Source organism: Triticum urartu, chromosome 1 (genome assembly GCF_003073215.2).
Source record: "Triticum urartu cultivar G1812 chromosome 1, Tu2.1, whole genome shotgun sequence".
NCBI classification, from domain to species: Eukaryota; Viridiplantae; Streptophyta; class Magnoliopsida; order Poales; family Poaceae; genus Triticum; species Triticum urartu.
The window spans coordinates 226467844-226612022 of NC_053022.1; the positions used below are offsets into that span (position 1 = coordinate 226467844).

A 144179-nucleotide genomic window follows, 5' to 3' on the forward strand; every position below is an offset into this window, starting at 1 on the left:
AATAGCACCATGATCTTCATGATAGAGAGTCTCTTATGTTTTTACTTTCATATACTAGTGGGAAATTTTCATTATAGAACTTGGCTTGTATATTCCAATGATGGGCTTCCTCAGAATGTCCTAGGTCTTCGTGAGCAAGCGAGTTGGATGCACACCCACTTAGTTTCTTTTTGAGCTTTCATACACTTATAGCTCTAGTGCATCCGTTGCATGGCAATCCCTACTCACTCACATTGATACCTATTGATGGGCATCTCCATAGCCCGTTGATACGCCTAGTTGGTGTGAGACTATCTTTGCCCTTTTTGTCTTCTCCACAACCACCATTCTATTCCACCTATAGTGCTATGTCCATGGCTCACGCTCATGTATTGCGTGAAGATTGAAAAAGTTTGAGAACATCAAAAGTATGAAACAATTGCTTGGCTTGTCATCAGGGTTGTGCATGATTTAAATATTTTGTGTGGTGAAGATAGAGCATAGCCAGACTATATGATTTTTTAGGGATAGCTTTCTTTGGCCATGTTATTTTGAGAAGACATGATTACTTTGTTAGTATGCTTGAAGTATTATTATTTTTATGTCAATATTAAACTTTTGTCTTGAATCTTATGGATCTGAATATTTTTGCCACAATAAAGAGAACTACGTGGATAAATATGTTAGCTAGCATTCCACATCAAAAATTCTGTTTTTATCATTTACCTACTCGAGGACGAGCAGGAATTAAGCTTGGGGATGTTGATACCTCTCCAACGTATCTATAATTTTTGATTGTTCCATGCTATTATATTATCAACCTTGGATGTTTTATATGCATTTATATGCTATTTTATATGATTTTTGGGACTAACCTATTAACCTAGAGCCCAGTGCTAGTTTCTGTTTTTTTCCTTGTTTTAGAGTATCGCAGAAAAGGAAAATCAAACGGAGTCCAATTGACCTGAAACTTCACGAAACTTATTTTTGGACCAGAAGAAGCCCATGGAGTATCGGAGATGGACCAGAAGACTCCCGGGCTGCCCACGAGGGTGGGGGCGCGCACCCCCCTAGGCACGCCCCCTGCCTCGTGGACAGCCCGGAGATCCACCGACGCACTTCTTCCTCCTATATATACCCATATACCCTAAAAACTTCGAGGAGCACAATAGATCGGGAGTTCCGCCGTCAGAAGCCTCCGTAGCCACCGAAAACCAATCTAGACCCGTTCCGGCACCCTGCCGAAGGGGGAACCCCTCTCCGGTGGCCATCTTCATCATCCCGGCGCTCTCCATGATGAGGAGGGAGTAGTTCACCCTTGTGGCTGAGGGTATGTACCAGTAGCTATGTGTTTGATCTCTTTCTCTCTCGTGTTCTTGAGGTGATACGATCTTGATGTATCGCGAGCTTTGCTAGTATAGTTGGATGTCATGATGTTTCTCCCCCTCTACTCTCTTGTAATGGATTGAGTTTTCCCTTTGAAGTTATCTTATCGGATTGAGTCTTTAAGGATTTGAGAACACTTGATGTATGTCTTGTGTGGGATACCCGTGGTGACAATGGGGTATTCTATTGATCCACTTGATGTATGTTTTGGTGATCAACTTGCGGGTTCCGCCCATGAACCTATGCATAGGGGTTGGCACACGTTTTCGTCTTGACTCTCCGGTAGAATCTTTGGGGCACTCTTTGATGTACTTTGTGTTGGTTTGAATAGATGAATCTCAGATTGTGTGATGCATATTGTATAATCATACCCACGGATACCTGAGGTGACATTGGAGTATGTAGGCGACATTAGGGTTTTGGTTCGTTTGTGTCTTAAGGTGTTATTATAGTATGAACTCTATGATAGATCGAACGGAAAGAATAGCTTCATGTTATTTTACTACGGACTCTTCAATAGATCGATCAGAAAGGATAACTTTGAGGTGGTTTCATACCCTACCATAATCTCTTCGTTTGTTCTCCGCTATTAGTGACTTTGGAGTGACTCTTTGTTGCATGTTGAGGGAAATTTATATGATCCAATTATGTTATTATTGTTGAGAGAACTTGCACTAGTGAAAGTATGAACCCTAGGCCTTGTTTCAACACATTGCAATACCGTTTGTGCTTACTATTATCATTAGTTACCTTGCTGTTTTTATATTTTCAGATTACAAACACCTTTATCTACCATCCATATACCACTTGTATCACCATATGTTGCTCTCAGTGAGTTTGGACATCGGAATGCCCATCCTTCGGAGGGTCTCCGCATACCACATGTTCAGACAACTGCCACCATCCATGAGAACCTTGGTCAATCGGGTGCCTCCAACGACTGGGTCGACCACCAATGCTTGCCGCCCGGGGGTAGCAACATGCGCTGGATGATCGGACTGGTCGAATGTGATAGGAGTCTTGGACCACTTCAGATATATCGTTGTCGCCGGAGCGACCATGTTCACTTCTTTGTTGATAACTTTCAGTCGAATTTTTCTCTCTAGGTCAGCAAAAATCACTAAAGTGGCATTAACGTTAGGGTAACCATCGCCCCCCTCTTTGCCTTCATCCTTATCAGATTCCTTTTCTTTCTCGCTGGGCTGACCCTCTCGGAAGCTCTGGATTAGGAGTCGGCACTGTCGAGTGGTGCTTGGGGTAAATCAGGTTTCCCTCTTCATCCGTCTTAGTGTGTATTTGACACGGCAAATCTAGCACATAATTTCCTGCTTGATCCTTAACCTTCTTGGGGATCCACGGCCCCTTTGGCTTTCCTTTGAATTTTCCTTGGGTCACAACTACAGCTTCCCCAGGACTTGCTGGTTCGGCTTTGCGCTTCTGCTTCCGATTGGAATTCCCTCCTCCGATGTCCTGGGCGACTGGTTTGTTCTTGCCACTGCGGAGTTGGTCCTCTTCTTCGCCATTAGTGTACCGAGTGGCTATTTCCATCATTCGGGCCAGAGTCATATCTCATGTTCGACCGAATTTCAGGTTAATCTCTTTGTACCAAACAACCTCCTTGAAGGCACAGACTACTTGGTGTTGTGACACATTTTCCATTGTGTGGTGCAGAGTGGTCCACCTCTGGATGTAATCCCTCAAAGTTTCATTCGGTTTTTGCACACAATACTGCAATTCAGTTAGTCCTGCAGGCCGCTTGCAAGTGCCTTCAAAAGTCCTGACAAACACTTGGGCTAATTCTTCCCAGCTGAAAATACTTCCGAGAACCAACTGATTCAGCCAAGCTCTGTCCAAACCCTTTAGCATCAGAGGGAGGTGCTTCATGGCCACATCGTCATTGCCGCCGCCAATTTGCACAGCCACTCGGTAATCCTCTAGCCAAGTATCAGGCTTTGACTCATCGGTAAACTTTCTCACTCCTCTTGCCAACCTGAAGTTGGGTGGGATCTCAGCAGCCCTGATGGCCCTGCTGAAACACTCTGGCCCCGAGACATGAACTCTGCTACCAGTCAGACGATCTTTGTCGAGTCCCTCTCTGTGTGCTTGGTTTCTGTCGACCAGACCTTGCACAAGAATTGACCTCGCATCAAACCCAGGTTCTCTTGGGTCGACTGGTACCCTTCGCTCGTCGCTATACGGGCGTCTGTCATCATACTGCCGGGGCACGTATGATCCACCCCTCAGAGGGGGCGTAGGCACTCGACGGCGGTCATCACGGCCGAGTCGGTGATCATACTGCTCATGGTTCCGACCCAGATACTGTTCTTGGTGGTGTCCATGACCCTCATGCCATGGAGGAGATCTTGGGATGTGAGCCGACTGGACTGTGTCCTCCCCCACAGACCTTCTATAGATCCTGTTATGAGATTGAGAAACGGCCGTGTTTTGCTTGCCTGCTGCCCAGAGCAGCGCTCGGATCTGCATCAAACCTCTTCCAGCTTCTGACTGGGATGGCTGAATTGACTCTGCTATACGGGTTGTAGCTGTAAGATTCTGAATCGAAATGTGGTACACATGAGGTTCAGGAGGAAACAATTGTCGCTATCGTCGACTAGATTCGGGGATTTGTCGTTGAGCGCGCTCGTCGAGTGAATGTTGAAGGTTCTCCAGTTGCGCGCACTCAGCCAAAGTGGCTAGGCGTGCAGTGATACGTCCATTTTGCATCATGCTTTTATATTGATATTTATCGCATTATGGACTGTTATTTCACTTTATGTCACAATACTTATGGCTATTATATCTTATTTTACAAGGTTTACATAAGGAGGGAGAATGCCGGCAGCTGGAATTCTGGGCTGGAAAAGGAGTAAATATTAGAGACCTATTCTGCGCAACTCCAAAAGTCCTGAAACTCCACGGAACATCTTAAAACAAATAAAGAAAAATCCTCGCCAAAGATGAAGGCCAGGGGGGCCACACCCTGCTCACGAGGGTGGGGGGCGCCCCCCCCTAGGGCGTGCCCCCTACCTCGTGGGCCCCCTGGTGGCTCTCCGACGTCCATCTTCTCCTATATGAAGTCTTTCGATGGGAAAAAAACTAAGAAGGAACCTTTCGGGACGAGACTCCGCCGCCACGAGGCGGAACCTTGGCGGAACCAATCTAGAGCTCTGGCAGAGCTGTTCTGCCGGGGATACTTCCCTCCGGGAGGGGGAAATCATCACCATCGTCATCACCAACGCTCCTCTCATCGGGAGAGGGCAATCTCCATCAACATCTTCACCAGCACCATCTCATCTCCAAATCCTAGTTCATCTCTTGTATCCAATTCTTGTCTCAAAGTCCGGGATTGGTGCTAGTAGGTTGCTAGTAGTGTTGATTACTCCTTGTAGTTGATGCTAGTTGGTTTATTTGGTGAAAGATCATATGTTCAGATCCTATATGCATATTATTACCCCTCTAATTATGAACATGAATATGCTTTGTGAGTAATTACGTTCGTTCCTGAGGACAAGGGAGAAGTCTTGCTATGAGTAGTCATGTGAATTTGGTATTCGTTTGATATTTTGATAAGATGTATGTTGTCTAGCCTCTAGTGGTGTTATGTGAACGTCGACTACATAACACTTCACCATTATTTGGGCCTAGAGGAAGGCATTGGGAAGTAATAAGTAGATGATGGGTTGCTAGAGTGACAGAAGCTTAAACCCTAGTTTATGCGTTGCTTCGTAAGGGGCTGATTTGGATCCATATGTTTCATGCTATGGTTAGGTTTACCTTAATACTTTTGTTGTAGTTGCGGATGCTTGCAATAGAGGTTAATCATAAGTGGGATGCTTGTTCAAGTAAGTCCCAAGCACCGGTCCACCCACATATCAAATTATCAAAGTATCGAACGCGAATCATATGAACGTGATGAAAACTAGCTTGACGATATTCCCATGTGTCCTCGGGAGCGCTTTTCCTATTATAAGAGTTTGTTCTGGCTTGTCCTTTGCTACAAAAGTATTGGGCCATCTTGCTGCACTTCATTTACCTTTATTACTTGTTGCTCGTTACAATTTATCCTATCACAAAACTATCTGTTACCACTTATTTCAGTACTTGCAGAGAATACCTTGCTGAAAACCGCTTATCATTTCCTTCTGCTCCTCTTTGGGTTCGACACTCTTACTTATCAAAAGGACTACGATAGATCCCCTATACTTGTGTGTCATCAAGACTCTTTTCTGGCGCCGTTGCCGGGGAGTGTAGCGCCTTTGGTAGGTAGAATTTGGTAAGGAAAAATTTATATAGTGTGCTGAAATTTATTGTCACTTGTTACTATGGAAAGTAATTCTCTGAGGGGCTTGTTCGGGGTATCTTCACCCCGTCCAGTAGAGAAAAGAGTTGCTCCTCAACCTACTGAACCTATTGAAAATGAAACTCCTTTTGAATTTCCTTCGGGTATGATGGAAAAACTGCTAGCTAACCCTTTTACAGGAGATGGAACAAAGCATCCTGATGAGCATTTAATACATGTGGATGAAGTTTGTGGATTATTTAAGCTTGCAGGTATACCCGATGATGTTGCTAAGAAGAAGGTATTCCCTTTATCTTTGAAGGGAGACGCATTGATATGGTATAGGCTATGTGATGATATGAGATCATGGGACTATAAAAGATTGAAGTTGGAATTTCATCAAAAGTATTACCCTATGCATCTTGTTCATCGTGATCGCAATTATATATACAATTTCTGGCCTCGTGAAGGAGAAAGCATCACTCAAGATTGGGGGAGGCTTAAATCAATGTTATATTCATGCCCCAATCATGAGCTCTCAAGAGAAATGATTATTCAAAATTTATATGCTCGGCTTTCTAAAAACAATCGCACCATGCTCGATACTTCTTGTGCTGGCTCTTTTATGATGAAGACTATTGAATTCAGATGGAATTTATTGGATAGAATTAAACGCAACTCTGAAGATTAGGACCTCGACGAAGGTAAGGAGTCAGGTATGACACCTAAGTTTGATTGTGTTAAATCTTTTATGGACACCGATATTTTCCGTAAGTTTAGCACTAAATATGGACTTGACTCTGAGATAGTAGCTTCTTTCTGTGAATCTTTTGCTACTTATGTTGATCTCCCTAAGGAGAAGTGGTTTAAATATCATCCTTCCATAGAAGTAAAAGTAGCTGCATCTATTAAAGTTGAAGAAAAGACTGTCACTTATAATGATCCTATTGTTCCTACTTCTTATGTTGAGAAACCACCTTTCCCTGTTAGAATAAAGGATCATGCTAAAGCTTCAACTGTTGTTCGTAAAAGCAATATTAGAACTTATACACCTCCTGAGAAAGTTAAAGTAGAACCTAATATTGCTATTGTTAAAGATCTCTTGTCTGATAATATTGATGGGCATGTTATTCAGTTCGAAGGTGAAACTGCTAGAATTGCTAAACCTTGTGATAAAGATAAACATAGACCTGTGGTAGGCGTGCCTATTATTTCTGTTAAAATAGGAGATCATTGTTATCATGTCTTATGTGATATGGGTGCTAGTGCTAGTGTAATACCTATTGACTTATAGGAAGAAATTAAGAATGAAATTGCACCTGCTGAGTTAGAAGGTATTGATGTCACAATTAAACTTGCCAATAGAGATACTATTTCACCAATTGGAATTGTTAGAGATGTTGAAGTCTTGTGTGGGAAAACTAAATATCTTGCTGATTTTCTTGTTCTTGGCTCCCCACAAGATAGCTTTTGTCCCATTATATTTGGTAGACCCTTCTTAAATACTGTCAATGCTACCATAGACTGCACAAAGAATGTTGTTACTATTGGCTTGGATGATATGGTTCATGAGTTTAATTTTTCTAAATTTAGTAAACAACATCATGAGGAAGAATTACCTAGTAAGGATGAAATTATTGGTCTTGCTTCTATTTCCGTACCTCCTAGTGATCCTTTAGAACATTATCTGCTAGACCATGAAAATGATATGTTCATGAATGAAAGAAGGGAAATAGATGAAGTATTCTTTAAACAGGAACCTATTCTGCAACACAATTTGCCTGTTGAAATTTTAGGGGATCCACCTCCACCCAAGGGTGATCCCGTGTTTGAGCTTAAACTGTTGCCTGATAATCTTAAATATGCTTATCTTGATGAAAAGAAGATATATCCTGTTATTATTAGTGCTAACCTTTCAGAGCATGAAGAAGAAAGATTATTGAAAACTCTGAAGAAGCATCGTGCTGCTATTGGATATACTCTTGATGATCTTAAGGGCATTAGTTCCACTCTATGTCAACATAAAATAAATTTAGAAGCAGATGCCAAACCAGTTCGTGATCCTCAACGATGTCTGAATCCTAAAATGAAAGAAGTGGTAAGAAAAGAAATACTAAAGCTTCTGGAGGCAGGTATAATCTATCCCGTTGCTGATAGTGAGTGGGTAAGTCATGTCCATTGTGTCCCTAAGAAGGGAGGTATTACTGTTGTTCCTAATGATAAAGATGAATTGATTCCACAAAGAATTATCACAGGTTATAGGATGGTAATTGATTTCCGCAAATTAAATAAAGCTACTAAGAAAGATCATTACCCCTTACCTTTTATTGATCAAATGCTAGAAAGATTATGCAAACATACACACTATTGCTTTCTAGATGGTTATTCTGGTTTCTCTCAAATACCTGTGTCAGCTAGAGATCAATCAAAGACTACTTTTACATGCCCTTTTGGTAATTTTGCTTATAGATGTATGCCTTTTGGTTTATCTAATGCACCTGCTACCTTTCAAAGATGCATGATGGCTATATTCTCTGACTTTTGTGAAAAGATTTGTGAGGTTTTCATGGATGACTTTTCTGTCTATGGTTCCTCTTTTGATGATTGCCTGAGCAATCTTGATCGAGTTTTGCAGAGATGTGAAGAAACTAATCTTGTTTTGAATTGGGAAAAGTGCCACTTTATGGTTAATGAAGATATTGTCTTGGGGCACAAAGTTTTTGAAAGAGGTATTCAAGTTGATAAAGCCAAGGTTGATGCTATTGAAAAGATGCCATGTCCCAAGGACATCAAAGGTATAAGAAGTTTCCTTGGTCACGCTGGATTTTATAGGAGGTTCATTAAGGACTTCTCAAAAATTTCTCGGCCTCTGACTAATTTATTCCAAAAAGATATACCATTTTTCTTTGATGATTATTGTGTAGAAGCATTTGAAATACTTAAGAAAGCATTAGTCTCTGCACCTGTTGTTCAGCCACCTGATTGGAATTTACCCTTTGAAATTATGTGTGATGCTAGTGATTATGTTGTAGGTGATGTTCTAGGGCAAAGAGTTGATCAGAAATTAAATGTTATTCATTATGCTAGTAAGACTCTAGACAATGCTCAAAGAAATTATGCTACTACTGAAAAAGAGCTTTTAGCAGTTGTATTTGCTTGTGATAAGTTCAGATCTTATATTGTTGATTCTAAAGAGCTTTTAGCAGTTGTATTTGCTTGTGATAAGGCATATTGGGCTATTAAAGAGCGCAATTATGATTTTAAACTTGCCGGTGAGAAGAGGTTATTTGATATTAGCTCACTTGATGAATGGAGAACCCAAGCTGTCGGAGTAATGGGCCCCGGATAGGTTAACCCGAGCCCCAGAACCTTTCAAGACATCGGGGCAGGCTGCGCCCCTCAAGACCCCAGGACGAAGAGCCGCCTTCTCAAGGCAACCGACTGCCCAATCATGGCCGAGTCCCGGGGACGACTTCAGATAAGCCGACTCTTGACTGGCGACTTCCAAAGAAACCGGTCTTGGGGAGTCGGCCCACGATTCCAGCCAAACCCCATGTCCTCATCAAGAGGGACAGGACAGGGGAGTGGCTACAGTGAAGACTGCTCCCACCCCTTTCCAAAGGCAAGCATGGTCACAGTACGCCGTACTGAGGAGATCTCCGTGCGGCGTGGCACTGTTGTCGTGCCAGCCCTGACGTCAGCACCGAAGGACCGAATCCTGCGCCCACGACGGCTTGTCTGTACGACCCTGGGGTGGCGGGTCCCACCAGCCAGTGGGACCCCAGGAGACGGCAAGTGCACCACAAGTCGGACCCGTCAGGAGTCGGCCCCCGAGAGTCGGCCGGCTCCTCCCCCGGGGCCCACGCGCCATTAACCAAATGTGACGGAGAGTGGCAATAGTGATCGCCCGCCAGGCGGCGGGGCTGTTGCCATGACTCTATGATGAAGCACGCGTCATTAGAAGCGCGGCTACAGTAATCAGCAGCCGGCAAGACCCGCCCACGGCGGACGCGGCCTGTCGGCTCCGTACCTAGCCAGTCGGCGAGGCCAACCAGTCGGCAGGCCCCAGCAGTCAGCGGAGAAGACGGAGGCCGGAGGCGCTGATGGCTGGGCCCGCGCCTAGCTGGATTACCGTTGTACCCCTGGGGGTAGGCCTATATAAACCCCCTAGGGCACCCATGCAAAGGGTTGGAATCCATTAGCTCTAGACCAGATCATATAGGGAGGAGAGAGCTAGCCTTGCCCTCTCCTGCCTCCAGGAAACAGCTCAAGGAGCAATCGTGTAAACACTTTGCCATAGTGATCATGCAGAGACCCCGCAGAGCAGCAGTAGGGGTGTTATCTCCCTGGAGAGCCCTGAAGCTGGGTAAGATTCATCGGCGTGCATGTCTATGCCTCATCCCGTTTCCAGGCACCGGCGACGTTCTACTCGCCCCCACCATGATAAGCCATCCTTTGGCATATGTCGCACCCAACCCCCGACATTTGGCACCCACCGTGGGGCCTGGTGCACCGTTGTCCGGAGACCTGTTCTGGACGGGAACCCTTTTCCTCCCTGGTGAGCGCAGCCAGCCAGGCACGCCGGACGGAGTTTGTGCCGACGCGCTGCACGGCGTCGAGATTGCCTGCGCCGCTAGCCGCCTCGCTGAACTTGTCGGCGAGGTTCGCATCTCCAACGAACCTGCATCCGACGCAGGCACGGGCGGCTCCGAGAGCCTCCTCGCGGGCCTCCTCGATCAACTCCACGTCACCAATGAGCCTGCCGTAGACTTGGAGTCTGTAGGTTCCACCGACCCAATGCTGGTCGACTCCGACACTGCGTCGCTCGACACGTTCCCTACTAATGTGGTGGTCTACGACGAGCCTCTCCCTCGTGCGGAGAGCGACGGAAGCACCGTCACCGAGGTGCTCGTCATCAGTCATGACGAGCTCCCCGGCGGAGGAGCGCATGATCCGCTTGGCGCGGCGCAACAAGACCTGACTGCGCCCATTCCGGAAGACGCTGACGCAGAGACGTTGGAGGCGCGCCGCCTTCAACTCGTCGAAGGTGCGAAGAAGCTGGCTAGCATGAGACGTTTGTCAGAAGCCTACCAGCGAGAGATGGATCGCGCTATTGGTGGCTCACCAGCCCCGGCTGGGCCCAGCCGCCTTGGCACGGTCCAGCAGCGCGGCGCAGCCATCACCGACCTGTTCGGAGCAAGACGCCCTGTGTACACTACACCTGCGGAGAACATTCGAGCCTCCCAGGCGGCGGCAGACGAGCTGGACAATTTCGAGGGCGAAGAGCACCGCTTGATGATGGAGCGAGTCCAGCGGCTCCTCGACACGGCTGCCGCGCAGAACGAGGCCGGCTGCCGCACAGAGGCACCGCAGCGGCAAAACGACGACCTTCGCCGAGACCAAGGCGCGACGTCTCGGACGCCGACTAGCGGCGCCCGAGGAAGAAAGGACAAGGATCCGGCTGTCAGCCACAGTCGGACTCACATTACCATAGAGCGCGACCGAGACGGCCGCCCGAGAGTAGTGGAACGACGGGATGACTGTCCGGCTCCTCCTCCTCGCAAGGAAAGGCGAGTCTCCCCGCCGCCTGTTGATCATCCGACTCTTGGCGACCGCCTTGGCCGCCGAGAGGGAGTCGGGGAGAACGACGCCTGCCACCGGATCGACCAGCTTCACCGATCCCTGGCATTGGAAGAAGAAGACGAGTTGGGTACGCCTTGTTTCGGGCCCCGCATTCGAGACGAGCCCTTTCGCAAAGGGTTCACGCTCCCAAGAGACACGCCCAAGTACACCGGCTCCGTGAAGCCGGAAGACTGGCTAGTCGACTACTCCACGACTGTCAGCATAGCGAACGGCAACAAGCGTGTCGCCGTAAAATACGTTCCGCTCATGCTCCAGGGCACGGCCCGGACATGGCTGAATAGCCTGGAGCCCCACAGCATCAACAACTGGGTCGACTTCTCCAAAGCATTCGTCCGCAACTTCACCAGCACGTACAAGCATCCTCCCAAGCCTCGTCAGCTCTCCTTGTGCATGCAAGGTCCCGACGAGTCGACTCGTGACTACCTCACGCGTTGGGCCGAGCTTCAGAACTCCTGCGAGGGCGTGCACGAGGTGCAGGCCATCGAGTACTTCACCGCCGGGTGCAGAGAAGGCACCCTCCTCAAGCACAAGCTCCTCTGCGACGAGCCAGAAACCCTCGACGAGCTGCTGATCATAGTAGACAAGTACGCCTCGGCCGACTCCTTGATGAAGGCAGAAATTCAAGTCAGCGCCACTGGCGAAGTGGCTCCTCAAGCTCCAAGAACTCCGGCGGGAGACGCCAGTCGGCGACAACAGCAGAACGACCACAAGCGCAAGGCCCCGCAACCGGCTTCCAGCAGCCGGCAGGTCGCGAAAGTTGAAGCCCAGCAGCCGGATGGGCAGCCTCTGCCCAAGCAACAGAAAGGCGGCAAGCCCAACTGGTTGCCGACCTTCTCCTACGAACAGACTCTGGATGGACCTTGCAAGTTCCATAGCGGCACGAAGCCGTCGAATCACACCACCCGGAAGTGCCACTGGCTCACCAGGATCGCCAAAGGAGATGGCCTCCTACCTCCCCCGCCTGCTGGGCAGCCGCCTCCGCCCCGGCAGCCGGTTGTCAGGCCAGTCGGCGCAGTACAAGACGAATACCCCGAAGAACACGGAGCCTACGTGGTGTTTACCAGTATGGCTGATGATCGACGCAGCAGGCGGCTGCAGCGACAAGAGGTGAATGCAGTAGCGTCAGAGACGCCAGAGTTCATGCACTGGTCCGAGAAGCCTATCAGTTGGAGCAGGGCTGATCACCCAGAGGTGATGCCGAGTCCGGGCTCCTATGCCTTGGTCTTGGATGCCACCTTTGCCACGGATAGACGGGCTGCGCGTTTCTCGCGAGTTCTGATAGACGGAGGCAGCAGCATCAACATCCTGTATAAGGACACCATGGAGAAGTTAGGAATCAAGCAAAGACAGCTTCAGAACAGCCGGACTGTGTTCCACGGCATTGTTCCTGGGCTTTCCTGCTCACCAATCGGCAAGATCCTGATGGACGTCCTCTTTGGAGACAAAGATCACTTCTGCCGAGAGTCAGTTTGGTTTGAGGTGGTGGACCTTGAGAGCCCCTACCATGCACTACTTGGCCGACCCGCCTTTGCCAAGTTCATGGCGGTCCCCCACTACGCCTACCTCAAAATGAAGATGCCCAACTCCAGGGGAATTCTGACTATAGCAGGCGACTACCGGAAGTTGTCTGCCTGTGCGACCGAGAGCAGTCGGCTAGCCGAGTCCCTGGTGATCGCAGCCGAGAAGCGGCTCCTGGAACGGGTTGTGGCGATGGCCGGCAAGCAGCCAGAGGCGTCGCCCAACCCAAAGGAGTCGGAGGCTGAGGGTTCGTTCAAGCCGGCCAAGGAGACAAAGAAGATACCCTTGGATCCGGAGCACCCAGAGAGGTACGCTGTCGTAAGCGCAAACCTCGACAGCAAATAGGAAGGCGAGCTCGTCGATTTCCTCCGTGAGAATCGGGACATCTTCACATGGTCCCCCAAAGACATGCCAGGTGTACCGATGGAATTCGCCAAGCACAAGTTACATGTCCGATCTGATGCAAAGCCGGTCAGGCAGCCCCTGCGCCGCCTATCAGAATAGAAGAGAAGAGTTGTCGGAGAAGAGATAGCCCGGATCCTAGAAGCTGGCTTCATTATGGAAGTATTCTTTCCAGAGTGGCTGGCCAACCCGGTCCTGGTACTGAAGAAAAACAAGTAGTGGCGAATGTGTATTGACTACACGAGCCTCAACAAGGCCTGCCCCAAGGACCTATTTGCTCTGCCAAGAATTGATTAGGTGACAGACTCCACCACCGGATGCGAGCTGCTGAGTTTTTTGGATGCATATTCAGGATATCACCAGATCAAGCTGAACCCAGCTGGCAGACTGAAGACCGCCTTCATCACGCCGTTTGGAGCTTTCTGTTACCTCACCATGACGTTCGGCTTGAGGAATTACAGCGCCACCTTCCAACGTTGCATGCAGAAGTGCCTCCTCAAGCAGCTCGGTAGGAACGCCCACGTCTACGTGGATGATGTGGTGGTGAAGACGGAAAAGCGTGGAACACTGCTGGAAGACCTCAAGGAGACCTTTGAGAACCTGCGCCGATTCCAGATCAAGCTCAACCCCGAGAAGTGCGTCTTCGGAGTACCAGCCGGCCAGCTCCTTGGCTTCCTGGTCTCTGAACGCGGCATAGAATGCAACCCCGTGAAGATCAAGGCCATTGAGAGGATGAAGGTACCCAGCCGACTGCTAGACGTGCAAAAGTTCACCGGTTGCCTGGCATCTATCAGCCGATTCATCAGTCGGCTGGGCGAGAAAGCTCTCCCCTTATACCAACTCATGAAGAAGACCACTTTTTTGAGTGGAACCACAAGGCGGACGAAGCCTTTCTCCAACTGAAAAAGATGCTGACTACTCCACCTGTTCTGGCGGCTCCGACCCCTAAGGAACCTATGCTCCTGTACATCGCCGCCACTAGCCGGGTAGTCAGCATGGTCATTGTAGTGGAACGCAAGGAGGAAGGCAAGGCACTACCTGTCCAGAGACCGGTATATTACCTGAGCGAAGTACTGTCGACCTCCAAGCAGAACTATCCCCACTACCAGAAGATGTGCTATGGCATACACTTTACCGCCAAGAAATTGAAGCCTTACTTTCAAGAGCATCCAATCACTATGGTCTGCACGGCTCCACTTGTCAAGATCATCGGAAGCCGAGATGCCTCTGGCCGAGTGGCCAAGTGGTCCATAGAGCTGGCTCCCTACACCATCCACTACCAGCCCCGCACCGCCATCAAGTCACAAGCACTGGCCGACTTCCTCGTCGACTAGGCCGAGACCCAGTACCTACCTCCAGCGCCCAACTCCACCCATTGGCGGATGCATTTCGACGGCTCCAAGATGCGCACCGGCTTGGGAGCCGGCGTCGTCCTCACTTCCCCTAAAGGCGACAAGCTCAAATACGCTCTGCAAATCCATTTTGCCGCCTCCAACAACATCGCCGAGTACGAGGCGCTCATTCACGGGCTCCGGCTTGCCAAAGAACTTGGCATTCGCCGGATCCTGTGTTATGCCGACTCGGACTTAGTGGTCCAACAGTCATCTGGCGACTGGGACGCCAAAGATGCCAACATGGCGAGCTACCGTTTCCTCGTGCAGCAACCCAGTGGGTATTTCGAGGGGTGTGAGTTCCTCCATGTGCCAAGAAACGACAACGACCAAGCAGACGCCTTGGCACGAATCGGCTCTACCCGCCAAGCAATACCATCCGGCGTCGCCCTTCAACGCCTCCTCAAGCCGCCTGTCAAGCCTTCACCAGAATCAGACTCCATCTTTGTGCCGGCTCCCCCCGAAGAAGTCGGATCCAACTCCAGAGCCCCAATAGACGGTACAAAGATTTTGGCAGATGGCTCCAAAGGCGCCACAGTCAAAGCCGGCCCAGGGACTACAGTACCCGGCCCGGGGACTGTGGCAGCGGGCTCAAAGACTCCAGGCCTATATAAACCCCCCAGGGCACCCATGCAAAGGGTTGGAATCCATTAGCTCTAGACCAGATCATATAGGGAGGAGAGAGCTAGCCTTGCCCTCTCCTGCCTCCAGTAAATAGCTCAAGGAGCAATCGTGTAAACACTTTGCCATAGTGATCATGCGGAGACCCCGCAGAGCAGCAGTAGGTGTGTTATCTCCCCGGAGAGCCCTGAAGCTGGGTAAGATTCGCCGGCGTGCATGTCTACGCCTCATCCCGTTTCCAGGCACCGCCGACGTTCTACTCGCCCCCACCATGATAAGCCATCCTTTAGCATATGTCGCACCCAACCCCCGACATTTGGCGCCCACCGTGGGGCCTGGTGCACCGTCGTCCGGAGACCTGTTCTGGACGGGAACCCTTTTCCTCTCTGGCGAGCGCAGCCAGCCAGGCATGCCGTACGGAGTTTGCACCGACGCGCTGCACGGCGTCGAGATCGCCTGCGCCGCTAGCCGCCTCGTCGAACTTGTCGGCGAGGTTCACATCTCCAACGAACCCGCATCTGACGCAGGCACGGGCGGCTCCGAGAGCCTCCTCGCGGGCCTCCTCAATCAACTCCACGTCACCAGTGAGCCTGCCGTAGACTTGGAGTCTGTAGGTTCCACCAACCCGATGTTGGTCGACTCTGACACCGCGTCGCTCGACGCGTTCCCCACTAATGTGGTGGTCTACGACGAGCCTCTCCCTCGTGCATATTGATCTTATTGAGAGTAATGATTTCACATAGAAATAGTATGATGATTCAAAGTTGTTGGGAGTTGGCAAACATAGCTTTGGTCATTGTTGCAATTAATAGGATGTGATAAGGAAAGAGAGGTTTTCACATATAGATATATTATCATTGACATCTTTTATGATTGGGAGCACTCATTAAAATATGACATGCTAAAGAGTTGATGTTGGACAAGGAAGACAACGTAATGAGTTATGTCTTTTTTATATCTGAGATAAAGTATGTTGTCATGGATCCTCTAACTTGTTGAGCTTGCCTTCCCCCTCATGCTAGCCAAATTCTCAGCACCAAGTAGAAATACTACTTGTGCTTCCAAATACCCTTAAGCCAGTTTTGCCATGAGAGTCCACCATATCTACCTATGGATTGAGTAAGATCCTTTAAGTAAGTTGTCATCGGTGCAAAGCAATAAAAATTGCTCTAAATATGTATGATTGATTGGTGTGGGAGAAATAAGCTTTATACGATCTTGTGATGTGGAAGTAATAAAGCGACGGACTGCATAATAAAGGTTCATATCACAACGGGCAATATAAAGTGACATTCTTTCGCATTGAGATTTTATGCATCCAACCATAAAAGCGCATGGCAACCTCTGCTTCCCTCTGCGAAGGGCCTATCCTTTATTATTATTATCTTCTACCTTATGCAAGAGTGATGGTGATCTTTACCTTTTCTTTTTCATTTTATCCTTTGGTAAGCTCAGCATGTTGGAAAGAACCAGATATATATATATATATATATATCTAATTGGATGTAGGGGAGCATGAACCATTATTGTTGACATTACCCTTGAGGTAAAAGGTTGTGGGGCAATACTATAAGCCCCTATCTTTCTCTGTGTCCGATTAAAACTCCGTAACCACAAGTATCGCGTGAGTGTTAGCAATTATGGAGGACTAAATGATAGTTGAGTATGTGGACTTGCTTTTTAGCTCTGACATAGACTCTTTCCGATGTTATGATAAACTAGCGGGTGCACCCGCGCAATTGCGCGGCTAGAATAGTTTTTTTATATTTTATACTTAGGATAGTTGATACGTCTTTTGTTATTTAAGATTATTAAATGGATTTGAACATGCATTGTAGGCAATTAGATATTACTCCCTCTATAAAGAAATATAAGAATGTTTAGATCACTACTTGATTGAAACGCTCTTATATTTCTTTACGAAGGATTGATCTTAACACTTTTATATTTCTTTACAGAGGGAGTATTATTTATTCACCTTTGTATCCATTTTTAAAGCCTCATAAAGTTATATGCATTTTCTAATTTTTACATCTACTCTTATTTCCATTTGACCAGACATTTTGTTCTTCCTTTTTTCTCACTTAGGTTCGTGAAATACTGAAAGTATTTTAATACTTTCTAAACTGAGTTCCTGCAAGTGTGTTTAATGTTGTATATTGTTTTCCTTTGATGGAAATTGTTTGTTGATTCTTAGTAATCATTTTGATGATCCAGATGGCAAAATTTAAATTTTTGGATCCTATGATCCTTTGCTGAATGTTGTATATGTTTAGGCTATTTTAGAGTATTTTCTTTCATGTTTTATCTATGATTTTTTAGGATTCATGTTTTATTTACGTTTTTTTAGCATCAGTACAGACACAAGCGCTCATATACACGCGCATACACTCATCCCTATGAACGCACACACGCACACCCTACCCCTATGAGCAACTCCGAGAGATTGAGCCGGCATATCATCTTGAGATTTACGAAGTCACCGTAGGCGCCTCGTCGTCGACGGGAACGTCTCCTCCCACTGAAAGCGCATCGCCGGAAATCCTGAAATAAATCCAGGAATAATGCAAGCACTAGAATTTGAACCCTGGTGGGTTGGGGATACTACTGTCCACCAAACCATCTCAACCACAAGTTGGTTCGCATGTTTTATTTACGTGTGCCAGGATCGGTGCATTCCACAGAGAAGTAATAAAAAGAATTTGTACCCAATTTTGCATAGCCCATGCATGAAGCCTACAAAGGCCCAACATATATTTTAGGCTCATTGGCACAAAAAATCTGATTCTAAAAAAAACAATTTCTTTTCTTTGTCTAAAAGAACAATTTCTTTTCTAAGTAAAACATCCCGTAGCCCCAGGTCCCAGAATCAAAAGAAAAAGGACGCGACTAGCGGGCAAACATCTGCCCGCTAGCGCCTCCTAGCAGCCTCCCATATTAGGTAGGTTTCGGTTCCCTTGTCCAGATTTGGAAAGTGAGAGGATCCACCGTCTCTCGCGTCCCTCGTCCACCCAACGAGAGGGAGCGCTCTAGACGTGCCGTTCCCACGCCCTTTTGCTTCTTCTCCCCACGCCCCCTCTCCTCCCTTGCCCCTCATCCGAAGGTCCCTGTAATGGCTGCCACATATTGCTTGAGAACTGAAAAAGAGATCTATAAGAATCTAAACACAAAAGGGAGAGATAGAAAAGTGAACCATGGTGTATAAGAGGAAAGAGATAGAAGGTTTGACTTTTCCTCACCTTGTTCATCCTGATTGCAAACTCCTTTTCCAATGTTTTTCCCTTGTTTCTTCCATCTGCATGAGCAACTAGTATTGATTTGTACTGCACCCGTTGCAAGAAACAGTAAAAAGGAATTAGTGAGCAACTATAGCGGTTTTTTAAGCAAATCAAAGTATTGACAAAAAGCAAGTGCCAGTACATGAAAAGTGTTTCGTTTTCCTTTATCCACCTGCTGGCTGTTGTCCATTCAGAGAAACCCCTTGATGCTTTTCTTAGGTTGCTTTTTGTACTATAAATGTGTTGAAAAAACAAAAAAGAGCAGCCAAGTTCTAGGGTTTGTTTAAGCAAAACCAGTGTTGGCAGTAAGCAATTCTTGTGTGTTTCGCGCGTGCTAGAACTTGATGTGTAGGGGGGCAAAGTGTGAGCAACTATATCAGATTTTTAAGCAAATCAGTCATTGACAATAAGCAAGTAAAGTCAGGACATGAAAACTGTTTCAGTTTTCTTTGTCCAACTATTGGATGTTTTACCAGAGAAACCCCTTGATGTTTTTTTTCTTACATTGCCTTTTGTACTAGAAGAGTGTTGAAAAAACAAAAAAGAGCAACAACTTCTAAGGTTTGTTTAAGCAAAAATGAGTGTTGCTAGTAAGTAACTTATATGTGCTTTGCATGCTAGAACTTGATGTGGAGGGGGGAGTGTGAGCAACCACTGGGCGCTTTTTAAGCAAAAATGAAATGGGTGGGAGAAAGCAAAAACAAAAGCCCGTCGTTTTTAGTTTGCTTTTGTACAAAAATGGTTCTTCCTGAAAAAAAGGCAACAACTTTTATGGATTTGTTTAAGCAAACCTAGTGATACCATTAAGCAATTTGTGATATATTGTGTCATTAACAGACCTACTAGGCTCTTCATATTCATTTTTAACAGAATCACTCGAAAAAATGTAGGCAAGTTCTGAGTTTTTTTAGGCAATTTCAAATGCAAAATCAGGTAATCAAGAACAGTTGATCCCCCTAGATAGTACGGAACTAAGCCCCGGAACAGGATGTGAAAATTACCGGAGAGTACTTGGTGATGGTTTCCTTTTCTTGGGCATTTCTTTGATAGCTTGAGATTTTTGTAGGTGACTCCTGAGAAAAATATAAAATGAAATGAAAACACAAAGGGTGTGTGGGGTTCCGTAGCAAAAAAATAGCTACGGGGCTCCTCGCTCCCCAACAACCAAAATAACGAAGCGAAAAAAGTGCTCGTAGACAAATAGCTAATAATAGTGTTGGGTGCATCTCAAACACACGCACGATGAACCAAGCCCCACATATAAGAGAAAACAAGGAGATGGAAAATTTTGCATCATTTTTTAGGCACCTACAAAATAAGACAAACTGGCTAGGCAAGTTTTTGGATGCTTGACAACCAAAAGGCAGGACTTTCTTGACAACTATGTGGGACTTGCTACGGGTTTATCTATGACTTGCCTATTGTTTGGACAAAAAGATTTATGAATTCTCTGTTTACACACGCGTAAAATTTCTAACACCCAAAAACCTTCCTACCCCAATAGTTTTTAAGTTGCTTGATCTCTCTGTGTGTGTGTGTGTCAATTGCTTGGTCTAGCTGTGTGAAGTTGCCTAGCCCTCGATATGTGTGTGTTTTCTGAACTATCAAGAGACTACATTTTGAGGACAAAGTTCTGCATCATTTTGAGGCAAATAGTACGTACACAAAAATGGTTAGGCAAGTTTAAACACATGATCAAAGTTCATTTCAACCTAGCGACACATTTGTATAAAAAAACCAAGCATGGACTGCCTATCATTTTCTGAAGAAAAAAACTACTTCCAGCAACTCACACAAGCATATGTAGCAACAGTCTACTCTGTGTTGGGCAATTTTCGGCACTTTCCCGAGGCAGTCCAACTCGTGTACTCTGCTTATCAGTTTCCCAAATTACATATACACGAGCAATCGAGCATGCAACTCATGCCCCTCTGCCAGGCAACTTCCGGCTCGAGCCCTCCCAAAAATTGCCCGTTGTCAAAAACCTGATGATGATGCTATTGCCATCAAAACCCATCCCCCCTCCCTCTCATCCCATGCATATCGACCTCCTCCCATGCAAAATCAGTGTTAGCAGTAAGCAACTCTTGTGTGTTTGAGGCAACTCCTCTTTTCTTGCTGAAACAAAAAAGTTGGATAGCTTTATGAGTACCTAGAAGTGGACCTTGAAGCTTCTTGCTTGGGCGTGTGCACAAAACCTCAAAAATGTTGCTTTGACATCCTTTTAAAATTTAGTAAGGCCCTGCAAACAAAACAAACAATTTGTTTAGGCTAGAATATCTACGAAACCATATTTACAAAACTCAGTTGATTTTTTTAGAGTAAACTTAGGTGATTTAGGAAAATATATTTTTATATGTAGACAACTTATTCTATGGAAATAAAAAATTTGTGCAAACAAAATCACTTTTTTGCTAAAAAAATATATATCTCTGGCAACTCACGCCAGCCTTTTTCGCAACTACATAACATGTGTTGGGCAAGTTTTGGGCGAAATAAAACCCAGCATCTCAGGGGCGGATCTTTTGGGCAACTCACGCTAGCATCTCTAGCAACTAATTATCATACATTGGCCAAGTTTCGGACACCCTCGGGTCGAGTCATCGACGATTCCAGCCCCTGCATCTCGGGAGCGGATCTTTTGGGCAACTCATGCCAGCATCTCTAGCAACTAACTATCATGAGTTGGGCAAGTTTTGGACTCTTTCGGCTCGAGTCATCGGCGATTCAAGCCCCCACATCTCGGGAGCGGATATTTGGGGCAACTCACGTCGGCGTCTATAGCAACTAACTATGATGCGTATGGCATGTTTTGGACACTCTCGACTCGAGTCATCGATGATTCCGACCCCCGCATCTCGGGAGCGGATCTTTTGGGCAACTCACGCCGGCATCTTTAGCAACTAACTATCGCGCGTTGGGAAAGTTTCGGCCACCCTCGGGTCGAGTCATCGATGATTCCAGCCCCCGCATCTCGGGAGCGGATCTCTTGGGAAACTCATGCCAGCATCTCTAGCAACTAACTAGCATGCATTGGGCAAGTTTTGGACACTCTCGGGTCGAGTCATCGACGATTCCGACCCCGCATCTCGGGAGCGGATCTTTTGGGCAACTCACGCCGGCATCTCTAGCAACTAACTATCGTGCGTTGGGCAAGTTTTGGACACTCTCGGCTCGAGTCATGGACGATTTCATCCCCCGCATCTCGAGCGCGGATCCTTTGGGCAACTCATGCCAGCATATCTATCAACTAACTATCATGCATTGGGCAAGTTTTGGACACTCTCGGCTCAAGTCATCGACGATTTCGGCCCCCGCATCTCGGGAGCGGATCTTTTGGGCAACTCATGCCGGCATCTCTAGCAACTAGCTCTCATGCGTTGGGCAAGTTTTGGACACTCTCGGCTCGAGTCATGGACGATTCCATCCCCCACATCTTGGGAGTGGATCTTTTGGGCAACTGACTCACATGTGTTAGGCAAGTTTTGGACAATCTCGGCTCGAGTCATCGACGATTCCAGCTCCCGCATCCCAAGTCTCGCACCCGCGCTCAAAAATATCGATTTTCCCATGAAGATGGGCCCCCCCCCCCACACACACACACACACCCCTCTTCAATCTCCCTATTCCGCCTCTATCACACAGAATTATATATGTGAGTAGAAAAACACATGCTTAGGGGTGTCGATTTTGGGATACTTAGGGTGATTTGTAGCCCAGTTCTTCGACCACTCGAGACAACGCTTCCCCGGATCTAGCTCTACCCCACTAGGTGGCCGCAATGTACAAATAGCGCTGCCCCCTTGGCTCTTCCTCTTCCTTCGCTTGCTGGTCACCGGTACTCCTGCATCTCTCTCCTCCCTTCCGCTTGCTGGTTGTCATAAATCATATGCCAAAATAAATATTGTAGGCAACTTTCTGACATTATTAGGCAATTTAGTGTAGAAATCATTGACTAGAAGGAAGCATGGTGTTTGGCTAGAACTCAGTGTCCAAAAAGGGTGTTTGGTTAGAACTCAGTGTCCAGAAAGGTTATAGATTGACTAGAAGAAAACATGTTTTTTTGTCTTGACTTTCTCGGTCTGAAGTACAGTCCACAACTTCTTACTTTTCCTTGCTTAGTGATGTACTAATGGCTAACAAAAGTGCCAACAGGGAACTGGTTCAGCTCCAACTAAGGAAGGAGAGCTAGTGAATTGTTCAAACAGATGGAACTGTCAGTGCACACATCAAAACAATCTCCTGTTGTTAACTACATCTTGTGTGTGGCATCAACGACCACTGGAAGACAGAGAATCTTTCATTCAGATGCAGTGTTGCTTTCCCCTAAGAGAGTTTACTTTAATGTGTACTAAAAATAGCATAACAATAATAATATGGTGCTAATCCTTTGTAAAAATCAATTTGATTCTGGCGGCATTATTCAACACGCACTAATGTGCTTATACTTCTACACATATCTTATAGTATTAGAAGTTTAGAACCGACGGACTTGTAAATGTATAAACCATCCAAGTAGGCCTTTTTTATTATTGAACTAATGTGTTCCTGTACAAGTTTCAGTCTAGCTGATATGGACACCATATTCAATAGTAATGTTTAACTAGGCGGACAGACATTTCATCAGTGGCGGAGCTACGGCTGCGCAAAACCATGCCATGGCCCGCCCTGCCAAATGAGATTACGGTGTAGAGTGTGGTGCTGAACTGGGGCTCTGGGAGCAAAATTTCGGACATATTTCTTAAGCTAGTTGGTTTTGGCCCGCCCAATGAAGCGTGTGTAGCTTCGCCACTGCATATCATGCAACCAACTAACAAAATCATTAGGCAAGCAAATCATTAGGCTGATATGGATACCATGATCAATAGAAATGTTTAACCATCCAAGCAGACAACATTTCAGTATGTTACTTGCTATTTCAGATATATAGCACCTCAATGAGATGGAAAAATTGACTAACATTTGAGGCAACTACATATAAATAGTTAGGCAAGTTTTGTACGACAAAAAAAGGCATGTTCTGTGGGAAAGGATCTGGCAATTACTCATGAACTACTCATACTGCAAAATCTAGCAAGGCACCACATCTCTGTGTAACTCAACACGCACTTTGGTAAATCCAAAAATTGGTTCAGAACGGCTCACCCTGTGGACGAAGAGCGGGAGGGAAATCTACAGTGAGGTAGTGCATCGCATCCATTGCTCAGTGCTTCTCGTCGCCGTCCACATGACCCTTGCAGGCATGGTTGTGGAGGAAGAATTTGAGGCAATGCTTCAAGAGAATCCTCCCTATACTGTGCAGCCAGGGAATTGAACTGTAGGGGATCTCCAAGGGGCGCGTGAGCAGAAGGCGTCGTCGTTGGTTGGAATCTGCAGGGGGCGGCCGGAGCAGCCGCTTCCTCCTTTTGTTGTTGTTGTTGGATGAGAAGGGACCGCGTCAAACAGGAAGCAAAGGTCCCAGCCACGGGATGCATCAATCCGGCGAGGGATCGACGCGGCGGGGTGTAGGACGACGCCGGGGAGGGAGAAGCAGAGCGCGGGGTCGCTTCGCCGCCGGTCTGGGGCAGGGGAATGCGTCCGCTCATGCGGGGTGCTTCGTTGCCGGTCGGGGTATGGGGGCACATCGGTGGAGAAGAAGGTTGAGGAAGGAGGGGCTCCGGCGCAGGATTTGGCTCGGTGAACGCCGGCGAGTGCGAGGGCCAGGGTAATGGAGGCGAGCGCAGCAGATCTCATCGGGCGTGGAGGAAAGTGTGCACAGGGAGAGGGAGAAGGTGAGTTTGAGAGGAGTGGGGAACAGACGCACAGCCGCACGGGCAGAATGACTTCGTTTGTGTCGGCCCGGCCACCTAGTATCTGGAGGCCGCGATTTTGATCGAACGGCGCCGAAGGGTGTGTGCTCGGGACGTCTAAACAGCAAAGCTTTGCTTTTAAGAATTTAGGAAAGAAAAAACAAACTCGCCTCTGCTCCTGTACGATTCCCCACCCGGCTCCTCATCCACTTCCGCCATTTCCTCCGATTTGCCGCCGGCGAAGGTATATGTCGCCGCTACCCATCAGGAAACTAATCCCCATGTTATCACACATCTACATGTCGCTTATTTTTTGTCCGAATTTTGTTACCTTGAGGTGGTGGCGCTGGCGCATGTGGCTGGGTGAGTACGTGGATCTCGGCGAGGTCGTCGAGTCTGGCGACGCGGCCATGGATATGGCCAAGGAGAGCGTGGGCTACACTGCTCAAAAATTTATTGGCCGGAGGCTTTGGATGATGGTGGCACAGAGGTAGTGAGGGATCTCACGGAGTAGGGAACAGTAGCAAGACGTGAGCAGCTTCTGCTGGCGGATGTTAGTTGTTGCCCTCCTGCTATGCGACCTGCTACCAAACGTAGGTGTTACTGCAACCATACAAGTTTTTGTGTAGGGGAATGATCTAGAAATCTGAATAAGTTTTTATCATTCCATTGCTAAACAATACTCATACCACAACTTTCTGTGTGGAGAAGTGCTCGTATACTTGCCCTCTGAATTTTGCAATAGAGAACATAGTAAAGCAAACATATTAAATTATCTCGACCTAGCAAGTGATTCTTGCATCTAATTATTGTTTGACAGTAAAAGCATCAGCCTAATTATTGATTGTCGATGTCACAAACTCACAATTATTATTTTTTAGTTGCCAATTACATTATCTGTCAAACAATAAGAAAACTTTTCCCACCGTGACTCCCATTTTAGCACCCCTAAAGAGTTTAATCTGAAAAGTTAGTGCAATCACATGGAGGAGGTTTTCTGTTAGAAACATTAGTTAGAACTGTAAACATATCTGAGTGTTGTATATCTTTTTCTAGCTTTTATTGTGGCGTGTCCTTGGTAACAAACACGAAATAATAGTCAGGAAAAACCTCCAGAGATCTTATGACCTCCTTTACCTGTGTACTATGTGCAAACCGGGCGATATTTAGTAGACTCCACAACCTTAAAATTGCTAAATGCATAAATAGATCGTTCTGAAGGGGTCCATGTAGATAGTAGCATGAAATATATATTTTTTTGAGAGCAGTAGCATGAAATATTTGACCCTGCGTAATCTATGAAATATCTTCAGTAATTGTTTTTTAAAAGAATAGAAATTTGCAATTACTTATATAAGCAATAAACATGTTCATCCATCAAGATCATATCTAGGTTGATAAGCTCATCAGCTGGAGTATTGCCCGAATCCCATATTCCCATACTTTAAACTGAGTGTTCCAATTTTGTCACCTTGTCGCTATCGCTCATCTTCTTGTACGATATACTGTTTTGGCCTCAGGAATAGAAATATAGCTGTCAATTGATGAAATTACTATGAAGATTTTATCAAGAAAAATTGAGTTTACTAAATAATAATTACCAAATTTGGTGGATCAAATGAGAAGCTGTTGGGCATATCTTCGTCCAACATCGAGTTATTTCGTCCAAAGTCGAGTTGCTTGTCGCGTGTAGCAGTTGGATGTGGCTTCATTAGGCGTCGAGTCGCATGTCTGATTTCTTTGATTGTGTGTTCAAGTTGCACTTTTGGATGACTTCTATCTAGGTGCATGCTTGTGTCGCCGATATAAGGGTTGATTTGGCAAGTAAACTCAGCACGTGAGATGCGCTTGTCCTATTCGTGGTTGTCTCATCCATGCTTTCCTTGCATGTTGGAATCCTATTTGTGTTTGCCTCTAATCTGGTGGTGTTAAAAAGTTTTTGTATTCTTGTGTCAGCAACCGAGTCCAACAGATTTAATAGGGGAAGACGCGGTGCCAATTTTTACGTGTGTACTTGTGACATGTCTACATACTAAGACATGTGTACGTGATAATATTTGCTGCTGAGTATATTTGTATGTAACACCTGCATCTTATAATATAAGCTGTTAGTATCTAAACTTAACGATTGGGATAACTTTGCATATATCTGGGCTCAACCTGTATATCTCAATATTTGAGTTGTTTGTACGTGCCTAATATTTTAGTAACATTAGCCATGGATTTATATAAATCTGTACTGATTCTTGAACCAATCAGACAGTTTTTTTTTGTTTCTTAAACATGCACCTACCTGCAAAAAAAATGCGACAATCCGGTAGCTTTAATTTATATAGACTATCTCGGGCTGTTGTTTCCTATATTTCCTGATGATGTGAGTAATCTATTTTGGTCGGACTCTTTCTTTTCAAGGGTGGTTACGCTATTCCTTCATTGTCACATAGCAATGCTACCTTATGTGGGATCATCTTGGACATGTTTTTCAGTGGGGAAAAGGCATATGAGCCGGATGAAAGACAAACATAAAATTCATGAGGAAAGATAGTCGAATTATTGAGTGCATTGTAGTTTGTTGATAAAATACCTTGGCATGTGAGGTCAGAAGACAAAACTAAAGTAATATATAGACTTCTATACCAATTTTCATATTTCTTGTCTTCGATCCTCTCCCCATCCCTTGTTATGTATCTTTGCACCAATATGTGTTTGAGCAATTCCCCTCCAAGAATTAGATCTAAACATGGCTGGCTTCTATGTATACCAAATATTTTCTTGTTCCGCCCAAATTGATCGGCCACATTCTTAGTTGCCTTGACTTTCTTGGGTAAAGCAATATCTTTCCTACCTACAGATCTATCCACACACGCTCAACTTAATATGACCACTTATCATTGTATAGTGGTATTTGCGCTTAAGGATTTTCTCTCATTCACTTCTTACTCATGTTGATCGTGTCTTTACTATTTTGCAATATCTTGCCTACCAACCTATGCACCCACCCATGCTCATCTTAATTTGATTGGTTATCACTGTATATTTGTATTTCTGCTTAAGTATTTCTCATTCACTTCCTTCATATCTTATTCATTTTGATCGTGTCTTTATTTCTTTCGTATCAATTCTTTTTATATATTTTCAGTATATCAACACTGTTGAATCGGGAGATGGGTACCTTCAGACAGCAGCCTCGCTTCCTGTCTTGTTTCCTGCGTGAGTGTGTGTCTAAGATGTGGCGGCTCACACGGGAGAAGGGAAGAGGGGCTCCTCTTCTAGGTCAGCACCTCTCATGGGCTTGGGCCCAAGAGACAGATCTTGATGGGCTAGGGCCCATACCGGTTCAACACCCCCCCTCAAGATGGGTGGTAGATATCTATCATCCCCATCTTGTCACACGCCAAGTTACAGTCCTTTGTTCCCAGTCCCTTTGTCAAGCAATCTGCAAACTGCTGCCCAGAGCTGACATGAGTAAGGCTGATGATCCCAGCATCTAGTTTCTCTTTAATGAAGAAGCGATCAATTTCCACATGCTTCGTCCTATCATGTTGAACTGGGTTATTAGCAATGGCTATAGCTGACTGGTTGTCACACCACACTCTTAAGGGTCCCTTCCTCAAAAGTTTCAACTCGCATAGTAGGTGCTTCACCCAGAGCATATCACACAACCCTTGAGATAATGCTCTATATTCAGCTTCTGCTGTTGATCTAGACACAATAGTATGTTTCTTGCTTCTCCATGACACCAAATTTCCTCCCACAAACACACAGTAGCCTGAAGTTGATCGTCTATCATCTTGACAGCTAGCCCAATCAGAGTCACTATAGCCATCCACCTCAAGATGTCCACTCTTCGCAAACCACAACCCTTTACCCGGAGTCCCCTTCAAGTATCTCAGGATTCTGTGAACAATATTAAGATGCCCACTCCTTGGTTCATGCATGTATCTGCTCACCACCCCCACGGCATACGTAATGTCAGGCCTGGTATGACACAAGTACAATAACCTTCCAACCAGCTTCTGATAATCTTCCTTATTCACTAGCTCACCTGATTGTGCTGTTATTTGATGATTTTGTTCAATCGGAGTAGGGGCTGCATGACATCCCATCATGCCCATGTCACTCAAAAGATCCAAGGTGTATTTTCTTGGCACAAAGATATTCCCTTCTCTGTCCGAGCCACTTCTATGCCAAGGAAGTACTTTAGATTTCCCAAGTCTTTTACCTCAAACTCCTTGCTCAGACACCCCTTCACTCTCTTTATTTCCTCCTCATCATCTCCGGTGATGATGATATCATCAACATACACTGCAACAATGGTGATCTTCTTATCAATGTGTCTATAAAACACCGTGTGATCACCATTACATTGGCCATACCCCATATTCCAAACAGCTCGTCTGAACCTATCAAACCATGCCCTCGGCGATTGCTTCAGACCATACAAGGATTTCTTCAGCCTGCATACCTTCCCCGTAGTCTGTTCTGTGCCAAAACCAGGCGGTATCTCCATGTATACCTCTTCTTTCAAGTCACCATGTAAGAAGGCATTCTTGACATCTAACTGGTGCAATTTCCACCCAAAGTTTGCAGCACACGAGACCAATACCCGTACTGTGTTCATCTTTGCAACTGGAGCAAATGTCTCATCATAGTCAATTCCATAAGTTTGACTATATCCTCTGGCGACCAATCTAGCCTTATACCGTTCCACCTTGCCCTCAGGATTCTGCTTCACAGTAAAAATCCACTTGCAACTCACTGCTTTCTTTCCTGCCGGCAATGTGGTTAGCACCCATGTCTTGTTTTTTTTCAATGCTTCTAACTCCTCTATCATCGATTCACGTCACTTCGGATCTTGCTTTGCAGCCTTCCAATCCTTAGGGATAGACACAGTTTGCAGAGAGGCAACAAACGCCTTATATGAAGGTGACAAAGCCTTGTAAGACACAAAATTGCCAATATCAAGGTCATCACAAGCATCATCCTTTGGCAGAGCCTTCCTTGCTACCTCACCCTTCCCTGCGGCTTCACGTGTAGGTTTTCGCAACGCAATGGGCAGCTCCACTGTGTCAGATGAGCTTGCCTCACTGCCTTGCTACTCCCCCTGCACTCTTGCCTCCCTGCCTTGCTGCTCCCCCTGCACTCTTGCCTCCCTGCCTTGCTGCTCCCCCTGCACTTGTGGTTGCCGTCGAGAGTACACCAGGGTATTCGTCTGCCATCGATCCCGAACAGGAACCTGGAGAGCACCAATCTTAAGTGTATCGACAGTTGGCTCGACATGAGCCTGCACATCATCATCAGTGATGGTACTAACCGGAATTGTACCCACTATTGGTTGAACTTGAGCCTGCACATCATTATCAGCGTTAATGTCCACAGAATCCCCGTGAGTATGAGACACATCCTTCTCCCCCTCTTGACCATCATGCACAGGGTGTAGGTGGTCAAGCTCTGCAAACAGCAGACTGAGATCAGTCGGCTCACCATAGAATGGCTCAGACTCCCTGAACGTAACGTCCATACTTACAAACCTGCGTTTTTCAGAGGGACACCAACATTTATACCCCTGCTGACTAGACGAGTATCCCAAAAAGACACACTTCACTGCCCGAGGATCAAGCTTGCCAACAGATGGTCGGTGATCACGAACAAAGCAGGTACTGCCAAACAACTTTGGCGGAACAACAAACTTATTATCTCCAACAAGCAACTCAGACGGAGATTTCATGCCAAGTATCCTGGAAGGTGTCCGGTTGATCAAGTATGTGGCTGTCATAACTGCATCATCCCACAAGAACTTAGGCACATTCATGGTAAACATCAATGACCGAGCAACCTCAAGAACATGACGATTCTTTCGTTCGGCCACTCCATTCTGAGGGGGGGGGGTGTCCGGACATGAAGTTTGATGAAGAATCCCATGGTCAGCCATGAAAGCCCCAAAAATGTTGTTCACATACTCCGTTCCATTGTCCGTCCTGAGCACCTTGACCTGTACCTGAAACTGGTTCTTTACAAGAGCATGGAAGTTCTGAAAACAGCTAAACACCTCATCCTTGTGACGCATCAAGTAAATCCAAGTCATGCGAGAATAGCCGTCAATAAAGGTAGCAAAATACTTCTTCCCATTCATTGACACCACTGGGCTAGTCCATACATCCGAATGAATAAGCATAAAAGGAGATATGCTCCTGAGCCCCTTACTCACATATGAGGCCCATGTGTGTTTTGCATATTCACAAGCATCACATGTCAGCTTGCCTTTGCCTATTCCACACATAACATCCGGAAATATTCTACTCATCTTATCAAAAGATACATGCCCCATCCTACAGTGATGGATCATCGCCTGCTTCTCCTTATCCTCCATGGTCGCAGCACACACCAAGTCCGGCTGCACCTCCTAGTCCATGTACCAGAGCCCCCTACGCCTGGTGCCAGTCCCAACCGTCTGGCTCGTCTGTCGCACCTGAATCAAGCAACCAAACTTGTCAAGGATCACACGACAGTCCATTTGATCAATGAGTGCACTGAAAGAGACCAAATTGACAGGAAAGGCTGGCACATGTAAAACTGACGATAGGGAAATGGTCGGAGTACACTTGACTGTACCAACCCCTATGACTGGTTGTTTTGTGCCATCAGCCGTTTGTATAGTGCCCGTGTGAGAGGGAGGATGCTTAGTGTAAGACTCGAACACACAGGAGTTACTAGCAACATGCTTAGATGCTCCAGAGTCAAGAACCCACTCTGGAGCACTCTCATTAGTAGCAAGAGATGCTCTTTCCGGATTACCTTCATCAGTGGAGGCCCAGTGAGCAAAGTCTCCATAGACAACATCATCTACATCTTTGCCTTTGGACGTCCCAGTGTCTCCTGCAACGGCCATGTGAGCCCTCTGACCCCCTGAGTGTCCTGAGTAGCCACCTCTGCCTCTAGAAGCCTGGCCCCATGAGGTCTCTGAGTATCCACCTCTGCCTCTAGCACTTCTACCTCTGCCTGTTCCCCCTCTGTTATATCCCCTGCCTCTGCCACGAGTTGGACATTCTCTCTTCGAGTGACCTACCTCCCCACATATATGACATTTGGTGGGATCGCCCCACTCCATGCGCTCAGTGACTGCAAATGTCGAAGCTGGCACAACCTTCACGTCTGCATGCTCAAGGGATAGGCGCACCTCCTCTTGAGTCATCGCTGCAATAGCCTCGGGAATGGTAGGCAGACTAGGTTGGTGCAACAAGGAAGCCTTCCTGCCATCAAAGCAACCTTTGAGGCCAGCCAAAAATTTCAGCACACGCCTGCGTGCCATCCACTTATGCCCTGACTCGATTGAAGCCGCGTCATAGAGTTCCAGGGGATCACAGTTATCCTGGTCAGCCCACAGAGCCTGCAGTTCTGCCACGTATGTCATCACTGACATGCCATCATCTTGGCGCAGCAACCTAATCTTGTCCTCAATCTGAGCAATGAGCATGACATTGCCCTTGCCAGAGTATTGAGTGGACAGAATCTTCCATATCTCAGCAGGTGAGGATAGCCCCTCCACAAAGCGTCCAATGGAGGGCATCACAGAGTTCAACAACCACACCATAAGTACAGAGTGGATGACCTTCCACCTCTTGCCCTCTGCACTACGCTTGTCCCCTGGTTCTACAACGGTGCCCAACAAATATCCATCAAGCTCCTTCTGCTCCACAGCCCACAAAGCCCTCCTGGACCAGCTCAAATAATTTGTTGCCCCCTCTAGCTTCATGTCCAGGGGCGACATTTCAAGCTTTTGAGCCACTTCCTGTCGAGGAACGATGGCCCCAGAGTTGGACTCCGTGAGGATCTTAGCGAGCTTCTCCAAAGCCTCGGCAAGACCAGTTGGTTCAGCCATCGTTTGACAGGATAAGCAGCAACAGCAACACTCAGCCTCAGAGAGTCTTCTTTCCCAAGCACCACCACCACCACCACCACACCAAGCTCACAACAGCAAGTCCACAGAGAAAAAAAATCTCTGTAAAGCACACAAGCGGTCCAGCCCAGCCTCTTCCTGTTCCAGAACGAGCAGTCCAGCAGGCTGCACTTCTTTCTTCCTCTGCCGCAGCACCAAGAACCAGCCGCACAAGCACCAGCAGCTCAGCAAGCTTCCAGGAACAACACAAGGCAGCAGCAGCAGCTGCAGTTCCTCTTCTGTTCAGCAGCACCAACAGCAGCAGCTCCCCGCCGCAGCCTGACTCGCACACAGCCCAAATCCGCCGCTGCCTTCTTCCTCCTCCTCTTCTTGCCGCAGCCGCCTGCACAGCCCGCAGCAGCCCTCCTCGGCCGCCCCCTTTGCAGCTAGCCACCCCAGGGACGCGAAGCAGGACAAGAGGAAGCAGCACCTTCCCGGCCGCGTCGCAGCTCCTCGAGCCCAGCCGCGCCGCCGCCGCACGCACCACAGCAGACCCGCCGCCTCGCGCACGCACGCAGCCTCCTTTCTCGCCTGACCCCGCTGGGCCCCACCGCCGCCTCTCCGGCGAGGGACTACACCGTCACCGTCGTCGCCTGGCTCGATACCATGTTGAATCGGGAGATGGGTACCTTCAGACAGCAGCCTCGCTTCCTGTCTTGTTTCCTGCGTGAGTGTGTGTCTAAGATGTGGCGGCTCACACGGGAGAAGGGAAGAGGGGCTCCTCTTCTAGGTCAGCACCTCTCATGGGCTTGGGCCCAAGAGACAGATCTTGATGGGCTAGGGCCCATACCGGTTCAACAAACACAACTACTCATTACATAGTTTCTTTTCATGAAAATTGGTACAAATGCATATATATACACTACAAAGATATATCATCTTTCATCCGAGAGCTTTCTGGTTGATGTCAGCTGTATAATGAGCCGTGTGTGATCGTTGCGCTTCCGGTTGTTTTCTAACATGTGAGCTTTTTGATCAGTTTGTTGTGCTTAGTACTGGACACTGGAACATACTATCATATTTCGTATTATTAAATCTAAGCTGCTATAGTTGTGATCCACAAAAGTTGTTTTAGTCTATTTTTCACAAATGCTGTGGGTCAGAGCCCATAGCTTGTACATGGTGGCACACTGTTTCCTATATATTGTCACATCCGCTGTTTTAGATTTTGACATGATTTTGAACTATAGCTCTGGCAATTTTAATCGATATGTGTTTGTAAATAAAATTATAAATCCTATTGTAGTTTGAACAATCTATGGTGAACAAAATATTATTAGTTTTGCCCGACGGATCTAACTATTTATAGGAATGCTGTTAAATATGTGTGCTTCATTCAATCTTATTACAACCCTCTTAAATTACATGGCTTAATCGGCTTTTGTTGATTTATATTAATTCACTTTATTAAATTCATTTGTACTATGCTCTCATATAGTCAATTTTCATTTTTTGTAGTTTCTTAATCGATTTATAGGAATGCTGTTAAATATGTGTGCTTCATTCAATCTTATTACAACCCTCTTAAATTACATGGCTTAATCGCCTTTTGTTGACTTATATTAATTCACTTTATTAAATTCATTTGTACTATGCTCTCATATAGTCAATTTTCATTTTTTGTAGTTTCTTAATCGCCTTTTGTTGATTTATATTAATTCACTTTATTAAATTCATTTGTACTATGCTCTCATACAGTCAATTTTCAATTTTTTCTAGTTTCTCCCGTACACTCAAATGCCCAAGCAAACACATTGTTGGCTATTCCCAAATAGCCAGCCCATATCTACTGTATACTGTGGCCCAACACAACATGCAACTAATTCATTTTTCTTCTCCATCTGCCTTGTATCGTTGGTTACAGTCGGCTTGGTTTGTTTAGGAACACATCTTTTCGTATGATTTTTTTCATGTGGATTCTTTTTTTAGATGGACTTTTGGTGTGGATTCTGATTGGCTTCTTTTTACAGGAGGACTCTTATTGGATTGGTTCCTACTCCCTCCATTGCTAAATATAACTCATTTTAGAGATTCCAATGCAGAATACATACCGACAAAATGAGTGAATCTACATTCTAAAATATGTCCATATACATTCATATGTAGTTCGTATTGGAATCTTTAAAAAGACTTATATTTAGGAGCGGAGGGAGTAGATGCAACTTTCTTGTGAGGAATCGGATTGCCTTTTTACAGGAGGATTTCTTTTTTCTTGCGAGATTTTACAGGAGGATTTTGATTGGTTGTTGATATAGGAACCTGGATGTTGTATGGAATTTTCTTGTGTGGAATCGGATTGCCTTTTTCCAGGAGGGCTATTGATACAAGGACGTACATGTTATAGAAAAATGTGTTATACTTCAACGTAATGGATTGACGAAGAAAAACAAATGCTTGGAGCTTCTGCCTGCTTGGTCGTATGTGTTTACTTCAATACTGCTGGGGGAAAAAGTAGAAAAAATTGCATGTTTATAGATTTGCTGTTGGTAGCTGTGTGTGCTTTTAGGAAATCTTTGGCTACCTCGTCCGTGTGTTTTAGTCAAGCATGCTGGCTCCTGCTTTTTTTTTAGAAACTCCTACTTCTGTTTGGCAGGCGTGAGGGCTCCTGCTATTGGGCTTTTGCCTGACCTGGAATTTGAGGTTTCACGTTCAGTTGCAAAGAGAACCACGGAAGGGATTCTCTCCATCACGTGTGCATGCCAATTTCATTATCCGTTAATCAATCTGGTCGGTCTATCTTTTGGCAAGCGTGTGGGCTCCTGCTTCTTTCAATATCTCCGTTTAGACAGGACTATTTGTAACGTGACGTGTTATATTGCTTGTACATGAACGTGACGTGTTATATTGCTTGTACATGAACATGATATTTGTATGTAACGTTACATCTTTTAAATCTCAACCGTCAATGTCTAAAATTAACGATTGTGATAATTTAATATATGTGGATGAATATGGTGGCTTATTTGACTTCTATCTTAATTATATAATAGATACTAAAAACATTACTTTTGCTGTCTTTACTTTTGTTGTCGCTATCACTGTTATCATATTACTTTGCTATTAAACACTTTGCTGCAGATACTAAGTTTTCAGGTGTGGTTGAATTGACAAATCAGCTGCTAATACTTGAGAATATTCTTTGGCTCCCCTTGTGTCGAATCAATAAATTTGGGTTGAATACTCTATCCTCGAAAGCTGTTGCGATCCCTTATAGTTGTGGGTTATCAAGACTTTTTTCTGGCACCGTTATCGAGGAGGATAGCTTTATTCTTTGAGTCACTTGGGATTTATATCTGTTTATCACTATGAAGAACTTGAGAGATCCAAAAATCAAGATTTATCCCTCAGTTACAAGGGAAGGTAAGGAACTGCCATCTAGCTTTGCACTTGATTAACCTTTTGTTATGAGTAAGTTTGCGACACCTACACCTACTTCTGCTATTCGTTCTGATATGTCGCATGTTACTGATGATGCCATTTCTGCTATGCATGATACTTATGATGAAACTGCTTCTATGTCTGATATTACTATGCCCCTTAGTGAATTTCTTGATAAACAAATTGCTAGGGCTAGAGAAAGAGAGATTATTGAATCTGAATACGATGATGATAGTGATGATGAAAATATGCCTGTTATTCTTAAGGGTTATTCATTTGATCAAGATGCTTCTTTAGCTATTTTAGCTTGCAGAGATAGATATGAGCTTAAGAGGTTATTAATTAAATGGAACAAAGAATCACTTAGAGATAAAATGAAACCCGATCCTGCTTTTGCTACTTCACCTATATGTGTTCCTGATAAAGATTATGAATTCTCTGTTGATCCTGATATAATTACTTTGGTTGAATCTGATCCATTTTATGGCTATGAATCTGAAACTGTTGCGGCACATCTTACTAAGTTAAATGATATAGCTGCCCTGTTCATTAATAATGAGAGATCACGTTACCTGTATTTACTCAAAATATTTCTGTTTTTATTAAAGGGCGATGCTAAGATATGGTTTAATTCTCTTGATCCTGGTTGTGTGCGTAGTCCCCAGGATATGATTTATTACTTCTCTGCTAAATATTTTTCTGCTCATAAGAAACAAGCTGCTTTGAGGGAAATATACAACTTTGTGCAAATTAAAGAAGAGAGTCTCCCACAAGCTTGGGGGAGGCTTCTCAAGTTACTTAATGCTTTGCCTGATCATCCTCTTAAGAAACCTGAAATACTTGATATCTTTTATAATGGACTAACCGATGCTTCCAGAGATTACCTGGATAGTTGTGCTGGTTCTTTTTTCAGGGAAAGAACACCGGTTGAAGCTGAAATTCTATTGAATAATATGTTGACAAATGAAAATAATTGGGCACCTCCTGAGCCAGCTTCTGCTTCAATTACCGAGCCTATTCCTAAACCAACTCCGAAGAAGAGAGGTGTTCTATTTCTCAGTTCCGAAGATATGCAAGAGGCAAAGAAATCTATGAAAGAAAAATGTATTAAAGCTGAAGTCCTTAAGAATTTACCTCTTATTGAAGAAATACATGATCTTAATTCACCGCCCGTTGAAGAAACTTATGATCTCAATCATTTATTTACTGAAGAACCTCCTGATCCCGATGTCCTGACACAAGTAGTAAAGGTAAATTCTCTCTATAGATATGATAAAGCTGAAGTCCCTCCTACTAAAATTGGTAGTCAGTGCTTGGATGAGTTTGATAACTTTATATTTAAGCAAGATGACTTCAATGCTTATTTTGGTAGACAATTAAAAGAAAATGTTTATATGATTAGACGCTTGGGTGATTATATGGCTGATATTAAAGGTGAACTTAAACTTATTAGCAAACATGCTTCTATGGTTACCACCCAAGTAGAACAAGTACTTAAAGCTCAAAAAGAAATGCTTAATGAAATGAATAGTAAGAAAAATAATTATGCTGTTAGAGTGGCTACTAGAACTGATAGAATGACTCAGGAACCTTTGTATCCTGAAGGCCATCCTAAGAGAATCGAGCAAGATTCTCAAAGAAATAATATTGATGTTCCTAGTTCTTCTAAAAAGAAGAAGAAGAAAAATGATAGAACTTTGCAAACTTCTAGTGAACCTATTGCTGAACCACCTGATAATCAAAATGATATATCTATGTCTGATGCTGAAACACAATCTGGTAATGAACATGAACCTAGTAAAAATATTAATGATGATGCTCAACCTAGTAATGACAATGATGTAGAAACTGAACCTGCCGTTGATCTTGATAACCCACAATTAAAGAATCAACGTTATGATAAAAGAGACTTTGTTGCTAGGAAACATGGTAAAGAAAGAGAACCTTGGGTTCAGAAACCCATGCCTTTTCCTCCGAAACCATCCAAGAAAAAGGATGATGAGGATTTTGAGCGCTTTGCTGAAATGATTAGGCCTATCTTTTTGCGTATGCGATTAACTGATGTGCTCAAAACAAATCCTTATGCTAAATATATGAAAGATATCATTACTAATAAAAGAAAGATACCGGAAGCTGAGATTTCCACCATGCTTGCTAATTATACTTTTAAGGGTGGAATACCAAAGAAACTTGGAGATCCTGGAGTACCTACTATACCTTGCTCCATTAAAAGAAATTATATTAAAACTGCTTTATGTGATCTTGGAGCCGGTGTTAGTGTTATGCCTCTCTCTTTATATCATAGACTTGACTTGAATAAGTTGACACCTACTGAAATATCTTTGTAAATGGCTGATAAATCAACTGTTATACCTGTCGGTATTTGTGAGGATGTGCCTGTTGTGGTTGCAAACGTTAGTACTTTAACGAACTTTGTTATACTTGATATTCCCGAGGTAACTTAGTGTTATTCGAAATTTCTCCGGTTTCATGATTATCGGAATGAGTTTGTTAACAAGACTTGATCAACCTTGTTAGTGGATTCTTTTTGATGAGCATGAGATGGATGAAACTAGAAGCACAAACTTCTGTACCTTCTTTGTATTTTCTGCTATTAAATAAAGTAAAAACAGTATTTTTCTGTCTGTTTCCTGACTTATCCGTGCAATATAAAAATATCGAAAATAAAAGTCCTCATAATTCCATGCCAATTTAATATTAATTTTTCAGGAATATTTGAAAATTTACTGTGCAAAAATTACCGCGGGAGGAGCTGCCACCTGGTCACGAGGGTGGTGGGTGCCCCCCCTATAAGGCGCGCTCCCCTACCTCGTGGGCCCACGGTGGCCCTCCTCCACTTATCCCAGCACCCATCTTCTTCCTCTATCTCACACAAACCCGAAAAACCAACTCAAGCACGAGTTCCAGCCACTTTTGCTGTGATTTTTGATCTCCTTGCTCAAAGCACCTCTCGCAAAACTGCTTGGAGAGATTGTTCCTTGGTATGTGACTCCTCCATTGGTCCAATTAGTTTTCGTTCTAGTGCTTTATTCTTTGCAAATTTGTGTTGCATAGGTGACCATGTTCTTGAGCTTGCATGTCAAATTTATATGGTTCCAAGTAGTTATAATGCTTGATATAGGCTCTATGCACTTGTAGGAGTAGTTGCTATCAGTTTTATTGAGTTTGGTTTACTTTTATTTTGAAGTTACTAAAAATTTCAGGTTGTTTCAGAAAAATGATGAGGAGAATATTGAGGCGCTCATCAAGCCAAAGCTCAAAGGAAAAGGCACCTAAGCCTAAGTATAATTTGCCACGCACCGCGGAGATTCGGGCGTGTGAATGGCCTTCTGAAGATTTCTTGAGAGCAGCCGGTATCTATGAAGATTTTTATGAGTTGGCTCACAATGCAGGCCTCACCACTTTCCTCCACGACCAATGCGATCAGTATCTCTTACTCACAAATACCTTTGTGCAAAACTTTTATTTTCATCCTAGGAACTCACCACCTACGGTGAAATTTCATTTATATGATGAGCCTAAGGAGATGTCACTTTATGATTTCTGTCGGATTTGTTTAGTCCCTTTTGAGGGCAAGACAGAAGAACCACATCATGATGATGTGGCTGGGTTTATTGATAATATCACTATAGGAGAAACCAGGAAGGTTTCCGATGCACGAATCACTAGCATACATTTTCCTGTTTTGCGTTACTTTGCATTATTTGCTAGTCGTTGTTTAATTGGACGCGGAAATTCTGGAAATGTTAGTATCCCTGATTTAATTATTCTGCTCCAAGGTTTATATAGTGATAACACCTTTAGTTTGGGCGGTATTATTGCTAGACGGTTAAATATGAACTGTACTAAGGGTCCCATCTTTGGAGGCATTTATGCCACACTCCTAGCCGCACATTTTAACATACCTATTAGGCATGCTGAGAAGGAAGAAAAAGTGCTACCCCGTATTTATCTAGATCATAAAAGTATGGTGGCACATGATTTTATTGTTAAGAATAGGGCAGGGGATCTTAGATATCAACTGTTCTTTAATAAACATCATCCTGAGACTATTACCTTGTCTGCTCCTTCTTTGTTTGATTTGACTGCACGCACGTACCTTGTTTCATTGGCAGCTATTCACGCCTACCGGAACCCTGCACCAGCTGAGGATTCAGAACCGGAACCACAATTTGATCCTTCATGACAGTCTAGCTATCAGTGGGATCTGGAGATGATTGCCAGCCAGTGGCAATCGGAGCCTTCTTCTTCTTCATCACAGTACGACCCCAACAACTATTATTATGGATATCCGCCAGGCCAGCCGTGGCCATAGACCAACTTAGGCCAAAAGCCTAAGCTTGGGGGAGTACGTATTTCTCACCGACATTACATTTATGCTCACACACACTCATTGCTAGATGTCGGTGCTCATACTTTTTCACTGTAATATCCATGCTAGGTTATTTTCCTTTTTATGCTTTCTTCTTGTGTGTTTAATAAACCTTAAGAAAAACCAGAAAAATAGTAGTAGTTTATTTTTCTGCTGTAGTAGTAATAATTAAAGAGAAAACCCAAAAATATTTCCCGTTCTTCTTTTGCTTGTTGGCAGCTTTCCCGTGTAAATAGTTTTATTTCTTTTCTTTTCTTTGGGGGTCAGTAGGAGAAGACCATAATTAAATTGTTGAAGTGGCTCTTATATGCATTATTGTTGATTTAACCAAGAGCCCATATTGCCTTGTCTTCTCCTGTTTATTGAATGCTCGCAGATTCCAGCTTAGTCCAATGCACGTGCACTCTTATTATTATTCACACCGTTCGGTCGTGCAAGTGAAAGGCAATTATGATGATATATGATGGACTGACTGAGATGAGAAAAGCTGGTATGAACTCGACCTCTTTTGTTTTTGTAAATATGATGAGCCTGTCGTTTTTGATTCAGCTTATTATGAATAAACATGTTTGCAATGACAATTAGAGATCATAATTGCTTGTGCCATGTTTGATTAGCTATGAGTTATAATGATTTACCTTGTATGCCAACATGCTATTGAGATGATTATGATGTGGTATGATGGGGTGGTATCCTTTTTTGAATGATTTAAGTGACTTGACTTGGCACATGTTCACGCATGTAGTTGAAACAAAATCAACATAGCCTTCACGATATTTATGTTCATGGTGGATTTTATCCTACTCATGCTTGCATCCAATGTTTATTAATTTTAATGCATGTACATGGCTGTTGTCGCTCTCTAGTTGGTCGCTTCTCAGTCTTTTGCTAGCCTTCACTTGTACTAAGCGGGAAAACTGCTTGTGCATCCAATCTCTTAAACTCCAAAGTTATTACAGATGAGTCCACCATACCTTCCTATATGCGGTATCTACCTGCCGTTTCAAGTAAATTTGTATGTGCCAAACTCTAAACCTTCAAATAAACATTCTGTTTTGTATGCTCGAATAGCTCATGTATCAACAAAGGCTGTCCTTATCTTCCGTGTTAGGCGGGTTATTCTCAAGAGGAGTGGACTCCGCTCCTCACTCATGAGAAAATGGCTGGTCACCGGGATGCCCAGTCCCATGCTTTATGCAAACTAAATCAAAATTAATTGCAAACAAAACTCCCCCTGGGACCTGATGTATGTTGGAGGCACTCGTTGTTTCGAGCAAGCCATGGATTGATGCTTGTTGGTGGAGGGGGAGTATAAACTTTACCATTCTGTTTGGGAACCACCTATAATGTGTTTAGCATGGAAGATATCGCCATCTCTTAGTTGTTACGTTGACAATGAAAGTATACCGCTCAAAATACAATTTATCTCTATTGCAAAGCCAAGCTCTGGCACCTCTACAAATCCTTGCTTCCCTCTGCGAAGGGCCTATCTATTTACCTTTATATTGAGTCATCACCCTCTTATTAAAAAGCACTAGCTGGAGAGCACAGCCGTCATTTGCATTCATCACTGTTAATTTATATTGGGTATGACTATGATTGGATCTCTTTTACCATGGATTACAATGTCTAGTCAGTCCTTGATTTTTAAAGGTGCTCTGCATTTATGTTTTGCGGTCTCAGAAAGGGCTAGCGAGATACCATCTTATTATATCATATTATGATTGTTTTGAGAAAGTGTTGTCATTCGAGATTTATTATTATAACTTGCTAGTTGATTATGCTATTGATATGAGTAATTGTGAGACCTGAGAATTATTGCAAATATGGTTAGTTATAATTTATGCTGAAAACTTGAATGCTGGCTTGACATAGTTACAACAACAAGAGCAAACAGAGTTTGTAAAAGTTTGTCTTTCTTTTTTTCAGTTTGTCAACTGAACTGCTTGAGGACAAGCAAGGGTTTAAACTTGGAGGAGTTGATACGTCTCTGTCGTATCTACTTTTCCAAACACTTTTGCCCTTGTTTTGGACTCTATCTTGTATGATTTGAATGGAACTAACCCGGACTGACGTTGTTTTTAGCAGAATTAGCATGGTGTTGTTTTATGTGCAGAAAACAAATATTCTTGAAATGACCTGAAACTCCACGGGAGGTCTTAGAAAAAATAAAAAAAATCCTCGCCAAATATGAAGACCAGGGGGCCCACACCCTTCTCACGAGGGTGGGGGGCGCGCCCCCCCTAGGGCGCGGCCCCCTACCTCGTGGGCTCCCTGTTGACCCTCCGACGCCAACTCCAACTCTATATATTTGCTTTCGGAGAGAAAAAAATCAGAGAGAAGAAATCATCGCGTTTTACGATACGGAGCCGCCGCCAAGCCCTAAAACCTCTCGGGAGGGCTGATCTGGAGTCCGTTCGGGGCTCCGGAGAGGGGGATTCGTCGCCGTCGTCATCATCAACCATCCTCCATCACCAATTTCATGATGTTCACCGCTGTACCAATTTTCATGAAAAGAAACTATGTAATGAGTAGTTGTGTTGATATACTGAAAATATATAAAAAGAATTGATACGAAAGAAATAAAGACACGATCAAAATGAATAAGATATGAAGGAAGTGAATGAGAAATACTTAAGCAGAAATACAAATATACAGTGATAACCAATCAAATTAAGATGAGCATGGGTGGGTGCATAGGTTGGTAGGCAAGATATTGCAAAATAGTAAAGACACGATCAACATGAGTAAGAAGTGAATGAGAGAAAATCCTTAAGCGCAAATACCACTATACAATGATAAGTGGTCATATTAAATTGAGCGTGTGTGGATAGATCTGTAGGTAGGAAAGATATTGCTTTACCCAAGAAAGTCAAGGCAACTAAGAATGTGGCCGATCAATTTGGGCGGAACAAGAAAACATTTGGTATACATAGAAGCCAGCCATGTTTAGATCTAATTCTTGGAGGGGAATTGCTCCAACACATATTGGTGCAAAGATACATAACAAGGGATGGGGAGAGGATCGAAGACGAGAAATATGAAAATTGGTATAGAAGTCTATATATTACTTTAGTTTTGTCTTCTGACCTCACATGCCAAGGTATTTTATCAACAAACTACAATGCACTCAATAATTCGACTATCTTTCCTCATGAATTTTATGTTTGTCTTTCATCCGGCTCATATGCCTTTTCCCCACTGAAAAACATGTCCAAGATGATCCCACATAAGGTAGCATTGCTATGTGACAATGAAGGAATAGCGTAACCACCCTTGAAAAGAAAGAGTCCGACCAAAATAGATTACTCACATCATCAGGAAATATAGGAAACAACAGCCCGAGATAGTCTATATAAATTAAAGCTACCGGATTGTCGCATTTTTTTTGCAGGTAGGTGCATGTTTAAGAAACAAAAAAAAACTGTCTGATTGGTTCAAGAATCAGTACAGATTTATATAAATCCATGGCTAATGTTACTAAAATATTAGGCACGTACAAACAACTCAAATATTGAGATATACAGGTTGAGCCCAGATATATGCAAAGTTATCCCAATCGTTAAGTTTAGATACTAACAGCTTATATTATAAGATGCAGGTGTTACATACAAATATAGTCAGCAGCAAATATTATCACGTACACATGTCTTAGTATGTAGACATGTCACAAGTACACACGTAAAAATTGGCACCGCGTCTTCCCCTATTAAATCTGTTGGACTCGGTTGCTGACACAAGAATAAAAAAACTTTTTAACACCACCAGATTAGAGGCAAACACAAATAGGATTCCAACATGCAAGGAAAGCATGGATGAGACAACCACGAATAGGACAAGCGCATCTCACGTGCTGAGTTTACTTGCCAAATCAACCCTTATATCGGCGACACAAGCATGCACCTAGATAGAAGTCATCCAAAAGTGCAACTTGAACACACAATCAAAGAAATCAGACATGCGACTCGACGCCTAATGAAGCCACATCCAACTGCTACACGCGACAAGCAACTCGACTTTGGACGAAATAACTCAATGTTGGATGAAGACATGCCCAACAGCTTCTCATTCGATCCACCAAATTTGGTAATTATTATTTAGTAAACTCAATTTTTCTTGATAAAATCTTCATAGTAATTTCATCAATTGACAGCTATATTTCTATTCCTGAGGCCAAAACAGTATATCGTACAAGAAGATGAGCGATAGCGACAAGGTGACAAAATTGGAACACTCAGTTTAAAGTATGGGAATATGGGATTCGGGCAATACTCCAGCTGATGAGCTTATCAACCTAGATATGATCTTGATGGATGAACATGTTTATTGCTTATATAAGTAATTGCAAATTTCTATTCTTTTAAAAAACAATTACTGAAGATATTTCATAGATTACGCAGGGTCAAATATTTCATGCTACTGCTCTCAAAAAAATATATATTTCATGCTACTATCTACATGGACCCCTTCAGAACGATCTATTTATGCATTTAGCAATTTTAAGGTTGTGGAGTCTACTAAATATCGCCCGGTTTGCACATAGTACACAGGTAAAGGAGGTCATAAGATCTCTGGAGGTTTTTCCTGACTATTATTTCGTGTTTGTTACCAAGGACACGCCACAATAAAAGCTAGAAAAAGATATACAACACTCAGATATGTTTACAGTTCTAACTAATGTTTCTAACAGAAAACCTCCTCCATGTGATTGCACTAACTTTTCAGATTAAACTCTTTAGGGGTGCTAAAATGGGAGTCACGGTGGGAAAAGTTTTCTTATTGTTTGACAGATAATGTAATTGGCAACTAAAAAATAATAATTGTGAGTTTGTGACATCGACAATCAATAATTAGGCTGATGCTTTTACTGTCAAACAATAATTAGATGCAAGAATCACTTGCTAGGTCGAGATAATTTAATATGTTTGCTTTACTATGTTCTCTATTGCAAAATTCAGAGGGCAAGTATACGAGCACTTCTCCACACAGAAAGTTGTGGTATGAGTATTGTTTAGCAATGGAATGATAAAAACTTATTCAGATTTCTAGATCATTCCCCTACACAAAAACTTGTATGGTTGCAGTAACACCTACGTTTGGTAGCAGGTCGCATAGCAGGAGGGCAACAACTAACATCCGCCAGCAGAAGCTGCTCACGTCTTGCTACTGTTCCCTACTCCGTGAGATCCCTCACTACCTCTGTGCCACCATCATCCAAAGCCTCCGGCCAATAAATTTTTGAGCAGTGTAGCCCACGCTCTCCTTGGCCATATCCATGGCCGCGTCGCCAGACTCGACGACCTCGCCGAGATCCACGTACTCACCCAGCCACATGCGCCAGCGCCACCACCTCAAGGTAACAAAATTCGGACAAAAAATAAGCGACATGTAGATGTGTGATAACATGGGGATTAGTTTCCTGATGGGTAGCGGCGACATATACCTTCGCCGGCGGCAAATCGGAGGAAATGGCGGAAGTGGATGAGGAGCCGGGTGGGGAATCGTACAGGAGCAGAGGCGAGTTTGTTTTTTCTTTCCTAAATTCTTAAAAGCAAAGCTTTGCTGTTTAGACGTCCCGAGCACACACCCTTCGGCGCCGTTCGATCAAAATCGCGGCCTCCAGATACTAGGTGGCCGGGCCGACACAAACGAAGTCATTCTGCCCGTGCGGCTGTGCGTCTGTTCCCCACTCCTCTCAAACTCACCTTCTCCCTCTCCCTGTGCACACTTTCCTCCACGCCCGATGAGATCTGCTGCGCTCGCCTCCATTACCCTGGCCCTCGCACTCGCCGGCGTTCACCGAGCCAAATCCTGCGCCGGAGCCCCTCCTTCCTCAACCTTCTTCTCCACCGATGTGCCCCCATACCCCGACCGGCAACGAAGCACCCCGCATGAGCGGACGCATTCCCCTGCCCCAGACCGGCGGCGAAGCGACCCCGCGCTCTGCTTCTCCCTCCCCGGCGTCGTCCTACACCCCGCCGCGTCGATCCCTCGCCGGATTGATGCATCCCGTGGCTGGGACCTTTGCTTCCTGTTTGACGCGGTCCCTTCTCATCCAACAACAACAACAAAAGGAGGAAGCGGCTGCTCCGGCCGCCCCCTGCAGATTCCAACCAACGACGACGCCTTCTGCTCACGCGCCCCTTGGAGATCCCCTACAGTTCAATTCCCTGGCTGCACAGTATAGGGAGGATTCTCTTGAAGCATTGCCTCAAATTCTTCCTCCACAACCATGCCTGCAAGGGTCATGTGGACGGCGACGAGAAGCACTGAGCAATGGATGCGATGCACTACCTCACTGTAGATTTCCCTCCCGCTCTTCGTCCACAGGGTGAGCCGTTCTGAACCAATTTTTGGATTTACCAAAGTGCGTGTTGAGTTACACAGAGATGTGGTGCCTTGCTAGATTTTGCAGTATGAGTAGTTCATGAGTAATTGCCAGATCCTTTCCCACAGAACATGCCTTTTTTTGTCGTACAAAACTTGCCTAACTATTTATATGTAGTTGCCTCAAATGTTAGTCAATTTTTCCATCTCATTGAGGTGCTATATATCTGAAATAGCAAGTAACATACTGAAATGTTGTCTGCTTGGATGGTTAAACATTTCTATTGATCATGGTATCCATATCAGCCTAATGATTTGCTTGCCTAATGATTTTGTTAGTTGGTTGCATGATATGCAGTGGCGAAGCTACACACGCTTCATTGGGCGGGCCAAAACCAACTAGCTTAAGAAATATGTCCGAAATTTTGCTCCCAGAGCCCCAGTTCAGCACCACACTCTACACCGTAATCTCATTTGGCAGGGCGGGCCATGGCATGGTTTTGCGCAGCCGTAGCTCCGCCACTGATGAAATGTCTGTCCGCCTAGTTAAACATTACTATTGAATATGGTGTCCATATCAGCTAGACTGAAACTTGTACAGGAACACATTAGTTCAATAATAAAAAAGGCCTACTTGGATGGTTTATACATTTACAAGTCCGTCGGTTCTAAACTTCTAATACTATAAGATATGTGTAGAAGTATAAGCACATTAGTGCGTGTTGAATAATGCCGCCAGAATCAAATTGATTTTTACAAAGGATTAGCACCATATTATTATTGTTATGCTATTTTTAGTACACATTAAAGTAAACTCTCTTAGGGGAAAGCAACACTGCATCTGAATGAAAGATTCTCTGTCTTCCAGTGGTCGTTGATGCCACACACAAGATGTAGTTAACAACAGGAGATTGTTTTGATGTGTGCACTGACAGTTCCATCTGTTTGAACAATTCACTAGCTCTCCTTCCTTAGTTGGAGCTGAACCAGTTCCCTGTTGGCACTTTTGTTAGCCATTAGTACATCACTAAGCAAGGAAAAGTAAGAAGTTGTGGACTGTACTTCAGACCGAGAAAGTCAAGACAAAAAAACATGTTTTCTTCTAGTCAATCTATAACCTTTCTGGACACTGAGTTCTAACCAAACACCCTTTTTGGACACTGAGTTCTAGCCAAACACCATGCTTCCTTCTAGTCAATGATTTCTACACTAAATTGCCTAATAATGTCAGAAAGTTGCCTACAATATTTATTTTGGCATATGATTTATGACAACCAGCAAGCGGAAGGGAGGAGAGAGATGCAGGAGTACCGGTGACCAGCAAGCGAAGGAAGAGGAAGAGCCAAGGGGGCAGCGCTATTTGTACATTGCGGCCACCTAGTGGGGTAGAGCTAGATCCGGGGAAGCGTTGTCTCGAGTGGTCGAAGAACTGGGCTACAAATCACCCTAAGTATCCCAAAATCGACACCCCTAAGCATGTGTTTTTCTACTCACATATATAATTCTGTGTGATAGAGGCGGAATAGGGAGATTGAAGAGGGGTGTGTGTGTGTGTGTGGGGGGGGGGTCCCATCTTCATGGGAAAATCGATATTTTTGAGCGCGGGTGCGAGACTTGGGATGCGGGAGCTGGAATCGTCGATGACTCGAGCCGAGATTGTCCAAAACTTGCCTAACACATGTGAGTCAGTTGCCCAAAAGATCCACTCCCAAGATGCGGGGGATGGAATCGTCCATGACTCGAGCCGAGAGTGTCCAAAACTTGCCCAACGCATGAGAGCTAGTTGCTAGAGATGCCGGCATGAGTTGCCCAAAAGATCCGCTCCCGAGATGCGGGGGCCGAAATCGTCGATGACTTGAGCCGAGAGTGTCCAAAACTTGCCCAATGCATGATAGTTAGTTGATAGATATGCTGGCATGAGTTGCCCAAAGGATCCGCGCTCGAGATGCGGGGGATGAAATCGTCCATGACTCGAGCCGAGAGTGTCCAAAACTTGCCCAACGCACGATAGTTAGTTGCTAGAGATGCCGGCGTGAGTTGCCCAAAAGATCCGCTCCCGAGATGCGGGGTCGGAATCGTCGATGACTCGACCCGAGAGTGTCCAAAACTTGCCCAATGCATGCTAGTTAGTTGCTAGAGATGCTGGCATGAGTTTCCCAAGAGATCCGCTCCCGAGATGCGGGGGCTGGAATCATCGATGACTCGACCCGAGGGTGGCCGAAACTTTCCCAACGCGCGATAGTTAGTTGCTAAAGATGCCGGCGTGAGTTGCCCAAAAGATCCGCTCCCGAGATGCGGGGGTCGGAATCATCGATGACTCGAGTCGAGAGTGTCCAAAACATGCCATACGCATCATAGTTAGTTGCTATAGACGCCGACGTGAGTTGCCCCAAATATCCGCTCCCGAGATGTGGGGGCTTGAATCGCCGATGACTCGAGCCGAAAGAGTCCAAAACTTGCCCAACTCATGATAGTTAGTTGCTAGAGATGCTGGCATGAGTTGCCCAAAAGATCCGCTCCCGAGATGCAGGGGCTGGAATCGTCGATGACTCGACCCGAGGGTGTCCGAAACTTGGCCAATGTATGATAATTAGTTGCTAGAGATGCTAGCGTGAGTTGCCCAAAAGATCCGCCCCTGAGATGCTGGGTTTTATTTCGCCCAAAACTTGCCCAACACATGTTATGTAGTTGCGAAAAAGGCTGGCGTGAGTTGCCAGAGATATATATTTTTTTAGCAAAAAAGTGATTTTGTTTGCACAAATTTTTTATTTCCATAGAATAAGTTGTCTACATATAAAAATATATTTTCCTAAATCACCTAAGTTTACTCTAAAAAAATCAACTGAGTTTTGTAAATATGGTTTCGTAGATATTCTAGCCTAAACAAATTGTTTGTTTTGTTTGCAGGGCCTTACTAAATTTTAAAAGGATGTCAAAGCAACATTTTTGAGGTTTTGTGCACACGCCCAAGCAAGAAGCTTCAAGGTCCACTTCTAGGTACTCATAAAGCTATCCAACTTTTTTGTTTCAGCAAGAAAAGAGGAGTTGCCTCAAACACACAAGAGTTGCTTACTGCTAACACTGATTTTGCATGGGAGGAGGTCGATATGCATGGGATGAGAGGGAGGGGGGATGGGTTTTGATGGCAATAGCATCATCATCAGGTTTTTGACAACTGGCAATTTTTGAGAGGGCTCGAGCCGGAAGTTGCCTAGCAAAGGGGCATGAGTTGCATGCTCGATTGCTCGTGTATATGTAATTTGGGAAACTGATAAGCAGAGTACACGAGTTGGACTGCCTCGGGAAAGTGCGGAAAATTGCCCAACACAGAGTAGACTGTTGCTACATATGCTTGTGTGAGTTGCTGGAAGTAGTTTTTTTCTTCAGAAAATGATAGGCAGTCCATGCTTGGTTTTTTTATACAAATGTGTCGCTAGGTTGAAATGAACTTTGATCATGTGTTTAAACTTGCCTAACCATTTTTGTGTACGTACTATTTGCCTCAAAATGATGCAGAACTTTGTCCTCAAAATGTAGTCTCTTGATAGTTCAGAAAACACACACATATCGAGGGCTAGGCAACTTCACACAGCTAGACCAAGCAATTGACACACACACACACAGAGAGATCAAGCAACTTAAAAACTATTGGGGTAGGAAGGTTTTTGGGTGTTAGAAATTTTACGCGTGTGTAAACAGAGAATTCATAAATCTTTTTGTCCAAACAATAGGCAAGTCATAGATAAACCCGTAGCAAGTCCCACATAGTTGTCAAGAAAGTCCTGCCTTTTGGTTGTCAAGCATCCAAAAACTTGCCTAGCCAGTTTGTCTTATTTTGTAGGTGCCTAAAAAATGATGCAAAATTTTCCATCTCCTTGTTTTCTCTTATATGTGGGGCTTGGTTCATCGTGCGTGTGTTTGAGATGCACCCAACACTATTATTAGCTATTTGTCTACGAGCACTTTTTTCGCTTCGTTATTTTGGTTGTTGGGGGGCGAGGAGCCCCGTAGCTATTTTTTTTGCTACGGAACCCCACACACCCTTTGTGTTTTCATTTCATTTTATATTTTTCTCAGGAGTCACCTACAAAAATCTCAAGCTATCAAAGAAATGCCCAAGAAAAGGAAACCATCACCAAGTACTCTCCGGTAATTTTCACATCCTGTTCCGGGGCTTAGTTCCGTACTATCTAGGGGGATCAACTGTTCTTGATTACCTGATTTTGCATTTGAAATTGCCTAAAAAAACTCAGAACTTGCCTACATTTTTTCGAGTGATTCTGTTAAAAATGAATATGAAGAGCCTAGTAGGTCTGTTAATGACACAATATATCACAAATTGCTTAATGGTATCACTAGGTTTGCTTAAACAAATCCATAAAAGTTGTTGCCTTTTTTTCAGGAAGAACCATTTTTGTACAAAAGCAAACTAAAAACGACGGGCTTTTGTTTTTGCTTTCTCCCACCCATTTCATTTTTGCTTAAAAAGCGCCCAGTGGTTGCTCACACTCCCCCCTCCACATCAAGTTCTAGCATGCAAAGCACATATAAGTTACTTACTAGCAACACTCATTTTTGCTTAAACAAACCTTAGAAGTTGTTGCTCTTTTTTGTTTTTTCAACACTCTTCTAGTACAAAAGGCAATGTAAGAAAAAAAACATCAAGGGGTTTCTCTGGTAAAACATCCAATAGTTGGACAAAGAAAACTGAAACAGTTTTCATGTCCTGACTTTACTTGCTTATTGTCAATGACTGATTTGCTTAAAAATCTGATATAGTTGCTCACACTTTGCCCCCCTACACATCAAGTTCTAGCACGCGCGAAACACACAAGAATTGCTTACTGCCAACACTGGTTTTGCTTAAACAAACCCTAGAACTTGGCTGCTCTTTTTTGTTTTTTCAACACATTTATAGTACAAAAAGCAACCTAAGAAAAGCATCAAGGGGTTTCTCTGAATGGACAACAGCCAGCAGGTGGATAAAGGAAAACGAAACACTTTTCATGTACTGGCACTTGCTTTTTGTCAATACTTTGATTTGCTTAAAAAACCGCTATAGTTGCTCACTAATTCCTTTTTACTGTTTCTTGCAACGGGTGCAGTACAAATCAATACTAGTTGCTCATGCAGATGGAAGAAACAAGGGAAAAACATTGGAAAAGGAGTTTGCAATCAGGATGAACAAGGTGAGGAAAAGTCAAACCTTCTATCTCTTTCCTCTTATACACCATGGTTCACTTTTCTATCTCTCCCTTTTGTGTTTAGATTCTTATAGATCTCTTTTTCAGTTCTCAAGCAATATGTGGCAGCCATTACAGGGACCTTCGGATGAGGGGCAAGGGAGGAGAGGGGGCGTGGGGAGAAGAAGCAAAAGGGCGTGGGAACGGCACGTCTAGAGCGCTCCCTCTCGTTGGGTGGACGAGGGACGCGAGAGACGGTGGATCCTCTCACTTTCCAAATCTGGACAAGGGAACCGAAACCTACCTAATATGGGAGGCTGCTAGGAGGCGCTAGCGGGCAGATGTTTGCCCGCTAGTCGCGTCCTTTTTCTTTTGATTCTGGGACCTGGGGCTACGGGATGTTTTACTTAGAAAAGAAATTGTTCTTTTAGACAAAGAAAAGAAATTGTTTTTTTTAGAATCAGATTTTTTGTGCCAATGAGCCTAAAATATATGTTGGGCCTTTGTAGGCTTCATGCATGGGCTATGCAAAATTGGGTACAAATTCTTTTTATTACTTCTCTGTGGAATGCACCGATCCTGGCACACGTAAATAAAACATGCGAACCAACTTGTGGTTGAGATGGTTTGGTGGACAGTAGTATCCCCAACCCACCAGGGTTCAAATTCTAGTGCTTGCATTATTCCTGGATTTATTTCAGGATTTCCGGCGATGCGCTTTCAGTGGGAGGAGACGTTCCCGTCGACGACGAGGCGCCTACGGTGACTTCGTAAATCTCAAGATGATATGCCGGCTCAATCTCTCGGAGTTGCTCATAGGGGTAGGGTGTGCGTGTGTGCGTTCATAGGGATGAGTGTATGCGCGTGTATATGAGCGCTTGTGTCTGTACTGATGCTAAAAAAACGTAAATAAAACATGAATCCTAAAAAATCATAGATAAAACATGAAAGAAAATACTCTAAAATAGCCTAAACATATACAACATTCAGCAAAGGATCATAGGATCCAAAAATTTAAATTTTGCCATCTGGATCATCAAAATGATTACTAAGAATCAACAAACAATTTCCATCAAAGGAAAACAATATACAACATTAAACACACTTGCAGGAACTCAGTTTAGAAAGTATTAAAATACTTTCAGTATTTCACGAACCTAAGTGAGAAAAAAGGAAGAACAAAATGTCTGGTCAAATGGAAATAAGAGTAGATGTAAAAATTAGAAAATGCATATAACTTTATGAGGCTTTAAAAATGGATACAAAGGTGAATAAATAATACTCCCTCTGTAAAGAAATATAAAAGTGTTAAGATCAATCCTTCGTAAAGAAATATAAGAGCGTTTCAATCAAGTAGTGATCTAAACATTCTTATATTTCTTTATAGAGGGAGTAATATCTAATTGCCTACAATGCATGTTCAAATCCATTTAATAATCTTAAATAACAAAAGACGTATCAACTATCCTAAGTATAAAATATAAAAAAACTATTCTAGCCGCGCAATTGCGCGGGTGCACCCGCTAGTTTATCATAACATCGGAAAGAGTCTATGTCAGAGCTAAAAAGCAAGTCCACATACTCAACTATCATTTAGTCCTCCATAATTGCTAACACTCACGCGATACTTGTGGTTACGGAGTTTTAATCGGACACAGAGAAAGATAGGGGCTTATAGTATTGCCCCACAACCTTTTACCTCAAGGGTAATGTCAACAATAATGGTTCATGCTCCCCTACATCCAATTAGATATATATATATATATATATATCTGGTTCTTTCCAACATGCTGAGCTTACCAAAGGATAAAATGAAAAAGAAAAGGTAAAGATCACCATCACTCTTGCATAAGGTAGAAGATAATAATAATAAAGGATAGGCCCTTCGCAGAGGGAAGCAGAGGTTGCCATGCGCTTTTATGGTTGGATGCATAAAATCTCAATGCGAAAGAATGTCACTTTATATTGCCCGTTGTGATATGAACCTTTATTATGCAGTCCGTCGCTTTATTACTTCCACATCACAAGATCGTATAAAGCTTATTTCTCCCACACCAATCAATCATACATATTTAGAGCAATTTTTATTGCTTTGCACCGATGACAACTTACTTAAAGGATCTTACTCAATCCATAGGTAGATATGGTGGACTCTCATGGCAAAACTGGCTTAAGGGTATTTGGAAGCACAAGTAGTATTTCTACTTGGTGCTGAGAATTTGGCTAGCATGAGGGGGAAGGCAAGCTCAACAAGTTAGAGGATCCATGACAACATACTTTATCTCAGATATAAAAAAGACATAACTCATTACGTTGTCTTCCTTGTCCAACATCAACTCTTTAGCATGTCATATTTTAATGAGTGCTCCCAATCATAAAAGATGTCAATGATAATATATCTATATGTGAAAACCTCTCTTTCCTTATCACATCCTATTAATTGCAACAATGACCAAAGCTATGTTTGCCAACTCCCAACAACTTTGAATCATCATACTATTTCTATGTGAAATCATTACTCTCAATAAGATCAATATGCACGAGGGAGAGGCTCGTCGTAGACCACCACATTAGTGGGGAACGCGTCGAGCGACGCGGTGTCAGAGTCGACCAACATCGGGTTGGTGGAACCTACAGACTCCAAGTCTACGGCAGGCTCACTGGTGACGTGGAGTTGATTGAGGAGGCCCGCGAGGAGGCTCTCGGAGCCGCCCGTGCCTGCGTCAGATGCGGGTTCGTTGGAGATGTGAACCTCGCCGACAAGTTCGACGAGGCGGCTAGCGGCGCAGGCGATCTCGACGCCGTGCAGCGCGTCGGTGCAAACTCCGTACGGCATGCCTGGCTGGCTGCGCTCGCCAGAGAGGAAAAGGGTTCCCGTCCAGAACAGGTCTCCGGACGACGGTGCACCAGGCCCCACGGTGGGCGCCAAATGTCGGGGGTTGGGTGCGACATATGCTAAAGGATGGCTTATCATGGTGGGGGCGAGTAGAACGTCGGCGGTGCCTGGAAACGGGATGAGGCGTAGACATGCACGCCGGCGAATCTTACCCAGCTTCAGGGCTCTCCGGGGAGATAACACACCTACTGCTGCTCTGCGGGGTCTCCGCATGATCACTATGGCAAAGTGTTTACACGATTGCTCCTTGAGCTATTTACTGGAGGCAGGAGAGGGCAAGGCTAGCTCTCTCCTCCCTATATGATCTGGTCTAGAGCTAATGGATTCCAACCCTTTGCATGGGTGCCCTGGGGGGTTTATATAGGCCTGGAGTCTTTGAGCCCGCTGCCACAGTCCCCGGGCCGGGTACTGTAGTCCCTGGGCCGGCTTTGACTGTGGCGCCTTTGGAGCCATCTGCCAAAATCTTTGTACCGTCTATTGGGGCTCTGGAGTTGGATCCGACTTCTTCGGGGGGAGCCGGCACAAAGATGGAGTCTGATTCTGGTGAAGGCTTGACAGGCGGCTTGAGGAGGCGTTGAAGGGCGACGCCGGATGGTATTGCTTGGCGGGTAGAGCCGATTCGTGCCAAGGCGTCTGCTTGGTCGTTGTCGTTTCTTGGCACATGGAGGAACTCACACCCCTCGAAATACCCACTGGGTTGCTGCACGAGGAAACGGTAGCTCGCCATGTTGGCATCTTTGGCGTCCCAGTCGCCAGATGACTGTTGGACCACTAAGTCCGAGTCGGCATAACACAGGATCCGGCGAATGCCAAGTTCTTTGGCAAGCCGGAGCCCGTGAATGAGCGCCTCGTACTCGGCGATGTTGTTGGAGGCGGCAAAATGGATTTGCAGAGCGTATTTGAGCTTGTCGCCTTTAGGGGAAGTGAGGACGACGCCGGCTCCCAAGCCGGTGCGCATCTTGGAGCCGTCGAAATGCATCCGCCAATGGGTGGAGTTGGGCGCTGGAGGTAGGTACTGGGTCTCGGCCTAGTCGACGAGGAAGTCGGCCAGTGCTTGTGACTTGATGGCGGTGCGGGGCTGGTAGTGGATGGTGTAGGGAGCCAGCTCTATGGACCACTTGGCCACTCGGCCAGAGGCATCTCGGCTTCCGATGATCTTGACAAGTGGAGCCGTGCAGACCATAGTGATTGGATGCTCTTGAAAGTAAGGCTTCAATTTCTTGGCGGTAAAGTGTATGCCATAGCACATCTTCTGGTAGTGGGGATAGTTCTGCTTGGAGGTCGACAGTACTTCGCTCAGGTAATATACCGGTCTCTGGACAGGTAGTGCCTTGCCTTCCTCCTTGCGTTCCACTACAATGACCATGCTGACTACCCGGCTAGTGGCGGCGATGTACAGGAGCATAGGTTCCTTAGGGGTCGGAGCCGCCAGAACAGGTGGAGTAGTCAGCATCTTTTTCAGTTGGAGAAAGGCTTCGTCCGCCTTGTGGTTCCACTCAAAAAAGTGGTCTTCTTCATGAGTTGGTATAAGGGGAGAGCTTTCTCGCCCAGCCGACTGATGAATCGGCTGATAGATGCCAGGCAACCGGTGAACTTTTGCACGTCTAGCAGTCGGCTGGGTACCTTCATCCTCTCAATGGCCTTGATCTTCACGGGGTTGCATTCTATGCCGCGTTCAGAGACCAGGAAGCCAAGGAGCTGGCCGGCTGGTACTCCGAAGACGCACTTCTCGGGGTTGAGCTTGATCTGGAATCGGCGCAGGTTCTCAAAGGTCTCCTTGAGGTCTTCCAGCAGTGTTCCACGCTTTTCCGTCTTCACCACCACATCATCCACGTAGACGTGGGCGTTCCTACCGAGCTGCTTGAGGAGGCACTTCTGCATGCAACGTTGGAAGGTGGCGCTGTAATTCCTCAAGCCGAACGTCATGGTGAGGTAACAGAAAGCTCCAAACGGCGTGATGAAGGCGGTCTTCAGTCTGCCAGCTGGGTTCAGCTTGATCTGGTGATATCCTGAATATGCATCCAAAAAACTCAGCAGCTCGCATCCGGTGGTGGAGTCTGTCACCTAATCAATTCTTGGCAGAGCAAATAGGTCCTTGGGGCAGGCCTTGTTGAGGCTCGTGTAGTCAATACACATTCGCCACTACTTGTTTTTCTTCAGTACCAGGACCGGGTTGGCCAGCCACTCTGGAAAGAATACTTCCATAATGAAGCCAGCTTCTAGGATCCGGGCTATCTCTTCTCCGACAACTCTTCTCTTCTATTCTGATAGGCGGCGCAGGGGCTGCCTGACCGGCTTTGCATCAGATCGGACATGTAACTTGTGCTTGGCGAATTCCATCGGTACACCTGGCATGTCTTTGGGGGACCATGTGAAGATGTCCCGATTCTCACGGAGGAAATCGACGAGCTCGCCTTCCTATTTGCTGTCGAGGTTTGCGCTTACGACAGCGTACCTCTCTGGGTGCTCCGGATCCAAGGGTATCTTCTTTGTCTCCTTGGCCGGCTTGAACGAACCCTCAGCCTCCGACTCCTTTGGGTTGGGCGACGCCTCTGGCTGCTTGCCGGCCATCGCCACAACCCGTTCCAGGAGCCGCTTCTCGGCTGCGATCACCAGGGACTCGGCTAGCCGACTGCTCTCGGTCGCACAGGCAGACAACTTCCGGTAGTCGCCTGCTATAGTCAGAATTCCCCTGGAGTTGGGCATCTTCATTTTGAGGTAGGCGTAGTGGGGGACCGCCATGAACTTGGCAAAGGCGGGTCGGCCAAGTAGTGCATGGTAGGGGCTCTCAAGGTCCACCACCTCAAACCAAACTGACTCTCGGCAGAAGTGATCTTTGTCTCCAAAGAGGACGTCCATCAGGATCTTGCCGATTGGTGAGCAGGAAAGCCCAGGAACAATGCCGTGGAACACAGTCCGGCTGTTCTGAAGCTGTCTTTGCTTGATTCCTAACTTCTCCATGGTGTCCTTATACAGGATGTTGATGCTGCTGCCTCCGTCTATCAGAACTCGCGAGAAACGCGCAGCCCGTCTATCCGTGGCAAAGGTGGCATCCAAGACCAAGGCATAGGAGCCCGGACTCGGCATCACCTCTGGGTGATCAGCCCTGCTCCAACTGATAGGCTTCTCGGACCAGTGCATGAACTCTGGCGTCTCTGACGCTACTGCATTCACCTCTTGTCGCTGCAGCCGCCTGCTGCGTCGATCATCAGCCATACTGGTAAACACCACGTAGGCTCCGTGTTCTTCGGGGTATTCGTCTTGTACTGCGCCGACTGGCCTGACAACCGGCTGCCGGGGCGGAGGCGGCTGCCCAGCAGGCGGGGGAGGTAGGAGGCCATCTCCTTTGGCGATCCTGGTGAGCCAGTGGCACTTCCGGGTGGTGTGATTCGACGGCTTCGTGCCGCTATGGAACTTGCAAGGTCCATCCAGAGTCTGTTCGTAGGAGAAGGTCGGCAACCAGTTGGGCTTGCCGCCTTTCTGTTGCTTGGGCAGAGGCTGCCCATCCGGCTGCTGGGCTTCAACTTTCGCGACCTGCCGGCTGCTGGAAGCCGGTTGCGGGGCCTTGCGCTTGTGGTCGTTCTGCTGTTGTCGCCGACTGGCGTCTCCCGCCGGAGTTCTTGGAGCTTGAGGAGCCACTTCGCCAGTGGCGCTGACTTGAATTTCTGCCTTCATCAAGGAGTCGGCCGAGGCGTACTTGTCTACTATGATCAGCAGCTCGTCGAGGGTTTCTGGCTCGTCGCAGAGGAGCTTGTGCTTGAGGAGGGTGCCTTCTCTGCACCCGGCGGTGAAGTACTCGATGGCCTGCACCTCGTGCACGCCCTCGCAGGAGTTCTGAAGCTCGGCCCAACGCGTGAGGTAGTCACGAGTCGACTCGTCGGGACCTTGCATGCACAAGGAGAGCTGACGAGGCTTGGGAGGATGCTTGTACGTGCTGGTGAAGTTGCGGACGAATGCTTTGGAGAAGTCGACCCAGTTGTTGATGCTGTGGGGCTCCAGGCTATTCAGCCATGTCCGGGCCGTGCCCTGGAGCATGAGCGGAACGTATTTTACGGCGACACGCTTGTTGCCGTTCGCTATGCTGACAGTCGTGGAGTAGTCGACTAGCCAGTCTTCCGGCTTCACGGAGCCGGTGTACTTGGGCGTGTCTCTTGGGAGCGTGAACCCTTTGCGAAAGGGCTCGTCTCGAATGCGGGGCCCGAAACAAGGCGTACCCAACTCGTCTTCTTCTTCCAATGCCAGGGATCGGTGAAGCTGGTCGATCCGGTGGCAGGCGTCGTTCTCCCCGACTCCCTCTCGGCGGCCAAGGCGGTCGCCAAGAGTCGGATGATCAACAGGCGGCGGGGAGACTCGCCTTTCCTTGCGAGGAGGAGGAGCCGGACAGTCATCCCGTCGTTCCACTACTCTCGGGCGGCCGTCTCGGTCGCGCTCTATGGTAATGTGAGTCCGACTGTGGCTGACAGCCGGATCCTTGTCCTTTCTTCCTCGGGCGCCGCTAGTCGGCGTCCGAGACGTCGCGCCTTGGTCTCGGCGAAGGTCGTCGTTTTGCCGCTGCGGTGCCTCTGTGCGGCAGCCGGCCTCGTTCTGCGCGGCAGCCGTGTCGAGGAGCCGCTGGACTCGCTCCATCATCAAGCGGTGCTCTTCGCCCTCGAAATTGTCCAGCTCGTCTGCCGCCGCCTGGGAGGCTCGAATGTTCTCCGCAGGTGTAGTGTACACAGGGCGTCTTGCTCCGAACAGGTCGGTGATGGCTGCGCCGCGCTGCTGGACCGTGCCAAGGCGGCTGGGCCCAGCCGGGGCTGGTGAGCCACCAATAGCGCGATCCATCTCTCGCTGGTAGGCTTCTGACAAACGTCTCATGCTAGCCAGCTTCTTCGCACCTTCGACGAGTTGAAGGCGGCGCGCCTCCAACGTCTCTGCGTCAGCGTCTTCCGGAATGGGCGCAGTCAGGTCTTGTTGCGCCGCGCCAAGCGGATCATGCGCTCCTCCGCCGGGGAGCTCGTCATGACTGATGACGAGCACCTCGGTGACGGTGCTTCCGTCGCTCTCCGCACGAGGGAGAGGCTCGTCGTAGACCACCACATTAGTAGGGAACGTGTCGAGCGACGCAGTGTCGGAGTCGACCAGCATTGGGTCGGTGGAACCTACAGACTCCAAGTCTACGGCAGGCTCATTGGTGACGTGGAGTTGATCGAGGAGGCCCGCGAGGAGGCTCTCGGAGCCGCCCGTGCCTGCGTCGGATGCAGGTTCGTTGGAGATGCGAACCTCGCCGACAAGTTCAGCGAGGCGGCTAGCGGCGCAGGCAATCTCGACGCCGTGCAGCGCGTCGGCACAAACTCCGTCCGGCGTGCCTGGCTGGCTGCGCTCACCAGGGAGGAAAAGGGTTCCCGTCCAGAACAGGTCTCCGGACAACGGTGCACCAGGCCCCACGGTGGGTGCCAAATGTCGGGGGTTGGGTGCGACATATGCCAAAGGATGGCTTATCATGGTGGGGGCGAGTAGAACGTCGCCGGTGCCTGGAAACGGGATGAGGCATAGACATGCACGCCGATGAATCTTACCCAGCTTCAGGGCTCTCCAGGGAGATAACACCCCTACTGCTGCTCTGCGGGGTCTCTGCATGATCACTATGGCAAAGTGTTTACACGATTGCTCCTTGAGCTGTTTCCTGGAGGCAGGAGAGGGCAAGGCTAGCTCTCTCCTCCCTATATGATCTGGTCTAGAGCTAATGGATTCCAACCCTTTGCATGGGTGCCCTAGGGGGTTTATATAGGCCTACCCCCAGGGGTACAACGGTAATCCAGCTAGGCGCGGGCCCAGCCATCAGCGCCTCCGGCCTCCGTCTTCTCCGCTGACTGCTGGGGCCTGCCGACTGGTTGGCCTCGCCGACTGGCTAGGTACGGAGCCGACAGGCCGCGTCCGCCGTGGGCGGGTCTTGCCGGCTGCTGATTACTGTAGCCGCGCTTCTAATGACGCGTGCTTCATCATAGAGTCATGGCAACAGCCCCGCCGCCTGGCGGGCGATCACTATTGCCACTCTCCGTCACATTTGGTTAATGGCGCGTGGGCCCCGGGGGAGGAGCCGGCCGACTCTCGGGGGCCGACTCCTGACGGGTCCGACTTGTGGTGCACTTGCCGTCTCCTGGGGTCCCACTGGCTGGTGGGACCCGCCACCCCAGGGTCGTACAGACAAGCCGTCGTGGGCGCAGGATTCGGTCCTTCGGTGCTGACGTCAGGGCTGGCACGACAACAGTGCCACGCCGCACGGAGATCTCCTCAGTACGGCGTACTGTGACCATGCTTGCCTTTGGAAAGGGGTGGGAGCAGTCTTCACTGTAGCCACTCCCCTGTCCTGTCCCTCTTGATGAGGACATGGGGTTTGGCTGGAATCGTGGGCCGACTCCCCAAGACCGGTTTCTTTGGAAGTCGCCAGTCAAGAGTCGGCTTATCTGAAGTCGTCCCCGGGACTCGGCCATGATTGGGCAGTCGGTTGCCTTGAGAAGGCGGCTCTTCGTCCTGGGGTCTTGAGGGGCGCAGCCTGCCCCGATGTCTTGAAAGGTTCTGGGGCTCGGGTTAACCTATCCGGGGCCCATTACTCCGACAGCTTGGGTTCTCCATTCATCAAGTGAGCTAATATCAAATAACCTCTTCTCACCGGCAAGTTTAAAATCATAATTGCGCTCTTTAATAGCCCAATATGCCTTATCACAAGCAAATACAACTGCTAAAAGCTCTTTAGAATCAACAATATAAGATCTGAACTTATCACAAGCAAATACAACTGCTAAAAGCTCTTTTTCAGTAGTAGCATAATTTCTTTGAGCATTGTCTAGAGTCTTACTAGCATAATGAATAACATTTAATTTCTGATCAACTCTTTGCCCTAGAACATCACCTACAACATAATCACTAGCATCACACATAATTTCAAAGGGTAAATTCCAATCAGGTGGCTGAACAACAGGTGCAGAGACTAATGCTTTCTTAAGTATTTCAAATGCTTCTACACAATAATCATCAAAGAAAAATGGTATATCTTTTTGGAATAAATTAGTCAGAGGCCGAGAAATTTTTGAGAAGTCCTTAATGAACCTCCTATAAAATCCAGCGTGACCAAGGAAACTTCTTATACCTTTGATGTCCTTGGGACATGGCATCTTTTCAATAGCATCAACCTTGGCTTTATCAACTTGAATACCTCTTTCAAAAACTTTGTGCCCCAAGACAATATCTTCATTAACCATAAAGTGGCACTTTTCCCAATTCAAAACAAGATTAGTTTCTTCACATCTCTGCAAAACTCGATCAAGATTGCTCAGGCAATCATCAAAAGAGGAACCATAGACAGAAAAGTCATCCATGAAAACCTCACAAATCTTTTCACAAAAGTCAGAGAATATAGCCATCATGCATCTTTGAAAGGTAGCAGGTGCATTAGATAAACCAAAAGGCATACATCTATAAGCAAAATTACCAAAAGGGCATGTAAAAGTAGTCTTTGATTGATCTCTAGCTGACACAGGTATTTGAGAGAAACCAGAATAACCATCTAGAAAGCAATAGTGTGTATGTTTGCATAATCTTTCTAGCATTTGATCAATAAAAGGTAAGGGGTAATGATCTTTCTTAGTAGCTTTATTTAATTTGCGGAAATCAATTACCATCCTATAACCTGTGATAATTCTTTGTGGAATCAATTCATCTTTATCATTAGGAACAACAGTAATACCTCCCTTCTTAGGGACACAATGGACATGACTTACCCACTCACTATCAGCAACGGGATAGATTATACCTGCCTCCAGAAGCTTTAGTATTTCTTTTCTTACCACTTCTTTCATTTTAGGATTCAGACATCGTTGAGGATCACGAACTGGTTTGGCATCTGCTTCTAAATTTATTTTATGTTGACATAGAGTGGAACTAATGCCCTTAAGATCATCAAGAGTATATCCAATAGCAGCACGATGCTTCTTCAGAGTTTTCAATAATCTTTCTTCTTCATGCTCTGAAAGGTTAGCACTAATAATAACAGGATATATCTTCTTTTCATCAAGATAAGCATATTTAAGATTATCAGGCAACAGTTTAAGCTCAAACACGGGATCACCCTTGGGTGGAGGTGGATCCCCTAAAATTTCAACAGGCAAATTGTGTTGCAGAATAGGTTCCTGTTTAAAGAATACTTCATCTATTTCCCTTCTTTCATTCATGAACATATCATTTTCATGGTCTAGCAGATAATGTTCTAAAGGATCACTAGGAGGTACGGAAATAGAAGCAAGACCAATAATTTCATCCTTACTAGGTAATTCTTCCTCATGATGTTGTTTACTAAATTTAGAAAAATTAAACTCATGAACCATATCATCCAAGCCAATAGTAACAACATTCTTTGTGCAGTCTATGGTAGCATTGACAGTATTTAAGAAGGGTCTACCAAATATAATGGGACAAAAGCTATCTTGTGGGGAGCCAAGAACAAGAAAATCAGCAAGATATTTAGTTTTCCCACACAAGACTTCAACATCTCTAACAATTCCAATTGGTGAAATAGTATCTCTATTGGCAAGTTTAATTGTGACATCAATACCTTCTAACTCAGCAGGTGCAATTTCATTCTTAATTTCTTCCTATAAGTCAATAGGTATTACACTAGCACTAGCACCCATATCACATAAGACATGATAACAATGATCTCCTATTTTAACAGAAATAATAGGCACGCCTACCACAGGTCTATGTTTATCTTTATCACAAGGTTTAGCAATTCTAGCAGTTTCACCTTCGAACTGAATAACATGCCCATCAATATTATCAGACAAGAGATCTTTAACAATAGCAATATTAGGTTCTACTTTAACTTTCTCAGGAGGTGTATAAGTTCTAATATTGCTTTTACGAACAACAGTTGAAGCTTTAGCATGATCCTTTATTCTAACAGGGAAAGGTGGTTTCTCAACATAAGAAGTAGGAACAATAGGATCATTATAAGTGACAGTCTTTTCTTCAACTTTAATAGATGCAGCTACTTTTACTTCTATGGAAGGATGATATTTAAACCACTTCTCCTTAGGGAGATCAACATAAGTAGCAAAAGATTCACAGAAAGAAGCTACTATCTCAGAGTCAAGTCCATATTTAGTGCTAAACTTACGGAAAATATCGGTGTCCATAAAAGATTTAACACAATCAAACTTAGGTGTCATACCTGACTCCTTACCTTCGTCGAGGTCCTAATCTTCAGAGTTGCGTTTAATTCTATCCAATAAATTCCATCTGAATTCAATAGTCTTCATCATAAAAGAGCCAGCACAAGAAGTATCGAGCATGGTGCGATTGTTTTTAGAAAGCCGAGCATATAAATTTTGAATAATCATTTCTCTTGAGAGCTCATGATTGGGGCATGAATATAACATTGATTTAAGCCTCCCCCAATCTTGAGTGATGCTTTCTCCTTCACGAGGCCAGAAATTGTATATATAATTGCGATCACGATGAACAAGATGCATAGGGTAATACTTTTGATGAAATTCCAACTTCAATCTTTTATAGTCCCATGATCTCATATCATCACATAGCCTATACCATATCAATGCGTCTCCCTTCAAAGATAAAGGGAATACCTTCTTCTTAGCAACATCATCGGGTATACCTGCAAGCTTAAATAATCCACAAACTTCATCCACATGTATTAAATGCTCATCAGGATGCTTTGTTCCATCTCCTGTAAAAGGGTTAGCTAGCAGTTTTTCCATCATACCCGAAGGAAATTCAAAAGGAGTTTCATTTTCAATAGGTTCAGTAGGTTGAGGAGCAACTCTTTTCTCTACTGGACGGGGTGAAGATACCCCGAACAAGCCCCTCAGAGAATTACTTTCCATAGTAACAAGTGACAATAAATTTCAGCACACTATATAAATTTTTCCTTACCAAATTCTACCTACCAAAGGCGCTACACTCCCCGGCAACGGCGCCAGAAAAGAGTCTTGATGACACACAAGTATAGGGGATCTATCGTAGTCCTTTTGATAAGTAAGAGTGTCGAACCCAAAGAGGAGCAGAAGGAAATGATAAGCGGTTTTCAGCAAGGTATTCTCTGCAAGTACTGAAATAAGTGGTAACAGATAGTTTTGTGATAGGATAAATTGTAACGAGCAACAAGTAATAAAGGTAAATGAAGTGCAGCAAGATGGCCCAATACTTTTGTAGCAAAGGACAAGCCAGAACAAACTCTTATAATAGGAAAAGCGCTCCCGAGGACACATGGGAATATCGTCAAGCTAGTTTTCATCACGTTCATATGATTCGCGTTCGATACTTTGATAATTTGATATGTGGGTGGACCGGTGCTTGGGACTTACTTGAACAAGCATCCCACTTATGATTAACCTCTATTGCAAGCATCCGCAACTACAACAAAAGTATTAAGGTAAACCTAACCATAGCATGAAACATATGGATCCAAATCAGCCCCTTACGAAGCAACGCATAAACTAGGGTTTAAGCTTCTGTCACTCTAGCAACCCATCATCTACTTATTACTTCCCAATGCCTTCCTCTAGGCCCAAATAATGGTGAAGTGTTATGTAGTCGACGTTCACATAACACCACTAGAGGCTAGACAACATACATCTTATCAAAATATCAAACGAATACCAAATTCACATGACTACTCATAGCAAGACTTCTCCCTTGTCCTCAGGAACGAACGTAATTACTCACAAAGCATATTCATGTTCATAATTAGAGGGGTAATAATATGCATATAGGATCTGAACATATGATCTTTCACCAAATAAACCAACTAGCATCAACTACAAGGAGTAATCAACACTACTAGCAACCTACTAGCACCAATCCCGGACTTTGAGACAAGAATTGGATACAAGAGATGAACTAGGATTTGGAGATGAGATGGTGCTGGTGAAGATGTTGATGGAGATTGCCCTCTCCCGATGAGAGGAGCGTTGGTGATGACGATGGTGATGATTTCCCCCTCCCGGAGGGAAGTATCCCCGGCAGAACAGCTCTGCCAGAGCTCTAGATTGGTTCCGCCAAGGTTCCGCCTCGTGGCGGCGGAGTCTCGTCCCGAAAGGTTCCTTCTTAGTTTTTTTCCCATCGAAAGACTTCATATAGGAGAAGATGGACGTCGGAGAGCCACCAGGGGGCCCACGAGGTAGGGGGCACGCCCTAGGGGGGGGCGCCCCCCACCCTCGTGAGCAGGGTGTGGCCCCCCTGGCCTTCATCTTTGGCGAGGATTTTTCTTTATTTGTTTTAAGATGTTCCGTGGAGTTTCAGGACTTTTGGAGTTGCGCAGAATAGGTCTCTAATATTTACTCCTTTTCCAGCCCAGAATTCCAGCTGCCGGCATTCTCCCTCCTTATGTAAACCTTGTAAAATAAGATATAATAGCCATAAGTATTGTGACATAAAGTGAAATAACAGTCCATAATGCGATAAATATCAATATAAAAGCATGATGCAAAATGGACGTATCACTGCACGCCTAGCCACTTTGGCTGAGTGCGCGCAACTGGAGAACCTTCAACATTCACTCGACGAGCGCGCTCAACGACAAATCCCCGAATCTAGTCGACGATAGCGACAATTGTTTCCTCCTGAACCTCATGTGTACCACATTTCGATTCAGAATCTTACAGCTACAACCCGTATAGCAGAGTCAATTCAGCCATCCCAGTCAGAAGCTGGAAGAGGTTTGATGCAGATCCGAGCGCTGCTCTGGGCAGCAGGCAAGCAAAACACGGCCGTTTCTCAATCTCATAACAGGATCTATAGAAGGTCTGTGGGGGAGGACACAGTCCAGTCGGCTCACATCCCAAGATCTCCTCCATGGCATGAGGGTCATGGACACCACCAAGAACAGTATCTGGGTCGGAACCATGAGCAGTATGATCACCGACTCGGCCGTGATGACCGCCGTCGAGTGCCTACGCCCCCTCTGAGGGGTGGATCATACGTGCCCCGGCAGTATGATGACAGACGCCCGTATAGCGACGAGCGAAGGGTACCAGTCGACCCAAGAGAACCTGGGTTTGATGCGAGGTCAATTCTTGTGCAAGGTCTGGTCGACAGAAACCAAGCACACAGAGAGGGACTCGACAAAGATCGTCTGACTGGTAGCAGAGTTCATGTCTCGGGGCCAGAGTGTTTCAGCAGGGCCATCAGGGCTGCTGAGATCCCACCCAACTTCAGGTTGGCAAGAGGAGTGAGAAAGTTTACCGATGAGTCAAAGCCTGATACTTGGCTAGAGGATTACCGAGTGGCTGTGCAAATTGGCGGCGGCAATGACGATGTGGCCATGAAGCACCTCCCTCTGATGCTAAAGGGTTTGGACAGAGCTTGGCTGAATCAGTTGGTTCTCGGAAGTATTTTCAGCTGGGAAGAATTAGCCCAAGTGTTTGTCAGGACTTTTGAAGGCACTTGCAAGCGGCCTGCAGGACTAACTGAATTGCAGTATTGTGTGCAAAAACCGAATGAAACTTTGAGGGATTACATCCAGAGGTGGACCACTCTGCACCACACAATGGAAAATGTGTCACAACACCAAGTAGTCTGTGCCTTCAAGGAGGTTGTTTGGTACAAAGAGATTAACCTGAAATTCGGTCGAACATGAGATATGACTCTGGCCCGAATGATGGAAATAGCCACTCGGTACACTAATGGCGAAGAAGAGGACCAACTCCGCAGTGGCAAGAACAAACCAGTCGCCCAGGACATCGGAGGAGGGAATTCCAATCGGAAGCAGAAGCGCAAAGCCGAACCAGCAAGTCCTGGGGAAGCTGTAGTTGTGACCCAAGGAAAATTCAAAGGAAAGCCAAAGGGGCCGTGGATCCCCAAGAAGGTTAAGGATCAAGCAGGAAATTATGTGCTAGATTTGCCGTGTCAAATACACACTAAGACGGATGAAGAGGGAAACCTGATTTACCCCAAGCACCACTCGACAGTGCCGACTCCTAATCCAGAGCTTCCGAGAGGGTCAGCCCAGCGAGAAAGAAAAGGAATCTGATAAGGATGAAGGCAAAGAGGGGGGCGATGGTTACCCTAACGTTAATGCCACTTTAGTGATTTTTGCTGACCTAGAGAGAAAAATTCGACTGAAAGTTATCAACAAAGAAGTGAACATGGTCGCTCCGGCGACAACGATATATCTGAAGTGGTCCAAGACTCCTATCACATTCGACCAGTCCGATCATCCAGCGCATGTTGCTACCCCCGGGCGGCAAGCATTGGTGGTCGACCCAGTCGTTGGAGGCACCCGATTGACCAAGGTTCTCATGGATGGTGGCAGTTGTCTGAACATGTGGTATGCGGAGACCCTCCGAAGGATGGGCATTCCGATGTCCAAACTCACTGAGAGCAACATATGGTGATACAAGTGGTATATGGATGGTAGATAAAGGTGTTTGTAATCTGAAAATATAAAAACAGCAAGGTAACTAATGATAATAGTAAGCACAAACGGTATTGCAATGTGTTGAAACAAGGCCTAGGGTTCATACTTTCACTAGTGCAAGTTCTCTCAACAATAATAACATAATTGGATCATATAAATTTCCCTCAACATGCAACAAAGAGTCACTCCAAAGTCACTAATAGCGGAGAACAAACGAAGAGATTATGGTAGGGTATGAAACCACCTCAAAGTTATCCTTTCTGATCGATCTATTGAAGAGTCCGTAGTAAAATAACATGAAGCTATTCTTTCCGTTCGATCTATCATAGAGTTCATACTATAATAACACCTTAAGACACAAACGAACCAAAACCCTAATGTCGCCTACATACTCCAATGTCACCTCAGGTATCCGTGGGTATGATTATACAATATGCATCACACAATCTGAGATTCATCTATTCAAACCAACACAAAGTACATCAAAGAGTGCCCCAAAGATTCTACCGGAGAGTCAAGACGAAAACGTGTGCCAACCCCTATGCATAGGTTCATGGGCGGAACCCGCAAGTTGATCACCAAAACATACATCAAGTGGATCAATAGAATACCCCATTGTCACCACGGGTATCCCACACAAGACATACATCAAGTGTTCTCAAATCCTTAAAGACTCAATCCGATAAGATAACTTCAAAGGGAAAACTCAATCCATTACAAGAGAGTAGAGGGGGAGAAACATCATGACATCCAACTATACTAGCAAAGCTCGCGATACATCAAGATCGTATCACCTCAAGAACACGAGAGAGAAAGAGATCAAACACATAGCTACTGGTACATACCCTCAGCCACAAGGGTGAACTACTCCCTCCTCATCATGGAGAGCGCCGGGATGATGAAGATGGCCACCGGAGAGGGGTTCCCCCTTCGGCAGGGTGCCGGAACGGGTCTAGATTGGTTTTCGGTGGCTACGGAGGCTTCTGACGGCGGAACTCCCGATCTATTGTGCTCCTCGAAGTTTTTAGGGTATATGGGTATATATAGGAGGAAGAAGTGCGTCGGTGGATCTCCGGGCTGTCCACGAGGCAGGGGGCGTGCCTAGGGGGGTGCGCGCCCCCACCCTCGTGGGCAGCCCGGGAGTCTTCTGGTCCATCTCCGATACTCCATGGGCTTCTTCTGGTCCAAAAATAAGTTTCGTGAAGTTTCAGGTCAATTGGACTCCGTTTGATTTTCCTTTTCTGCGATACTCTAAAACAAGGAAAAAAACAGAAACTAGCACTGGGCTCTAGGTTAATAGGTTAGTCCCAAAAATCATATAAAATAGCATATAAAGGCATATAAAACATCCAAGGTTGATAATATAATAGCATGGAACAATCAAAAATTATAGATACGTTGGAGAGGTATCAACATCCCCAAGCTTAATTCCTGCTCGTCCTCGAGTAGGTAAATGATAAAAACAGAATTTTTGATGTGGAATGCTAGCTAACATATTTATCCACGTAGTTCTCTTTATTGTGGCAAAAATATTCAGATCCATAAGATTCAAGACAAAAGTTTAATATTGACATAAAAATAATAATACTTCAAGCATACTAACAAAGTAATCATGTCTTCTCAAAATAACATGGCCAAAGAAAGCTATCCCTAAAAAATCATATAGTCTGGCTATGCTCTATCTTCACCACACAAAATATTTAAATCATGCACAACCCTGATGACAAGCCAAGCAATTGTTTCATACTTTTGATGTTCTCAAACTTTTTCAATCTTCACGCAATACATGAGCGTGAGCCATGGACATAGCACTATAGGTGGAATAGAATGGTGGTTGTGGAGAAGACAAAAAGGGCAAAGATAGTCTCACACCAACTAGGCGTATCAACGGGCTATGGAGATGCCCATCAATAGGTATCAATGTGAGTGAGTAGGGATTGCCATGCAACGGATGCACTAGAGCTATAAGTGTATGAAAGCTCAAAAAGAAACTAAGTGGGTGTGCATCCAACTCGCTTGCTCACGAAGACCTAGGACATTCTGAGGAAGCCCATCATTGGAATATACAAGCCAAGTTCTATAATGAAAATTTCCCACTAGTATATGAAAGTAAAAACATAAGAGACTCTCTATCATGAAGATCATGGTGCTATTTTGAAGCACAAGTGTGGTAAAAGGATAGTAGCATTGTCCCTTCTCTCTTTTTCTCTCATTTTTTTATTTTTTTATTTGGGCCTTTTCTCTTTTCTTTTTTTTGGCCTCTTTTTTTCGTCCGGAGTCTCATCCCGACTTGTGGGGGAATCATAGTCTCCATCATCCTTTCCTCACTAGGACAATGCTCTAATAATGATGATCATCACAGTTTTATTTACTTACAACTCAAGAATTACAACTCAATACTTAGAACAAAATATGACTCTATATGAATGCCTCCGGCGGTGTACCGGGATGTGCAATGAATCAAGAGTGACATGTATGGAAGAATTATGAACGGTGGCTTTGCCACAAATATGATGTCAACTACATGATCATGCAAAGCAATATGACAATGATGAAGCGTGTCATAATAAATGGAACGATGGAAAGTTGCATGGCAATATATCTGGGAATGGCTGTCGAAATGCCATAATAGGTAGGTATGGTGGCTGTTTTGAGGAAGGTATATGGTGGGTTTATGGTACCGACGAAAGTTGCGCGGTACTGGAGAGGCTAGCAATGGTGGAAGGGTGAGAGTGCATATAATCCATGGACTCAACATTAGTCATAAAGAACTCACATACTTATTGCAAAAATCTATTAGTTATTGAAACAAAGTACTACGCGCATGCTCCTAGGGGGATAGATTGGTAGGAAAAGACCATCACTCGTCCCCGACCGCCACTCATAAGGAAGACAATCAATAAATAAGTCATGCTCCGACTTCATCACATAACGGTTCACCATACGTGCATGCTACGGGAATCACAAACTTTAATACAAGTATTTATCAAATTCATAACCACTCAACTAGCATGATTCTAATATCACCATCTTCATATCTCAAAACAATCATCGAGTATCAAACTTCTCATAGTATTCAATGCACTTTATATGAAAGTTTTTATTATACCAATCTTGGATGCCCATCATATTAGGACTAAATTCATAACAAAAGCAAATTACCATGCTGTTTAGGACTCTCAAAATAATATAAGTTACGCTTGAGAGTTCATCTATTTCTATAAAATAAAACCACCACTGTGCTCTAAAAAGATATAAGTGAAGCACTAGAGCAACAACAAACTACTCCGAAAGATATAAGTGAAGATCAATGAGTAGTCGAATAATTATGCAACTATGTGAAGACTCTCTAACATTTAAGAATTTCAGATCTGGGTATTTTATTCAAACAGCAAGCAAAACAAAAGAAAATAAAATGACGCTCCAAGCAAAACAAATATCATGTGGTGAATAAAAATATAGCTCCAAGTAAAGTTACCGATGAACAAAGACGAAAGAGGGGATGCCATCCGGGGCATCCCCAGGCTTAGGCTCGTGCCACTCCTTGTTCTATAATCCATCAAAACTTAACCCAAAACTTGAAAACTTCACAACACAAAACTCAAAATAGAAAATCTCGTGAGCTCCGTTAGCGAAATAAAACAAAACACCACTTCAAGGTACTGTAATGAACTCAATCTTGATTTATATTGGTATTAAACCTACCGTATTCCAACTTCTCTATGGTTTATAAACTCTTTTACTAGCCATAGATTCATCAAAATAAGCAAACAACACAAGAAAAACAGAATAGTCTGTAGTAATCTGTAGCTAACGCAAACTTCTGGATCCCCAAAAATTCTAAAATAAATTTCTGGACGTGAGGAATTTATCTATTAATCATCTTCAAAAAGAATTAACTAAATAGCACTATCCAAATAAAAATGGCAGCAATTCTCGTGAGCGCTAAAGTTTCTGTTTTTTACAGCAAGATCAAAAAGACTTTCGCCAAGTCTTCACAATGGTTCTACTTGGCACAAACACTAATTAAACACAAAAAACACAACCAAAACAGAGGCTAGATAAATTATTTATTACTAAACAGGAGAAAAAAACAAGGAATAAAAATAAAATTGGGTTGCCTCCCAACAAGCGTTATCGTTTAATGCCCCTAGCTAGGCATGATGATTTCAATGATGCTTACATAAAAGACAAGAATTGAAACATAAAGAGAGCATCATGAAGAATATGACTAGAACATTTAAATCTAACCCACTTCCTATGCATAGGGATTTTGTGAGCAAACAATTTATGGGAACAATAATCAACTAGCATAGGAAGGCAAAACAAGCATAACTTTAAAACTTTAAGCACATAGAGAGGAAACTTGATATTATTGCAATTCCTACAAGCATATGTTCCTCCCTCATAATAATTTTCAGTAGCATCATGAATGAATTCAACAATATAACTATCACATAAAGCACTATTTTCATGATGCACAAGCATAGAATTTTTATTACTCTCCACATAAGCAAACTTCTTCTCATGAATAGTGGTGGGAGCAAACTCAACAAAATAACTATCATGTGAGGCATAATCCAATTGAAAAATAAAATCATGATGACAAGTTTCATGGTTATCACTATTATTTATAGCATACAAGTCATCACAATAATCATCATAGATAGCAATTTTGTTCTCATAATCAATTGGAACCTCTTCCGAAATAGTGGATTCATCACTAAATAAAGTCATGACCTCTCCAAATCCACTTTCATAATTATAATCATCATAAATAGGAGGCATGGTACCATCATAATAAATTTGCTCATCAAAACTTGGGGGACAAAAAATATCATCTTCATCAAACATAGCTTCCCCAAGCTTGTGGCTTTGCATATCATTAGCATCATGGATATTCAAAGAATTCATACTAACAACATTGCAAGCATGCTCATCATTCAAATATATAGTGCCAAACATTCTAATGCATTCTTCTTCTAGCACCTGAGCACAATTATCGGAATCCTTATTCTCACGAAAGATATTAAAAAGCTGAAGCGTATGAGGCAAACTCAATTCCATTTTTTGTAGTTTTCTTTTATAAACTAAACTAGTGTGAGGGAGTCTTGGATTAGGGGGTCTCCAGACAGCCGAACTATATCCTTTAGCCGGACTATTGAACTATGAAGATACAAGATCAAAGACTTCGTCCCGTGTCCAGATGGGACTTTCCTTGGCATGGAAGGCAAGCTTGGCGATACGGATATGTAGATCTCCTCCTTTGTAACCGACTTTGTGTAACCCTAGCCCCCTCCGATGTCTATATAAACCGGAGGGATTAGTCCATAGGACAAGATACAATCATACCATAGGCTAGCTTCTAGGGTTTAGCCTCTATGATCTCGTGGTAGATCAACTCTTGTAATACTCATATCATCAATATCAATCAAGCAGGACGTAGGGTATTACCTGCATCAAGAGGGCCCGAACCTGGGTTAACATCGTGTCCCCTGCCTCCTATTACCATCCGCCTTAGACGCATAGTTCGGGACCCCCTACCCGAGATCCGCCGGTTTTGACACCGACATTGGTGCTTTCATTGAGAGTTCCACTGTGCCGTCACCGTAAGGCTCGATGCCCCCTTCGATCATCGGTAACGATGCGGTCCAGGGTGAGGTTTTCCTCCCCGGACAGATCTTCATATTCGGCGGCTTCGCACCACGGGCCAATTCGCTTGGCCATCTGGAGTAGATCGAGAGCTACGCCCCTGGCCATCAGGTCAGGTTTGGAAACTTAAACTACACTGCCGACATCCGCGGAAACTTGATCTTCGATGGATTCAAGCCCATGTCAGGTGCGCAGCACGGTCACGACGAGCATGATTTAGCTCTGCTGTCGGACAGTGTTCGGGAGATCACACCTACAACTACTCCGGCCTTCAATCCGGAGAAAATCGCGCCATCTGACGACGGAGGGATGGACCCTGCCATGGAGGCCGCACTCTCAGTGGCGATGGAGCCGGATACTGACTTCACCCCTTACGAGAGCCGTGTTGCCGAACCACTGGATTCATCTCCGGCCAAGGACTCCGAGCCGCCTGCATCCATGCCTATCGAATCCGATTGGGCGCCGATCATGGAATTCACCTCCGCAGATATCTTTCAGCACTCACCTTTCGGCGATGTGCTAAATTCATTAAAGTCTCTCTCCTTGTCAGGAGAACCTTGGCCGAACTATGTCTGGCTAGAATGGGATGCGTACGACGAAGAAATTCGCTGCCCACCCACCGCACACTTAGTAGCCTCTGTCGACGATTTAACCGACATGTTCGATCTCGACTCCGCAAACATCGATGGCATGGATGACGATGCAAGAGAGGAATAGGAACTAGTGCCCACAGGGCACTGGATAGCCACTTCACCACATGACATATACATGGTGGATACACCCAAAGAAAACAATGACGAGGAACGGGAGGAGACAACGGAGGATAACCCCTCCAAGAAGCAAACAAAGTGTCGGCGTAGGCGCCGCTCCAAATCCCGCCTTGGCAACAAAACAGCGATAACAGCGCAAGATAAAATAACACTCCAGTCGACTCCAGAGGAAACGACGACCACATTGCCCCGGCGGCAGAGCACGATGAAGCTGCAAACGGCGAACATAGTACGGATCTGACGTACGAACACGGCGATACCGAGGATAAACCTCATCAAACCCCCTCTGGGTAGGAAAACAGTCCGGACGAAGATGCACACATCATCCCGGAAACGAACTTGGAGCAAGAGAACCTCCGCAGAAGGCTTATTGCCATAGCGAGGAGTCTGAAGAAGCAGAAGCAAAGGATTCAGGCCGAACAGAATACACTCAACAGCAGGTGGAACAAAGTGCTCGACAACGAAGAAAAGTATGGTGGAGGTTACCACACAAAGAGCTATCCAAAGCGTAAGCTATTACCCGAATTCAACGATGAGGCCTTAGAGCCCATACAGCCGAATAATAAAACGGCCAACCGTCCGGATCAACCACCATGTGACCACGATAGAGCGACTAACAAGGTCGCACATAAGTCAACACACGATCTACGTGAGGACTTGCGCCAAAAATCCAGTATGACCAGATCCATATATGGATCTAGTAAGCACGCTCCGGCACAAAATCAAAATCGAATACTAAAACCGTCCGAATGCCATGACACATCCAAATACAGGGGTGCCGCACACCCCCTATGTTTCACCAATGAGGTGCTGGATCACGAATTCCCAGAGGGATTCAAACCAGTGAACATAGAGGCGTACAACGGGACTATAGACCCTGGGGTCTGGATTGAGGACTTTATCCTCCATATCCATATGGCTCGTGGAGACGATCTCCATGACATCAAGTACTTTCCCCTCAAGCTTAAAGGACCAGCTCGACACTGGCTGAAAAGCCTCCCCGAAAATTCAATTAGAAGTTGGGACGAGCTCGAGGACGCTTGTCGGGCTAATTTTCAAGGGACCTATGTCCGACCCCCGGATGCAGATGATTTAAGTCATATAATTCAACAGCCCGGAGAGTCAGCCCGAAAGCTTTGGGACATGTTTCTCACTAAGAAGAACCAAATCGTCGACTGTCCGGACACCGAAGCCTTGGCAGCTTTCAAGCACAACGTCCGAGACGAATGGCTCGCCAGACACCTCGGCCAAGAAAAACCGAGAACAATGGCAGCCCTAACAAGCCTCATGACCCGCTTTTGCGCGGGCGAAGATAGCTGGTTAGCCCGTAGTAGCACCAGCGACCCAAGCACATCCGAAGTCAGGGATGGCAATGGAAAACCACGACGTAGTAAAAACAAGCATTGAAATAAAGAAGACAACCCAGATAATACGACGGTCAACGCCGGATTCAGGGGCTCTCGACCAGGTTAGCGGAAAAAGCCTTTCAAAGGCAGCAGAGATGGACCGTCTAGCCTAAACAAGATTCTCGACAAACTATGTCAGATTCATGGCACCCCCGACAAACCTGCAAATCACACCCACAGAGAATGCTGGGTCTTCAAGTAGGCCGGTAAGCTAAACGCCAAACATATGGGGGGGGAGACACCAAGCGAAGACGAGGACGAACCTCGTCAACAAAGCACCGGAGGACAGAAAAAATTCCCACCAGAGGTTAAAACAGTAAACATGATCCATGTGACGAAGAGGAGAAGCAAACATGCACTCCAAGACATACGCGCCATAGAGCCCGTCACCCCTAAGTTCAACCCCTGGTGGGCCTGCCCGATCACTTTTGGTCACGGGGATCACGCGACAAGCATCCGGCATGAAGGATTGGCTGCCTTGGTGTTAGACCCAATAATAAACGGATACCACCTCACACGAGTCCTTATGGACGGCGGCAGTGGTCTAAATCTGATATATCAGGACACAGTCCGAAAAATGGGGATATACCTGACAAAAATAAGCCACAGTAATACTACCTTCAAGGGAGTAATACCAGGCCCAGAGGCCCGCTGTACGGGCTCTCTATTACTAGAGATTGTATTCGGTTCTCCCGACAACTTCCGAAGCGAAAAGTGAACTTTTTACATCGCTCCATTCCGAAGTGGCTATCAAGCACTACTAAGAAGAGCAGCTTTCGCTCGTTTTCATGCAGTACCGCATTACGCTTCTCTCAAGCTTAAGATGCCCGGTCCATGCGGCACCATCACAGCTAGTGGAAATATTGAGCGTTCTCTACGCGCGGAAGAATGTGCGGCGGCCTTAACAGCCGAGCACTAGACGGCCTCACCAACCAGAATAAATGACAGGTCGTCAAGACCACGGACACGGGTAGATGAGTCTGGCGCATCACTACATATACATGAGATTGATTTGATGGTTAAACCCTTACCGACGGTACCAGGGGCTTCCCGCGTGTAATCAGGGCTAGTTCAACTCAACTTGACTTACCTTGAATTTCAATGGTTTATTGACAATAACCAATTTTCTGGCACGACAACTTTCACCTAAGTTCTTCTTTTTTACAGATGACAATCGTGCTATACCCGTCCAGGACACGGCACAATGGAGACACAGGCGCAGACGTGCAGCAGGGACCCGCTCAAAGGTTTCTTTTCAGATTAAGACCCTGCATAAACCTTTTTTACTGTCTCTTGTTGTTCACATCCTCCGGATACTCAATACAACCGAGAAGGATGCTGACGTTATTGGCATGTGGCCACGTCAGGATATTGCACGCACCTGGACACTCGGGGTTTATTATTAAGGGCATTGTTCAGCCCGACATATATTATAAAGACCGAATACCTTAGGGAGTGTTCGGCGTCGCGAGTTTGGCCTTATATGCATCAGCTCCGAATCATGTCTTTGGTCAAATGTTGGGTTTTCTCGGCTCCCGTGTTTTGCTACCTTACGTTCCGCTCTATCGGCTAAGGCGGCACCGGGAGAACTACTGTGATTGTGCCCTGGTTCATCCGGATGAGCACCTCAGTAGAGAAAGCCGAAAACTGACTGTCATGATAAAGCGCGAGACTGGTCAACCACTCAATGACTTAGCAGAATCTTCGGGATTCCTCCGCATTAACGAAGGGCCGTTTCCCGGTCATGTACGTACGCTCCCCGTATTCGGACGAGCATGGAAGTACCAAGGGCTATATAGTAGTCCCACCGTCAAACTCCAATGGCTAAGTGAAAGTGTTAAAGCAATATAGTCCGGTTGCCTCGTTCGTTGCGCCACCACCTCCTTCATGGACCAAGACGTTGGATCAAGTGTGAATACGCGTTTTTTGCGAACACCCCCGCATTATATGCGTGGGGGCTGAAGCTGACGACTGCAATCTTTCAGGTTATATACATATATACATAAACGGCCGCACAGGAGGCATCATAATACTTTCAGGCAAAAGTATAAACACGACCTTCATAATTCAATAAAATATTGTTTTTACAATAGGAATACATGTCATTAGAACATAATATTCTTCGAGCACTGCGCCTCTATTGAACGAGCGCCTTCAAGTACCTCTTCAAAGTAGTGCTTGGCAGCTACTCGGCCCACGGCCGAACCCTGTGTTGCAATAGTGGTGGCCTCCATCTCTGCCCAGTATGTCTTGACATGGGCAAGGGCCATCCGCGCACCCTCTATGCACGCCGACCTCTTCATAGCGTCGATATGCGGCACAACACTAAGGAATTGTTGCACTAAACTAAAGTAACTATTCGGCCTTGGCCCTTCTGGCCACAGATGATCCACAACAGACCTCATGGCAAGTCCGGACAGCCTATGGAGCTCAGCCCACTTGGCCATTCGCTCATTCAACAGTAGTGGATGCACTGGAGCATGAAACTGTGACCAAAACATCTTTTCCACCTCACGATCTTTTGATCCTTGAAGTACTCGGCCGCATCAATAGCACTTGCTGCCAAATCCACATATGTGTCCGCAGAACTCCATAGTTGATCAAGAGGGGCATACTCCGGATCTCCGAACTTCGTTCGCAACAAAAAGGGCTTCCCAGCTGCGATATCTCCAGCTTGACGCAGCTCCTCCTTCGTCGCTCTGATTTTGGAGCGGGCTTCCTTGGATGCTACCATGGCCTTCCCTAGGTCCGTCGCCTTCGCTCGGCTTTCTTTTTCAAGAAGCTGGTATCGGTCGGCGATATCTTTCAACTCAACGGCCATCTTGTCCTTGCTTTGGAAATGCACGGCGTTTTCGGCCCTCAGCTCTTCGACCACCTATAGTGCCGCCGCATTGCTATTCCTGGCTTGTTCCTTGGCTCGGGCAAGTTCCGCCCGAAGGGTCTCCGCGATGGCAGCTCCATCTGCAGTCACAACATATTAAACATATTGGCATCATGCTCCTCTTACTATGTGTTTATCACAGGAGAAATCACTTACCCTGTGCCTCGTCAAGCCGCTCGTTGACAAGCACGATGTCGGCATCTGCCACATCAAGCTGCCTCTTTAGCTCAGCAAACTCATCAGTCCGGCTAGCCATCGGACCTTCAGCCACCTGCACATAAAGGCGGTCTGGTTATTACCTGTGAATATGATCCTCTGTTTGCCGCCATTTTCGACGACAACCAGAGTCTCAGGAGCTACTATCTGCATAGGGCACATGTAACGTGTGCGGTATTGTCGAAACATACACTATTTCACGTACCTCAAAGCCTTTCAGCAGACTCATAAAAGCTTCATGCAACCCGCTTTCGGCGGATGAAATCCTTTCAATCACCGTACCCATTAGTGTACGATGCGCTTCTGAGATGGCCGCTTGCTCCAGAAGATCCTTTAGTGCGTCCGACCGCACACTGTACGGTTCCGGACTCTTTTTGTTGCTCTCTTTAGGAGCCGAATACCGAGGACTTCGGGTGGCCAAAGGATTACCCTCTGGCCTTGGCGGATCAGGAGAAACCCCACGATGACACTTCAGGGTCGCCCGCCTCATTAGGCGGGGTGACAGGGGGAGGTGTTTCGCTCTCCATCATCTCCGGAGGAAGATCCCCTGAAGACGAACTCTGTCGAGAAGGGCTACGATCCGAGCTGCAAGATATATGCTTCGATTATTATCTTCAGAAGTAATGTAAGATATTTTTACTATTAAGTACCTTTTCAATTACAGCTCGGTAGAGGGCTGATCCCCTAGCGGACACTGTGCGTCAAGGATACCCTCCGAGGCAGGACCCTCTGGCGAAGATTTCTTCCCCCGTTTGGAAACCTTTGTTTCCATGTCTTCAGAGGTGGTCCTCTTCCTTCCTTGGGGAGAGGGGATTTCAGATCCTTCTCCCTGGTTGTCCTCCTTCGCGGAGGCGCTAATTCCCCCGGTTCGGATGAATGATGTGTGAGGCCTGCTTCATCCTCTTTATTCCCCCCTTCATCTTCCCCTAAGGGCGCCTGACAAGGCGCCGACTCAAGCATTCTGTCTAGTACTGGATTGGCCAAGCCTTCGGGAAGGGGGGACGAACACCTGATCATCTTTGCCTTTCTTATCCAGTCCTGGTCAAAGAGTGACTTTTCATAATGATGTTATGATAAATAGAAAGACAGTGTGATCGGTCATGGGATTACTTACTTGGGTATCGGGGCGATTACATCTCAGACCCGCATCCTCGGTGGTGTGCGAACACTCTATTTGGGGTCCGAAGAACAATTTGAACATCTCTTCGAGCGTCATGCCGAGGAAGTGTTGAATAGTTCGCAGTCCTTCCGGGTTGAATTCCCACATACGGAGGGGTCGACGTTTGCAAGGCTGGACTCGACGAACTAGCATGACTTGCATTACCTTGACCAGGCTGACATCTCTCTCAAGGAGATCTCGGATGCGACTCTGCAATATCGGCACATCATTTACTGGCCCCCAGTTAAGCCCTTTGTTGATCCATGACGTCAGTTGTGGTGGAGGGCTCGAGCGAAAGGCAGGGGCGGCTACCCACTTGGCACTTCGGGGAGCTGTGATATAAAACCACTCCCATTGCCATAAACTGGACACCTCTGGGAAGGAGCCCTCTGGCCATGCAACATCGGCACTTTTGCTTATTGCGGCACCTCCGCACTCTGCGTGACGCCCCTCGATCATCTTCGGCTTCACATTGAAAGTCTTGAGCCACATGCCGAAGTGTGGGGTAATGCGAAGGAAGGCCTCACACACGACGATGAACGACGAGATGTGAAGGAGGGAATCCGAGGCCAGATCATGGAAATCCAGTCCATAATAGAACATGAGCCCCCTAACAAAGGGATCCAGAGCGAGGCCTAGCCCTCGGAGGAAGTGAGAGATGAACACAACACTCTCGTTGGGTTCGGGAGTGGGGATGACCTGCCCTCGGGCAGGCAGCCTGTGCGAGATTTCGGCGGTCAGATACCTGGCCTCTCTCAGCTTCTTGATGTCTTCCTCTGTGACAGAGGAAGGCATCCACCGACCTTGGAGTTTGGATCCGGACATGGTTGAAGGTCCGAAGCGCATGACCTGAGCCTTGGGTGTTGGAACTCGAGGTGGGGGAAGGATTCGGTTGATCACGAGAGGGAAAAAAGGACAGGCCTTGACCTCTTTATAAAGAGGATGAATATCAAGCGTCCTCCTCGTGGCCGTTTGGGGCTTTCCTAAAATCGAGGAGTCATACTAACAGGCATGATTGGGTTACCCACATCCGTATTGATGAGAATCCCATAATAAGGGGGACACGATCTCTGCTTTGACAAGATGTGTCAAGAAAACTGCCTCGCAATATGTGCAGCGCTGGTTGAGAAAAATGGTTCGAATAAAGACCGGGCCATGGCATGATGTCATGCTGTCAAAACGTGTCAGCAGATTAGATTTGTGGAAATATTATTCTCTCTACGGTGGTATGTGGAAATTGTTTTGCAGAGATGGACACTATCCTTGTGTTCGAAATCTTCTATGGAGTATTCGGAGGAGGAACCCGCCTTGCAATGCCGAAGACAAAACTGCGCGCTGGACTCATCGTCATTGAAGCTTGGTTGAGGGGCTACTGAGGGAGTCCTGGATTAGGGGGTCTCCAAACAGCCGGACTATATCCTTTAGCAGGACTGTTGGACTATAAAGATACAAGATTGAAGACTTCGTCCCGTGTCCGGATGGGACTTTCCTTGGCGTGGAAGGCAAGCTTGGCGATACGGATATGTTGATCTCCTCCTTTGTAACCGACTTTGTGTAACCCTAGCCCCCTCCGGTGTCTATATAAACCGGAGGGTTTAGTCCATAGGACAAGATAAAATCATACCATAGGCTTGCTTCTAGGGTTTAGCCTCTACGATCTCGTGGTAGATCAACTCTTGTAATACTCATATCATCAATATCAATCAAGCAGGACGTAGGGTATTACCTCCATCAAGAGGGCCCGAACTTGGGTAAACATCGTGTCCCCTGCCTCTTGTTACCATCCGCCTTAGATGCACAGTTCGGGACCCCCTACCCGAGATCCGCCGGTTTTGACACCGACATAGTGCTAAAACAAGAAACAACAAGATTCGATTGCAAAATCTAAAGATATACCTTCAAGCACTAACCTCCCCGGCAACAGCGCCAAAAAAGAGCTTGATGTCTACTACACAACCTTCTTCTTGTAGACGTTGTTGGGCCTCCAAGTGCAGAGGTTTGTAGGACAGTAGCAAATTTCCCTCAAGTGGATGACCTACGGTTTATCAATCTGTAGGAGGCGTAGGATGAAGATGGTCTCTCTCAAACAACCCTGCAACCAAATAACAAAGAGTCTCTTGTGTCCCCAACACACCCAATACAATGGTAAATTGTATAGGTGCACTATTTCGGCGAAGAGATGGTGATACAAGTGGTATATGGATGGTAGATAAAGGTTTTTGTAATCTGAAAATATAAAAACAGCAAGGTAACTAATGATAAAAGTGTGCACAAACGTTATTGCAATGTGTTGAAACAAGGCCTAGGGTTCATACTTTCACTAGTGCAAGTTCTCTCAACAATAATAACATAATTGGATCATATAACTTTCCCTCAACATGCAACAAAGAGTCACTCCAAAGTCACTAATAGCGGAGAACAAACGAAGAGATTATGGTAGGGTATGAAACCACCTCAAAGTTATCCTTTCTGATCGATCTATTCAAGAGTCCGTAGTAAAATAACATGTAGCTATTCTTTCCGTTCGATCTATCATAGAGTTCGTACTGGAATAACACCTAAAGACAAAAATCAACCAAAACCCCAATGTCACATAGATACTCCAATGTCACCTCAAGTATCCGAGGGTATGATGATTATATGATATGCATCACACAATCTCAGATTCATCTATTCAAACCAACACAAAGTACTTCAAAGAGTGCCCCAAAGATTCTACCAGAGAGTCAAGACGAAAACGTGTGCCAACCCCTATGCATAGGTTCATGGGCGGAACCCGCAAGTTGATCACCAAAACATACATCAAGTGGATTAATAGAATACCCCATTGTCACCACGGGTATCCCACGCAAGACATACATCAAGTGTTCTCAAATGCTTAAAGACTCAATCCGATAAGATAACTTCAAAGGGAAAACTCAATCCATTACAAGAGAGTAGAGGGGGATAAACATCATAACATCCAACTATAATAGCAAAGCTCGCGATACATCAAGATCATATCACCTCAAGAACACGAGAGCGAGAGAGAGATCAAACACATAGCTACTCGTACATACCCTCAGCCCCGAGGATGAACTACTCCCTCCTCGTCATGGAGAGCGCCGAGATGATGAAGATGGCCACCAGAGAGGGGTTCCCCCTCCGGTAGGGTGCCGGAACGGGTCTAGATTGGTTTTCGATGGCTACGGAGGCTTCTAGCGGCGGAACTCTCGATCTATTGTGCTCCTCTAAGTTTTTAGGGTATATGGTTATATATAGGAGGAAGAAGTACGTCGGTGGATCTCCGGGCTGTCCACAAGGCAGGGGGGCACACCCAGGGGGGTGGGCGCGCCCCCACCCTCGTGGGCAGCTTGGGACTCTTCTGGTCCATCTCCGATACTCCGTGGGCTTCTTCTGGTCCAAAAATAAGTTTTGTGAAGTTTCAGGTCAATTGGACTCCGTTTGATTTTCCTTTTCTGCGATACTCTAAAACAAGAAAAAAAACAGAAACTGGCACTGGGCTCTAGGTTAATAGGTTAGTCCCAAAAATCATATAAAATAGCATATAAATGCATATAAAACATCCAAGGTTGATAATATAATAGCATGGAACAATCAAAAATTATAGATACATTGGAGACGTATCATGGAAGCATACATGGATGACATCGTGGTCAAGTAATGTAAAGGTTCCAACCTGCTGACTGACCTCGGCGAAACCTTTCCCAGTTTGAGGAGATATGATATCAAGCTTAATCCGTTGAAGTGCACATTCGGAGTCCCATGTGGAAAGTTACTCGGTTTCCTCGTTTCCGAACGAGGGATCGATGCAAACCCAAGAAAGTTGGTGCAATTCTCCGAATGAAACACCTTGTGCATGTGCACGACGTTCAGAAGCTAACTAGTTGTTTGGCCACTCTGAGTCGGTTCATTTCTCGTCTCGGTGAAAAGGCATTACCTCTTTACCGACTGATGAAGAAGTCTGACAAGTTTGAGTGGACTCCTAAAGCTGAAGTGGCGTTTGTGGAGCTCAAAGCCCTGCTTTCCTCCCAGCCAGTGCTTGCTGCCCCGGCCAGCAAAGAGCCTCTACTACTGTATATAGAGCCACCGGACAGGTTGGCAGCACAGTACTCACTGTCGAGCGGGAAGAAGAAGGAAAAGCCTACAAAGTTCAATGCTCAGTGTATTATATTTCTGAAGTCTTGACTGCGTCGAAGCAGAGATATCCACATTATCAGAAGCTTGTCTATGGATTTTACTTGACTGCAAAGAAAGTTGCACATTACTTTTCAGATCACTCAGTTTCAGTCATCAGCGACGCTCCATTGTCAGAAATTCTGAACAACAGAGATCCAACTAGTCGAGTGGCAAAGTGGGCGATTGAACTCCTTCTATTGGATATCAAGTTTGAGGCAAATAAAACAATCAAGTCCCAAGCAATAGCAGATTTCCTCGCTGAGTGGATTGAGCAGCAACAACCGACTCAAATTCACTCGGAACATTGGACTATGTTCTTTGATGGGTCCAAGATGCTGAATGGTTCTAGTGCAGGGGTAGTCCTGGTCTCCCCACGAGACGACAAACTCAGTTATGTTCTCGGATTCACTTTGATTCCTCCAACAATGAAGCTGAGTACAAGGCACTTCTGTATGGGTTGCTGTCGGCGTCCTGTGAACGGGGGTCCCCAGACTTGCCTGCCTGCGGCCCACGGCGTGGCTCCACCAGCGGCCTTGTATGACCCATATTCACCAGCAAACGCTCAAGGCCCTCGCGAGGGGCCAAGCCTCGCAAGGCGGATGACGTAAGACCTCCTTGGGGGCGGCCTCACTAGGCTGGCTCGCGAGGGCCACCTCGCGAGGTTCCTGTGATGCAAGCCGTGACGACCAAGGCCAGGCGAGCGCTAGCGCACAGTGTCCTCATTTCTTCTTTGGTGCTAAAGAGGCAAGCGCGGGCGAGGAGTCCCGAGGCATCAGGCAAAGGTTTCCATATTGGTGCAACAAGACCAAGACCAGCACGACGGCAGGACGAAGGTCACCATGGAGCCCAGGACGCCGTCACCGCCAGAGCTTTTGGCAGGCGAAGACCACCTTTAGTTAGGATAACTTGTAATAGTTGTCTCCCTTCAAGTTCGGCCGTTGTTGGACCCATTCCCGCCTACATTTGGGAAGAGGACCAGGGCCTCTATAAATAGGACTAGCCACCACAGTAAGAGGCAACTGATCTGGGAATGGATCATCCAGATCATCCTCAACCACACAAGCTCACCGAGCTCAAGAACACCTCTCCTCAGGAGGCCGTTCTTTCCTTGTACTTGTTCATCCTCAGCCTACAAGGCAATCCACCACACCACACTAGAGTAGGGTATTACACCACATTGGTGGCCCAAACCAATATAAACCCTGTGTCCTTCGTTCTTTGAGTCCGAGGTGCTGAGCCTTGGGATAATGGGGAGTGGGTGAGCTAGGGAAGGGAGAGATCTTCGTGCGCATCCCAGTGTTCGAGCCTCAAGGGTTTTGCCGGAACCCAATATCCGACATCGTCCAGGAAACTCGCAAGCTGGAGGCAACATGTGTCATTCGCGAGGTTCTGTACCCTGAGTGGCTGGCGAACCCCAGCGTCGTACCGAAGAAAGGTGGGAAGGAGCGCATGTGTGTCGACTTCACCAACCTCAACAAGGCTTGTCCCCAAGACCCGTTCCCGCTTCCACGCATCGACCAGATTGTTGACTCCACCACCGAGTTCGACCTGCTGTACTTCCTGGACGCGTTCTCAGGATATCACCAAATCAAGATGGCAGTAGAGGATGTGGAGAAGATGGCCTTCCTGACCCCGTGTGGGGTGTACTACTACACTTACATGCTGTTCGGGTTGCGCAACGCAGGCGTGACCTTCCAATGGCTGATGCACATCGCCTTGGGTCAGTAGCTCGGGAGGAACGCCGAAGCCTACGTCGACGACATCGTGGTAAAATCTCGGGAGACAAGAACTTTGATTCAGGACCTGGAGGAGACCTTCGCGAGCCTGCGCCAAGTGGACTTGCGGCTCAACCCAGAGAAGTGCTTGTTCGGTGTCCCCTCCGGCATGCTGCTGGGCTTCCTCGTGTCCCACAGGTGGATTGAGGCTAACCCGAAGAAGGTCAAGGCGATAGAAGACATGAGCCCACCACAAACTCTCAAGGAGATGCAGAAGCCTTCGGGCTGCGTGACCTTGCTTGGGAACTTCATCTCCAAGCTGGGAGATCGCACCCAACCATTCTTCAAGCTGTTGAAGAAGAAGGGCCCGTTCGAGTGGACCCCCAAGGCCGACCAAGCATTTCAAGACCTCAAGAGATACCTGACCAGCCCTTCGGTGATGGTGGCGCCTCGCCCTGTCGAGCCCCTGGTGCTTTATCTTGCCGCCACTCCTTACTCTGCTATCACAACTCTAGTGGCGGTTCGGGAAGAGGGACAGGCCAAGGGTCCGCCTCGCCGTGCCGCACCTCTAGCTGGGGCGACACAGGACCTAGAGGCACCGCAAAAGCTGCAGCAACACCAACGAGTGATCAGGCCTAGAAAGCGGCGTTCGCAGGCCTGTAGAGGCCCAAGTGGGCGACCATGCTCCTGGGGTCCTATCACCTCAAGAGACGCCCCAACCTCCAGCAGACGCAGGCTCCGTCGATGCTCCCGCCCTCGTCGAGCACCCAGTGTACTTCGTCAGCACGGTGCTGCAGGATGCAAGGGCACGGTACCCCATGCCTCAAAAGCTCTTGCTCGCGCTCTTGGTGGCCTCATGTAAGCTGCGTCACTACTTCCAAGGTCACCCAATCAAGGTCGTCTTGGCCCACCCACTGGAGAGGGTACTCAAGAGCCCAAACGCTGCTAGAAGAGTCGCTGAATGGAACATCGAGCTGCAAGCATTCCAGCTGGAGTTCAGCACAACCAGGGTCATCAAGGGAGCCACGCTCGCCGACTTCATGGCAGAATAGACCGACACCCCAGGGCTTGAAGCAGGCGGGGGCCGATCCCTCTCGCCAGGAAGTGAAGCACCAGATGGCTGGGTCATGTATTTCGATGGCGTGTTCACACACCATGGCGCGGGAGCTGGAGCAGTGCTCATCTCACCCACTCAGGACAAGCTCTACTACGCCATGTAGCTCTGCTTCCAGCAAGGCGAGAAGGTCTCCAACAACATCGCAGAGTAGGAAGGCCTCATCGCTGGCCTTAAGGCTTCACTGGACCTGGGGGTGAAGCGCCTCACCATCAGGGGCGACTCGCAGCTCCTCGTCAACTTCTCCAACAAGGTATACGAGCCAAGGGACGAGCACATGGAGGCATACCTCGTGGAGGTACACAAAATGGAAAAGTAGCTCTGGGGCCTAGAGTTGCAGCACATGCCCCGTGGCACCAACAAGGAGGCCGATGACATTGCCAAAAGGGCATCCAAGCGCCAACCCCAAGAGCCTGGCGTCTTCGAGGAGCGGCTCTTCAAGCCTTCGGTAGCACCTCCGCTTTCAGGGCCGGCGCAGCCTCGGGAGGAACTCCCCCAACCACCTACCTTGGGAGCCCCGGCCTGTGGCCCGACCTCGGGAGCGCGCCTACTCCTGGAACTCGAGCCTCAGGAGGGGTGCTGGACCAAGGACTTCAAGGAGTTCCTGACGCAAGGGACGCTGCCGAAGAAAGAGGAGGACGCGGAGCGCGTGGCCCGACAGGCTACGGCATACTGCATCCAGGATAGTGAGCTATATAGGAAGCAGCCAAATGACGTTTCCTTGCGATGCATCTCCAGGGAACAGGGGAACGAGTTGCTAGCTGACATACACGGCGGAGACTGCGGGCACCACTTGTCATCACGAACCCTCGTCGGCAAGGCATTCCGCAGTGGGTTCTACTGGCCTACGACACTCAACAACACGACCGAGCTGGTGAAGTCCTGCGAGAACTATCAATTCCATGCCAAGCAGATCCATCAGCCAGCTCAAGGCCTCCAGACCATCCTGCTCCCGTGTCCATTCGCAGTCTGGGGGTTGGATATCCTAGGTCCGTTCCCTCGAGCGCCTGGGGGCTACCGCTACCTCTACGTCGCCATCGACAACTTCACCAAATGGGTGGAGGTAGAAGCTGTCCGCACTATCCTAGCCGGATCGGCGGTCAAGTTCATCAAGGGGCTCGTGAGCCGGTTCGGGGTCCCTAACCGCATCATCACCAACAACGGTTCACAGTTCACTAGCAATCTCTTCAAGACATATTGTGCTAACCTTGGAACACAGATCTGCTACGCTTCGGTGGCACACCCCAGGAGCAATGGTCAATCCGAACGCGCCAACGCGGAAGTCCTGAGAGGCCTCAAGACTAGGACCTTCAAGAAGAAGCCCGAGACCTGCGGCAGGGGCTGGCACGACGAGCTCCGTCTGTGTTGTGGTCCTTCCGCACCACCGCCACCAAGCCAACAGGCGAGACCCCGTTCTTCCTCGTCTACGGAGCAGAAGCGGTTCTCCCTCACAAGGTCAAACATCGCTCCGCGCGGGTCCTGGCATTTGATGAGACGCAACAGGATGCCATGCGGGGGATGGACCTTGTGCTGGTCGAGGAATGCTGCTGTGAAGCCACGCTTCGGGCAGCAAGATACCAGCAGGCGCTGCGGCGGTATCACTGTCGCAGCGTCCTCCCCAGGACGCTCGTGGTGGGCAACCTCGTCCTAAGGCGGGTGCTCTCCAGGGAAGGGCTGCATAAGCTCTCGCTCATATGGGAGGGCCCGTTTAGGGTCGCCCACGTCTCCAGGCCTGGCATCATGTGCCTGGAGATGCAGGACGGGGTCCCCATCCAGAACGCCTGGAACATCCAGCACCTCCGGAAGTTCTACCCATGAAGCAAGGCCCTGTGCCTGTGAAGGTCTCCGCTCGTGACACTCTCACGTAATAATGAGTGGGGCTGTACACGCCCTAGAGTCTCAGGAGTGCCGCCCTCGGGCCTCGGGGACTCCCTCCCACGTCCTAGTGGCAGCACTTAGCTCCGCGCTGGTGAGAAGACTAGACTAGGTGCCGGACGCGGCTTTTCATTTGCATTCGTAGTTGTCTTGCCCCTCTTTAATGGAAATTCGCATTCTGGTGTTTCTTGTCATCTTGGTTCGATCGATTTTTCCTCTGTTTCTTCCCTCCGTTCTTTGTTTTGGCCCATACTCTCCCTCGCATGCCTCGCGAGGGGGCTGGACGGGTGCACTCGTGAGCGTTTTCCCTGGTCTTTGTGAGGCACCCTCGCTCGAGCTCGCAAGCTGGCGCACCTCCCTCTCTTAAGGCCATGCCCCTCGGGTACCGCAATGCGGAGCACTGGGTCATGGCCGCCCGTGCCTGGGGCCCTGGGCTTGGAAGAATAAGAGTTTCTTAACAACCTTCTGCAGTTCCTCTATGCCTCCCAAGCCTACGACAAGGAGGTTTCACCAGGTGCTGGGAGATGCGCGCCTCACAAGGCGGAAACTACTTCAGACACGTCGAGCTAAGTTATCTCAACCCGCCTACATAAAACACTGATGCTGCAGCACGACACAGGAACAACAAGCATAACATAGCGACTTGGAAATCACGGTTCGTTGCACGCCCTTGTAGGGCCCCATACTTGTTTCTTTTTCGAATGCAGGAAGAAGGGAAAGAACAAAACAAAAGCGGCGCGTGCCCTCGTAGCGGTTCGTGAGGGTAGGCCCTTGGTGCCCTCCTGGACTCAGCCAGACCCCTTGAGGGAGTCCTGGATTAGGGGGTGTTCGGATAGCCGAACTATACCTTCAGCCGGACTCCTGGACTATGAAGATATAAGATTGAAGACTCCGTCCCGTGTCCGGAAGGGACTTTCCTTGGCGTGGAAGGCAAGCTTGGCGATACGGATGATCAGATCTCCTAGCATTGTAACCGACTTTATGTAACCCTAACCCTCTCCGGTGTCTATATAAACCGGAGGGTTTGAGTCCGTAGGACAACATACACATCAACAATCATACCATAGGCTAGCTTCTAGGGTTTAGCCTCTCTGATCTCGTGGTAGATCAACTCTTGTACTACCCATATCATCAATATTAATCAAGCAGGATGTAGGGTTTTACCTCCATCGAGAGGGCCCGAACCTGGGTAAAACTTCATGTCCCCTGCCTCCTGTTACCATCCGGCCTAGACGCACAGTTCGGGACCCCCTACCCGAGATCCGCCGGTTTTGACACCGACATTGGTGCTTTCATTGAGAGTTCCTCTGTGTTGTCGCCATCAGGAAGGATGCCTCACCCCGTCTTTAAAGACGGCACCGTTGCTAAGGGAGCTTTGGCTGTCGGCCAAACCCTCCGGCTAGGTGGTTTTCTTATGACCACCTGTTCGGCTTCTACGCCGATGATGACCTCTCGAGCCATCGAAAACAATCTTCATGTCAACTCGGAACTTGCCGAGTAGTTAAACCAATAGAGCTTTCCTCCATAAATGAGCTCTTGGATCGCTTCGCCGCCCTGGGAGTCGCTACGGATTACGACCGGATTGGGCCTAAAACCGATCTGAGAGAGATTAACTCTCCCCAAGCCACCCATCACGTCGCCGTGGTAGAGGGACAGTGCAGCAACCCTTCATCTATCCTAAGGACTCGCTACGTCCGGATTCCCGATCCCTCCAAGCCGGATGTCCGCGGAGGGGAGGATATCACTCAAGACCTGAACCTAGAATCAGGCGACGGACTGGATTCATTGGACGCCATCCAGGAATCCAAACTTTAGAGTTCGGAAATTCCTCGGCCTCTGAGCCTCAGAAGGGGTAAGGCTTCGGATTCAATTCCACCCACCCACCCGAACATTAGCGATCTATCCCAAATCAGGCAAGAGCCCAAAGAAACAGTACATCATTACTGGGCCAGATTCCTCCTGGTTATGCACATGATAAAGGGCTGCCGCGAGGAAGACGCAATTTCATCCTTCTGCAATAATTGCACAGACAAGGGAATACTCAACGCCATAAGTCGTTGTGATATTACACGCTTCGTTGACTTAGCGTCCATAGTATGAAAGTACTGTGCGATGGAAAGCACCCGGAAAATCGAAACAAAATTCTGGGACAATCCGGCCCTTAATGCAAGCCGAGTCCGAAATAAAAGGGTGCATCATCGCCAGACACCTGGGTCAAACACCAAAAGGCAAAAACCCTCTACAGGGCATGGAACCGTACTGGAAGGATGGCTTAATGGACCCTGTAAAATTCATAGTACAGAGGACGCCACACCAACTCACAGCCTTAGAGCATGTTGGATACTCCGGCAGGTGGCCAAAATTGGCGAAAACCTCCTAATCCCGGAGGCCACAGAAAGCCACCCCAGAGACACCAATACGGTATTAACAGTCTTCGAGACCTTCGCATCAAATAATATGCGAAAAAGGACACTCCGCAGCCATGCCGAAGTCTACCAAGTAGCAACAATAAACCCATGGAGTGACACGGCCATTACCTTCAACGCCAGTGATGAACCTAAATTCCGAACAGCCCGAGCACCAGCCGCATTGGTCCTCAGTCCAATAGTGGACGGCTTTCGTCTCACCAAGGTACTCATGGACGGCGGCAGCGGATTGAACCTCATCTATGAGGAAACTCTCGAAAAAATGGATATAGACTGGAACCGCATCACGCGAAGCAGCACAACCTTTAGAGGAATAATCCCCAGTTGGGAAGCGCGCTGTACAGGAAAAATCACACTAGATGTGGTGTTCGGCACGCCAGACAATTACAGGTCTGAAGAAGTCACGTTCCACGTGGCCCCGTTCAGCAGTGGTTATCACGCTTTGCTAGGGCGGGAAGCATTCACAATCTTCCAAGCAATACCCCATTACGGGTACATGAAGCTCAAGATGGCCGGCCCTAATGGGATCATCACTCACGCTAGTGATCCGGATATAGCACTCCGTGCCGAAAACAAGACAACCGCACTGGCCCTCGAGGCACTATGTGAAGCCCTAGCGGCCGAGGAACTGACTGCGCTGCGCTCTACCGTGAATAGGGACGACATGGTACTCGACAAAAGATCCAAGTCCACCTCCTTTAAACCAGCGGACGAAATAGTCAAATTCCAAGTCCATCCAATGGACCCCAACAAAACAGCTTCCATCGGGGCATAGTTAAACCCTGATGTCGACCCGCATTGCGAGAGTTCCTACGAGAGAACTGGGACATTTTCGCCTAGCATCCTTTAGACATGCCAGGAATCCCACGCAGGCTGGCCGAGCACAGCTTGAATATCGAAACAGGATTCAAACCTGTCAAACAGGCTCTTCGGCATTTTTCCGAACCTAAGAGACAGGCTATGGGAGAGGAGCTAGCAAACCTATTGGAGGCCGGATTCATCAGAGATATAAAACATCCGGACTGGCTAGCAAACCTGGTGATGGTACCAAAGAAGGACAAATCCTGGCGCCTGTGTGTTGATTTTAAAGACCTCAACAAGGCTTTCCCAAAGGATCCCTTCCCTCTCCCCCGCATCGATCAAATTATTGCCACCGAAGGACACGATTCGTTGTGTTTCCTCGATGCATATTCTGGCTACCATCAAATCAAGATGGCAGAATCAGACCAAGCCGCAACGCCATTTATCACGCCATACGGGCCATTCTGCTTCAACACGATGCCCTTCGGGCTCAAAAAAGCCGGCGCAACATATCAGCGCATGATTCAGACATGTCTGGCAAGCCAGATCGGTAAAACAATGGAGGCATACGTAGATGATGTGGTCATCAAAACAAGACATGTTGAATCTCTAGTAGACGACTTGAGGCTCACATTTGATAATCTCCGAACATACGACATCAAGCTCAACCCGGAAAAATGCGTTTTTGGCGTTCCAGCCAGAAAGCTCTTGGGCTTCATTGTATCCAATAGAGGAATTGAAGCAAATCCAGCCAAGATCCGAGCTCTGTCGCAATTGGATATCCCAAAGGACCTCAAACAAATACAAAAGTTAACCGGATGTGTGGCGGATCTAAGCTGCTTTATCTCCCGCCTGGGAGAAAAGGCCCTTCCCCTTTACCGCCTCCTTCGGCGCACCGAACACTTCAAATGGACGGACGCAGCCACGGCCGGACTCGACGAAATAAAAGCCATACTGGCAACAAACCCAGTCCTGGCCGCCCCAAACACCGGCGAACCAATGCTATTGTACATCACAGCAACACATCAGGTTGTAAGCGCAGTGCTCGTCGTCGAACGAGAAGCGAACGGACACAAATTCCCCCTTCAAAGGCCTGTCTATTATGTGTCCACTGTCCTCAGTCCCTGCAAATCACGGTACCCGCATTATCAAAAGATTGCGTACGCAGTATTCATGGCATCCTGGAAGCTACGACACTACTTTCAAGAGTGTTCAATAACAGTAGCCTCGGAAGTACCACTTAACGACATTATTAACAACCGTGACGCAACAGGCCGGATTGCGAAATGGGCCATCGAGCTCCTTCCGTTTGACATAACTTATAAGCCACGACGAGCCATCAAGTCACAAGTTTTGGCCGATTTTGTCGCAGAATGGACGGAGGCCGAACTCCCTAAAGAGTACGACACATATTCACATTGGATCATGCATTTCGACGGCTCCAAAATGTTGGCCGGACTGGGGGCTGGTGTCGTTTTGACGTCCCCCACAGGAGACACAGTTCAATACGTACTACAGATTCTGTACATGGACTCCAATAACGCAGCCGAATATGAGGCCCTTCTACATGGTCTCCGAATGGCAGTATCCATGGGCATCCAACGCCTAGAGGTGCGCAGGGACTCAAACCTCACAATATCCCAAATAAACGGAGACTTCGATGCCAAGGATCCGAAAATGGCAGCTTACCGCAACACCGTCCTAAAAATGTCAACTCGGTTCGAGGGGCTTGAATTTCACCATATAGCCCGGGAAAATAATCAGGCGGCAGATGTCCTGGCATGCATCGGCGCAAAACGCGATGTAGTCCCCCCAACATCTTCTTGGAAAGGCTTTTTAAGCCATCCGTGGCATGGGAAGGGGAGCCGAACAATAACAGCCCGGACCCAACCGCACCGTCCGACTCCGAACAATCTGACACAACCGGTGGCTTTGCCATTGAAGTAACACATTCAGCCCATGTAATAATGGCCGTCATTGCCCCATGGACGGAACCATTCCTCGCCTACCTTACTAGGCAGGTACTCCCCGAGGACCAGAATGAGGCACGCTGCATAGTGCGGCGATCTAAAGCCTATAGAGTCCACGAGGGGAGCTTTATAAGAAAAGCACTACCGGAGTCCTTCAAAGGTGCATCTTCGAAGAGGAGGGGCGGAATCTCCTGGCTGAAATCCATGCCGGACTCGGCGGTCCTCACGCTGCATCCCGATCTCTGGTAAGCAAGGCCTTCCGTATAGGCTTTTATTGGCCGACGGCCCGGGCAGACGCTCAGGACTTAGTCCAGCGATGCACCGGTTGCCAGCTCTTTGCAAACCAAAGCCATATGCCACCCACCGCCCTCCAAACTATCCCCATCACTTGGCCCTTTGCGGTCTGGGGGCTTGACATGGTTGGACCCCTTAAAGGCGGAACCCACAAGCACAAATACCTACTCGTTATGGTGGATAAGTTCACCAAATGGATAGAAGCCAAGCCTGTTAAGACGGCTGAATCCGGGCCTGTGATAGACTTCATATCCGGGGTTGTACACCGTTACGGCGTCCCCCACAGCATCATCACTGATAATGGCACGAACTTTACGGCCGACGAGGTAAAACTCTGGTGCAAAAACTTGGGCATCAAGCTCGATTACGCTTCTGTCTATCACCCAAAGACTAAGGGCCAGGTCGAACGTGCAAACGGTCTTATCATGAGCGACATTAAACCCAGATTAGGACGGTCCCTCAAGGAATCTAACACACACTGGGTAGAGGAGCTCGACTCCGTACTCTGGGGGCTGCGGACCACACCGAATCACACCACCGGATATACACCATTCTTCATGGTGTACGGCGCTGAGGCAGTTTTGCCTTGCGACATAATTCATGACTCACCTCGAGTGCGCATGTACGAAGAAAGAGAAGCCGAGCTCGATCGGCAGGACAGTTTGGACGCATTAGAGGAGGAGCATGACGTGGAAAAAGCCCGTTCCGCATTTTATCAACAGTAGGCTAGAAGATACCAAAGCAAAGAAGTACGGGCCAAAAATTACAACGTTGGCGAATTAGTTCTATGCCTGCCAGACAAGAAAAAAGGACAAACTCAAGCCCAAGCGGGAAGGTCCCTTCATCATCGACCAAGTCCTGACTGGTGGTGCGTACCGCCTGCGAAGTGCATCGGATAACCGACTCGAGCCGAACCCATGGAACGCAGCCCGCCTCCAAAGATTCTATGCCTAGCGCTGGATCCTGTGTTCGTCTCCTTACTCTGTCCATTTTTTATATATACCTTCTGTCTTACATTTCTCTCCTTCTCTCTCTTTCCCTCTTATAGCCTTTAGAGGCTCACAAAGTGACGCGCTATCCGCGCTCAGCAAACCTGGGGGCTTCTTTCGACAGAAGCTTATTTCTACGGGCTTCACGCCCAACACATGTGTCAAACTTCCGCATGTACCTTTTATTCACCACTATATGCATCGATATGACTTAAGTTTTGGCCAAGCTGGGTTGCCTGGCTCCTGTGCTTACCCCTACGTTCCCGATTGTTCGGCTAGGTGGTAAAGGGAGCACCTCTGCGATTGTTACTGCCGGGTCAGCCGGACGTGTACCTCAGACTGGGTGAAGCCGAAAGCTAGCGTTCTTAAGGGAATATCCGGTCGGTGAACTAAAGACGATCTTTTTTATTTTTTCCACGTGCCCCCAGATGTTTTTCCTGCGTTTCTCTTCGCAGCATGGACATGCACTTTAGGGCATGCCTCCCAGGGAAAGGAACCCCTAACGGAACTATTCTCCCTGGAAGATGTTTCTTACTAACCATGTAATATAACATAACTAGTCGGGCACTTGTCTGTTCACGCCATAATGACCCCTATGCCTGGTCTCCACGCATTCCCTGGTTCCTATATAACCGCATGGGAATTCGGACACACTCCGGACCGTCAGGTCCCGAGGCTGAAGCGAAAAGGTCGGCCATGACAAATGATCTACAATCCGGCTAGAAGGCATTATAAATGTCAATTAAATTACATAGTCATTTTGACTGAGTGTACTCCTCTTTAATACCATCTAACAGGCTGTCTAATTTACAGTCCTGCTGGGAATACTTTGCGGCCAACTCTACTTGGCCGTATACTAATCTCACAGGGATCTCCTTCCCATCGGGCCCTACAGGACCAACCTCGGCCATATGGTTGGGGTCGGCCTGTGAATACCGCGTCTTCACCATGGCCCAGGCCTCCCTAGCGCCTTGACGGCAGGCTGATATCTTCCACAATTGGAAGCGCCGCTGTGCTCCCCTCAGCTTCTCCGCAAGCTCTCCAAGACCTTCGGGCGTGGAGATGGATGGCCACAGGACCTGGGCGATGCCTCGCATCGCCTGCCGAACTCGATCGAGCAATTGCAAGAGCTCAGGAAGAAGGTCACCCGTAGAACCAGGCATCTCCTCTGCAGGACGACCTGTTAGCATACCTACAGATATTGCTCTGTTAATCGACGGCACCGCCGAACTTTCTTTTAAAAGGTTCGTTCAAGCACTTACTAAATATGCCGCGCCGAAGCCGCTGATTCTCCTTCACGGAGTCTGACAGCTGGGCACGAATATCTTTTAGCTCGACGCCCAGCCAGGTGTTGGCATCTTGGAGAACGTTCTTCTCCCCCATCACCTTTAATAGCACCCTCTCACCAGCCTTTACTTGGCATTCGAGGTGTTGCCTTTCCGGATTCAATCCGACGCCATCTGCAAAGCCGTGCTTCGCCACATACTTATCTTTCGAAATGTATATTACCAGAGGGGGTCTCCTTAGGCTCCCCTGCCGCGGCTAGTGCGGCCTCCAGTTGGGCCTTGCACTCTTCCAACTCCTGGGACAATAGGGAATTCTTTTCTGTAAGAACCTGCATTTCAAATGATCCTTAAACCAGTTATTCTAACCGTTTTCAGTCTCAGGGGCTACTGCTACATATATATTTACCAAAATTTTCTTACCCGTATGTCTTTTACATATTGCTCCGTGGCTCTGGCTAGACCATTTTGAGTGGCACAGAGGTGCGCATCTCCCAAATTGAAGGCATCTAATGCCTCTTGGGAGAAGCAAGCGTCGCGAAGAATTATCCGGCGACGCCTGTGGTTCATGGCACTTTCCACCTCTGAGTTGGTGGCAGATAACCCGTCTGCATCCTTCGTCAGAGGAACGTCTGGCACACGCCTGGCGTTCGCTTCCGCCCCCGGACCAGGCTTTGGAGCCTGGCTGGTGGAGGCGCGATTAGCAGCCTCTCCGGATATAGTCTGACGATGTCTCTTTGTCCTGAAAAGGGCACGAGTGTCAAATGTGCCTCGAAGGTATAACAACTGAGATAAAGGGGCGCTCCATACCTTCGCGCTGATGCCTCGGTCCGGACTGCACCTCTTTTCTGCCCATGGGGCCCTCCGCCCCCTGGTTGGCTTGTTGCCGCAGGTTCGGCCTTCTGCCTCAAAAACCTCCCCTGCAAAGTTCGGTTGCAATCAGGAAATTAAACACGCGTGGATGGACCCCTGTCCGGGGTACAGGGACTTCGGTCTCAGGTACCTGGGGTGTTTGGATTAGCCCTGGGTAATCGGCCGTAATGGCCACCAAGGCGTTGTCCTCGCTCAACTGATGGAACACTCCATCAATCAGCTCCACAGATATGTCCGGATCCTCTTGAGAGGCCGGGTCGAGAGACCGTCCTGGGTCCTCGGGTTGTGGAGGCGAGCTGCTTATGTCCTTAACGGCCCGGCGCAGTTCCCGCGTTGAAGTCATCAGACTAAGTATTTAACAATGGGAACACTAAACGGATGAGCAAGTAAATGCGACCACTTACCCAGCTTGGGGGATTGTGCATAGAGAATCCACCCTGTGGGTTGACGCAGAGAAATTCCTCCTCTTCTCCCTTGTACAAAGTGGACAAGATCTTTAATAGAGCGGCAACTGAATCTGGCCCTTTGCGGACGTAGCGGGTGGCGTCGTCCTCCCCGTTGAAATCCCACATGGGGTGGCTTCTGTACTGAAGCGGCTGCACCCCCCGCATGATGCATTCGGCCATAACTCCGATCATGGTTAGTCCGGAATGGGCCAGCAATCTTATTCGGCCCATGAGATAAACGATGTCCCTGTCACTTTCCCTTTGAGGGCTCCATGGACGCCAGCTTAGGCGCTTCTTTAAAGGAGCACTATTGAACTCTGGGATGCCGATCTGGACAGGATCCGGCAGCGGGACGTCTTCTATATAGAACGCCTTCTTTGGGGTTCCGGACAGATATCCGGTCCCGGCGATGCGCCATACTTCGGCTCCACCCACTTGATACATTGACCCTTTCTTGGAACGGGGCACGAGGCAAAATAGCTCCTTCCACAGTCCGAAATGAGCTTCAATACCCAAGAACAGCTCGCAGAGGGCTACAAAGCCCGCGATATGCAATACTGAGGCAGGCATGAGATGATGTAGCTGGAGGCCGTAGAACTCCAGCAGCCCCTGGAGAAACGGGTGGATGGGAAATCCGAGCCACCTTATTAAGTAAGGGACAAGGCACACCCGCTCTCCTTTGGATGGATTAGGGGCATTCTCTGCTTGCTCTCCGCCGTTGTAGACAGCAAGACCGGCTCGGACCGGGACCATATAGGCCGGGGTGAGAAATCCCTTGGTCTGGAGCGTCACTAGCTCGCTATGCGGAGTAGAACATCTCTCCCAATATCCAGGCTTAGGGCTAGAAGGGCGAGCGGAGGAGTTGCGGCGGCTGGCCATGGTGGAATGGACCTTTGTCGGGTGCGCTCTGATGGACACTCGTGGAGGGGAGAAGGTGTGGATTGGATCTAAATCCTCGTCCCCTTAAAAAGGGCAACTCATTTACGTGGCTAGGGGTGTGAACGTAAAAACACTCAGACTTTTCATATTCGTTTGACACGTGGAAAACGGCCATTATTGGGCGTAGAAGCCAAGGAGCGCAACATCTACAAGAAAGCGGACTTTATTCAAACAGGTACACGGAATTTGGAGGAGAACCTGCCTTGCAATGTCGAAGATAATCTGCGTGCCGGACTCATCGTCATTGAAGCCTGGTTCGGGGGCTACTGAGGTCCTGGATTAGGGGGTGTTCGGATAGCCGAACTATACCTTCAGCCGGACTCCTGGACTATGAAGATATAAGATTGAAGACTCCGTCCCGTGTTCGGAAGGGACTTTCCTTGGCGTGGAAGGCAAGCTTGGCGATATGGATGATCAGATCTCCTACCATTGTAACCGACTTTATGTAACCCTAACCCTCTCCGGTGTCTATATAAACCGGAGGGTTTTAGTCCATAGGACAACATACACATCAACAATCATACCATAGGCTAGCTTCTAGGGTTTAGCCTCTCTGATCTCGTGGTAGATCAACTCTTGTACTACCCATATCATCAATATTAATCAAGCAGGACGTAGGGTTTTACCTCCATCGAGAGGGCCCGAACCTGGGTAAAACTTCGTGTCCCCCGCCTCCTGTTACCATCTGGCCTAGACGCACAGTTCGGGACCCCCTACCCGAGATCCGCCGGTTTTGACACCGACACCCCTGCTCGCGCTTCACTAGGGCGCGGCGACGAGACGACCCGTTACCACCTCCGAAGCGGGCACGGCGGCATGGCGGCTGGTCATAGCTGTCGCTGGAGGAAGAGCCGTCGTAGCTGGACGAGCCGTGGCCGGCGTCGAGGGCAAGTCCATCTTCACCCTTGTCACGACCGTCGCCAATGCTGAGCACCTCGCCGCCATCGTTGTCCTCGGGGCAGCATCCGACGCGGCGACCATCTTCCCGAGGGTTGAGTTACCGTCGTACTTGAAGTGGAGGGTACACCGCCTGCCCAGGCCGCGCGCGTGGGAAAACGTCTGCCGGCGCCGGGCCAGGGCTGCATTGCCCGCGACAGAGACCTCCACCATGACCCACGAAGCCTTGCTGCAGCAACCGTCTGCCTGCAGCCAGAGACCGCCTGGACTTGTGGCCGGTAGTTCACCAACGAAGAAGCGCGGGAGCTGAAGCCACGTGCCAGCCGGGTTCTCTGACCACACGACAAACTCCGGCAGCACCTCTGCCGAATGGAAGCGCGACCGGGGAGGCCGCGCAACCATGGTGCACCTTACTTCATCGGCGGGGCTGCCTTGACCCGGGAGGCTCCCACCGCACGAGGAGGCGCGGCCGCGGCCGCAAGGGGCCAAGGCAGGGGTCGCGACGTGCTTACATGGGTGACCGCACCCCCTCTTGGGCGGCGCCGAGCGGGGCCCCTCCTGGCGGGCCTTCCCCTTCTCTGTGACCGAGAACCTCTTCACCGGCGCCATACGTGTCGCTGCTAGCAATGAAGCAAGGAAGAAGAAGCGAACGGAATAGGAAGAGATGGGCGACGGGGGCTCTGTCCCACTCCTCATTTATAGTAGGAGAAGGCCAACCCGCAACCTCCACGATCACTGGTAATGATGGTTTTCTCTGCATGCATCAGGGACTCGTCAAATCGGGCAGTTGCTGAGGCAGCATGGGGAAGCGGTGACGCCCACGTCCCATCAGTCACCACGCGTCAATCGAGGCCACACGATGTTGGGGCCCGCGGCGCTCCGCACTTGCCCCTTGGCTTTGCCTCGAAGCCAAGACCAAGCGCGTCTTGGGCCCTGGGGCTACTGTTGGCATCCAGGGAATGGGGGTCCCCAGACTTTCCTTCCTACGGCCCACGACGTGGCTCCACCAGCGGCCCTGTACGGCCCATCTTCACCAGCAAACGCTCAAGGCCCTCGCGAGGGGCCAAGCCTCGCGAGGCGGATGATGCAAGACCTCCTCGGGGGCGGCCTCACTAGGCTGGCTCGCGAGGGGTGGAGAGATCAAGGCGAGGGGCACCTCGCGAGGTTCCTATGACCCAAGCCATGAAGACGAAGGCCAGGCGGGCACCAGGCAGGCGCCAGCGCGCGCAGTGTCCTTGTTTCCTCTTTGGTGCTAAAGAGGCAAGCGCAGGCGAGGAGTCCCAAGGCATCAGGCAAAGGTTTCCATATCGGTGCAACAAGACCAAGACCAGCAGAACGGCAGGACGAAGGTCACCGTGGAGCCCACGACAGCGTCACCGCCAGATTCTTTGGCAGGCGAAGACCACCTTTAGTCAGGATAACTTGTACTAGTTGTCTCCCTTCAAATTTGGCCGTTGTTGGATCCCTTCCCACCTACATTTGGGAAGAGGACCAGGGCCTCTATAAATAGGACTAGCCACCACAGTAAGAGGCAACTGATCTGCGAATGGATCATCCAGATCATCCTCAACCACACAAGCTCACCGAGCTCAAGAACACCTCTCCTCAGGAGGCTGTTCTTCCCTTGTACTTGTTCATCCTCAGCCTACAAGGCAATCCACCACACCACACTGGAGTAGGGTATTATACCACATCGGTGGCCCGAACCAGTATAAACCCTGTGTCCTTCATTCTTCGAGTCTGAGGTGCTGAGCCTTGGGATCGTGGGGAGTGGGTGAGCTAGAGAAGGGAGAGATCTTCGTGTGCACCCCAGTGTTCGAGCCTCGAGGGTTTTGCTGGAACCCGATATCCGACAGTTGCGTATGGCCATTTCACTCGGCGTGCGTCGCCTGATGGTTTACGGCGACTCGGATTTAGTGGTCAATCAAGTGATGAAGGAGCGGGACATCAGGAGCCCAGCTATGACTAGTTTTTGCAATGCAATAAGAAAGTTGGAAAATAAGTTTGAGGGGTTAGAGGTCCACCACATACCTCAAATCAACAATCAACCAGCGGATGACTTGGTGAAGTTAGGTTCCACTCGGAAACCTATCTCCAGCAATGTGTTCTTGGAGCATCTCCATTCCCCGTCAGTTCAAGAGGATCCTTTCACAGAAGAGCCCCCACAACCAAAAAGTTCTACCGATCCGACTGAGATCGAAGTCCTGGCCGTGGTCGACCTAATCATGGAGGTTTTGGTCATCACCCCTAATTGGATGGTGCCATATATTGCGTATCTATTTAGGAAGGAGCTTCTGGAGGATGAAGATGCGGCCTGACAGATTGTTCGTCGATCCAAAGCCTTTACCATGATAGGTGGACAACTCTACAGAGAAAGTGTTACTGGAGTTGCTCAGCAGTGCATTACACTAGAATAAGGTCGAATGATTCTCAATGATATCCACTCGGGGACCTGTGGTCACCATGCGTCCTCTCGGACCATCGTAGCCAAAGCATACCGAGTGGGATTCTACTGGCCACGGGCAAATGAGATGGCAAAAGATATAGGCGTCGATCCAAAGCCTTTACCATGATAGGTGACAACTCTACAGAGAGAGTGTTACTGGAGTTGCTCAGCATGATTGCATCACAAGAAAGGTCGAATGATTCTCAATGATATCCACTCGGGGACCTGTGGTCACCATGCGTCCTCTCGGACCATCGTAGCCAAAGCATACCGAGCGGGATTCTACTGGCCAGGCAAATGAGATGGCAAAAAGATATAGTCGACAAGTGCGAAGGCTTCAGTTCTTAAACATGTCCCACAAGCACATCTGCCTTGAAGACTATTCCACGTCTGGCCGTTTGCCGTTTGGGGTTGGATATGGTTGACCCTTCAAGACGTAATGTGTACATCTCAACTCATTGCTTTAGCAGTCGACAAGATCATAATGGATCAAAGCAAGCTATCGAAATATCTTGATGAAGCATCCATATTTCATCAGAAACGATTTTAGATATGGATTACTCACATATTATACAGATAATGCTCCAACTTGTCTGATGATTCAGAGCGTTGCGCTCCAAGGCACCGGGTGACATGCATTATGCTCATACCGCAGTCTAATGGGTAAGGCCGAAAGGGCGAATGGTTGAATTAGGCTTGAAACACTGCCTATGGGTGATCTCAAGCAAATGCTATTGGAGCTCGGAGTGCGCTGAAGTGACTCTGTCTTATGGGGACGGAGCATCAAGCCAATACTGTTAAGGCGACCGACTTTATTCATGGTGTATGGTGGAAACTGTGCTTCCGCAGCGACTTATTGCACATGACGCTCCTCGAGTGGAACTTTTCTCAGCTGAAGCTGAACAAACACGCCAAGACGAGTTGATCTCTTTAGAGGAAGAACGTGAATGATTGATAAGGTCGACCATCTATAGCAAGACTTGCGTCGATTCCATGCCCGTGAATGTCAGAGGTCGAGCATTCCAAGAAGGAGATTGCTACTCTGAGTACATCAGAAACGACCTCACAAGCTGCTCCGGCCTGGGAGCCCTTCATCATCACCAAGGTGCTCCACAACGGGGCGTATCACCTCTACAACGTAGCCAAAGAACGAGCCACGCTCATGGAATGGATCTACTCCGCCGTTTTTATACCTAAACTCTCGAGTCGACGAGTTGTAATAAGAATCATTTGGTTTGCTTATCAAAGAAATTTTTGCAGTATCTTAACGATTGTTCCAAACACATGTGTTCAAATCCCCCAGTGGGTGGCTTAGCCGTGAACCTGATTCGCTAAAAAATCTCTAGGAGAGCAATCCTCTCACTCGGGGGCTTAGCCGCGAACCCGATTCGCCTAATAAAAACTACTCCGAGTGGAGAGCAATCCTCCCACTCGGGGGCTTAGCCGCGACCCCGTATCGCCTAAGTTAAAAAATACTCTGAGTGGAGAGCAATCCTCCCACTCAGGGGGCTTAGCCGCGGCCTCGTAATCGCCTAAGTAAATACTCCGAGTGGAGAGCAATCCTCCCACTCGGGGGCTTAGCCGTGACCCGTAATCGCCTAAGTTAAAAAATCCTCCGAGTGAAGAGCAATCTCTCACTAGGGGCTTAGCCGCGATCCCGTAATCGCCTAAGTTAAAAAATCCTCCGAGTGAAGAGCAATCCTCTCACTCGGGGGCTTAGCCGCGACCCCGTAATCGCCTAAGTAAAAACTATCGAGTGGAGAGCAATCCTCCCACTCGGGGGCTTAGTACGACCCCGTAATCGCCTAAGTTAAAAAAACTCCGAGTGGAGAGCAATCCTCCCACTCGGGGGCTTAGCTGCGACCCCGTAATCGCCTAAGTTAAAAAATTCCCGAGTGGAGAGCAATCCTCCCACTCGGGGGCTTAGCTGCGACCCCGTAATCGCCTAAGTTAAAAAACTCCGAGTGGAGAGCAATCCTCCCACTCGGGGGCTTAGCTGTGACCGTAATCGCCTAAGTAAAAACTTCCGAGTGGAGAGCAATCCTCCCACTCGGGGCTTAGCTGCGACCCCGTAATCGCCTAAGTTAAAAATACTCCGAGTGGAGAGCAATCCTCCCACTCGGGGGCTTAGACCCCGTAATCGCCTAAGTTAAAAAATACTCCGAGTGGAGAGCAATCCTCCCACTCGAGGGCTTAGCTGCAACCCCGTACATCGCGTTAAAAAATCAGCTCTTAGGTAAAAACTAACCTATGAAGTTATGATTTTATACTTAGAACTAGTCTACGATCTGATGTTGAAGATTCTACTATTTGCGATCCACATTGAGGCTCGATCTTAAAAAACGATTTGAAACCTGTAGCGGACCCCAAGGACACGAGGGCAGTCGTGTTGCACCCTGGTGCTTGCCATACTCTTGACGAGCTGCACACAAGTACATGTGCTCCATCTCGTCTGCAAGGACGACGAGGTGGAAGGTCGTGTCAGCCATGTGCTTCTGTATGACCCATCGATGGGCTGGGTCACAGTACAATGAACGCTCCATCTCTGATGCAAGATGAAGAATGGCAGGCATTGCAGCACTAAGTGTCTAGCCACAACCCTTCACGAATCACACAAATACAACATATGTCAGTGAAAAATACAAGATTAATCGCATAAAAGTTGATAGCGAAAGGAAAGCAACCATATTGAACGCAAAGTCGGATAAATCCAGCAAGGTCCAGAACACAAACAGTACTCGGGCATCAGGCCCGAAGGAGTTTAACGGTTAAAAAATCACTGGCATTCCGAGGCAAATAAAAGTGAGGCTTAAAGTTTGTTCACTCGGCAGGAGGAGGGCTAGCTGGCTCGACGAACTCGTCCAGGTCGATTCCATCAGCAATACGAGTGGCAGCATCGAGGAAGGTCTCCATGAAGGACTGGAAGTTATGTCTCTTGGTATTGGCAACCTTGAGGGCCAGAAGCTTTTCTTCTTTGACTTCCTTGCAATGGACGCGGACCAGAGACAGAGCCACGTGCACCGCACCGAGCAGATGACTTCTTCCACGCCTGCACTCGACCGGGGATCTCGTTGAGTCGAGTCATCAGAGACTCGAGGTTATTCTGGAATGTCTCCCTCCAGAGCTCTCGCGGTCGATCGTGATACCACCTTCAGCGAGCCAGATAATTGGTGACAGGCTGGCGAGCGAGATTCCAGTCGCAGCAGTTTATTGCAGTTATCCTTGATGGGGAGAGTTTATAGGGTCCAGCTCGGTCTCAACGCCCGGTCTCTTCCTCAAAGTTTGACAGAATTCTGCACACACAAGAAGAATTGATGAGACAACTATGAAGAGTCAGCAAGGTCAAGGTCGTTCTACTCCAGCGCCTTCTTCATTTTGTCTAAAGAAATAACATTCTTCAGACAAGCTTGGAGTTGTCTGTTTTCACTACGCACATCTGTTCGAGTGGGGTCACTGATAACCCACAAGTATAGGGGATTACAACAGCTTTCGAGGTAGAGTATTCAACCCAAATTTATTGATTCGACACAAGGGGAGCCAAAGAATATTCTCAAGTATTAGCAGCTGAGTTGTCAATTCAACCACACCTAGAAACTTAATATCTGTAGCAAAGTGTTTAGTAGCAAAGTCATATGATAGTAGTGGTAACGGTAGCAAAAGGTAATGATAGCAAAAGTTATGTTTTTGGTATTTTGTAGTGATGTTAACAATAGCAACGGAAAAGTAAATAAGCGAAGAACATTATATGGAAAGCTCGTAGGCAATGGATCGGTGATAGAGAATTATGCCGGATGTGGTTCATCATGTAACAGTCATAACCTAGGGTGACACAAAACTAGCTCCAATTCATCAATGTAATGTAGGCATGTATTCCGAATATAGTCATACGTACTTATGGAAAAGAACTTGCATGACATCTTTTGTCCTACCCTCCCGTGGCAGCGGGGTCCTAGCAGAAACTAAGGGAGATTAAGGCCTCCTTTTAATAGAGTAAGGGACCAAAACATTAACACATAGTGAATACATGAACTCCTCAAACTACGGTCATCACCGGTAAGTATCCCGATTATTGTCACTTCGGGTTTAACGGATCATAACACATAATAGGTGACTATAGACTTGCAAGATAGGATCAAGAACTCTCATATATTGATGAAAACATAATAGGTTCAGATCTGAAATCATGGCACTCGGGCCCTAGTGACAAGCATTAAGCATAGCAAAGTCATAGCAACATCAATCTCAGAACATAGTGGATACTAGGGATCAAACCCTAACAAAACTAACTCGATTACATGATAAATCTCATCCAAACCATCACCGTCCAGCAAGCCTATGATGGAATTACTCACGCATGGAGGTGAGCATCATGAAATTGGTGATGGAGGATGGTTGATGATGATGATGGCGACCGATTCCCCTCTCCGGAGCCCCGAACGGACTCCAGATCGGCCCTCCCGAGAGAGTTTAGGGCTTGGTGGCGGCTCCGTATCGTAAAACGCGATGAATCCTTCTCTCTGATTTTTTTCTCTCCGAACACGAATATATAGAGTTGGAGTTGAGGTCGGAGGAGCTCCAGGGGGGCCACAAGGTAGGGGGGCGCGCCCCCACCCTCGTGGCTAGGGTGTGGGCCCCCTGGTCTTCATCTTTTGCAAGGATTTTTTATTATTTCTGAAAATTTGTTCCGTGAAGTTTTAGGTCATTCCGAGAACTTTTGTTTCTGCACATAAATAACACCATGGCAATTGTGCTGAAAACAGCGTCAGTCCGGGTTAGTTCCATTCAAATCATGAAAGTTAGAGTCCAAAACAAGGTCAAAAGTGTTTGGAAAAGTAGATACGACGGAGACATATCAACTCCCCCAAGCTTAAACCCTTGCTTGTCCTCAAGCAATTCAGTTGACAAACTGAAAGTGATAAAGAAAAACTTTTACAAACTCTGTTTGCTCTTGTTGTTGTAAATATGTAAAGCCAGCATTCAAGTTTTCAGCAAAGATTATGAACTAACCATATTCACAATAACGCATAGGTCTCATGTTTACTCATATCAATGGCATAATCAACTAGCGAGCAATAATAATAATCTTGGATGACAACACTTTCTCAAAACAATCATAATATGATATAACAAATGGTATCTCGCTAGCTCTTTCTGAGACCGCAAAACATAAATGCAGAGCACCTTTAAAGATCAAGGACTGACTAGACATTGTAATTCATGGTAAAAGAGATCCAGTCAAGTCATACTCAATGTAAACTAATAGTAATGAATGCAAATAACAGCGGTGCTCTCCAACTGGTGCTTTTTAATAAGAGGATGATGACTCAACATAAAAGTAAATAGGTAGGCCCTTCGCAGAGGGAAGCATGGATTTGTAGAGGTGGCAGAGCTTGCTTTTGAAATAGAGGTGAATAATATTTTGAGCGTATACTTTCATTGTCAACATAACAACCAAGAGATGGCGATATCTTCCATGCTACACACATTATAGGTGGTTCCCAAACAGAATGGTAAAGTCTATATTCCCCCTTCCACCAACAAGCATCAATCCATGGCTTGCTCGAAACAACGAGTGCCACCAACTAACAAGAGTCTCAGGGGGAGTTTTGTTTGCAATTATTTTGATTTAGTTTGCATAAAGCATGGGACTAGGCATCCCGGTGACCAGCCATTTTTCTCGTGAGTGAGGAGCGGAGTCCACTCCTCTTGAGAATAACCCGCCTAACATGGAAGATACGGACAACCCTAGTTGATACATGAGCTATTCGAGCATACAAAACAGGATATTAATTGAAGGTTTAGAGTTTGGCACATACAAATTTACTTGGAACGGCAGGTAGATACCGTATATAGGTAGGTATGGTGGGCTCATATGGAATAACTTTGGGGTTTATGGAGTTGGATGCACAAGTAGTATTCCCGTTTAGTACAGGTGCATGCTAGAAAAAGACTGGGAAGGGACCAACTAGAGAGCGACAACAGTCATGAACATGCATTAAAATTAATCAACACCGAATGCAAGCATGAGTAGGATATAATCCACCATGAACATAAATGTCGTGAAGGCTATGTTGATTTTGTTTCAACTACATGCGTGAACATGTGCCAAGTCAAGTCACTTAAATCATTCAGAGGAGGATACCACCCTATCATACCACATCACAATCATTTTTAATAGCATGTTGGCACGCAAGGTAAACCATTATAAACTCCTAGCTAATCAAGCATGGCACAAGAAACTATGATCTCTAGTTTTCATTGCAAACACGTTTATTCATAATAGGCTGAATCAGTAACGATGAACTAATCATATTTACAAAAACAAGAGAGGTCGAGTTCATACCAGCTTTTCTCATCTCAGACAGTCCATCATGTAATCATCATTATTGCCTTTCACTTGCACGACCGAACGATGTGGATAATAATAATAATAATAGTGCACGTGCATTGGACTAAGCTGGAATCTGCAAGCATTCAATAAACAGGAGAAGACAAGGCAATATGGGCTCTTTTGTCAGATCAACAATAATGCATATAAGAGCCACTTCAACAATTTAATCATGGTCTTCTCCTATCGACCCCCAATGAAAAGAACTAAAATTATTTACACGGGAAAGCTCCCAACAAGCAAAAGAAGAACATGAAATCTTTTTGGGTTTTCTTTTTAATTACTACTACAAGCATGGAAATTAAAACTAGCTAAAAGCTACAACTATTTTTTTGGTTTTTCTTAAGGTTTATTAAAAACACAAGAAGAAAGCATAAAAAGGAAAATAAACTAGCATGGATGATACAATGAAAAAGTATGAGCACCGACATCTAGCAATGAGTGTGTGAACATGAATGTAATGTCGGTGAGAAATACGTACTCCCCCAAGCTTAGGCTTTTGGCGTAAGTTGGTCTATGGCCATGGCTGGCCTGGCGGATATCCATAATAATAGTTGGGGTCATACTACGATGCAGCGGCTATCGCCTCCTGAGCTGCAGCGTGGCGACGAGCGGCCTCTGCCCTCCTCTCGTACTCATATTCCTCCTCTCTGGTAATAACATATCTTCCTTTTGCCTGATAATCAAAGAAGGCATGAGCAGGGAGAGTAATACGGATAGCACGACGTCTGTCAAATGTTAAGCGATACTGGAGAGGTGATTCATTCCTCTCGACAAATTGGTGGTGAACCATAGCATAAAAGTCTAGGTAAGCAAGAGGTAATTCAATATCATCATTACGAATAGTTACACCAAGAAAATCAGCTAAGTAGGTTGCATAAATTCCACCAAAGAAATATCCATTAAATCTATTAAGATGCAACCTACGTGCAACAATGGCTCCCAAATTATAAGATTTGTCTCCTAACACAGCACTCCTAAGAATACTGAGGTCAGGGACACACATGTGACAAGCCTCATCTTTACCATTAATGCATCTACCTATGAAGAGAGCAAAATAATGTATAGCAGGAAAGTGAATACTCCCTATGGTAGCTTGTGTTATATCTCTAGATTTCCCCACAGTTATACTAGCAAGAAAATCTCTAAATTCATATTTGCGAGGATCCCTGATACTACCCCATTGTGGAAGTTTGCAAGCAGTGGTAAAATCCTCTAAGTCCATAGTGTAAGAATTTTCATAAAGATCAAACAGGACAGTTGGAGAATTATGTGAAGATGAAAATTCAAACCTCCTCACAAAGGAACTAGTGAGATAGTGGTACTGACGGCATTTTTCTTCCTCGAAGCTCACAAGATCAGTGTTACACAAATATGCGTTAAATTCTTCCTTAATCCCCGCTCGATCCATAAAGTTTTCCGAAGGCCATTCACAAGGATGAACTGGAGCGTCTCTTGGTGGCTCTTCATCAGCATCACGCATTGCAAGCATGGGATCTTGTTTCCTGGAAGAGCCACCTTGGTACATTTTCTAAACATATTTCTTCCTTTGGAAAATTTCTGAAATTTTTAGTAACTTTAAAATAAAAGTGAACCAAACTCAATAATATTGATACCAACTACTCCTACAAGTGCCTAGAGCCTATATCATGCATCAAAACTACTTGGAACCACATAAATTTGACTTGCAGGCTCAAGAACATGGTCACCTAGGCAGCATAAATTTGCAATGAATAAAGTACTAGAACAAAAACTAATTGGACCAATGGAGGAGTCACATACCAAGGAACAATCTCCCCAAGCAGTTTTGTGAGAGGTGCTTTGAGCAAGGAGATCGAAAATGGCAGCAAAATGAGCTAGAACTCATGCTTGAGCTTGATATTCGTGTTTGTGGGAGGAAGAAGAAGTGTGTGGGTGCAGGAATAAGTGGAGGAGGTCCACCATGGGCCCACGAGGCAGGGGGGCGCGCCCAGGGGGTAGGGCGCGCCCTCCACCCTCGTGGCCAGGTGGATGGCCCCCCTGTTGTGTTCTAAGTGGCAAATATTCTCAAATATTCTAGAAAAAAATCATATTTAAATTTCAGGGCATTTGGAGAACTTTTATTTTCGGGGTATGTTTATATTGCACGGATAATCAGATAACAGACAGAAAAATACTTATTTTTATTTTATTTAATATAAATAACAGAAAGTAAAAGAGGGTACAGAGAGTTGTGCCTTCTAGTTTCATCCATCTCATGCTCATCAAAAGGAATCCACTAACAAGGTTGATCAAGTCTTGTTAACGAACTCGTTCCGAATAACATGGAACCGGAGAAATTTTGAATAACACTATGTTACCTCAACGGGGATATGAACATCCCCAATAATAAGAATATCATATTTCTTCTTGACATTAGGAAGAGGAAATTCAAAACCTCCAAATATAATCGATGAAATTTTTCCAATAGAGTTGATACTATGAACTTGAGGTTGTTTCCTCGGAAAGTGTACTATATGCAGATTACCATTAACATGAACAGTGACATTGCCTTTAGTGCAATCAATAACAGCCCCTGCAGTATTAGAAAAGGGTCTTCCAAGAATAATAGACATACTATCGTCCTCGAGAATATCAAGAATAACAAAGTCCGTTAAAATAGTAACGTTTGCAACTACAACAGGCACATCCTCACAAATACCGACAGGTATAGCAGTTGATTTATCAGCCATTTGCAAAGATATTTCAGTAGGTGTCAACTTATTCAAATCAAGTCTACGATATAAAGAGAGAGGCATAACACAAACACCGGCTCCAAGATCACATAAAGCAGTTTTAACATAGTTTCTTTTAATGGAGCATGGTATAGTGGGTACTCCTGGATCTCCAAGTTTCTTTGGTATTCCACCCTTAAAAGTATAATTAGCAAGCATGGTGGAAATTTCAGCTTCCGGTATCTTTCTTTTATTAGTAAAAATTTCTTTCATATACTTAGCATAAGGATTCATTTTAAGCATATCAGTTAATGGCATATGCAAAAAGATAGGTCTAATCATTTCAGCAAAGTGCTCAAAATCCTCATCATCCTTTTTCTTCGATGGTTTGGGAGGAAAATGCATGGGTTTCTGAACCCATGGTTCTCTTTCTTTACCATGTTTTCTAGCAACAAAGTCTTTCTTATCATAACATTGATTCTTTGATTGTGGGTTATCAAGATCAACAACAGGTTCAATTTCTATATCATTATCATTACTAGGTTGAGCATCATCATGAACATTATCATTAACATTATCACTAGTTTCAGGTTCATTACCAGATTGTGTTTCAGCATCAGAAATAGAAATATCAATTGGATTTTCAGGTGTTTCAGTAATAGGTTCACTAGAAGCATGCAAAGTCCTATCATTTTTCTTTTTCTTCCTTTTAGAAGGACTAGGTGCATCTATATTATTTCTCTGAGAATCTTGCTCAATTCTCTTAGGGTGGCCTTTAGGATACAAAGGTTCCTGAGTCATTCTACCACCTCTAGTCATAACTCTAACAACATTATCATTATTCTTACTATTCAATTCATTGAGCAAATCATTCTGAGCTTTAAGTACTTGTTCTACTTGAGTAGTAACCATAGAAGCATGTTTATTAATAAGTTCAAGTTCACCTTTGACATTAGCCATATAATCACCCAAGTGTTCAAGCATACCAGCACTGCGTTTTAATTCTCTACCAAAATAAGCATTGAAGTCTTCTTGCTTAGCCATAAATTTATCAAACTCATCTAAGCATGGGCTAGCAAATTTAGTAAACGGGATTTTAGCTTTATCATATCTATAGAGAGAATTTACCTTTACTACATGTGTCGGGTTATCAAGACCATGTATTTCTTCAATAGGATATAGATTAAGATCATATGTTTATTCAACAGGCGGTAAATTAAGACCATGTATTTCTTCAATAGGAGGTAAATTCTTAACATCTTCAGCTTTAATACCTTTTTCTTTCATAGATTTCTTTACCTATTGCATATCTTCAGGACTGAGAAATAGAATACCCCTCTTCTTTGGAGTTGATTTAGGAATAGGCTCAGGAGCTGGCTCAGAAAGTGTCCAATTATTTTCATTTGTCAACATATTATTCAATAGAATCTCAGCTTCATCCGGTGTTCTTTCCCTGAAAACAGAACCATCACAACTATCCGGGTAATCTCTGGAAGCATTGGTTAGTCCATTATAAAAGATATCAAGTATTTCATTTTTCTTAAGAGGATGATCAGGCAAAGCATTAAGTAATTGGAGAAGCCTCCCCCAAGCTTGTGGGAGACTCTCTTCTTCAATTTGCACAAAATTATATATATCCCTTAAAGCAGCTTGTTTCTTATGAGCAGGGAAATATTTAGCAGAGAAGTAATAAATCATATCCTGGGGACTACGCACACAACCAGGATCAAGAGAATTAAACCATATCTTAGCATCACCCTTTAATGAGAACGGAAATATTTTAAGAATATAAAAGTAGCAAGTTCTCTCATCATTAGTGAACAGGGTGGCTATATCATTTAATTTAGTAAGATGTGTCACAACAGTTTCAGATTCATAGCCATGAAAAGGATCAGATTCAACCAAAGTAATTATATCAGGATCAACAGAGAATTCATAATCCTTATCAGTAACAAAGATAGGTGAAGTAGCAAAAGCAGGGTCAGGTTTCATTCTAGCATTAAGAGATTGTTGGTTCCATTTAGCTAATAGCCTCTTGAGCTCGTATCTATCTTTGCAAGCTAAAATAGCTAAAGAAGCTTCTTTTTCAAAAACATAACCCTCAGGAATAACAGGTGATTCATTTTCATTAAGGGGAGAGTCTTCATCATCACTTTCATCAATATTATCAGTTTCAATATTTTCATTCTCTCTAACCCTAGCAAGTTGTTCATCAAGAAATTCACCAAGTGGCACAGTAATATCAAGCATAGAAGTAGTTTCATCATAAGTGTCATACATAGCAGAAGTGGCATCATCAATAACATGCGACATATCAGAACGAATAGCAGAAGCAGGTTTAGGTGTCGCAAGCTTAGTCAAAACAGAAGGTGAATCAAGTGCATAGCTAGATGGCAGTTCCTTACCCCCCCTCGTAGTTGAGGGATAAATTTTGGTTTTTGGATCTCTCAAGTTCTTCATAAAGATAAGCAGATATAAATCCCAAGTGACTCAAAGAATAGAGCTATGCTCCCCGGCAACGGCGCTAGAAATTAGTCTTAATAACCCACAAGTATATGGTATCGCAACAGCTTTCGAGGGTAGAGTATTCAACCCAAATTTATTGATTCGACACAAGGGGAGCCAAAGAATATTCTCAAATATTAGCAGCTGAGTTGTCAATTCAACCACACCTGGAAACTTAATATCTGCAGCAAAGTGTTTAGTAGCAAAGTAATATGATAGTAGTGGTAACGGTAGCAAAAGGTAATGATAGCAAAAGTAATGTTTTTGGTATTTTGTAGTGATGATAACAATAGCAATGGAAAAGTAAGAGAAGAACAATATATGGAAAGCCTGTAGGCAATGGATCGGTGATAGAGAATTATGCCGGATGTGGTTTATCATGTAACAGTCATAACCTAGGGTGACACAGAACTAGCTCAAATTCATCAATGTAATGTAGGCATGTATTCCGAATATAGTCATACGTGCTTATGGAAAAGAACTTGCATGACATCTTTTGTCCTACCCTCCCGTGGCAGCGAGGTCCTAGCGGAAACTAAGGGATATTAAGGCCTCCTTTTAATAGAGTCCCGGACCAAAGCATTAACACATAGTGAATACATGAACTCCTCAAACTACGGTCATCACCGGTAAGTATCCCGATTATTGTCACTTCGGGGTTAACGGATCATAACACATAATAGGTGACTATAGACTTGCAAGATAGGATCGAGAGCTATCATATATTGATGAAAACATAATAGGTTCAGATCTGAAATCATGGCACTCGGGCCCTAGTGACAAGCATTAAGCATAGCAAAGTCGTAGCAACATCAATCTCAGAACATAGTGGATACTAGGGATCAAACCCTAACAAAACTAACTCGATTACATGATAAATCTCATCCAACCCATCACCGTCCAGCTAGCCTACAATGGAATTACTCATGCACGATGGTGAGCATCATGAAATTGGTGATGGAGGAAGGTTGATGATGACGATGGCGACGGATTCCCCTCTCCGGAGCCCCGAACGGACTCCAGATCAGCCCTCCCGAGAGGTTTTAGGGCTTGGTGGCGGCTCCGTATCGTAAAACGCGATGAATCCTTCTCTCTGATTTTTTCTCTCCGAAACCAAATATATAGAGTTGGAGTTGAGGTCGGAGGAGCTCCAGGGGGCCCACGAGGTAGGGGGCGCGCCCCCCACCCTCATGGCTAGGGTGTGGGACCCCTGGTCTTCATCTTTTGCAAGGACTTTTTGTTATCTCCAAAAAGATGTTCCGTGAAGGTTCAGGTCATTCTGAGAACTTATGTTTCTGCACATAAATAACACCATGGCAATTCTGCTGAAAACAGCGTCCGTCCGGGTTAGTTCCATTCAAATCATGCAAGTTAGAGTCCAAAACAAGGGCAAAAGTGTTTGGAAAAGTAGATACGATGGAGACGTATCAGTCACTCGGTTCAAAAGGCGAAACATACAGCTGGCAAAGCAAACAGTCGACAAGTGGTTACCTCCCATGACAGCTGCTTCATCCTTGGCCTTCTGCATATTTTGCTTAGCCAGTTCCAGATCAAGGCTGAGCTGAATTTGTTTCTGCTCCAGTTCAGCGAACTGAGCCCGAATGCACAAGATTTCTGCAATCGACAAATAAGACACATCAGTCGACAGTGGATGAACAAAGATCGATCGCTTCTGAGCGATAAGATACAAGTTTAGATCATTACGGCAAAAAGAGTTCTAAGAGTCACTACGAAAAAAGACACATCCGTGACATTTTGGGCCGAACGAAAAAAATTTCTGTCATACTTATGACACTTCTATGACGATAATTGTGACAAAACCCGGTATCATCATAAATGTGGTGGGGTCCTACTTCTATGACAAAAAATCATGACAAAAAATGGGCTTTTCGTACTGGACGGGCCGGAAACGCAGCTGCATGACATTCTTTGGGCCGTCCATGACGAAAAAACCGTGGTAGAAGCGAGGGCAAGGAAAATATCGGGGTGTTCCCTGTTATGGTGGGTGGTCGGGGCCGAGCGATGCGCGTTTCTCTCGAACACACACGCGCGTGGGTGTGAGGCGTTGGGCTCTAACTGAACCCGAGTGAGGCGTTCGCCTACTGAAACCGAGCGATTGCACTACAGGCTACGCGTTGCTGAACCCGAGCGATCGATCGATGGCTGTTAACTGAACCTGATCGAGCGATTCCTTCGCTACTGCTGCTAACTGAAGCCGATCGATGCTGCCTCTGGATGAACAGTGAGCATATCTGGGGGGTTTGGATGAACAGTTCCTGGTGGGGGTGGCTGAACAGGACCCTGTGGTGTTGCCTCTGGATGAACAGGACCCCGATCGATTGAGCCGGTTGGGGCTGGATGAACAGGACCCCGTGGAGGGCTGGATGAACAGTAGACAGTGGAGGGCTGGATGAATAGTAGCCCGTGGAGGGGTGGTTGAACAGGAGCCCGTGTAGAGAGGGCTGGTTGAACAGTAGCCGGTGGAGTAGCGCGGGGTGGAGGCTGGATGAACAGGAGCCCGTGGATGAACAGTCGTAGGTGGAGACTGGAGGAGGTCGACGGTGGATGAACAGTAGCCCGTGGAGGCTGGAGGGGGTCGACGGTGGAGATGAACAATATCTCGTGGAGGCCCGTTTTGCGGTACGCCACACCCCTCCCGATGAACAGGACCCCCGTTTCGACCGTAGCGCTCCAACACAAGTCCGTTTCCTCCGTTTTGCGGTACACCAAACCCCTCCCGATCAACAGGACTCCATTTCGACTATAAGATGTCCGTTTCCTCCGCTTTGCGTTATGCCAGACCCCTCCCGATGAACAGGATCCCGTTTCGAACGTGGCCGGTCGAACACAAGGCCGTTTCCTCCGTTGTGTGGTAGGCCAGGCCTTGTTTCCATCGGTTGTTCCGTCCAAGCCCTCCCGATGAACACGATGACACATTCCATTCTGACCCAGCCGGTTGGCTCCCCATGAACATGACGACGACACTGTTTCTCAGTTCCGACCCAGCCATGTACACGAGCCCTAGTCGTATGTATGCGCGAGTAGGCGTTCGAGACCCTGTCCGTATGTACGTACGTGACCGTATTTTCTTTCTTGCACACTGGCCGTTGTACGTACGTGTACATGCTACGTGCGCGCCTCTACTACGACACGTGCGCGCCACTACATGGACCAGTCTGTATGTACATGTTCGCGACCAGAATGATGATGCTATGTACGCTTCGACCAGGTGGGTCCCGACTATCACGCACTTCCTTGCGTGTGAAGATGTAGCTGGTGGGTCACAGTAGTCAGGGGCGAATCATTTTTTTTGCCCGGACGCACTTCCTTGCGTGCGAAGATGTAGCTGGTGGGTCCCAGCAGTCAGGGGGAAACGTTTTTTCGTGAAATATGGTGGCCCGTCCGGTGGGTCCCCGCTGTTAGGTGGAGGAATAATTATTTTGCGCGTAATAAGGAGGCACTTCCTTGCGGCTGCCGTGGACCCAGCTGTCAGCCTCTCCATGTATAGTACTCTTCCGATGGAAGTCGGTCGTTGACCACATTGACCACACTGCACCAAGAGCACCACGGCGGTCGACGACGGCGAGGCTTAGGAAGGGGACGAAGCGGAGCCGGGGAAGACGCGGCAGTGGATACCCACGCGGAGAGGAGTACGAGTGAGGGAGTCCTGGATTAGGGGGTCTCCGGACAGCCGGACTATCTCCATTAGCCGGACTGTTAGACTATGAAGATACAAGATTGAAGACTTCGTCTCGTGTCCGGATGTGACTCTACTTGGCGTGGAAGGCAAGCTAGGCAATACGGATATGGATATCTCCTCCTTTGTAACCGACCTTGTGTAACCCTAACCCTCTCCGTTGTCTATATAAACCGAAGGGTTTTTAGTCCGTAGGACAACAATCACAACATACAATCATACCATAGGCTAGCTTCTAGGGTTTAGCCTCTCTGATCTCGTGGTAGATCTACTCTTGTACTACCCATATCATCAATATTAATCAAGCAGGATGTAGGGTTTTACCTCCATCAAGAGGGCCCGAACCTGGGTAAAACTTCATGTCCCCTGCCTCCTGTTACCATCCAGCCTAGGCGCACAGTTCGGGACCCCCTACCCGAGATCCGCCGGTTTTGACACCGACATTGGTGCTTTCATTGAGAGTTCCTCTGTGTCGTCACCGTTAGGCTTGATGGCTCCTACTATCATCGATAGCGATGCGGTCCAGGGTGAGACTTTTCTCCCCGGACAGATCTTCGTATTCGGCGGCTTTGCACTGTGGGCTAATTCGCTTGGCCATCTGGAGCAGATTGAAAGCTACGCCCCTGGCCATCAGGTCAGATTTGGAAGTTTGAATTACATGGCCGACATCCGCGGAGACTTGATCTTTGATGGATTCAAGCCACAGCCGAGCGCGCCGCACTGTCGCGATGGGTATGACCTAGCTCTGCCACCGAACAGTACCCCAGAGGCCGCGCCCGCATCAGCTCCGACCCTTAGCTCGGAGCCAACTGCGCCAGTCGAGGACGGGTGGTTAGACACCGCCTTAGGGGTTGCAGTCTCAACAACGATCGAGCTGAACACCAGCCTAACAGTCTGCGCAGCCCGTGACTCCAAGGTGCCGGACTCTTTTCCAGACTCCGAACCATCCGCACCCCTGCCAATCGAATCCGATTGGGTGCCGATCATGGAATTCACCACCGCGGATATCTTTCAGCACTCGCCCTTCGGCGACATTCTGAATTCACTAAGGTCTCTCTCTTTGTCAGGAGAGCCTTGGCCGGATTATGGCCAACAGGATTGGGATGCGGACGACGAAGAAATTCGACGCCCACCCACCACCCACTTAATAGCCACTGTCGATGACTCAACCGACATGCTCGACTTCGACTCCGAAGACATCGACGGTATGGACGACGATGCGGGAGGCGAAGAGGAACCACCGCCCACAGGGCGCTGGACGTCCACCTCATCATATGACATATACATGGTGGACACACCAAAAGAAGACGACGACGATGAACGGAAAGACGCACCGAAGGCTCGTTCCCTCGAGAAGCAGTCAAAGCGGCGGCGCAAGCACGGCCCCAAATCCCGCCTCGGCAGAAATAACGATCATACAGACCCAGCGTTGGAGCAGGGCAAACCACTATCGGACTACGGCAATATGGAAAATCAAACCAAACAAACTAATTCTGTCAAAGATAATAGTTCGGACGATATAACGCCGGACAGGCACCCGGAGCAGCATAATGCCCGTCAAAGGCTTGTTGCCACCGCGAGGAGTCTGAAAACGCAGAAGCAAAGGCTCAAGGCTGCGCAGGACACACTCCAAATCAGATGGAGTAAAGTACTCAACACAGCAGCGAAGTACGGCGACAATCGCCCCACCAAGAGCTACCCAAAGAGGAAGTTGTTACCTGAATTCGATGAGGAGGCCTCAGACCCCCCACAACCAAAAATCAAAACAGCCACCTGGCCGGATAGACGACCTCACGGCCAACATCGAGCCGCAAACAACGCCACTCACAACCCAATACGCAATCCACGCGAGGGCTCGCACCAAAAGGACGGTGCAACCAGATCCATCTATGGACCACGCAAGCGCGCCCCAGCATACAATGCAACACAACAAACATCCGAACAACACGGTACACCCAGATACAGGGGTGCCGCACACCCCCTATGTTTCACCGATGAGGTGCTGGACCATGAATTTCCACAGGGATTCAAACCCGTAAACATAGAGGCATACGACGGAACAACAGACCCTGGGGTCTGGATTGAGGACTATATCCTCCATATCCATATGGCTCGAGGAGATGATCTCCATGCCATCAAGTACTTACCCCTCAAACTCAAAGGGCCAGCTCATCACTGGCTTAAAAGCCTCCCCGAAAACTCCATTGGAAGCTGGGAAGAGCTCGAAGACGCTTTTCGGGAAAATTTTCAAGGGACTTATGTCATACCTCCGGACGCGGACGGTTTGAGTCATATAACTCAACAGCCCGAAGAGTCAGCCCGAAAACTTTGGAACAGGTTTCTTACTAAAAAGAACCAAATTGTCGACTTTCCGGACGCTGAAGCCTTGGCAGCTTTTAAGCATAGCATCTGTGACGAATGGCTCACCAGACACCTCGGCCAAGAAAAGCCGAGAACAATGGCAGCATTAACAAGCCTCATGACCCGCTTTTGCGCGGGTGAGGACAGCTGGCTAGCCAGATGCAGCACTAGCGACCCCAGTACATCTGAAGTTAGAGATGTAAACGGGAAATCACGGCGCAACAGCAATAACAAACGCCGGAATAAAGAAGACAACATGAAGAGCACGGCAGTAAACACCGGATTCAAAGGCTCTCGGCCAGGTCAGCAAAAGCCGCCTTCTAAAGGCACTAGAGACGAACTGACCAGCCTAAACAAAATTCTGGACCAAATATGTCAGATCCATAGCACCCCTGGTAAACCCGCTAATCATACCCATAGAGAATGTTGGGTCTTCAAGCAGTCCGACAAGCTCAACACCGTACACAAGGGGGAGGATACACCAAGTGAAGACGAGGATGAGCCTCTCAAGCAAGACACGGGGGAACAAAAGAACTTTCCACCAGAAGTCAAAACAGTAAACGTGTTACACGTGATCAAAGGAAGAAACAAAACGGCACTCCCAGAAAAATATGCCCAAGGGCCTATCACCGCGGAGTCCTGCCACTGGTCGTCTCAACCGATCACTTTCGACCATCGTGATTACTCAGCAAGTATCCGGCGTGCAGGATGGGCTGCCCTGGTATTAGACCCAATAATTGACGGATACCACTTCACACGAGTCCTGATGGACGGTGGCAGCAGTCTAAACCTGATATATCAGGATACAATCCGCGAAATGGGGATAGACCCAACAAAAATTTGCCATAGCAACACTACCTTTAAAGGAGTAACGCCAGGCCCAGGGGCTCATTGCACGGGCTCCCTGCTACTAAAAGTTATACTTGGCTTCCCCGATAACTTCCGTAGCGAACATTTAAGCTTCCACATCGCTCCGTTCCAAAGTGGCTATCAAGCACTACTCGGACGCTAAGCTTTCGCTCGCTTTAATGAAATACTGCACTACGCTTCCCTCACACTCAAGATGCCCAGTCCACGTGGCATCATTATAGTAAACAGAAGTATTAAGCGATCTTTGCACGCCGAAGAGAGTGCGGCTGCCTTGGCAGCCGCACACTAAAAACGGCCTCACCAACTAAAGCATTTAACAGGTCGTCAAGACCTCGGACACGGTTAGTCGAGTCCGGCGCCGCTATATGTAATTTATACCAGATCAATGGTCACACCCCTATTACAAAATACAAGGGGCTCAACGCGCGCAGACAAGTGGCAATTTTTACTCATCTTGAATTATACATGGTTTCTTTAAAAACTATCTTTCCGCACGACAACTTTTTCACCTAAGTTCCTCTCTTTTACAGATGATCATCGTGTTACACCCGTCCAGGATACGGCACAACAGAGACACAGGAGCAGACGTGCAGCAGGGACCCGCTCCAAGGATTCTTTTTAGATTAAGACCCTGCGTAAACCTTTTTACTATCTCTTGTTGATACTTATCCACCAAATTCTCAGCACAGTTGAGAAGGATGCTGACGTCTTGGCATGTGGCCACGTCAGAATAATGCACGTACCTGGACACAAGGGGCTTCTTACGAAGGGCACTATTTAGGCCCGGTTTATACCATAAAGACCGAATACCTTAGGGAGTATTCAGCGTCGCGAGTTTGGCCTTATATGCATCAGCTCCAAATCATTGTCTTTGGTCAAATGTTGGGTTTGCCCGGCTCCTGTGTTTTGGCCACTTTACCGGCTAAGGTAGCACCAGGAGAACTACTGCGATTGTGCCCTGGTTCATCCGGACGAGCACCTCAGTAGAGAAAGCCGAAAACTGACTGTCATGATATAGCGTGAGACTGGTCAACCACTCGATGACCTATCGGAATGTTAGAATTCTTCCGCCTTAACGAAGGGCCGTTTTTCGGCCAGGCATGTACGCACCCCGGGATCGGGAGAGTGCGGAGCCACCAGGGGCTATCTAGTAGCCCCACTGTCAAACTCCTATGGCTAAGTGAAAGTGTTAAAGCATTATAGTCCGGTTGCCTCGCTCGCTACGCTATCACCTCCTTAATAGGACCAAGACATTGGGTTAAGTGTGAACACGCATTTTTTTGCGAGCACCTCCGCATTATATGCGTGGGGGTTGAAGCCGACGGCTGCAATCTTTCAGGTTATACACATGTATACATAAACGGCCGCACAGGAGGCATCATACTACTTTCAGGCAAAAGTATAAACATGGCCTTATAAAAACTTCATAAAGGCATTGTGTTTACAATGAGAATACATATCACTCAAACATAATATTCTTCGAGCACTGGGCCTCTATCAAACGAGCACCCTCGAGAACCTCCTCGAAATAGTGCTCGGCAGCCACTCGGCCTATGGCCGAACCCTGCGCCGCAATAGTGGTAGCGTCCATCTCCGCCCAGTATGCTTTAACACGGGCAAGGGCCATCCGCGAGCCTTCTATGCACGCCGACCTCTTCATCGCATTAATGCGCGGCACCGCACCAAGGGACTGCTGCACTAAGCTGAAATAGCTGTTCGGCTTTGGCTTTTCCAGCCATAGCTGATCCACAACAGACCTCATGGCGAGTCTGGACAACCTATTCAGTTCAGCCCATTCGGCTAGCTGGTCAGTCAATGGAAGCGGACGCTCTGGAACGTGGAATTGTGACCAGAACAGCTTGTCCACTTCATGATCTGTCTGACCTTGGAAGTACTTGGCCGCGTCGGCAGCGCTCGCCGCCAAATCCATATACGCATCTGCCGAACTCCACAGCCGATCCAGAGGGGCATACCATGGATCTCCGAACTTCCTCCGTAACATGAAGGGTTTCCCAGCCGCAATATCCCTGGCTTCCCGCAGCTCCTCCTTCTTCGCTCCCATAGCAGAACGGGTGTCTTTGTCCGCCGCCGTGGCCTTCTCAAGGTCCGTTGCCTTCGCTCGGTTTTCTTTTTCAAGGACCCGGCAACGGTCGGCAGTGTCTTTTAATTCTACGGCCACCTTGGCCATCTTCTCTTGGCTCTCACAATGTGCGGCCTTCTCGGCTTTCAACTCTTTGGCCGCCTTCAAAGCAGCGGCATTACTAATCCTCACTTGTTCCTTGGCTCGGGCAAGTTTTGCCCGCAAGGTTTCCACGGTGGCAGCTCCATCTGCAGTCACAACATATTAAAGATACTAGCATCATACTGCTCTTACTATGTGGCGTTCACCAAGATAATAATACTTACCCTGTGCCTCATCAAGCCTTTTGTTAACATGCTCGATGTCGGCGTCTGCCGCATCTAGTTGCCATTTTAATTTGGCAAACTCACTAGTCCGGCTAGCCACCGGAGCTTCCACCGCCTGCACATAGGGACAGTCTGGTTATTGCCAAGGAATATGATCCTCTGTTCGCCGCCGTTCTCGACGATAACCAGAGTCTCAGGGGCTACTATCTACACAGGGCACACCTAACATGTGCAGCACTATCATATATTATCTCACGTACCTCAAAGCCTGTCAGTAGACTCATAAAGGCTTCATGTAATCCACTTTCAGTGGACGATATTCTCTCCATCACCATACCCATCAGCATAAGGTGTTCTTCTGAGATGGCCGCTCGCCCCACTAACTCCCTCAGAACGTCCGACCGCACACTAGACGGTGTCGGACTCTTTTGTCTGCTCTCTTCGGGAGACGGACGCTGGGGACTTCGGGGGTCTATTGGATTATCTTCTGGCCTCACTGGATCCGGAGAGGCCCTCCGTCACGACACTTCGGGGTCGCCCGCTTCTTGAGCGGAGGAGTCCGGGGGAGGCGTTTCGCTCTCCATCATCTCTGGAAGAAGATCCCCCGAAGACGAGCTCATCTGAGAGGGGCTAAGGCCCGAAGTGCAAGATATATGCGGTGGTTATTTTCTCAGAGAAAAAAGATAGCATACCTTTACTATTAAAGTATTTTGGATCACTTACGACTCGTTGGAGGGCTGATCCCCCCGCGGACTTTGTGCGGTAAAAGCACCCCTCGAGGCAGGACCCTCTATGGGAGACTTCTTCTCCCGTTTGGAGGCTTCGGCTTACGGATCCTCAGAAGCAGTCCTTTTCCTCCCCGGTCGTCCTCCTTCATGGAGACGCTCGTTCCCTCGGTTGGAACGAGCAGCGATAGGGGCCTGTGTCCGCCTGTATTATCCCCCCCCCCGGTATCTTCCTTCAAGGGCTCCGGGCAAGGTGCGACCTCGAGCATCTTTTCCAATACCAGATTTTCCAAACCCTCAGGGAGGGGGGACAAACACCGAATCATCTTCGCCTTTGTTAGCCAGTCCTGGTCAAAAAGCAAACTCTGAGAAATAACTTCGAATAAAAGACAGTGTGTTCGGCTAGAGGATTTCTTACTTGTTTGGCGGCGCGGTTACTGCTCAGGCCCACATCCTCGGTAATATCCGGACATTCTACTTGAGGTCCAAAGAATGAATTGTACATCTCCTCATGCGTCAGGCCGAGGAAACTTTGAATGGCACGTGGTCCCTCTGGGTTGAACTCCCACAAGCGAAGGGGCCGGCGTTTGCAAGGCTGGACTTGACGAACCAGCATAACTTGTATTACCACAGCCAAATTAAAATCTCCCTTGAAGAGATCTCGGATGCAGCTTTGCAGTATAGGCACGTCCTTGGCTGACCCCAGCTCAGACCTCTGCTAATCCATAACATCACTTGTGGTGGGGGGCCCGAGCGGAAAGCAGGGGCAGCCACCCACTTGGCACTTCTGGGAGCCGTGAAGTAAAACCACTCCTGTTGCCATAATTCGGACACCTCTGGGAAGGAACCTTTTGGCCATGGAACTCCTGCCATCTTGCTTATTGATGCACCTCCGCACGCTGCATGTTTCCCCTCGATCATCTTCGGCTTTACTTCGAAGGTCTTGAGCCACAGGCCGAAGTGAGGGGTAACGCGGAGGAAGGCCTCACACACGACAATAAATGTCGAGATGTGGAGAAAGGAGTCCGGAGCTAGATCGTGGAAATCTAGCTCGTAATGGAACATCAAACCCCTGACGAAAGGATCCAGAGTGAGGCCTAGACCTCGTAGGAAGTGGGAGACGAACACGACGTTCTCGTTGGGTTCGGGAGTAGGGACGATCTGCCCTCGAGCAGGAAGCCGATGCGAAACCTCGGCGGTTAGGTATCTGGCCTCTCTCAACTTCTTGATGTCCTCTTCCGTAGCAGAGGAGGGCATCCATCGGCCTTGAAGGCTGGATCCGGACATGATTGAAGATCCGGAGCACCTAACCTGGGCTTTGGGTGTTAGAACTCGAGGTGGGGAAAGGGTTCGATTGAGCACGAGAGGGAAAAAGCGAAAACCGTGTCCCCTTATAAAGAGGGTGAATATCAAGCGTCCTCTCCGTAGCCGTTTGGGACTTGCCTATAATCTAGGAGTCCTAGACACGGTTGGGTTACCCACGACCGCATTAATGAGAATCCCGTAATTGAGGGAACACGATCTCCGCTTCGACAACACGTAGAAACCGCCCCATGTTATGTGTGAAGCTGGTTAAAAGAAACGGTTCGAATAATCACCGGGCCATGACATAACATCGTGCTGCCAAAACAAGCCAGCAAATTAGATCTGCGAAAATATTATTCTCTCTGCGGTGGAATGTGGAACTTATTTTGCAGGGTCAGACACTATCCTCGTATTCAAATTCTTCTGTGATGTATTCGGAGAAGGAACCCGCCTTGCAATGCCGAAGATAATTCTACGCGCCGGACTCATCGTCATTGAAGCCTGGTTCAGGGGCTACTGAGGGAGTCCTGGATTGGGGGTCTCCGGACAGCCGGACTATCTCCATTAGCCGGACTGTTAGACTATGACGATACAAGATTGAAGACTTCGTCTCGTGTCCAGATGGGACTCTACTTGGCGTGGAAGGCAAGCTAGGCAATACGGATATGGATATCTCCTCCTTTGTAACCGACCTTGTGTAACCCTAACCCTCTCCGGTGTCTATATAAACCGAAGGGTTTTTAGTCCGTAGGACAACAATCACAACATACAATCATACCATAGGCTAGCTTCTAGGGTCTAGCCTCTCTGATCTCGTGGTAGATCTACTCTTGTACTAACCATATCATCAATATTAATCAAGCAGGACGTAGGGTTTTACCTCCATCAAGAGGGCCCGAACCTGGGTAAAACTTCGTGTCCCCTGCCTCCTGTTACCATCCAGCCTAGACGCATAGTTTGGGACCCCCTACCCGAGATCCGCCGGTTTTGACACCGACAACGAGGGTTCACTAGTTCGGCTGCGGTGTGAGGCTGCCGTCACCGCAGAATAACATGGGGTGTGGGTGAGTGGAGGGATGGCCTGGCCAGCGGTGGGAGTAGTAGGGGGCGGTGAGGCCTCCGTGGCAGCATAGCCAGCCACGGGAGGCAGGAGCAGGCGGCACGACCGGTGCTGATTTGGGTGGCTGGAGTAAGAAGACCAGAGCTTGAAGAAGCAAGACGGCCGTTGGATGGACAATGTATGGTCACTACAGCTAGAATCGTTTATATTGACTAAATTGACAAAGCCCTTGGTACGCGTCAACTTAGTAGGTCCACAGGTCAGCTTTCGAAACGGTGCGCCCCAGATATCAGGGGGACAAATCATTTTTTGGGCGAGTGAAGCTAGAATATCTGGGATTGAAGAAGAAGCACGGCATCCGTTGGATGGACATCCAATGGCCACTGCTACTAGAACCATGTGTTGACAATAAGTTGACAAAGCCTTGCATACGCGTCAACTCTTTTTTTAGGGGACGCGTCAACTTAGTAAGGCCACAAGTGTGTGGCGGAGAACTTACACCCATTTAAGATTTGTAAGAATGTGCAGCCAATTTTTGAATTCTAATGGAATTTACTACAGCCCATTTACAGTTTGTTAAAAGTACAGCCCATTTCAACCAACCATTCAAAAAAGAATCCAATAAAATTTCCCACATTTTGATGGGATCCGGAATATTTTTATCCAGAAATTTCTAGTCAGATTAAATACAATTTCAATATAAATTTATACTACGTAAAAATCCAACGAAACATTATGCTCGCAACAATTAATGAAATTAAAATTTTCAATATCCAAAAATAACATTTTATAAAGTAATTATGTGTTTGGTGCATTTTTTATAGTTACTGCCCAGTTTTTATAATTGCATCCCATTTATTATTTCTTAAATCCCATTTTCTTGTTAAGCCTAATGCATCCCCCTAGGAAAGATTTGCAGCCCAGCGGGGCGGAGAATAACAACTTGACCTTGCCTGGGTATTCCTAAAAAAGTATAGTTGGGCTAGCCATTTTCAGCTTGACAAAATTAATATCTGGGCTGGATATCTGGCCTGGGCTAGACGGGCCACAGCCCGCCCAGTTAATACCTGCAGCGATGTTTTCGTTGTTGTTCAGAGGAGAAAAATTAATATCTGGGCTAAACATCGCTCAAGAAAAACTCTGCAGTGCTCACACCTCAAAAACACAAATACTACTCGAGCTGCTTGGTCCCAGCTGTCGGCCACTTCTTGTGCAATTCTCTCGTTTATTGAGTACATAGGTTGACAATGGTGTGGGACCGTGATGTCAGGAAACCAGGAGGAAGCAAAAAAAATATTGTTTTATATACTAATAAGGAGGCACTTGCGTACGTGCGGCTATGGCCCTGGTGGGTCCCCATTGTCATCCTCTCCAATTAAATTAATCTCCTCATCCTCATGTCTGTTGACCATGTTGACAATGCGAGACGGCGGCACCACGGCGAGCGCAACAACTTGAAGGACGACGGAGAGGGCCTTGCGGGCCCTATAGATGGTCTGATACAGCGCCCGCTGCTCATTCGGGAAGCCAGGATCATACGGCCACATGTCCGTGATGGCATTGTCGTTCACTTGTTCACCGGTGCTCATTGAGGAGACGGAGGTTGCAGCACAGGTCCTCCTGCGCTGGTAGCTCTTCCGCCATCAGGGCTTCGAAGTGCGGCCGCACCTACTCTATGGTGAACACGGCATGAACCGGCTTGGACAGTGGCATCGGCTCTTGGTCAGAATCTACGTACATCGTCTGATTGTCGTCGCTCAGCTCAGCGAGCTAGCTCGCGAGCCAGCATGCCCGGCTGCTGGACCGACCTGCTGCCAAGCACGAGTCTAACTGCCTGGCCCACCCAGACCGCCTCCCTCGCCCGTGCACGCTTTCCGCCCGAAATGGTCAGCGCTGCCCGCCCCGCTTCCCGGTGTAGGCGATTGCTCCGCCTTCAAACGACACAAGTGTCATCCGTCCGTCCTTCTGCCGCCAACATTAATGGTACGCGGTTGCCGATGCGGCTACTCCGGCGCCACATGTCCGTCCCTCCGCCGCCCACCATTGCTATATAAACTGTTGTGCTGGCCATAGCCGCAGTCATCTGCATTTGTTCCCTTTCTCCTGTCCACACCACTACTGCCCACCATGGCTTCCTCGCGCTCCAGCGCTATTCGGGACGGGAGGACGACGGACCACAAGGAGATGGCAGCCATTGCTGCCGACTGGCTGGCCGGCAGGCAGCCGGCGGACGACGACATCCCAATGGAGAACATGGTAGTCGACGATCCGGCGCCAACCCCCACCTCTGCGCCATCCTCGCCGGTGCATTGCACCATGACCATCGGCGAGGCCCGTGCCCAATATATGGACGTGGTGAGGCAGAAGCATGAGGAGCTGTTCTAGGAGGCGCAGGCCGACGCCGCCTACAACCACCATCTCCTCCAGGAGCACCTGCAGGCGGAGGAGCAGATCACCGCGGAGCGAGCAGAGCAGGAGGCGCTGCTCGACTCGTACCGCTCTGCCCGCGAGGTCCGCCTCGAGCGCTGGTGGTACCGCATGTGGGTGGCAGAGGCTGCGGCCGCCTACAAAGAGGGCGATGAAGCAGGTGAGGCACTGTTTGGCGAGACCGAGGACGAGGCAGAGGACAATGCCGGCTCCAACGAGTCCTCGCTCCGCAGGCGTCGACGAGGCCCTGCTCCGCTGAGGCCCTGTGGCGCCAACAACGAGGCAGAGGACACCGCCGGCTCCGCTGAGGCCCCACCCTGCCGGCAACGAGGGGGAGGATTTCCCTCGCTCCGCCGAGGCGCCGCCCGCTGGCAACGAGACAGAGGACATCGCCGGCTCCGCCGAGGCCCCGCCCCGCTGCCAATGAGGCCGCGCCACACATAAAACAAGGAAGAGTAGAACACGGTAGGTTGTCGCTGCTCTGGTCCAAGTAAGGCCATCGCTGCTACCCTACAGTTGCTGGCACTGAGTTGTACATCATGGAGCAATTATATGATTACAGGATGATTGAAGAGCGCTCCGTGGTTGAGCAAGCTCATGAGATACAGTCATTTGCTAGAGAACTTGAGCCCAGATGCAGGTGGGTAGCTTCGGTTAATTAATTATACCTCCATTGCACCCGTTTTTAGTTGAAGAATGTCTGAAATGTAATGAAATCCGGCATGTTTATATGAAATCCGACCGTGTATGAATGAATTTGTTTCAATTAGTTCGAATTCTTGTATCACTGGCATTGGATGAACATGCAAAACAATACGTACTAGCATTATTCCCAGGGTGATCACCTAGTTTGCAGCAGTTTCACATGTACTCCCTCCGGTCCTTTCTAGTCTGCATACAAGTTTTGTCTGCAGTCAAAGTATCTCTACTTTGACCAATCTTATAGAAAAAGGTATGCACTTTCACAATGTGCAAAGTAAAAAGGAACAAAAGGAGTACAAAGTGTTTGAGTAACTTTTTAGCGTTCCTGTACATTGCAATCAAACACACAAGCCTGGTAATTCATAGAGAACATTCAAAACAATCGATGATTATGCATCTCAGTGATTCACATGTCAGAGCCAATATTTACTTCACAACTAAAGAATAAAGAAAAAATGGATCAACGCTGCTGACAACAAAGGGCATCCCATTCGAAAATATCAAACGCATGTCTTCTTGCTAAAATCAATGAGCAAAATTTGACAAGGTTGTCCCATTCCAAAATATCAAATGCCTACGATTGTGGAATGGGCAGGGTTTGCCATCAGTTCGGACATTGACATGGCACCTCGTGCTAAATAAACCAGCTGTTCTTCTTGTGCAGTTCCACCAAAATCAACCAAATTCGCTCGCCACCTCCTTTCTTGTGGTGGTAATGAATGATTTGATGTATTCATGAACATTTTGTGCAGTTCCCATTGAAATCAAGCTAAGCACCCCTGTTTGCAGAAATACAAAAAAGTGATTAGTATAAAGCAAACTGTACTATGAATTGACAGTTTAAACAGGCACCTACATGGTCCATGTAGAGCACACTTTTAGAAAAATGGAACTCACCGGAAAGAATCCTAGAACAACATTGTACTCGCGCATCACAGCAAGAAAATGGAGATTTGTCAGTCCTTCTGAGCTGAAGTTAGTTTGGTCTTGTGGGGGGTAATGTAACCATCCTTCAACTGCTCCTTCTGATGAGAAGATAGACAGGGCTTCTTCACCCTGGCATAATCGGAACTAGCCACTTCACGTACTCCATATTCTTCTTCAGAGGAGGATGATCTTGTTGTGCAAAGACAAGAGGACAACTAAATGCTAGCATCCCTGTTTTCTCGAAAAAAAGGAAAGGAAATATTTAAAACAACATAGATGAAGCACTTCTCAAGGACAATACCACTTTTTGATGACAGTATCTAAACAGTAGCACAACACCAATAGAGATGACAAAGCTCAATCATATAGATGAAATCAGTCGACGAGTACCAACCTTTGTCAGGAGGCTTATTGTGTAGAGCATATAGATGAAGCACTTCTCCAGAACCATATGTTGCTATCTACTATGGTGGCCATGCTTACTATATACTCCTTGATTAGTTTAATGTTTCCAACATCTTCTTGTGCAGTTCCACTAAAATATATGGTATCTTCAAAGAAGATCCCTGTTTGCACAAGTAGAGATAATTACGTATTACATTAAGAGTGGCATCAAATCAATGGCAAAACAATTGCTCGTTCCAGCCATAGCAATAAAATAAGATGCAAAACTATATCATTACTTGTGTCATCACAGTTCCAGTGTTTCATTATAGCACCAGGAGTTGATTTTTGTTTTTCTTCCGCTTGTTCTTCCCCTTCATCACTTGGTTCAATAACAGACAAGCTTCGCCTTCAATGTAAGATTTGGCATGTCAATTAGGTTGCACAAGTATAGCACTAAACAATGAAATTAATTTTCTGATGAAAGTGGCAAAATACATGCCAACAGTTGTGAAATATCCTTATCTTACCTCAATGGCATATTACAGTGCACATACAGATTGGAAGTCTTCTCTCCATTTGTAAAATTCACTAAAATCAAGCAACATTATCGTACAAGTAGCACAACATATGAAAGCATGCTTCAGAATCATGTGAAAGAAGGCTAGTACTGACCTCTCATGACGCGGAATTCAAACAACTCACAAGAAGAAGATCTGAACCAAATTTACCAACACGGATAGGAAGTAAGATCTCCTCTTGTGCAATTCCACCAAGATCAAGCAATCAAGCAACATCGTCGGTGTGACATTTTGGTTGAACTACACAAAACACTCTTAAAACAAAAGTGTTTTGTGTAGTGCAACAAAAGGTCACAATGGCAACGAGGTGAAGTAGATAACCCTATTTACACAGAGGTGCAAAGGAAACAACTAGTGGTCAATAACGGTGGATGACACAGAAGCCAACAAAAAGAAGCATCTACCTTATCTAAATGGGAAAGAAAGCAAGACAGTAGCATTTCTCAAACGGTGGCATTGATTAATATTAACAGAGAGATTATATTAACAATAAAATTCGTTAAACATGTAATTTGCTTTTAACTGTGGCATTTTATCAATTTTCCAGCGGCATTATTAGAGGGTGTTTGTTTACAGGGACATTTTGGTGGAGGGACTAAGAAAACTCCGTGTCAGTCCCATCTAAACCAAACAGGAGCGACTTTTAGGGACTAAAAGTGGGCATTTGGGACTAAATAAAGAATACCTCAAGCAGTTGCCCCTGCCATGCATCGCACCTTGTCTCTATTAGTTCATTACTAGGGGTAACATGGTCTGTTAGCATGTCATTTAATAACCTCTAGTCCATGTTTAGTCCCTGGAACCAAGTAGATAGGGACTAGGGAGTTTTTAACCAAACAGGGCCTTAGATTAACAACAACTAAAGAGTTGCACGGGACAGTGGACGCACCAGCACCATGTGCATCTACCGATGTACTGGGGTGATGCACAGTCTGTTGCAACAAAGAACAAACAACCAAGGAGCATATTTTTGTTGGTCCCATTTTCGTTATCTTTAGACACCTTTCCCTATGTGAGCGCAGCAAATCTAGTCCTGCTCAAACTCTACAGCCTTGTCCCCCTAAACAAAAGATCAGTTCGTTACAGATGTGCGTACTGCATTTGTCATTGTTTTCCCTTTTCGAGCAACGTAGGTGCTGGATAGCCGGTCTGTACTAGTACTTTCCCCCTTCCTTTTCCTCTTTGAACCATGTCCTAGATTTATGCTATACAACTTTCCCCCATTCCTTTCCTCTTTGAACCACGTCTTAGATTCATGTGATGCAACTTTCCCCACTACTTTCCCCCTTTCTTTCCTTTTTGAACCACGTCCTAGATTCATGCTATACAACTTTCCCCACTACTTTCCCCCATTCCTTTCCTCTTTGAACCATGCCCTAGATTCATGGTATACAACTTTCCCCACTACTTTCCTGTTTGATCCAACACCTAGATTCGAGTGCAGAAGCGGAAAAAGCCCACATGCAGCTAGAGCAATGCATGTGGAATAAGTAAATTATACCTTAAGGTTCTTGGGTGTGGTTCGGCGGGCGACCGGAGGCCACTGGGTGAAAGTGAACATCTGCGCCGGTAGTGGATCCCCTCCCTCGCTGATGGTGATAGCGTTAAGACTCCTTACCTTCCCGATGGACGGATCCTGCCGGCTCTTTGACCAGCAGTGAGGAGGGAGAGAGAGGCCAATGAAGTCTTGTTTAGATCTGGAGAGGGTGAGAGAGTGTGAAGAGAGCAACTACAAGCAGACCCGCAGTGAGGCAAGAGAGAGAGGCCAACGAAGTCTTCTTTAGATATGGAGAGGGTGAGAGAGTGTGAAGAGAGCAACTACAAGCAGACCAGCAGTGAGGGGATAGAGAGAGGCCAACGAAGTCTTGTTTAGATCTGGAGAGGGTGAGAGAGTGAGAAGAGAGCAACTACAAGCGCTGAGGCTCCAGTGTGTATATATATACTGGAGAGAGTGTGAAGAGTGCAAACCCTAGAAAACAAGCGCTGAGGCTGCAACCGATCGTATAGCTCCGTATCCATCCATTTTGAGCAGTCAAAGAATCCTCCTGGCATGAATTATGCTCAAGTGTAGTTATCGAACCCGATACGTCAAGTTTGATGAGCGATCAGGCTAACCAGCTACACAACCCTCCCGTTATGTTCAACGAGAGGAAAGTAACCTTTTATACATTCCTGCATTCGTGTGACAAGCATGTCGTGTTTTTTTTGTGTGGGAGTCATTGGGATTTAAATCATAATCGTGTCATGTGGCTTTGGTGGTAAGACTATCCACAGTGGTGCAGAAATAATGCAGCCTTAGTCACCTTACCTCTCTCCACATAGTACGTTGGGTCCCACCAATCAGAGGGTGAAACGAACAAATTAATAAGAAAAATTAAAAGCGCCAGCGGTGTATCTTACCTCACACATCTCGCTACTGCTCGGGAACATTGACCAATTGATCCCTCTATTCGCTGACGTACTATTTTAAGTGAATCCTTATTATAACATGCACACAATTTTGGGCACTTGTATTTGATCTAAGTCAGTGTGCCACCATATCTCGTATGACTCCTCCATCTAGGTGTAATAAGTCACGTTAGAAGGTGCAGCGGGACCAAGGTGCAAGCAGATTGCAGGAGAAGAAGAAACTTGACCAGTCATTCCTCCAATCAAAGCCTTGATTTCTCTCTCTAAGCGCAACAATTAAGGATGAGGCTTGCCTGCTCCCGCGGCCTGCTCCCATCTGTGCTCCCGCATCACTCGTTTTTAATCTAACGACTGCTTCCCGCTTCCTCCCCCTGTCCCTTTTTTATAGGAAAGAAAAACAAATAATTCCCGTATTTCCCTATCCCTTCCATACACAAGTCTGGATTCTAACAAATCGTACGAAACCCGTGCAATCCCGGCAGCGAAGTGAGGATACAACACGGTGGCAAAGTGAACCGTCAAAATACAGGGCATTCGTTGGGCTCATCCCGCCGCCGCGGCGATGGCGGCGGCCACTAGGGAATGCTTGTTCTCCACCAGGGCCTTCGGCATGAGCGGGAGCTGCAGCCCGACGTCGTATAGTTGGGGCATTGCCCCCACAATGTCCACCTCACTGCCGACATCGCTGAGAACGGGCATCGCCTGCTACTCATCAACATGATATTTAACCAATTCTGCACCGCCACAAGGCGTCGTGGGTGTTCGTCAACTCCTTCGAGCCATAGCATGACATGGTTGATATGCTCCCGGGCGTCGCACCGCCGCTCATCCCCGTGGGTCTGCTCGTCAAGCTCGAGAAGGAGGTCGCCACCCGTGGTCGCATGATAAAGGCGGCGGACGACTACCTCGTATGGCTGGATGCTCAGGAGCTACGCTCCATGGTTTAGGCATCGCTCGACAGTGTCATTGTGCTACACGCGGAGGATCAGGCCGAGATGGCGCACGGGCTCGTGTCAATTAGCCGCCCTTGCATGTTGGTAGTGCACTGGTGCCGCCGGACATCAGCACGTATGCTACTTCATCGAACGTGGCATGCTGGTGTTGTGGAGACCGAGGGACCTTGTGCTCGCGCCTGTCGCAACGTCGTGTGCACCGGCGGTGATGCAACAGCTTGCCGAGGCTATGGTCATGTCGAGCGCGGCCATAGAGCACCGTCGCTTGCACTGGCGGTGGTGCAACAGCTTGCCAAGACTATGGTGAACTCTTCTGTTTGTGCCAAGTTGGGAGATCTGCATGCATGCACGGGCTCCGTCGTGTATACGTGCGGGAAAGACATGAAAATACAGGAATGTTTGCATTTTTTTATGGGTAAAAGGGTACGGGGGAGGAAAGGCCGTTGGATGGAAAACTATTAGTCGGGAGCACCGATGGGAGCACGGGTCGGGAGCAGGCAAGCCTCTTCTCCAAACAACTAAGAGATGTCGTTTTAGCTACCATGCAGGGCCACGTATTAACTCGCATGCAAGCCAACTTTGATTTCTTGATTGATCAACACGTTGTTGCGCTCCATGCATTGGGTTTCCGGGGGAGATCACAAGGCAGAGTAAGGATCGTTTGGTTACATTGCTTAGGCTGGTCATAGTGGTGAGTAACTTGGACTAGTAACATGCATATGTTACTAGTCTATGTTACTACTATGTGAAGTTCACCGTCGGAAGTGAGCTGATCTGGCTCTGCTGAGCTAGCAAGGTTTTTCTAGCCCACCCAAGCTAGCTGGCCCACAAAAGCTAACATATTTTAACAGTTCCAAACGCCTAACCTTGCCCGACTATGCTATAAGCTGTTCTTGCTAAGGATCCAAACGCTCCCTAAGTAACAATGCTCGCTAGCAACGAGGCCAGGAGGGGATTGAGATGCGAAGTTAATGGACGATGCCTAAACATTTTGGGAATATCTGATTTCCGTAAGATGACTTAACACCTAGACAGAGGGAGTACTACTCCTTAGTCTAGGTTTGATGGAATATTTGTCACCTCTTCGCTTCTTGTACGTACTCCATTTGTATCTCACTTCCTGTGGCTTTGCACTCGCATGATTTTCCTATTCTATGAACCTGTGTGTGCGTGTGCGTGTGTGTGTGTGCGTGTGTGTGTGTGTGTGTTTAACAACATGTGTGTGTTAGAGAGAGCGACAGATCGACCTACTCCTACAGAGAGATGGTGTGTAGTGTACAATTTTAGCCACGAGAGTCGGTGCATCCTCTCGTTTCCGGGCGTCCGGTAGGGACAGGCGAACAGCTGCCACGCCCGCTCCTGACCAGCCTGGCCCACCCAAAGCCCATCCATCGCCCGCACGCACTTCCCACCCTAAACGGTCAGCGCCGCTCAACAGAATCAGTGCCGCATTCATGCCCGGGTAGAGCGGACGCCAACCTCTCACTCACGCATGCGTTGAAGGGAGAAGTGGATTCAGGAGTGATGGTTGCTTCGTCCGCTCAACTTACTACTGGGTCTATGTGATTTGACGGCTCATTGGTCATTATTACTGAGGTGGTAGGACTGCTGGATGTCCCACGCCTTCGGCGAAAGGAGGTACTACTAGATTACAATTTTCTCCATTCTTACGGCGGAGGAGTGCAAGAGTAGTGAAAACACGCAGGCTCAGTGATTACATGGCCCACCTCACACTATCACCATATTTTCTGGACACCGTGCGACACCTAACTCTTTACATAGTACTCCCTCCATTCCTAAATATAAGTCTTTGTAGAGATTCCACTAGGTGGACTACATACGGAACAAAATGAATGAATCTACACTTAAAATGCATCTATATACATCCGTATGTGGTTCATGGTGAAATCTCTACAAAGACTTATATTTAGCAACGGAGGAAGTACTAGTATAGTACGTACTGTAATTTATCAGCGAGATAGTACAATGCTATGAAGCTTCCAGCTTCTGTTACATGTATCTTGCATCCAAGGTTGCCCGTTGCAACATTTCATCAAATACAAAGGAGACTAACATGCATGCTATTGCATCTCAATGATTAACAGATCATAGAAAATACATACTCCCTCCATTCCAAAATAGTGTCTCAACTTTATGCAGGGGGTGTTTGTTTCCAGGGACTTTTTAGTGTAGGGACTAGAAAAAGTCCCTCTTAGAGACTTTAACCAAACATGAGGGACTACTAGGGACTAAAACTTGCTTTTTGGGACTTAATGAAGAACACTCTCAAGGAGAGTCTTTTTTGGGACTTTTCCAACAATTCCCCTCCCTGCACCTATTGCCCTGCCACCCCATGGTGTTGTTTGGTTCTTACTTTTCTGTATACTGGGGGTAACATGGTCATTCAATAACCTCTAGGGAGGGACTAGGGACTTTTTAGTCCCTGAAAACAAACAGGGAGGGACTTTTTAAGGAGTAGGGACTTTTTAGTTGGGACTAGAAAAAGTCCTAGGACTTATGAACCAAACAGAGCCTTAATATGGACTACATACGGAGCAAAATGAGTGAATCTACACTCTAAAATATGTCTATATACACCAGTGATTGGAGTATGTACTAGTAGTTCATATTGAAATCAACTAAAGGACATCTATATTCCAAACAATATGATAATCTCTCTAACCAAGGTATTAGGGACGAGGAGTAAACGAAGGGAGTAGTAAAATTTTCTCCTCGTCCTGCGAGCCACCGCGCGCGTGGGAGAGGGAGCGGGCGTAAGGCGTACAGTACTACTACTAGTAAGCAAGCTTGACCTCATCCTGTGAGCCACCGCGCCCGTGGGCGGGGGAGATGGCATACTAAGCAAGCTTCTCCTTGTTCTGCAAGTTGACGGGACACATCAAAAGTACTGAAGTGTATAGAGCCTTGCCTCTAAGGTAGGCACCACATGGTTTGCCTCTTTTTTAACATAACATGTCAAATCACAATTTGTTTGTTCACCCGCGGTAGACGATCCTCCCTCCATCTAGTGGACAACCAGTACACGTGTCAAATTACCACATGGGCTACTTTTCATACAGAAATGAGCTCCACCGTGTACCCGCGCGGGTGTGGTTGGGAAAGAGACGGGAGTATGTGCGCCGTGCGTGCACCTCTTCTCTTCGTGCACGTCCCCCACCTACGTGGGTATGTGTGAGAGATACAAACCTAGACAAATGGCTTGTGCGTTTGTGAGTTTTTTTGTTTTGGGGGGGGAGGTTGATTTTGTGAATGTATTTGTGGGAATATGTGTCGATGACATCTCAAACAAAATTTTGCATGCAATGTGTGTGAAATGGAGGCCTATACATATCATATATAGAGGGTCGGGCGATCCACGAGAAGAGATGGAGGGGTCATAGATATCGATAGAGTCGAAGAGAGGATCAAGTGGGTGGGTGCGAGATCATTGAAGAGAGCCATCGAAATTGTGTGTGTGTGCAAGTCAAAGATATAGGGCGACTGACCTACCGGAACGTCAGAGGGCACATGTCTAGTTTGTGTGTGGCAGGGAGACATGACTAGAGCGCTCGATGTATCGGTGTGTGTGTGTGTGTGTGTGGGAGGGGGTGGGGGAGGGGTAGGCAGAGGCCTAACAATAGATGTAGAACGACTCATATATGTGTTGAGAAGGAGAGACCCAGCTATGTCTTGAGGGAGATCGGTCGACATCCATACATAACTGAAGGACGGGAAATAGGATGGGACGGAGAGAGAGAGAGGGAGAGGGGTAGAGTGTTGGATGGGTGATGGAGTTGCTTCTCGAAGATGGTGGGAGAGGCCTACTAGACAAACTGAGGGTGGAACTGCAATATTATCAATAAGAGTGGGGATGTGTTTCTGTGTGTGCCTCTGCATGATAGATCTGCCGGGACGCACCCATCGATGATCAAGCGGAACCATGTGTTTGGTAAGCAAACCTAACTAGATCGGTAGATCAATTGTTGTTTGTCGGAGGAAGGGAGAGACATAACTAATGAGGTAGATCGATCGACGCATCGGGAAAAACGAGTTATAAGGACCTAGCTAGCTATATGTATAGTGGGAGATCGGTCGGTGTACGTCCATTTGTTAGAGGCAAATAAGGCCCGGCGAGACGGATAGACACAGAGAATGGAGCTAGGAGGTGGTGCGAGAGGCCCAGCTACTAGCTAGATAGGGGGAGGAGTGTGCAGTTGTGAGATCGATGAAAAGAGGGGCGAGAGTTTACACGTGTGTGAGACCGTATGGGAGACACGAGGCAAGGACACATAAAGGAGGAGATTGAAGGTGCGTGTGTATGTTGTAGGAAGACATCGCTGGAGAGGTTTATCGATCGGTGTGTGTCGGAAAGGAGTTGTGGAGACTATGGGAGAACGACCTAAATAAAAAAATGAATGTGCGCGATGGATAGAATGCTATGGGAGGGGGGGGCGTGTGCATGCACGAGAGAAAGTTATTTGTAGCTACAAAGGTTAGAGGATTGTGTGGGTGTAAGAGACTAACAAAGATCATAATTTGATATGAAAGTGGATTCATGTATTTGAATAAGAGATCATAGTGTTTTAGACATATGCATGCATGAATATAGCGGTGATACGCGTGTTGTGGTTTTGCACATGTTATACCCTAATGTGATAATGCATGGCGTTTGCAACTCACAGCTAAATGTCAAACAATCTAAACCATACTATACATCGAACAATCTCACATTTTATTTGAATTTGTGATAATGTGTGGCGTTTGCAGCTTACAACTAAATATCGAACAATCTAAACAATACTATATATCGAACATTCTCACATTTTATTTGGATTTGTGGTAATGTGTGGTGTTTGCAACTCACATCTAAATACTTGTAGGCGTAGGGGGCGGGGCAACATACATAATGTGATAAACACATTATACATATGAGACATGGTTTAGATTATGAAGATCTAGCTAGAGCTTGAAATGTACTATGATTCGAAATCAACATAAAGTGGATTCAAAAAATCGAGTTCGAGTTCATATAGTACACATAGTTCATATGTAACTCGAGACTAATCATGTGGTGTGTTATGAAGATAATACACAAACGATGATTGTAGATCTTACTAAAACAGAGAAACGAATTCAAATGCTTTAACTTCACAACAATCATTATTGTAGATCTTATTCAAATAGAGAAACGAATTGAAATTTAGTTTATATTGAAGCGGTAGTACATACGTTTGGAATGCACTAAAACACTCATTTGAGTAGTAGGTTGCATGCATTATACACTTAGCGAAATATTTTAATTGAACATAACATGAATTCAAAGTTTTGAATGACATTTGTAGTGCGAAATGATTTGGTACAGTACACGTTAGGCTTGTCCGGAAATTTCAACCCGCGCCTTATTTGCCCGAAATATTTAAGATATATCTTTGTCTCGTTGTGCTCCGACAACACCCTCCATCTCAACCCGTGCCTTGCTATCCCAAAATTACAACGCGCACGAAAACTCCCACCCCCTGTGAAATCCCGACACGCGAAATGCCCGTGATACCCCTGAACCGAAAGAACCGCCTCAAATCGGTGGGGGTACTTTCGTAACTTACCCCACATTTCGGACAAGCACGTCCCTAAGCCATGGTTCCCCACTCCCATCCCATCTATCTACCCATTCATACACCCAGGCCGAGAAACCCCGCGAAGCCCCACACCCTCCTCCTTCCGCCACCCGGCCGAAGCCTCTTCCCCGATGACGTCGTCCACAGTAGCACCTCGACGTCCCTCATCCACCGTACCGGATGAGGATCCGTCGTTGATCTGGTCGTCCCGTCGGTTCAGCCACCCCGTCCTCCACCTCCAAGGAGCTGCCCCGACGTTCCCCTCGTCTTTCGCGCCACCTCCATTCTCACACTGCCATCTTCACCTGCACCACCGGAAGAGCATCATCATCACTGTTTCCTCGGATGTAGCTGCGGCCTAATCGGTGCCACCAAAGAGGTTGTACACTAATCGCCGCATTTTCTTCCTGATTCGATCTCACGGTGCTACTGGCGCTCGGTCCCGAGCCAACACGGCGCGGCTCCATCCACTACGGCATCGCCGGCCACTTCCTCCACGGCGTCGCTCCCTCAGCGGCGACGTCCACATCACTAGGAGCTGCTGCTGCTTTATCTCTCGCACGCGATGCTGCTCTGCTCTTGCTCTCGGTCCCCTGCCTTGTCTGCACTTGCTCTTGCTCACGCTGCTGCTCTCGCTCTTGCTCTTGCTTGTGATGCTGCTCCGATTTAGCTACACTTCAGTCAACTGAATCGACTTTTGGGTTAGTCGATTTTCAAGGGGTGGGGGGCTCGCCGGAGTTAAGGAAGAACCAACCGCAGCGGGGAGGGGGGCTCGCCGGAGAGGTACCCCACTATCTATCTTAGGGTTCAGGGTGGAGGCGGTGGTCGACGGCGGTGGTGGGGCGGTGGCGTGGGGATAGCCAGAGAAAAAGCTCGGCACAGGGGGGGCTAGAGGGATAGCCGGGGCGGCCGCGGACCGGCGATGGGGAGTGTTTTCGGGGCAGGCAGGGTGGCGCACCGCTGGCCGCGGGTGGCGGGGGCGGCTGTTCGGCCGATGGTGGCTGGCGGCTCAGGGGGGTAGAGGTTGAAGATGAACTGCAGGTCCTTGATTTCATATCCAACGGCTGCAAAATCGACTGACTAGAGATGAAAAAGTCAGTCGACTGACGTGTAGCCTCACCTCTAGTGCGTTCAGTTTCGACAACAAAATTCAGTTTTGACAGTTAAGTTCAGTTTTGACAGTTAAATTCAGTTTCGACAGTTAAGTTCAGAAATGAGCGGCTGATGTATTTTACATCTAGCACTTTGTGGTTATGTATTTTACGTCATCTATTGGAGATGCTCTTAGAATGCCACTGAGGTTAACGTTGTCTCTCTTGTCCTGCTTCAGCCTCGGCGTCGTACAACTCACCGGAGCTGCTCCAACGAAGAAACCCTCCATCACAACAGAGCGGTACCTCGGGCTCCATCTCCAGACGCCTAAGATCTTCTTCCCCTCCTCTGACAGCCAAGTCAGCTGGTGCATCCTCACCGGCCAACCCAATCACGCTAAGCTCGACATGGCCTCGCCAAAGAGGTTGTACACTTGTTGCATCTCTTTTTTACTCTACATGTTATATATATATTGTCCACTGAGCACACGGAGTAACGGGAAATACGATTATTTTATCCTACTATATGACGAGCAGTGAGGTACCAGGCAACTTAGCTATTCGTGATGGACTCTCTTGAATGCCATCATTATTTATCTCTATGAGTTTGAGCTGTGCATTTGTCGATGGCCCTGGGAGCTGAGCTAGTAGAGCAGTGGCATGGGTCCAAAGTAATAGAAGTAGCACAAAAACATTTTTTTAGTGTAGGCTTTTCCTTGCTCAAGCCTGCCTACTAGAATCGCGAGTGCTTGAAAGGAAAAGTGAATGAAAAACATAGGAATTGGAAAGTTTCCTATGGTACTACTTTTCATGAATTTGGTGCAAAGGAATGGAGCAAAGGAAAACTGTAGGATTTGTTCCTTTAGTGTCTCCTTGAAAGAAAAACCGTAGGAATTTTAATCTCCACTTGTCCTCCTTTTCAAATTCCAATTCAGGAAGCACAAGACTAAGAGATAGTAGCATAATAGCATTATAACCGTACATTTTCTTGTGGTTTGACTTAATATCACCATGCTTCTTTGCATCCTATGTTCTTCCAATTCTTGTGAACCAAACACCCAGAATGGCAGAAATCCTGTGTTTTCAAAATTCTCTGTTTTGCACGTGCATTCCTATCCTATTTCTGTCTATTTCCTATCCCTACATTGTTAGAATCCTCAAATTCAAACAAGCCCTTACATAATTACTTCTATTACAGATATGTGTCAAAGAAAACCTTGTGTGGTTTCTCCTGCTCCTGCGGTGCTGTGTTCCACCCTAGCTCAACTGCTCCAACAACGGAAGGGTTCACCACAGCAGGGATCTGCTCTCCAGACTGTCTTTCGCTGCCTCAGATGTAACACCCCGGTAGTTAACCTATAGTAACCACACACCCTAATGGTGCCATGTCATCGCATTTAATTTTATAAACCTCACTTTGATCCAAACCGAATTCAAACTCAAATTAAAATAAAGTCAAATTATTATTTCATCAAGCGGTAGAACAAAAATGTTGGCTGGGTTGCAAAAATTCATTAACTAATTCTTATGTATAATCCAACATTATTTGAGTTATTAAAATGCCCTTAAATATTTTAAACTGGTCCAAACAGCCCCAAAATAAATCATTTCTATTTAAACAAAACTCAAATGAGATCAATTAATCTCTGAACTTTTTGAGGCAGTGCAGAATATTGCATAATAATTATTTTGGCAAGTTATACATTTTACTAAATTCATTTAGTGCCCAAAAGGAATGCAAACTGTGAGGGAAATCAAAACAGAAAAAGAAAAGTTAAAAGAGGTAGAACCTACTGTGCACTTAGGCTTTAATTCCACAGTATAAGGCCCAGCCCACCCTGCACCTTCTCCTATCTCTGTTCACACGGGGCGTGCTGGACGAGCAGCGCTCGTCCATTGATCGGATGGCCGTGTGTCGAGCATCCGCCGCCTCCCCGCGTGGTTAAGGTCGTCCCCGCACCTCTTTGGAACCCTAGCACCATTTCCCCCTTTCCTCCGCGCTGCTTTCCTTCTCCCCTACGCTCGCCGGACGCCGTCGTCGCCATGGCCCCGTCGCACGCGTGTCCACCGGCCACCGTCCTCCGTCCTATGTTGTCTAGGAGCTCCGTCACGTTCTTCTCCTTCGACTACTTCACTAGATTGAGCTCGGGGAACCACGTCGACGCCGCCCTCATTAGTTTTCTCCGTCACGGCCACCGCAGTCTCGCCGTCGATGTCGTCGCTCCAGTCCACCGCGCTCCTCCCCGAGCACGCCAACAGACTCAACGTGAGTTCCTCCCTCGGATCCCCCTTTTCCCCCTTCGATTTGTACGCCGTAGGCCGCCGTCACCATCGTGCCCGAGCTTCCGCGTACGTGTACGTGTGTGCGTACTGCCGCTGCTCTTCGTCTTCTCCTTGTGAATTGCTGCTGCTCTTCACTGCTGCGTGCCACTGCTGCTACTCTCCTTCGCTAGCTGCCGCTGTTTTGCTCTGCTGCTTGCCACCGGGCTGTTCTGCTTGCCACTGCCTGCGCTGCTGTCCGCCGCCGCTCGCTCCCTGCCGTTGCCTACTACGCTGCTAGTGCTGCTGTTGCCGCACACTCCAGAGTGCCACTCCTGCATGCAGCCACTCTTGGCTAGCCATGGCCGCCGTGGCCTTTGTGTCACGTGTGCTAGCCGGCGTAGCTTGAGCCACTGCCAAACGGCCAGCCATTAGATTAGGATATAATCTTAGTTAGCTAACCTCAAACCGGTATTAGTACTAACCTTAGATACTAATTAGTGTATGACTTATGACCCCCACCATTAATTGGGCTAATTAAACAATCTGTCAAACAAATGGCCCTATGACACATGAGCCCCACTGTCTAGTTTTGACCAGTCAACCCAGGAAATGTTGAATGTTCACCCTGTTGACTCAGCACATCCCTGGCCCCACTGTCAGGCTCTAATGCATTG

The 144179-nt window shown here is 47.0% G+C and overlaps 1 protein-coding gene and 4 long non-coding RNA genes across 9 annotated transcripts; 2 read left to right on the forward strand and 3 right to left on the reverse strand.

Moving 5' to 3' along the window:
* Window positions 1-17891: 17891 nt before the first annotated feature.
* On the reverse strand, window positions 17892-24872 carry LOC125554805. 2 transcript variants are annotated; one of them, XR_007304449.1, is made up of 5 exons: window positions 24618-24872; window positions 20650-20739; window positions 19499-19570; window positions 18459-18542; window positions 17892-18356 (listed from the first exon to the last, which is right to left on the reverse strand). It is a non-coding gene; the product is annotated as an uncharacterized LOC125554805 (long non-coding RNA). The 2 variants fall into 2 exon arrangements; XR_007304448.1 differs by lacking the exon at window positions 24618-24872 and adding an exon at window positions 23643-24311.
* LOC125554814 lies at window positions 24375-24972 on the forward strand. Its single transcript, XR_007304450.1, has 2 exons — window positions 24375-24530; window positions 24624-24972. It is a non-coding gene; the product is annotated as an uncharacterized LOC125554814 (long non-coding RNA).
* A 5517-nt stretch (window positions 24973-30489) lies between these two features.
* On the reverse strand, window positions 30490-31709 carry LOC125554796. Its single transcript, XM_048718213.1, has 2 exons — window positions 31082-31709; window positions 30490-30755 (listed from the first exon to the last, which is right to left on the reverse strand). Exons 1-2 carry the CDS (start codon window positions 31704-31706, stop codon window positions 30712-30714), a joined length of 669 nt encoding a protein of 222 aa, XP_048574170.1. The 5' UTR covers window positions 31707-31709; the 3' UTR covers window positions 30490-30711.
* Window positions 31710-39583: 7874 nt separating this feature from the next.
* Window positions 39584-52076, forward strand: LOC125554817. Of its 4 annotated transcripts, none has more exons than XR_007304453.1 (5): window positions 39584-39969; window positions 49228-49317; window positions 50398-50469; window positions 51426-51509; window positions 51612-52076. It is a non-coding gene; the product is annotated as an uncharacterized LOC125554817 (long non-coding RNA). The 4 variants fall into 4 exon arrangements; XR_007304454.1 differs by lacking the exon at window positions 39584-39969 and adding an exon at window positions 40445-40483; XR_007304452.1 differs by lacking the exon at window positions 39584-39969 and adding an exon at window positions 45095-45349.
* LOC125554835 lies at window positions 44995-45592 on the reverse strand. Its single transcript, XR_007304455.1, has 2 exons — window positions 45437-45592; window positions 44995-45343 (listed from the first exon to the last, which is right to left on the reverse strand). It is a non-coding gene; the product is annotated as an uncharacterized LOC125554835 (long non-coding RNA).
* Window positions 52077-144179: the final 92103 nt, after the last annotated feature.

Excerpts from the sequence above, each read along its gene's own strand:
- LOC125554796 (XM_048718213.1), bottom strand. The coding sequence starts at position 31,706 with ATGTCAGTGATGACATACGTGGCAGAACTGCAGGCTCTGTGGGCTGAC. Across the intron at positions 30,756-31,081 it reads CTGGGCCTCCACTGATGAAG|GTGCGACAGACGAGCCAGAC; the intron begins GTAATCCGGAAA and ends TGCTTGATTCAG.